The sequence below is a fragment of the Perognathus longimembris genome, chromosome 7 (genome assembly GCF_023159225.1).
Source record: "Perognathus longimembris pacificus isolate PPM17 chromosome 7, ASM2315922v1, whole genome shotgun sequence".
Taxonomy (NCBI): Eukaryota; Metazoa; Chordata; class Mammalia; order Rodentia; family Heteromyidae; genus Perognathus; species Perognathus longimembris.
In genome coordinates this window covers 26,447,860-26,573,710 of record NC_063167.1, presented here as the reverse complement: position 1 = coordinate 26,573,710, position 125,851 = coordinate 26,447,860, and the positions used below count along the sequence as shown (strand labels likewise).

Sequence of the window (125,851 nt, the reverse complement as noted above, 5' to 3'; positions counted from 1 at the left end):
AAAGGCTTTGTGAAAATGAGAGCTTAAGCTACACTTCTGTAACAGGATGACAACTTTCTCTAACGCTGCCTGGCTTGGAAAAAGAGGGCTCTGCATTGGTACAAACCCAGCAGGATCTACTGCTCACCCCACGTACCTCCCATCCCTTCCGAATGGAGTCTACCTGTCCCTGACTGATCTCACTAGGGACCAATTTTCCAGCTTAGTCTCTGTATACATTTCCCTCTGCCTTCGATCTGTAGATACTCTAGTTTTATTTTCCGTGACTTAGGAGTTGTAAATGTGACAAGGCTACTGATGCCCAACAAACTTTCATTCCCCAGCTGGCTTTGAACTGTGATCCTCAGATCTCAACCTTCTGAGTAGTAAAGATTACTTGAGTGAACCACTGGCACCCAGCAAGGAAACACTTCTTTCCATCTCTCACAAGCAAAACCAAGGAGAGGGGATGCAAGGCTCCCAGATGGGACCTTGTGAATGGAGTAAGGAGCAAGGAGTGTGTGTGAAATGGGAGGAGCCCATCTCAGAACCTGTTCTGCCTAAGTGAGGAGGGGGTGATGGGAAGATCCTGACGGAAGCTAGAGAGAGGCAGGTTGAGGGACAAGAAGAGAAGGCTGAGACAACGGTGAGCATTTTTATTAAGTTTTGATATGCATCCCAATGCAAGATAACCTTGATTTCTGCCCATGCAAACATCATGCAAACTGGCTTTTCTTGCCTTTCAGAGTTCTGAGGTCTGGGAGAGAGTGCTGAGCTGTCTTTGGGGTGATCACAGGTTGCTGATAGAGGCTGCTCCTTGGAGTTCCCAATACTGGCTTCCATCTCCAGGTAATCTAAAATGGCTCAGCACAAAGCAGGAACACAAAGACCTTCTGTCTTGAAACACAATGAATAATGGCCGTCCATTTGTAGCGCCTGAGCAATCATCCAACGTGACACTGCTTTTCCAGGAGACGGAGCTTGTTGGTGGCAGGTTATTTTTCCTCCTGCTTCTGTTTTTCCTGGCTCCTGCTTCATCAATAGAAGTAGCTCTCTGTGCCCTCCAAGGACCATGCCAGTCCCAGCTATTCCAACAAAGGTGCTTTGTGGGTTCGGGTGAATAAAGCATAGATGGGTGGTGCAGGAGGGAACTTGGTGATCTGATGTGCTAAGTCCTGCCATGTCCTCACTCCAGCCATCACTGTTCTCTCAAAGGTGATGTGGCAGGAGGCCCTGGTTACATCTCTACACTATACTCTATACTGGAGTGCCTTGAGCAATCCTAACTAGACTCACAAAGGGTCTAGGATCAGCCTCTGTGGTCAGTGATCCTCTTTTTGCATGACCCATGGCCATTCAAGTCTCTAAACTCCAAGAAAAGGGATCACCTTGACAACAATAGGAAAAGGACTCTTCAAGCCCATCAGGCACTTGTCTCATGCCACCTTCACTGCTCTATGTCACTATTCTCCAATGTGGTTTTCTTCACTCTGTGGATTCTCCAGCTCCTGCCCCAAGCAAGAGGAGTCTGTGGGCATCACCCCCAGCACCATGCCAGGCCCTGCTCTTCTCTCAGATTATACCTTCTAGCATCCCAGGCCTCCCACTGTAAGAGCGAGCCACTTTCACTCCCAACTCCATACCCCAAAAGGTGTGTGTGTGTGTGTGTGTGTGTGTGTGTGTGTGTGTGTGTGTCTTGGGGCTTGAACTCAGGGCCTGACCACTGCTCTTGAACTATTTTTGCTCAAAGCTAGTGCTCTACCACGTGAGCCCCAGCTCCATTTCTGGCTTTTTGATAGTTAATTGGAGATAAGAGTCATATACTTTTATGCCCAGGCTGGCTTTAAACCATGATCCTGAGATCTCAGCTTCCTAAGTAGCTAGGGTTATCAGAGTGAGCCACTGCACCTGGATCAGGCAGTTGTTTTTAATAAATTAATCCTGAGTAGTCCCTAAGCAGGACCTAGACCTCAAATACTCAAGTGCACCACTGCAGATGGAGGGGGAGTTGACAAAGGAAAGTATATGTCCTAGCTTTTATGCTAAAGCATTTGCTTGCTTTTTTTTTTCTTTTAATAAATGAGAAACTTTTTCTTCTTGCACCAATTTGTTACCTTCAGACTTTTGGGATGATTTATGTTGGCTGTAATTCTAATGCATGGAGGCAGGGGGATCTCTAGTTTGAAGCCAGCCTAGCTACACAGTGAGACCCTACTTCGAAAACAAACCAAGAAGGAAGTACAGAAGGAGGAGGAGGAGAAGGAGTTATTTTAGGATGTTTTGACACCAGAAAAATGGGTGCCTAGGCAGTCACTCTAAATAGGGACCCTGAGACAGGACGGTGGGAGAAGAATCCAATAACTGTTTCTGAACAGTTATTTGTCAGTCAGGATTATTTTTCCTGGGTAACTACAAAATCTGTTTCTTTTGACCTGTATGCCTCTTTCCAGATATAAAAAGAACAGCCCAACTATGCTGATATGAGAAATGTTTCATTAAGCAACTTTTGTCAAGTTTCGGGCAGGAGCTCCAGGCCTTTGGACTGTAAGACTCTGCAAAGTTGTGGCAAGGCACCATGATGCTTTGTGTTCATTCAAACTGTTAAAGTTAACGGGAGCCTAAGGTTTACGCCTGTAACTCTAACTACTCAGGAAGCTGAGATCACCCAGTGTAAATGCTGATGGTGCTCTGTTAGCCACTGATAGAGCATGACAATAATAGGTCGTGATCCTGGGGAGTGGGGGAAGAGCAGGATTGTCTCAAGGCCCATAATACCACATTACTGATTGATGACCAGGCAATGGCTTCTTTTTCTTGCTAACTTGATAATAATTCTTCCCTTCAGGAAGTGAATCTTCTTTCCAGAAGGGAACCTTCCAGAAGTTGGCCTGCTTGAGATTGGAAAAATAAAAACTTCGATATGTAATTAAAAGTAACATGTCTGAAAAGGGTTTTGTCTTGTTTCTTTTTAACTATGGAGGGATGGGAAGCGGTTGGCAAAGGCCTGGCAAGGAAAGAGGGACTATTTGCCAAGGAGGGCCGAAGGGTTTTTAGTAATTCAGTCAGTAGGGCCACAGTGGTCCCTGCTCTGAATGAGCCCTGAATACATTTTAAATGTATCCAGGCCATGTAGATTATATTGTGGCTAACACAATACAAAAACAGATTTCACAATAGCTTATTGGCATTATGAGGTTTATTAAACAATGAATGATTTTCATATTAAAAAGTGTTTCTCTGTTGCATATTAATAACAACTGTGGGCAAGATCCACTGATGTATACTCAAAAAGTAGGGGAAATGTTACAGAGAAATAGGATAGTTGTGTAGCCTCGAAGCATCCTCTTCAAATTCTTCATTCCCCTAGTGGTTTTAACATATCCACTGATTCTTTGATGTTTCTCCACTGGGATAGAGAACTCAAGTTCTTGTATTGTTCTTCAATGTGGACTGGATTGGAAGACTTACTTCAAGAGTAAGGGAAGAGGAAAATGAACAACATTACAGTGGAAAAACATAGTAGACATGATCTTACAAACATTGCCAGTAAGAGTCATATTGATATCCTATGTCACCAGCTGTGACTCAAGGAAGAAACACCTCCACACTGATATCCCCTCCCCTCTACAACCCCAGAGAAGGATCACACAAAGTTTTGGGGACATTCAATAAAATGCCCAGACAGTCTTCTTTCTCAGCTGCAATCATGTGGAAATAAGATTGAGAAATTACTATACACAGAAAAGAATATAGAAAAAGAGTAAGTGACTATCGTGCGGATCCTAGATAAGAAGCTTTTGTGGATGCCAGTACTAGGGCTTGAACTCAAACCCTCACACTCTCGCTTGGCTGTTTCACTAAAAGCTACTAGCATTCTACCAGTAAGCCACTTCTGCTTTTTGCTGGTTAATTTTCTTTTCCCTAAGCTTTGGTTGGTCTTAATTTTTTATGTTATTTTTATCTTTAAGTAGTTGTACAAAGATGTTGACATTCCACCAAATAGTATATGAATACAGTGAATCTTGATTAGTGTCATCCCTTTCATCGTTCTTCCCCATCCCTCCCTTAGCTGGTTAATTGGAAATAAGAGTCACACAAATTTGTCTACCAGGGCTGGCTCAAACCATGAGTCTCAGATCTCAGCCTCCTAAGCTTGCAGGCATAAGCCATTGGCCCTAAATGGGGAGTGGGGAGATTAGTGGAAAAAGCTAGTAAAACCCAAATGAAGCCTGTGTACTTTAGTTAATAATGTCTCAGTGTTGGTTTCTTTAGTTTTGATTGATGTGCACGACTACGTAGCATTTAGAGAAGAAGAGCACAGGAATTCTGGGCCCCGTCTTTATAACTCTTCTTTAAATCTAAAATTTCTTCTAAATAATAAGTTAAAATACCAACATGATCATAATAGTTATAACACACTCACAAATTTTTTGATGCTTAGAGCTTAAATTCTCTTGTTCCTGTAGGTTGACATTCTTCTATTCACATTCAGACCCGTGTACTAGAGCAGTGTAAATTACACCAATATTGTGGAGCTCCCGTGTGTTTCAGTGAGAATGGGGTAAAGAACCATGGAGGATGGATGGCAGTGGGGCCTATTTAGGAAACCAGAGGCGAATGGCCCTCTTTACTCCCTACCCCTTTGCCTATGCCAGTTGTTAACTACTAACACTCAACTCCAAATCAGCCCTCCACGCCCAGTGTGATGACAGTGGCCTGTACCCAGCCAAACCTGGCTCATTTTTGTCAGCTTCTTCCATGGTAGGCTCTGCCAGCAGGAGCCACTAGAGAGGGGAAGGTTGGTTGAAGAAGAACTTGATCCTGTCAGCTTGCTGTTCCTGTCTACAACCCTTCAATTTGGCCATGGAAATTGGTAGGACAACTGGTTTCTGGGTCCCACAGTTCATCCTTCTGAGTAGCCTTTACTTTCTCCTTGTTAAACAAACTCTCTTTTGTAAACAAAAAGAAAAGAAAATGAAATTGGCTTTATTAAACATATGAGTGTACAGGTAGGGTACATTTTTTCCTCAAGTGTTTAAAAGTTGTTGACATGATTCTCCTTTACTTGTAAATACTCATATATACATATTTATTCATACATACGTTCATACATTTGAATATTCTCCTCCATAACCATGATAGTTATCAAAATTGTAGACTGAACATTATGCAACATCATTAGTCTTCAGTTGGTCTTGAGATTTTTTACCAATTGTCTCCAAATTCCCTTTGTTATAAAAGAAAATATAGGATTATTCATTGCATCCAGTGGTCATAAATAGAATAAATTTTAACCTGGAAATAAACTAGGAGAAGGAAAGTTGTATCCATATTGACATAAATCTGTTTTCTGTGCTGTGGGGCTCGAGTCGCCTCCCCTGGCGTGGAGATCAAGGCTCAGCTACGCTTTTCACCACTCCCTTTTTCACCCTCTCTCCTGGTCACCCGACCCGAAGGTAAGGCCGGGATGGGGCGGGGGAGCCAGCACTGACCTCACGTGCACACGGCCTAACGGAGAACGCTTACCCACCTCCTTACCAGTAAAGAAAGCCAGGCATACGCGGGTCTTGGAGAAGCTTCAAGAGCTATCTGATTTATTAAGGCAGGGGTAAAGGGAAGTGATAGGAAGGGAAGGTGATTGGCCAGGAGCTGATAGGCTGGGAGCTTGTCACATGACCCTCTCATGAGCTAACGTCACTCGAAAGCGCTGCGCCAGGGAGAGACTGGGGGCGCCTGGGCTGGCGAGAAAGTTGGGGGCTGTTTGCAAAGCCGGTTCTTCTGGTTCCGGACCCAGAGAATTGTGGCCTGCTTCCGCATTCCCCCAGGGCTGGGGGAAGGGTGGCGTCTAGTCCCCTGTCAAGTCCAAAGGCTGGATCCCAACACTGTGCATTTGAATCACACAGTACAAATGCTGATGGTGCTCTATTAGCCACTGATGGTATTATTAATGATCATGACAATAATAGGCCATGATCCTTTCTGTCTGTCCCTGTCTCTGTCTCTTTGAGGATTATTTGTAGTCATTTTGTATCAGGCAATCACACCAGCAGACAGTGCAGTACACTAGGTAAAGAAGGCATTTGGGGGTTAGAAGTATCGTTCTTCTGTGGAATAGGCAGGTCCTCAGAACAAGGTTAATTCCTTTCTAGCAGCCCTCCTGGACTAGAGAGAAATCATCCTCTCTGAGCCTCAATTCTCTATCTCAGAAATGGCCAGTGGTAGCTACATCTGGATGTTGTGGAAGGTAGAGGAATTCAGGTGGGAGAGTGTGGTGCTGAGAAGAGCCTGGAGCACAGTGGCCTTGACAGAGTATTTAACTAGCAAGACAGTGACAAAAACAAAGTACTCTGGAGTCCTGGGACCTGTCAAGAATGTGGGTGAGGGCCTGGGAATATGGCCTAGTAGCAAGAGTGCTTGCCTCCTATACATGAAGCCCAGGGTTCGATTCCCAGCACCACATATATAGAAAACGGCCAGAAGTGGCGCTGTGGCTCAAGTGGCAGAGTGCTAGCCTTGAGCAAAAAGAAGCCAGGGACAGTGCTCAGGCCCTGAGTCCAAGGCCCAGGACTGGCAAAAAAAAAAAAAAAAAAGAATGTGGATGAACCTGTCCTGTCCACTGTTGCCTCCTCCTCCTCCCCTTCCTGTCCTCCTACCTCTGCCAGGTTCCTTCCTTCCCTCCTCCCACCGGGTGTGTCTGAGCCTGGGCTCTGGATGGCCTGCTTTCTTGGAAGCCACTTAGTCCTGCCTCCCAAAAGGGTGGAAGAATGTCACCTTGTCCTGGACAGATGGGTGGGTCCAAGAGGGCAAGTCCAGCTCAGGAGCTTCCCCAATGCTGGGAAGAGAGGAAGAACACACAGCCCTAGCAGGCTTTCCCCAGACTCCCACCTATAGCTCTAGCTTAGTTCCACCAAGCTTAGGGTACAACCAGGACTGCAGAGGTACATCGCCACAAGGGCTCTGGCCTAGAGGAGGAAAGCCCACCACAGTATTTACAGAAAGGGCTGGAACAAGAGGCCCACTGCAAGGGAGCCTGTCCTGAATCAGCCAAGGGAGACGAGAGGTTGCGTTCCCAAGGTGCAGAGGTCTTCTTGGTGGTTGAACCATAGCTTTTCATACTCAGTTTATCTTACAGAACCCCAATAAGTACTGGACATGATCTTCCTTTGATAAAGGAGGAAACTGAGGTCCCAAAGTGAAGCTTAGTGTTTGAATTAGTGTCGGCTCAGGAATCAAAGCCTGGCTGACTCGAAGCCTTTGTGTTTTGTCATGGGATAGAAAAGTTTCTGGAACTGAACCAAGACTGCTCTTATCATTAAGGCCAACAGCTTTATGGGTATATTCCTGTGACCTTCCCAAATCACCCACATATTCCTTCCCCTAGACTGATGCGTTCTGGGCATCCTAGATCTAGCAAGGACTGTCCACGTCATCTAGCACTTACTAAGCAGATCTGTAACTATATGTTGCTATGTCTGCCTTGCCCTCTCTGGGTTATTCCAGTCTCTAAGTCCAATCCCTGTTTATCACATATCAAGCAAATGCCAGAAATGTTGTAAGAACTCAAAGGTGTTTGTGGAATGAATGAACTCATGAGAGAGTTACACCTTCTTGTTTATCAGAGAAATCCCAAGTCCAAGCAGAGGGAAGGAACTTGCCCAAGATCACTTAGTCCTATTCATTTCCACCCAGGGATTTCCCCTTAGTCACTTAGTCCTGGCCAGGGCCCAGGATTTTGCCAAAAAGGAGGGCTGCATTTGAGACTACCCATGGAAGAGCAAAGGCCCCATCTGACCCCTTGAGGTCCTCTTCTCTATAGGACCAGGGACAAGGCTGGTGCAACCCAAAGACGACAGGACAGCCAAATCCCCCAAAACCTCACCTTAAAAGATAGATTCAAGCTGGGTGTCTGTGGCCCACACCTATAGTCCTAGCTAGTCTGGAGGTGGATATCAGAGGCATCATGACAGAAAAGTTTGCAAGACCTCTTTTCAATCAATAGCTGGGTATAGTGGCCTGAGTTTTCATCCTAGCTATATGGGAGGCTGAGATTCAGGAGGCTCACAGTTCTAGGGCAGTTTAAGCAGAACAATCTGCAAGATTACATCTCAACAAAACAAGCTGGGTATGCTGGTGCATGTCTGTCATTCCAGCCATTGTAGAAAGCATAAAAAAAAAAAAAAATAGGAGGGTTGAGATCCAGGCACATACCCAGGCAAAAAGCAAGGACCTATCTCAGAGTATTCAACACATCCCCAACCTGGGGGCTACTGGCTCACCACTTTTTTTTTCTGCAACCCAGCTCCTCCTCTGACTAGGCCAGAGGTGGGCAGAGAGAACCACTTCAGATGTCAGGCCGCGTAGTCAGATTCTTGAACTTTGGAGTTCAGTTCAGTCAGCTGAAGGCCCATATTGGACAAGGACCTATAGACAACCAAGGGGAGAGCAGATTGGGACTCACATCTTAACAAAAGGAAGAGCCCTGGAGAGCCATGCATTCTGAGAGGTCTCTGAGGGACCTTCCTGTCCTTGAGGTCTGTGACATTGCCCTGACTCCTTCTATTGAATTACACTTCGCTTAACTGACTGAAGTGGGCTTTGGTTTCAGCAAAGTAAATCAATCCAGGACACAGTGAAGTTTGACTTTCAGAGCCTCCCAAATTAGACTTGGCAAGCCAGGGTGACCACGATGACTGCCTCCCCTCACATTTATTGGTGCTTTGTGATTTGAAAGTTTCTAATATAGAAGTCCTCACTGCAGCCCCTGACGCCACTGAGGTACGCATGCTCAAGAGTTTCCTTTCCCTGCTCAGAGGGAACAGCCCAGCCTTGGGGCCGAGCAGACCTAGATGTACATTGCCATTCATCCATCCCTCACTACCCATCTGATCTCTGGCAAGTTGTTTAATTTCGGTGAGCCTTGTCCCTTCGGTTCCACAAACTGGAGAACAGGACAGCTCTTGGCTTTGCCACCTGCTGGCTGATGAATGTGGGAAATGATGTCATTCCTAAAAGCCTCAGTGTCTCCAAGAAAGCAGTATCAATAAAGCCAGTTCTGAGTGACTGCTTAGCACAATGCCTGGCATACAGTAAAAGCGCTCAGTGTGTGGTATCCATAAGAATAATTTATTATGTAAAGTATCTAGCATGAAACTTGGCACATAATTACTAATAAAAATTATGCATTATAAATTAGTGCGCATACTGGTTAATGTAGAAGGTGTGATCAGGCTTTAGCAGGATCATTTATAAAACAAAGAAGTCTTACTTGACTGTAAGCTTTAAGTGAGTCAATATTAGCAACCACAAAGCTGAAGTGATCTCAGGCCATATTAAGAGAAGTATCATCTTTAGAAAATGAGAGGTGTTAGTCCTGCCCCTCTTATCTTTGGTCAGACAATATCTGGGGGGGGGGGGAGGGGGGGAGATGATGTGGCCTGGTAAAAGGACATGTCTTTTTCTTGGCAAGTGTGCCTTTTTAGAATATGTTTGTATGTGTGTATGTGTATATATATATATATATATATATATATATATATATATATATATATATATTCTCCCTTATTGGTTATGCCCTTGTCTAAAAGCAGTTAGAGTAAGCTACAAAAATCAAGGCAGGGTGTTACTGATATTAATAGACAAACACAGTGAAATGAAGAGCCCAGAAATACATACATACACACATACACACACACACACACACACACACACACATGTGCACAAGGGTGGTTTTTTTTTTTGAGGGAGGTGTTTGTTTTGGTTTGGCTCTGTGTGTGTGTGTGTGTGTGTGTGTGTGTGTGTGTGTGTGTGTGTGTGTTACTCCTGGGGCTAGAACTCAGGGCAGAAAGATCTGCAACCTGTAGGCAGGCCAAGATTTCTTAAAGACAATGCCAAAAACACTGACCTTTTTAAAAACAAAAAACAAAAACTGATAAATTGGACTTCAAGTGAAAAATCTGACCTGAGCATGGTGGTTCATACATGTAATCCTGGCACTCTGGAGGCTGAGACAGGAAAATCTCAAGGTCAAGGCCAAGCTGGGCTACACAGCAAGACTGTCTGAGAAAAGAAATTCAACACTGTCTGTTCTTTGAAAGATTCTGTTAAGAGAATGAAGACAAATATGCAAACTGGAAGAACAGATGTGCAAGTGAAATAGCAGGTAAAAGATTTAGATCCAAAATATATAAAGAACTTTAAAACCTCAGTAATAGGATAACAAAATGACTCCATTTTATAATGGATAAAATATTTGGACAGATATTTCACCCAAGGCAATATATAGATGGCAAATATGCACATGAAAAGAGGTTTCTGTTGTTAGTCATTAGGTAGGTACAAGCTGAAGCCACAGTAAGAAACCTCTACATGGCAATTAGAGTGGCTAAAGTTAAAAGGACTGACCATACCAAGTGCTGGTGAGGCTGTGGATGAATTGCACTTCATACAAGGCTGATATAAAGTGATATAACTAGTTTGAAGAACAGTTTGGCCATTTCTGTAAAATATAAACATACGTACCAAATGGCCAGGTCATTCCAAATCCTAGGAACTTACTCAAGAGAAACAAGACCCAAATGTCAATAAAATGCCTTTTATGCCTGTGGCAAGCTTATTTGTAATGACTCAAACAAAGGTGGACAGCCAATTGTTCATCAGCAGATGAATGGGTAAAAATCAGGGCTTCCTCAATCCAGTGTGTGAACCACAGTGACATGACATCCCCAGGGACTACGGTGTAACTCAGGGTTAAGCCATTCCAACATTCTGAATATTCCCTTGTCCTCCCAGGAGCAAAACGCTGGGAAATAATCAGAGTTACATTTGGGAAGGAATCTCTCAAGTACTGCGATATTCTTCAGGGTCCGTCTCCGGGGCACCTGGCTTCCTTGTTATTCAAGGAGTTTTGGCCTGTGATTGGTTTAATTCTAGATATTGAGTGAGGAACACTAAATCTTATAGATGTGATTTGGCTTCCTAGAAAGGGCAGAATCTGCTTGCCAACTTTTACTCTTTTACTCTTACCACACCTAGCGCCATCTTCCAGGCCCTCAGTCCTCCTAAGCCTTAGCTGGAACTTCCACAGAGGAAGAAATGGAATAGGCTGGATGGATGGGCATAGGATGGGCCAGAGCAGAAGGAATCAATAGTTCGAACAAGTCCCAGCATGCTTTGCAGCCAGCCCCAGCAGGGCCAGGAAGGCTGCTGGTGGCTGGTGGCCTGGCAATGGCATGGGTGGGACCCAGCAGCAAGTCCATGGTAGGAAAACTCATCACCCTGCACTAAGCCCTGGGATGTGAGAAATGATGATGCCCATAGCTTCCTGCTGACAGCACAGGGTCCCAGGAGGATAGAAGCATGTCCCCAATAGCCACCAAGCTAGAGAAGATAGACCAGTTCAGTCCAGCGGCCAATCTAATTGGGAAGGGAGGGGAGAGGGGGGGAGAAATTCAACTGTCAGGTTTTAAACCTTCTCATTGGGTCTGATCAAGAATCCTCCAGGCTCCATCCCCTACCGTCCAGGAAAGGGAATGGGGGAGTGCAGGGTGCTTCCCTGAGTCTCTGCCTAGGCCAGCCTGGGCTGAGCACACTGACAGCATCATCTCTTTCATCTCCCACGGCTTCTCTGGAAGAAGTCATTGTTTCCCCCATTTTAAGGAAAGGAACTGGAGGCTCCCGGAGGACTGGAGACCTGGGAGAAGCAGGTTCCCTGATGTTCAACCGTGCTGAACCCAGGCTCCCCACTCCCACCCCACAGCCCCAGAGTTCCAAGGTCATCTCTGAGGTTCAGCTGCGTGAGCAGTACTGGGAGGCTGTGTGAACCACCAGGGCTGGACACCATCAGCAACCTCCCCAGGGAAGACCTCATGCATTGGGGGATGATCGCACACAACAGATCCCTTACAGTATCACTGCCAAGCTTTTGTAGACCTGATGATTGGGGCTCCACGTACAGCAGTTGCCCACGATGGAAATGACAAGATAGAGGCTTCAGACCTCCTGTAGTTCACCCCAGCCTTCCTTCCGTCGCATCCTGCAGGTGCTCCATGGGGGCTCACCCAGGTGCACATCTCCCTTCCCTGACCTGGCCTGCAGTGAGCACTCACCATGTTCCCGGGGTGTGATGTCGAATCCCCCAAATAATTCACTGCTTCATCAGGGTGGACAGCCCTTCCCTCCTCTTCCTCACCTGGAGACTGTCCAGGGACGTGGGAGGGGTATCTGAGAGCTCCTGGATGAACCCCGCAGACAGAGGGGTGAGAGGAAGGGTAGGCGAAGGGAGATGGACAGGGATGGCTTGAAAGACTTTAGCTGAGCAACTGGAAGAGTGGAGTTGCTGTGGCTGAGGTGGGAAGATGGGGAGAGGCAGATCTGGGGAGAGAGCGTTTAGAGACTGTGAAGGTTAAAATGCTCTTAGACATTAGGAAGAGAAGCCAATGGGCTGTTATATATACTGGGTCAGAGCAAGGGAGTCCGGGCTGGAGATAGAACTTGGGTGACTTTGTTTAGCATCTAGATGGTATTTCTAGCAGCTCATGAGAACACTTGCTTCGTATGAGGATTGTGAGGTTAAAATATTTGAAGTAACAGGGCACTGGTGGCTCACGACTGTAATCCTAGCTACTCGGGAGGCTGAGATCTGATCATCTCAGTTGGAAGCCAGCCCAGACAGAAAAAAATCCATTTAACCAGCAAAAAGCTGAACATAAAAGCGTGGCTTAAGTGGTAGAGCACAAGCCAATCACACAAGCTGAGCAAGTTGGAGGACCCAAGTTCAAATCATTGCATCAAAAGCAAACAAATTTTGAGCACTGAAACAGTATCTGAAGACATCAGTCACTCTGTCGGTGTGTTCCCCCATCAGCTTCCTGCCATGTCCCCCTGCACAGCCCGCACTGCTGTACAATGACTGACTCTTCCAAATCACAGACCTGCGTCTCCCTCCCTGCTTAAAGCTGCCCTGGTTCCCTATTACCCCAGGATGAAGTACACACCCCATAGACTACCCTGAAGGCCTTTCCTGATGCGATTCCTGCTGCTCTCACCAATCCCAGCTTCTACTATCACCCCCTACACACACACACACACACACACCCCTTCTACTTTATCCTCCAGCAATAAGAAAAAACCCTTTGTTCGTAGCTTGGTGTCTTTGAACATGTGGCAGCCTTTGCCACAACTTGTCCAGCAGCAACTCCTAAATGATTCCCACATGTTCTCAGAAGCCTCCCTCCTCCCGCTTCAGGGGCTGCCCCCTCCCTGCCCATCTCACTGGTGTTCCTGAAGGGAAGGATTGCATTCCTCTACTCCGGATCCTGCAGCACCCAGCACAGAGCCCGCTATGGGCAAGGCTGGCTTGCTGTGATAGGTTTAGTTATCATTACCATGTTTAAGCTCTGGGAGGCCCAAAGGGGTGAAGGCACCTACCCCTGTCACTCAGCTGGTAAACATTGTTGTCTTGAGTAGACTCCAGACTTATCTGGACTCAGACACTCATACTCATGTGTGCACGTGCACACACAAACACCAGAACTAACCATGTCAAGCCATGGAGGGTTAGAAGGGCACATTGGTCTTCGCATCTAGGCTCAGAATGGGCATTCACTGGATTATTCAATATTCAGTTATTTGTCCTCTCATTCATTTACTCCCTCATTCTCTTATTTATTCATCCACACATTCCCAACCCTCCATTTCTATTCCCAGACTCCAGCCCTTGCTCTAAGAGCTCAGCACTTGCCAAAAGCCTGACCAAGGGACAGGTGGCACCGCTGGGAGGGGAACACAGAAGGCTTGTGTGTCATTAGAAAAAGAAAGGGGGGGAGGATAGTCCACACATCTACACCTGTGCAAAGCCCAAAGGCAGAAGCAGCTGCTGAAGGGTTACCTGGGGAAAGGGAAGGGTGGCAAGGGACCCCTACCCAGAGAAGGCCAGCGACAAGGGCAGGGGCCAAGATCAAGTGTAACTGGTGAGTTAGACATGTCACTGGGTTAGGGTTTGAGTTGGGTTGAAGCTTAGAGATTAGATCTTGAAATCAGATTCTCTCTTTTTAACCTCCCTTTCCCAGGACTTCCTGTGGCCTGTCTCAATGGTAAGGACCTGGGTAAGAACCTACAGGTCAGGGAAGGGCTACAGTGTTAGACTTAAGGTACAGTAAACTTGGAGTGTTTGGGAGCAAATCCCACATGTGCTGGGCATAGGGTCTTCGTTTTCTTTTTTCCTGTAGCACAGGTGCATTGGCTGTACGGTCTTGGACAAAGTCACTTCTAGGCTTCCAAATGTCCACCTAGTCAGCTGCTGCCACACCAGAAGGCCAGTCTGTGTTCCGAGCCCCTCCGTGGCCTGGGGGGGGCGGCGGGCACCACGGAGCAGACCTGGTGTCCAGACATTACCCAGGGCTGAGCAAGGGGAGCCGCGTGCATACAGTAGGCGCTCCAGCTACACTGGTTCTCTTCCCCACCGATCCCAGTCCCGGAGCCCCTTTGGGGGCGTGGCCGTCCAGGTCCCCCGCGGCCTGGAGAAAACAAGCTGCCTCCCGGGTTGGAGTCCCCTCCTCCCCCAGCCCAGCTGCCCCCTTTCCCCATCTCCAGCCAGCGCGGCGCAGCAGCCGGGGTCCTGAGCTGCCCCAAGCGGGGAGCAGCGCAATTACGCTAATTACAGCCCGGCCTCGGCGGTGGCAGCGCGGCCACGCCATCCCGAGAACGCCCCCGGCCCCGGGCCGGAGCGTGGGAACCGCCGTGCCCTCCGCCCCGGGCGGCGGCGGCGGCTGCGGCCGCGTCGCGGACCGCGCCCGCCCAGGAGGCCGCGCAGCGCGATAAGCCCGCCGTCCGCCCGCGGCGGATGACTGGGCAGCGCTGGGCGCGCGCGGCCCCTTTCATCTGCGGGTGCCCAAGCGCCCCGTGCCCATTAACTCCCCCAATCCGCACACCTGCGTGGGGGAGCAGCGGCGGAACCGCAGCCCCAATTGCCGGGGGAAGCCGAGTGGCCCAAGCAGGCCAGGAGATTCCCACGCGCCGAGGGTGCAGAAGGGAGATTGGGGAGCCCCGCCCGCCAGGATGCACTCACACATCCGCTCAGCAACTCATTCATGGGCGCATCCATTCACACGCCCACTCGCGGGGTCATTTATTCTCCTGAGCACCTTTTAATGACTGCTCCCTTTTCTGCAAGTGGAAAAAAAAAAAACAAAAACATTAGAAGGATAGTTCATTTAAGTAAGTACTTGTTCTAGGGCCGACCTATTCCAATTGCACACTAGTCCCCTGCTGTGTGTGTGTGTGTGTGTGTGTGTGTGTGTGTGTGTGTGTTGGTACTGGGGCATTAACTCAGAACCTTATGCTCTCCCTTAGCTTCTTCCACTCAAGGCTGGCATTCCACCACTTGAGCCACAGCCCCACTTGCTGCTTTTTGCTGGGTTAATTGGAGATAAGAGGCTCCCAGATATGTCTGACCCGGCTGGCTTTGAACTAACTCCCAATCTCAGCCTGGTGAGTAACTAGGATGACAGGTATGAGCCACCAAGGCCCCTCTATTAGCCCACTTCTCACAGCTCTGAATGGACACAGAGTCAGACATGGAGACTGAGTCGGTGGGCAGTGAAGGGACTCTCCAGGGTCCTCCAAATAGCCTCTACCACCCAGCCACACAGGGAAGGTGCAATCAGCATCCACCGGCATTTCCAGGGGCACTTCTGCCATGCCAGGCACTGTGCTGAGCTTTCTGTGCATTGTCTCCCTTGCTCCTTGCCACAGACTCCAGAGACAGGTATGCGGAGTTTTCCCTCATTTTACAGATGGGGAAACCAACACAGGCACTCCAGGCCACGCATCCAGAAGTGGTTGGATGGAGACTGGATCTCATCCAGTGCTCAGGGCTGCTGAGCCCCTTCACTGTGGGCCTGAAATGAAGCAATTCTCCTCCTCCTTCCTGTCCTTTTCAACCTCAAACTTCAGAGAAGCAAAGGTCTGCTCAGCGCCTTCTCATCACAGTGACCAGCTCAAAATACTCAATAGAATGGCTTCAAGGATTTTCTGTGTTGAAGAAAGGTAGAGGAGACCAACTTGAATGTTCAAAACCATCTGGGCCTCATCTACGAAATAGGTACAGAAGCTCTCAGCTGCCACCTCAAACCACTGTGGCTCATTTGCTCTTATTTAGCTCACTAATTTCATTCAACCATCTAAACTTTTTCTTTTAGCAGTAGTGAGGTTTGAACTTGGGGCCTCAAGCTTGCTAAACAAGCACTCTTTCACTGAGCCACACCTTCAGCGCTTCTTTTCATTGGCTATTTTTGAGACAGGATCTCGCTTTCCACCCAGGCCATTGCTTGAACCTCAATCCTGTTTTATTTTTTGTTGGTTTTTTTTGTTGGTGGTGGTTTGTTTTGTTTTTTACTTCCCATGGTGGTTGATTCTTCCGTTGAGATGAAGTCTCAAGGACTTCTCTGCCCAGACTGACCTAAAATCCCAATTCCCCCAATCCCTTAGTTTATATATTGCCCCCTCTTGGTTGGTAATGAAGCATTGGTCTTGAACTGTGATCCTCCCAAGCTCACAAGTAGATAGGGTTACAGGAATGCGCTACTTAGTGCCCAGGTCACTTGAACTATTTCTTGAGCCCCAACTATGAACTTGGTATTAGGGCTCAGGTAACCAGCCATCAGGTTTGCCAAGGACTGAAGGGTTCCCCAGATGTGGGTCTGGGAGAGCTGTAGCTGAGATCATCCTGCACAAATCAGGACTTCTGGTCACCCTGCCTGTGCTGGGTGCTCTGGATCTGTGCCTGGCATGATCCCTCTGGAAAGTCTCCTGCCCACAGAGTGAGATGCCCTGCACCAGCTGTTGGAACTGGCATGTAGGGAGAGGGTGAAGTGTTTGGCACCATGCTATGCTTAGCTTTTTCCCAGTACCCCGGCTCCAGCCCAGGCAGACAAGCCACAGCAGTGCTGCTACCTACCCATTGCCCAGCTGGGAAAGCTGAGGCTGAAGGTCTAGCAGTGGCATTCCCATAATAGCTACCATGCATCAGAACCAGGGACAAGAGGGTCAGACCCATCTGAAGCCACCAACCCCCACCCTGTGGCCCTAAACAAGCTACTTTGCCTCTCAGAGCTGCCTTTCATCCTTACTTGGGGGTAAGGCTAGGTGTTACTGGGTGGGAACTCTTCTGCTTCAAGAGCTGCTTTCCCAGAACTCCAGGAAGTCTACGTTCCTCTCCAAGGGTGGAGTGCCTGCCAAGAACTTGGCTACTGCTGGGTTCTTGGCAGTAGCTAGACAAAGACATACCACAAGGCACCTAGGAAAATCAGCCCTTGAAATCAGACAAAATGGGCCCCCATGCATAAAGCCAGTGAAACTCTCCAAGCTTACTTTTCCCCCCATCTGTAGATGGGGACCCTCCACCGCCTCCCACTATCAGGGGAGAAAATGAAATGCTGGAAATGAGAATTGAGCCATGAGCTTCCGACCCACCTAACCTTTTCCCTATCTCTGATCTCTGTGTCTCCACTTGCCCTGACTTCTGTGATATCCCCCATCTGCTCTTCTCATTCTCCTCTAATCACTTAACCTTCGTCAGATACACACTACATTGTAGTCTTCTTAGGATCACCCTCAGTTTCCCCAGACAGGGTAGCCATTCCTACTCTCAGAAAATTCAAGCACAGCCTACCTTCAGAGGGCTTCCTGCTTTTATCTTTGTACCCTGCTCCACCCCAACCAGGGTGGAGTAGCAACAGCATGGGAAAAGGAGAAGCAGAAGGAAGAGGGTCAGTCCACGTCCACACTCAGGTCTGGGGACTCCCCCAAAGCATTTCTGACCCCTCTGTGCACAGACCGTGACCTTCCTTCCTGAAAGAGAGAAGGTACCAGAAGGCAGGATGACTGCCAGGTGGGATCCATTCTCTTCCTTTCACTCTTTCTGCCTCGCTTCCTGCCACTGTTTTTCGTGCTCTGAAGGTGGCCATCCGCAAGCCACCTCCCTGACAGGAAGCTGTTGAGATGGGGGAGTTGTCTGAGACTGGAGCACAGAGGTGCAGACATCAACTTCTAGGGGTGGCAGGTCTCCTTGAGAAAAGCCATTTCCTTACGTGTGACAGGCTTGATCCCATGACCTTGAATTTCTCCCAAAGGCAGTTCTACATGGAGAAAATTCTGAGACATCCAGATCTTCATACTCAGCATCCAGTGTCTAAATTGCTTTGTCCAACATAGTTCCTACCAGCCACATGTAGTGAATGAGCCCTGGATACGTAGGCAATTAGAAGCATGATACAAGTATCAAACACACAGCAGATTGCAAGACTTGGGATCAAAAAAAAAAAGTCAACTATCTTGTCAACAAGTTTAGATTGATTGCTTGTTGTAATGACACTCTTTTTCATGCAGTGGGTAATTAAATTTGTTATTAAAATTAGTTTCACTTGTCTGCACATGTTTTCTCTCATATGTAGAAGCTAGATCTAAAATACAACTGGACATGATAACTTTAACTTATACAGGACTCTAGGCATTCACACACAAACAGACTGAAGTAGGATACTTTTAGGGGAGGAACCTAAAGGTATAATTCTTCTGAACATTTAAAATACTATTTATTGAAACAAATTCCGAAAAATGGAATTATGGGGTGTTTTGGTGGTGATGGTAGTGATAGTGTTTGCTTTTGCTTTTGGGTTTTTTTGGTCTTTTGAGGGGAGAGCAAGGGGGCACAGATATGGGGGGGATGAAGTGTGAAGAAGGGCAGTCATGGTATTCACTATACACTATGTGGAAAATGAACTATGCAACTTGTGGGCAGGGACAGGTGGGGAAACAGGGAGAAAGTGAAGGAAGGGGTGAAATTGTCCAAAAAAGAAAGGTACTCATTATCTGACTTATGAAATGGTAAGCCCTCTGTACAACACCTTAATTATATTTTTCAAACATTAATTTCACTTGTTTCTCTTTACCTCTTAAAATGTGGCTACTAGAACATTTCCAATTGCCAAGTGTGACTCACACTTACATTTCCATTACACAGCACGGACTAAAGAGCTGGGAGTCACCCCAGCTAGGCCAGGACTTTCCTGGGCACCAGTCTGCTCTGGGGGTGTGGAGCTTTACTTGCTTCCAGGCCCTGTCCCTTTATGAGAATGTGCTGTACCCTTCTCCCCCTCCCCAACAAAGCCACTATCCTTTTCCCCTATGAGTAGCCAATAGCTGGGGACAGGAAGAACAGGGTCTGTCTTCCAGTGTCATTCTCCAAACAAGCCTGGGAAGTTCCTTCTCAGCCTAGCTTCCAGCCTCCATGCTGTCCCCTTTGGTGGCCCTTCTCCTTTGGTAGTCTAAGCTAGCCTAGAGGACACTTAACGAACCAGAGAGAATCCCCTGTCCCACATCCTAGAGGCCCAGCCAGGACAATGGGAGGATGGACATTCAGGAGAACAAATGACTATGGATCTCCCCCAGGGAGTTTTCAGCAGCAGCCAACCAAGCAGGTCACACCCACAGTAGAGATGGTCACATGGGGCTTCCATCTGCTGGGAGACAGCAGGCCTTAAAGGAGATCTGTGGGGAGAGATAGGGGCCCGTTTTTCCCCACCTCACCCCCACAAAGATTCCCTTTGACATTTTGAGAAGGGAGGGAAGGGAGTCACAGTGGCAAGTATCAAAGCCTGACACTCCTTCTGAGAAAGTTTAAGCTCCAAGTTGCCCAGTTGCTTGCTGTGTGACCTTCAGTGGTCACCTCCTGGACTCAGAAGAAATTCCTTCCATTGAATTGAAACCCACTTCCTGGTAATATCCACCCACTGTTCCTAGATTTGTTATCAGAGGTCACCCAGACCTTCCACTGTCATTGCCTATGACAGACATTTAGAGATCTGAAGGCAGTGTGATTAAGGGCACACGACTGTGTTCTGTACACATCACCGAGCATGTGTGTATCTTGGGACCCTGCACTCCTTACCCCATTACCACTGGATTTTCCAAGCCTGTGCCAATGAGTCTCTTCCTAGGGATTTTTAGACCTGGGATGCAGAGAAAGGAGTTGGGTTTTCTCCATTTGCTGAAGTTGGAAGATACAAAACCCAGTCATGTTTCCTGCAACATGGAGATAGGGCTGAGAGAGCAAATAAAGCTAGTGTGCACACAACTATCTCAAAGCCTATGGCGTGGCAAAGCAGGGCTCGTTTATTAGCTCTCAATGGTATGTGCTGCCCTTTGGCTGGGCCCAGCAGGGTGGTCCTTCAGGTAGTTTCTTCTGGACCGGTTCAGGTATCTAGAGCCTGCTAGAAGCTGAATCAAGGCTGGATGGTCCGGGGTGGTATGCCATTGACCTGGGATTTCCTGAATGCCTACCAGGTGTCAGGTTGCTATGGGAAATACCAGAGTGAAGAAAATTTTAATTTACTGAGCTTCTATTTTGTGTTAGGCTAGCAATGGAAATTTAAGGGTAGTATATCTCATTTAATCCTCCTAACTACCCAATTCAATTTATTATTATTACAGATTTTACAGATGAAGAAACTGATTTAGAACTCCTTGTCCCTACAGAATCATCTTCATAAATACATATATAAATTCTTATGAAGACAGAGGGACTGTCCAGGTTTTCCAAGACACTTTCCAAAGTGATTCAGGGCACAAAAAGTATGTCATGGTGAATATACATGCCCTAGACTTTGTGCCTCTGATACAGCCCATCAAAGATTTGGCTTCATGACTTATAAATGTCCCTGCTCTTCTTAAATGTGACTTCAGCATCCCATCCCTGATCTTCCTCTACCACAAGTTATAGCTCTGGTCCTGACTGGGCACCATAGAGAATCTCCTAACTCCAATGGCTTCCAACCCCACTTGTAACCCAACCCAGCTCCCTAACTCAGTTTCCTAGTACCTCCATTGTCTCACCCTCACTTGCTTGTCTGATCTTTTTTTTTTTTTTTTTTTGCCAGTCCTGGGCCTTGAACTCAGGGCCTGAACACTGTCCCTGGCTTCCTTTTGCTCAAGGCTAGCACTCTGCCATTTGAGCCACAGCACCACTTCTGGCCGTTTTCTATAAATGTGGTGCTGGGGAACTCGAACCCAGGGCTTCATGCATACAAGGCAAGCTCTCTTGCCACTAGGCCATATTCCTAGCCTGGTTGTCTGATCTTTGACCCTTGGCTCCTCATGCTCCAGCTTCAGGGCCCTCGTTAGTTCTTCAAACCTGCCAGCTTTCTCTACCTGAACCTCTGCACAACATGTTTCTTTGCCCAAACATCTTCCTTGTGTTCTCAGCAGAGTCATTTTCTCCTCTCTTTCTGGGTTCAAGCTAATGTTACCCATCAGGAAAGCCTTTCCTGGCTCTTCTTTCTAACGTAAGTCAAAGCATCCAGCCTATTTCATTCCCAATCTTTGACAGTGTATAATTGTTTTGTTTGTTTGTTCACTTGATTTTTGTCTCTTGTCACTCAACTGTATGTTTCATGTTATCCTGGAGTGCCTGGCACATTGAATGAATGAATGAATGAATGAGTCTATTGTCATGCCCCAACATTCTTCAAATCCATTAGTCCTTTCTATTTGTGAGAGAGAAAGTTCCAGTAGGAGGAGCATCCCTCCATGCTCAGAATCCTTCTGTGGCTCCTCCTGCCTTGGAGAATCAGGCTGACCACTCATTACTGGCCTGGCTAAGCATGCAAGCGTAGGACGTAAAGTCAGAAGACACCAGACTTACTTCCTAACCTTGGGTCACACTCAGACACCTCCCTGAACGTCAATTCTTTCCTGTAAACTGGGTGATGTCTGTCTGCCTTTCCTCTCCCTGATTGCAATAAGCCAAGGGAGCTCTGCACAGGTGATTTTCAGTGTTGACTTTCCCCCGCCTTCACCTTTCAGGCCTGCTCTCCTCCTCTCTAGACACGAAAGTCCACTATACTAGCCCAAGTGCCTGATCCCAGTTCTTCCAAACCTCACTCTGTGTATTCAGACCTCGGTGCCCAAGCCTGGACATCAGTCATCTGCCAAGTCTTGCTCCTCTCCAGTGGCTTCCCAACCACCAGGCTTACTCCAGCGTGACTGGGATCATCTCCCTCTGTGCTCTAGGCCCCTTCCCTGGATTCAGCCTTCATCCCTACAGCACGCCATACCTTCTGTTTGGTATGGAGCAGGCCCTGTCAGAGCAGCGGAGTGCAGAAAGCAGGGAGAGCCCTCTCTACCTTCCAAAGCGCCATCATCTGCTGGGATCCAGGTGGAGAAATAGAGTGGGTTGCCAGAGAGAAGAGTGATTAAAGCCATGTGCACTGAATTTATACATATGTGACTTTGGATCAGGGGAAGGATTGAAAAGAAATGGATGGTATAGGCTCCAACTAGGTTCCAGTCTGCCATCCTTAGCATGGACCATCATTTTCCTTCTCTGTACTGGTTTTTCACCGACAAGTGAGAATAATAGTACCTTCTTCATAGGGCTGTTATAAATGCTAACTGAGAGGATATTCCTAAAGAAGTTAGAACAGTAAGTGCTTCATAAGCTACTATCATCATCGTCATTCTGTCCTCAGGTTTAAAAAAGAAATAGCTGCTGTCCCTCTTGGCATCATATCTTCATCCCAGGTAGGAAAAAAGGGCAGACAAAGCACACTGAACATGCCGGTTGAATGTATCTTTTCTTTTTTCAATTCAGGTGAAATTAAATTAATCATCTTAAAGTGAACATTTCAGAAGCACATAATACATCCACCATGTTGTGCAACCACCAACTCTATCCAGTGCCGAGGCACTTCTTATCATCCCAAAAAGAATTCCTGTACTCATTAAGTACTTACTCCCTTTTCCTTCTGCCCCCCCCACACACTACCACCCTTGCATCTATTCACTTACCTATTCTGAATAATTCCACCTGCTTTGCTAGTACTTTCCCTGCCCTGTCTCTTCTGCTCACATCTCATTGCTAGGGAAAATGTCTGACTTTTGGCCAGACACATGGCTACCATGAACAGGAACAACATCTACACCCTAAAACTTGGAGTAGATACCATCATACCTATCGATTGGAAGATATAAACACTTTTTCCATATTTTAATACTTTTCAGAATAAAAATGTTCTTAAGCCTGTAATATCTCAGATGCAGTGAGATGCAGTATGTGTCAGGCACCGTCATATAAGGCCTAGATGAAATGAGCAGCATTCTCTGCCCACGTAGAACTGGCATTCCAATGGTGGAGAGATAAGCAATGAAACCCAATAAACATGTGATCAGATGTGGTGACACATACTTGTAGCCTGGGTTATGTAAGACCCTGTTTCAAATAAAAGTAATCATAAATAAATAAAAAGTGGATTGCCTAGTGTGTTGGGAGACAGTAAATGCTCAGTAAAAATAAAAAGGAGGGCAAGTTAAGTCCCATTCCAGAGATAGAAGAGGAACTGATTGCTATATTAGAGCATTGTCTATTGCTATGTAACTAATGACCCCAACATTTAGCACACACTTGCTCAGGCACTGATGACTCACCTCTGTAATCTTGAGAGACTGAGACTGGGAGGATCAAAGTTTGAGGACAACCCAAGTTGAAAAGCATAAGATCCCTTCCTCAATCAAAAGCCTGTGCAATGGTGGTAGCACACTCCAGTTATCTGTAAAGTTAATCTGTTAAGTATAAAGCTAATTAACTGTAAAGTTAATCTGTAAGGTTGTAAGGTGAAGGCTAAAATATGGAGATTGCAGCTTATATGTACACCTGGGCAGGAAGCAAAACCCTATCTCAAAAATAACCCACACAAAAACAGGCTAGAACATCTGCCTAGCAAGTGTAAGGTCCCGAGTTTAAATCCCGATATTGCAAAACAAACAAAACAAAACACAAAGCAATCTGAAAGATCCATACACATTCATCCTTTCCATTTCTGAAAGCCAGGCACCCAAGAGTCACTCTGCTTTTACACTTTGAAAAGTGCATAATGTACACACCTGTGTGTAGAAGAAGCCCCACTGAAGGAGACACCGCAGTCAGAGAAACACCAAGGGCCAGATGGGATACAAATGCAAAAACCGAGCACTCAAGATGCTCCTGCACCTGCAAAATTCAGACCATGGTCTGAGAGACAGCCAATTATTAGGCTCCATGAAAAGGAAGTTTGCCAACCCAAAGACACCTCACCAAAGACATAAACCCCACTCCTCACTCTGCTCCTTTGCCTAACTGCCCACTGTGTCTCTCTTGCACTAGTGCCTTCTCTTACTCTCTTGTCTCAATAATTCTGTTACCCACCTACAGCTGCAAAAATCTATGACATTTGGGGCCCTGCAAACTTCTTTACCAAGCTAGTGCCTTCTAAGTCAAATTGTTAATGAGGCTAAGTTAGCTTTGTATAGGCTTGTGTCTATATGTTCTTAATTGCAACAACAAAACCCCAACAACTTAATCGACTCTAGGCAAGCCCAGCATAAGGACCATTCCTTCTAAATAGCTTTGTTAGTTACAGTTGACTAAAAAAGGAATCCTACTGGCACTGACTCCCATGTGACCTCCAAGGTGGCATCACACCAACCAGGGCATCTCATCCTAGCCACGAGGAAAAACCCACTAGGACATAAGTTATTCCCACAACAAGTGACCATTCAGAAGTAAAAGTGTTTAAAGAAAAACTGTTCAGACAAGAGGGGATGTTGTCAGATTCCAAATGGAGTTACCTGTGCCAAACCTTCCAAAAATAAAGTTATAAAGAAATGACTCATAAGCATGATTACCCGCCGCTGATGCCCATGCCTGTTCACCTTTCAACTAGGCAAGAACCAGTACCCTAGCCTTTCTATCACTATCTGTATAGCTGGAAAATGCCCAGATGCCCCTCTCCATGTGCAGGTATTCCTAGCTTCTTAAAAGCAAGGGGCTGGGAATATGGCCTAGTGGTAAAGTGCTTGCCTCATATACATGAAGCCCTGGGTTCGATTCCTCAGCACCACATATATGGAAAAAAGCCGGAAGTGGCGCTGTGGCTCAAGTGGCAGAATGCTAGCCTTGAGCAAAAAGAAGCCAGGGACAGTGCTCAAGCCCTGAGTCCAAGCCCCAGGACTGGCAGCAAAAACAAAACAAATTAAAACAAAAAACAAAACACAAAAAAACCAAGAGGGCAATACAATGCATACCTCTGCTAATAGGTCTCAAGGTTATATCAGGCTCAAGGAGAGTACTAGGGAGGGGAAAAAAATATATATATATACACATATATATATATATATATATATATATATATATATATATATATATATATATCTTCCTCCCTGATCGACCAAAACCTTTCATTTGAAATAGCCAAAGTTTTAGATGCCCTAGCTCAAGCCTTGGTTGGTGTACCAAAAAAGAAAAAAAAAATTGATTCTACTGGTCTAGACAAAACAAAAGGGCCTTAGGAAAGCTCACTGCTGCCCAAGGGGAAACTTGTTCTATGCTTGGGAAGACTGCTGAACTGGAGGGGGTCAATAGATCAGACCAAGTTCAAACTAACATTCACAAATTAACTCAAGTCCTTAACTTAGAAAATGAGCCACCCAAGGATTACTGTTATGGAAAAACACCAAGGCATGGTTATCCAGGAAGGTTTTATCCCCTTCTGGGGCCTCCTCTATTTTATTCATTGGACCTTGTTTTATTAGTCCTCTAACCAGATTTGTTTTTTCTTACCCCTAGGCCATAAAGTTACAATTGGTGCTACAATGTGGCTTTCATCCCCTACTGTGTGACCCTTCCTGTGACCCTCCATGTGATCCCCCCCCCTGCCCCACCCCCCAGTGCTTCTTAGCCCCCAGCACCTGGCTTACACAATTCTGTTATTCAATTAGATGAGCCTGCTGTGTCCTCAAGGACCAGAGCATTCCAGATCCCTCTACCAGAAAAACAAATACACAGGCCCCTCCCCAAGCCCTTGGAGAGCACAGGACTCACATCATTAAGACCTTACCCATCTCAAAGCAGTTATAAGAATATGAGACCTTCATCCCACTAAAACCAGGACTGGTTTTGTTGTTGTCAGGGAGGAATGTGGGGGGAGGCCCCACTAAGGAGACATGGCAGACAGGGAAATACCAAAGGCCAGATGGAATGCAGATGTAAAAACTGAGCTCTCAAGATGTCCCCATGCACGCAAAATTTGAACTATGGTCAGAGAGACAGCCAGTCAGTAGGGCCCACAAAAAATGGAGAGGACCGATCTGAAGTAGCCTCATCAAGGACAAATACCCCACTCCCAATTATTCTCCTTTGCCTAACTGCCTATTGTGTCTCTCTTGTACCAGCATCCTAATCAATCTTTGCTTTCTTTTACTTTCCTGTCCCTTACCAAGTCACAGCTCCAAAAATCCACAACACTATGATTATCTGTGACCCTCCTGTAAGATCTCGGGGCACTAGGCCAGGGATTACCATCTCCCTTTCACTAAGCACAAAGTTGAGGCTCTGGAGAATCAAATGCTTTCCTCCCACCCCCACTCAACAGCCAAGAGTCACACACCTGCCTGTGGGTGTTGGGGCAACAGGAGCCTTAGAACAGCCTCTCTTGGTTTCACCCCTGTACACAAACTAGATAAAAGTAAGTTCCAGGAAGTTCCAAGGCATCTGTGGCAGAGAGGGGTGTCAGAAGGGGGGGAGGGCAGACTAGTAAACACGTGGAGGTCAAGGTTCAGGGAGGCTGTCAGCGCTGGGGAAAAGTCTCTCAGGGCTCTGAGCCTTTGGAACGCACAGAGCATTCTCATGGTAATTCATTGTGTGAGTTCCCAGAACAACCACTTTCTCCTGGTGCCTTAGTCTCTTCATCTGTAAATTGGGGCTAATAAAGTATGCCAAGTCCCTAACTAGCAGCTTGTGGAATGTAACGCACTCTGGTAGCACAAGTTATTATTCATAGGTGCGAAATTCCCCCTTCGCATTAGAGCTAAATGCAGCCTTTCATTCATTCAAGGAACATCTATGGCCAGGAACGGTTGTAGACATTGTGCACACATCCCCTCACACAACCCTCACCACAGCCCAGCAGGATCGTGCTGTTGCTGTCAGTCCTTCAGATGAGGAAGCTGAAGATCAGGTCAGTGGGTTGCAATTCACTGTATCATTTGCTCATTCACTCTGCTTTTATAAAAGCCAGCTTTGGGCCAGGCTTTGAGCCAAGTGCAGAGAAGATGAGCAAGTCCTTCAGGAGACATGTCCACAAATTACTTTAATAACAACTCAGTACATGCTTCAACACACAAGGTGCAGGGGGAGCAGCCTGAGAGTTACGGGAGAGCCGACTTCCTTGGGAGACTAGCACAGCTAGGGTGCCTGTGCCTTGCATAGAAGTGGCAATCACAAGGCGTAGGCTCGAGTCTCACTTGGGTCAAGGCTTTGCTGTGTATTTCTAGGAAACCTCTTCTGCCTCTGAGCTTCATCTCCATCAGAAAAATAATAATAATAATAATAATAATAATAATAAGAGATTGAGTGGGACTAAGATCTGACAGCTCCATCGGGCCCAAATCTCTGGCCCACCTAATCACCTCCTCCCTCCCTTCCTCTTCCTGTGGTTAATTTAAGCTGACCCTAGCCTAGACTGGCGTCTGAACCCCGAAAGCCCAACGAAGCCCTTGAGACAGCGTCCAACACTGCGCCCCAAAGGCAGCACGCAAAGTCTGGGGCGGGGCCAGGGGTCCAAAGGGCGGAGCTACCTCGGGGGCGGGGCTTCGAGAAAACGGAAGCGTTGGTCCAACCAATGAGGACTCGGAGGCGGGCCATCCCCGCCCCTTGGTTTAAGATGTCCCGGGGCCCCGGGGCAGGACGCGCAGGTCTCGGGTCTCCTGTCCGTGGGCATTTCGCTGTTTTGCTCCCGGCAGCGCCGGCCACGGGGTTCGCAGGAAAGCCGAGCTGGGTTCGATCCGGGCTGGCGAGGGGAGCGAATCGGATTCAGCTTTCCTTTGCCTGGCTGGGCTGTGAGGAATACCCGGTGTCCTGGTCCCCCGCTCCGAGGAGCCGCTGCCCGGGGCCCGGGGGCCGCCCGCCCGGACCCTCCCTCCGCTCATCGCCTCCACCCGCAGCCTGCTCGCTGCTATGGCCGACCACCTGATGCTCGCCGAGGGCTACCGCCTGGCGCCGGTGCCGCCGCCCGCCGCTCCGGCTCACGGTCCTCACGCGCTCCGGACTCAGCAGCCTTACGCCGGCCCGAGCCTGGACGGCGGCATGCGACCTAGGGGGGCTCCGCTGGGGCCGCCGCCGCCCCCTCCCGGGACCCTGGCTTACGGAGCCTTCGGACCGCCGTCCTCCTTCCAGCCCTTTCCCGCCGTGCCGCTTCCGGGTGCCGGCGGCGCGCACCTGCAGCCCGCGGCCGCGCTGTACCCGGGCCGCGCCCCCGCGCTGCCGGGCGCGCTCGGGGGCCCCGCGGGCCTGCAGCCGGCGCCCGCCGCCGCCCCGCCGCCGCCCGCCCAAGCCCTGGGAGGCATGGACGCCGAACTCATCGACGAGGAGGCGCTGACGTCGCTGGAGCTCGAGCTCGGGCTGCACCGCGTGCTCGAGCTGCCCGAGCTCTTCCTGGGCCAGAGCGAGTTCGATTGCTTCTCGGACTTGGGGTCGGCGCCGCCCGCCGGCTCGGTGAGCTGCTGACCGCGCCCGAGGGGGAGACGCGGGCCTGGCTGCCCTCCGGACTCTGCCCCCGGCCTCCCGGCCTCCCGGCCCGCACGCGCCCTCCGGCAGGGTGGACTCAGCGGGCCGGCCCGCGGAGCCCGGCACCCGGCCCGGGCGCCTGGCTTGCCTCCGGGCCCTGCCTCCCGCCCCGAGGACACTTGGGCATTTTCTCCCACCCGTGCCTCAGCGGGAAAGTGGAGGGGACCGGACCAGCTTTCGGACTGCGCGTTCTTGGATTCTGCATCCTGTCCTCTTTCCTCGCCCCTCCCCAGCCCCGAATCTGAGCCATGGCAGGCTTCTGCCTCATTTCCCGACTCCTCGTGCAGCTCACGACCAGGACTGGGACCTCGGAGCCACGATCCCCCGATCCCCCACGGTCGCTGGGGGAAGGAACATTGTACAGCCCTTAACCACTGCCCAACCCAAAATAAACCTGGATCCTTTTACAGTCTTGAGTTTTCCTTTCTTTAGCATCCCAACTGTGTCCAGCTTTCCTAGTCCCGAGGCGGTTGGAGACCTTAGGTGGGCTCGGGGGCCACAGCCCCCAGCTGAGGCCACAATGAGAATTCCCAACGGTGTTATGGCACAACCTGTAAGGCAGAGGCTGCCACTGGGTGGCACATAACCTCCCCCCCCCCCAACCCCAGCTCCCACTGTGGGGTAAGGAATGGGCTAACAGGTACTTGAGTATTAAGACAGTCCAGAAAGACCTGGTCCTGGACTGCCCCTCTCACTTGTCCAAACAGTAGTATCCCTTCAACTTTTCACTGTTTCCAGTCTCCTCTAGAGATGCCAGGCTCCTAGGCAGTCCTCAATACATGATAGAAATGACTATTCTACAAATTGGTGCTAGGTTTATTCCAGGCTTCATACCAAGCTGGCACATGCTCTTGTGGAATCCCAGTGTGGTGTGGAAATAGGTGAGAGACAGACCTGGAAATAATCATGGAACTAGGAAGAGAGTGCTGAGGTCCCAGAAACCAGGTGGAACAGCCAAGGTGCCAAGCCCAGAAGGAGGAAGTTTGGGATGGGAGTCAGTTCAGGCTTTAGAGGTGGTGACATTTGGTGTCATGAAAGTGTTGGAGTGATAAATATGTTTTCAGGGCTTACAGAAGCGACTAAAGGCAAGGAAGCCTCCTGGAGCTGAGAATCTACAGTGTCCTGAAGGCAGGAAAGGTGATAGCTGTACAATGTTGAGGTCAGCACAGTCACATTTCACAAGCCAGGGGTGTGGGGCTGGCCCAGGCCTCCAGGATTTGGCTTCAGTGCTGATCACTGGTGTGAGTTCCTGCTCAACCACTGCTATTGACTCTGGAAAGACCTGGGCCGGAGTTAGAGGAGAGACTGAAGGCAAGGAGGAGCCTGTACTGTAGGCAATGCGAAGACCAGGCATCAGGGCATCTGTAGGAGACAACCAGAGACTGGAGAGGGACTGGTGCCCACACTTTCTGTCCCTGAATGTTGAACTCTGCTCTAGTGCCACGTCACTTGTTCTCATGACTCTTGAGCCACCTGTGAGTTTCCCAGGGCACACTGTGTGGGCACCAGTGCTGAAGCCAGCAGGATGGGCAAGGAGTGGGTGTGAGAAAGAATTTGGCAAGTGAATAAAGGGTGCCTCTGAGACCGCAGTCCTCTAGGACAGGATGGAGACAAAGGAAGAGAGCCTTCCGGTTAAGGGCAAGCCTGATCTCAAATGAGGATTCACTCCAGCTTTGTCCAGGACCCAGGCCATAGATAGAAGCAAAGGGCTGAATTGGGATAGGGAGGTTTGGCCCTGGGCTTCACATTGCCGGATGCCCCTCTTTCTTGGCTTCAATTTCCCCACCTGTAAAATGAGAATAATATTCCTGCCCTACTTTATAAGGTAGTAAGTCTCATCATGAGTGAGGGACAAGTCAGAGGTAGGGTTGATAAGCAGTTGATAAACTCTCCGGTTGTTCCCATATGGAAGGAATTACGATGCAAGCTCAGCTCCTGCCCCTTTCCAGAGGTAAAGTAGGGCTGGAGGAGGAAGTCCAGCTTCTGAGCCAGCCCCCTGCCAACCCTCCAAGAGAGTTTTCTGTTAGCCTACAGCAGGCAGGCAGTTGAGGCTGGAGCAGCACACCCGCTGGGGAAATTCACCACAGGGATCCCCAAATCCCTGACCAAGAGGGTTCTGACCCTTCTTGCTGCAGGGGGCTTGTGGCTTCACAGCTTAGCATCCAGTCCCAGAAGTTGTCTTAGGAGCTGCCTGGACTCTGTTACCCCTGAATCTTGGGTGCTCAGAAAGCATATATCAGTTCCTGAGTCCAACAAGTGTTTCTCACCTGTTCCCATGCCTACCTTCCTACCTGCTGTCCCTTAATCCTGTGGGTCTCACTGTCCTGCCTGGGTCTTTGGAGTCAAGAGTCAGCCTTTTGTTACTATTATTGTCATCATCATCATCATTAACAATAACAACATACACATGTAATTTATTTTGTTCTAGAATCACATTCACCATATATTACTCTTAATGCCTTGTCTTGTTTATTCTTATTTTGTCTTTTAAAAATATATATATTGTTATTATAAGGGTGATGCCCAGAGGGGTTACAGTTACACAAGTCAAATAAAGAGTACATTTCTTTTTGGACAATGTCACCCCTTCCCTTACTTTCTCCCAGTTTTTCGCTTCTATTCCCACCCATAAGTGAATAGTTCATTTTCAACACAGTATCCAGGGAAGAGTCCATCTTTAAAGGTCAGGAACTAGCGGGGTGCCAGTGGCTCACATCTGTAATCCTCACTACTCAGGAGTCTGAAATCTAAGAATGGTGATTCAAAGGTAGCCTGGACAGACAAATCTATGAAGCTCTTAATGTCTAACCAGCAAAAAGCTGAAAATGGGAGTTTAAGTGGTAGAACACTAGTCTTGAGCAAAACAGACAAGTAAGAACACAGGGATCGGGCTGGGGATATGGCCTAGTGGCAAGAGTGCTTGCCTCATATACATGAGGCCCTGGGTTCAATTCCCCAGCACCACATATACAGAAAATGGCCAGAAGTGGTGCTGTGGCTCAAGAGGCAGAGTGCTAGCCTTGAGCAAAAAGAAGCCAGGGACAGTGCTCAGGCCCTGAGTCCAAGCCCCAGGACTGGCAAAAAAAAAAAAAGAAGAACACAAGGCTCTTAGTTCAAGCCTCAAGTCTGGCCCAAACATAAATAAATAATAAAGATCAGGAACTGAGTCATGACAGATAAGATATAGTTTAGCTTTCTTTTTATTCTCATTCATAAGAAAGTTTCCACAGACTGTCATTCTTCCGAATTATCTGTTGACTAAACTTTATGCTCAAGCCATTGTTTTTCTCGAAAGAAAAGTAGAAAGTCTCTAGAACCTAGTTGTATGTAAAATTAGATGTATCACCACCATGGAGTTGCTACAGAGATTAAGTGAGCTGACACAGGTAAAGTCTTGAATAGTGGGATTTGTAGCTAGAGCTAGTATCTCTGAGTCCTTGCTTTTGAGAACATCTTTGTTTTAGAGTCTTTAGGAAGACTGCATTTTAGCCAGTTGGTAAGGGACCTCTCCAGTAGAGACACTGTTGCACATTTGGTTCCACCAGAAGCAAACTCTGAAATAGATTCAGTTTTCACAGATTTATTGGGGAGTGCCAGCGAGATCTGCATCTACAGAAGGAGGGGAGGAAGCTAAAGGAGCAGAGCAAGGGTTGGGGCCAGCCCAGCCCCTTAGGGAGCATGGAAGCTAGATGGGCCCTTCGGAGTTGGCATATACTTTTTTATGCTCCTGTGCCTGTCAATCATCAAATGTGGGCTGTCCAGGGAAGTGGCATGAGCAGAAGTGGGGCTGCCCTCCTCAGCTCAGCCCTGTCTTAGAGGAGCTGCCAGGGGATGGCTGTTGCCACCAGCACCTGCAGCAGCTAGTGTAACAAATGCATGAAAGGAGGCTCAAGGTAGCACATCACAGTTTCCCATAATCCCTAGGGGTAGGAACTAGGGTGAAGCAATGTCCTCAGAGTTATATTAAGTGATCCAGGTGTCACATGTACATCACCTCTGACCCAGACTACCACCTGCCCTGATAAAGAAGCAGAAGTAAGGATGTTCTAGGTGCTTCAGTCCTGTAAGTGTCAATGGGCAGGCACATGGCAGATTCTCAGTCACTGAGCACTACCCTCCCCATCATCCTTCCAGCTCAGCTAAGTGCTCCAAGTGGTTTGTGGGATGAATTAATGAGCAGGATGGGGTAGCCTTTTCCCAGGCGGCTTAAGTGGTTTAGCTGATTACTAAGTAATCCTCCTGAACTCGTCAACCCATGCTTGCCTAACTCTTCATGCCACACTGCTGTTAGAAGTGCTGGGTCAGGATTAGTGGTGATGCCAAACCAAGGCAGCACTTGGTGAGTTCCTACTATGTGCAGGCTCAGTGGGAGCTGGTAGTGAGGACCCACAAAATGCCCTTTCTCTTCTGATCTCTCCTTCAATCATCATTCATGGTAAAGGGCTATGCCACCCCAGAGGGAAAAAAAATGGACATGGGCACAAAATAACTTAAAGGCACATCAGAAAACATGGACATGGGCGAAAAATAACTTAAAGGCACATACCATGCAATGCAAAGGAGTCATTGAGCTTCCTGGGAGCTCAGTTTCTTTTCCCATACAATGGGAAGAATAATCCCAACACAAGGTCGTGTGCAAGGATTCAAATGAGATTGGTTTGTGAGAGTGACTTGTGTGGGTGCAGCACCGAGTCTGGGCCAAGGAGCTCTGCAAATACTTTGGGACTGAAGCATGCCACACAAACACATAGGGATGGTGCCAGGCAGGACTGCTGAGAAGGTCTGCAAGGCTGAGAATTTGTAGTGATAAAAGGCGAGGAGGGGCTGAGTGTCTGTAATCCTAGCTACTCAGGAGGCTGAGATCAGATGATTACAATTTTAAGCCAGGCTGGACAAGTCTGTGAGACTCTTATCTTTAATTAACCACCACAAAGCCACAAGTGGAATTGTGGCTCAAGTGGGAGAGCCTTGAGTGGAAACGCTAAGGGACAGCACCCAGACCCTGAGTTCAAGCCCCAGTACTGGCTTAAAAATGTGGGGAGTGCAAAAAGGGATCAGTCTGGGGGGTAACATGAAGAAGACTAGGCCAAGGCACAAAGTGAACCCTGACAGAGGGAAGCAATAAAGGGAGCTAAGCTGAGCTCAGTCTCCTCATCTGTCACATGGAGTCATCGAGGCTTCTTGTGGTGAACTAGGCTTTCCATGCCTGTTTCCACGAGCTACTCAGATGTTGCCACAGAGGCAGGAGGAGAGAGCATTGTGTCAGCCACCTCCAGGACCCCCCCCCCCCCACAGCTCCAGCCCTTCAGGCTCCTGACACACCAGTCCCTTGTGCCCTTGTGAACAGGATCTGCACCTACCTTTTTCACCTGTGAAAATCCTATGTCATTACAGTATGTCAGAGTTAACAAGGGGTCTTCGCCCAGCAGACTTTAAGGCTCATCATCATTCCTGCCTCAAGTACTTCTTTAAGCTAAGGACGGGGATGGACAGCCTGGCTTGCTCCATAGATCGCCATAGACAGCAGCATCTTTGTGCTTCTGCTCAGATTTTGTGCTCAGGGAACAACAAGGATGGATTAGCAGCTCAGGCTGGGACAAACCCAGGTCTTGGTGTGGTATAGATGCACATTCAAATTCTGGTTCCAACATATGGCAAAGCCACTTTATCACTTGAAATCTTTTCTTTTCTTTTTCTTCTTAATACTTAGTAATTTCAAATGCATAGACTCCAACAGGTGGCTGGTGTGCTCAGCTCAGTGCCAGGCATGTGGTTAGTTTTCCACCTTTGTATACTAGGTGCTGGGTAAACAGTAGCTGTTTACATGTCCAGAGAAGAGGTCCAGGAATGGGAAGGGTAATTTTAACCCCTATCTCATGCAAATGGCCCCTCACCAACAGGACACCAGGAGGCAGATATGCATATATGCTGTCCATGCCTCCCCAGGATTCGGTCCCTTTCTCCTAGAAGAACATCTCCTCAGATTTCCTTTAGGGGATTTACGTCTCTCTCATTTACAGCCTATGAAGAGTGCCTGGTCTCCTATAGCCAATATAAATGAAGCCTTCAATTCTTCATTTTTCCATGATTAGTTTCAAATAACAAAGATTTCCCTTCTCCTTTCCCTACTTTTCTTCTCCATATGAAAATCTTTCAGATTTGCATTTGGTGGCCTAACCATGTGCCATCTGCTTGTTGGGTCAGTCAGGATGGACTCAATTCTCAATAATTCAATAAATTCTTATTCCAGGCTTTACAAAACTGAGGACAGTGAAGTCCATGGAGGTGAAGCGACTTGCCCGCCTTTATTTAAGATAGGACCATGAACATAGTGAGAAATAGCTAAGTATTTGCTCAGCTACTATAACAAAAAGAGCAAGAAAAAAATTTTATGTGGCCTGAAGCGTAGAAAACATTTATTTTTGCTAGGTGCTGGTGGGCTCATGTCTGTAATCCTAGCTACTAGGGAGGCTGAGATCTAAGGATCATGGTTCAAAGATAGCTCAGGCAAGGTGGTTAATCTCCAATTAACCACCAGAAAACTGAAATTTGAATTGTGGCTCAAAGTGATAGAGTGCTAGCCTTGAGCAAAAGAGCTCAGGGACAGTGCCTAGGCCTTGAGTTCAAGCCCACAAACAACAACAAAAAAAAAAAAAAAAAAAAGGAAGGAAGGAAGAAAGAGAGAAAGGAAGAGAGAAAGAAAGAAAATATTTATTTTGAGTTTCATCCAGTAGTTCAGACCTAGATCCTGTCCTTCCTGCTCTGTTATTTATGACTTTCCAACCTCATGAGCCAAGGTAGTTTCTCAAGTCCAAATCATTTTATGTTTTCTTATTTTACTAAAATTTTGAGATAATATCTCCTTATATAGAGCAGGCTGGCCTCAAATTTGCCAAAATCTTCCTGTCTCAGCTTCTTGATGCTTGGATTGCAAACATGAACTGCCAACCCAAATTCTCTTTTTATCTTTGCCTGCACTGTAGAAGTGGGGTCACAGACACCTCCATATCCAGATCTCAAGGAAAGGAGAGCAAGAAAGTAAACATATCTAATATTTTAAGGACCAGCAACATATGTCACATGACCACTCTGATCACATAGCTGCAAGGGAGGCTGGGAAGTATGGTTTCTCTCCAACAAAACCATAGGTTGATCAGTTAAAAAAAAAAAAAAAAAAAGGCCTTATGGAAGAAGTGAGACATGACATTAGACCACCATCAGATTCCAGCACAGAAAGTGGTCATAGTAAGTGGCTCCATTGAAATTAGAATTCAAGCCTCTCATGCCCCAGAGTTTTTGGTAAAGTAGAGAAGATATCAGAATCTGGAGTCCTGTATGAGGAGACCTGTTGGAATTTCATAGACTTTGTATCAGTCATCCCTGCAAATGCTCACCTTGGGCAATTCTTTTTTCATTTTTTTTGTCTCTTTATCTGTAAGGAGACTCATCTATAAAGTAGAAACTCAGCACATGAAAACAGGAAGGTGACAGCGTATGCAAAGGCCAAGTGGTAGGAAAGAATAAGGCTTGATGAGTAGGCTTGAGTCATTGGTGCGCAGGGTAAATGGTTAGAGGCAAAGGGATATATTTGGAGTCAGCAAAGGTCAAAGAGCGTCAGGCTGAGGAGCATGAAGTCAATGCTCTTGTCAATGTGGAGCCACAGAGAACAGGGATAGGATGGGAAAAGAGGTTTTGTGGTGTGTGTGTGTGTGCATGCATGCATGCATGCATGTGTGTGTGTGTGTGTGTGTGTGTGTGTTCTGGGTCTTGAACTCGGGGCCTGGGTGCTGTCCTTGAGCTTTATTTGCTCAAGGCTAGCACTTTACCTCTTGAGCCATAGCTCCACTTCTGGCTTTTTAGTGAATGATTGGAGATAAGACTCTCATGTACTTCCTTGTCTGGGCTGGCTTTGAACCATGATTCTCATATCTCAGCCTCCTGAGTAGCTAGGATTACTAGTGTGAGCCACCAATTCCCCACTCATGGGAAAAGAGTTTTCTAATTTCTGGGTGCTTTTTTAAGGGAAAGATCACTTCCTCACAGTTAGAATAAATTTGAGAGAGGCACATTGGAGAAATGGGAGCCCAGGAAAGCTGTCACACTGCTTTGGGTAACATCAAAAGCCCAAAGGAGATCAGGAACAAGGTAGCATAGATGGGAGAATGTCTTAAAAGATTACATGTGTGATTCTGAGTGTGATTCCTTGAATACAAGGAGCTACATAGAAATTCAAGGACCAATGCTGTGTCTATCATGTCAACATCTGGACTCCTCTATTTAGAGTTCAGAGTCTAAAAAGGATGCTCTAGCTACCATATCAATATCCAGCCAGAAGTAAAGGAGAAAGGCACTCTCCATGAGTTGCCAGAATTCCTAACCACCAAACAAACAAACAAAATTGGTCTCAGAAATAGCCTTTAAGGGCTGGGGATATGGCCTAGTGGCAAGAGTGCTTGCCTCGTATACATGAGGCCCTGGGTTCAATTCCCCAGCACCACACATACAGAAAGCGGCCAGAAGTGGCGCTGTGGCTCAAGTGGTAGAGTGCTAGCCTTGAGCAAAAAGAAGCCAGGGACAGTGCTCAGTCCCTGAGTCCAAGCCCCAGGACTGGCAAAAAAAAAAAAAAGAAAGAAAAAGAAATAGCCTTTAAGCCAGGCACGGTAGTTGAAGTCTGTAATCCCAGCTACTTAGGAGGCAGAGGTTGAAGGATCATGGCTCAAGGGCAGCCCAAGTATAAAAGTCTATAAGACTCCAACTTAATCAATGACTGGCTGCAATGACACACATCTGTTATCCCAGCTACCAGGGAAGCACAAAGGCTGTGTACAGTGGCGCCAACTTCTCACCCTCAGCAACATGGAAAGCACAAGTAGGAGAACCACAGCCCAGCCAGCCATGGCATAAAGTGACACCCTGCCTTGAAAATAACCAACATAAAAAGGGCTATAGGCATGACTCATGTGGTAGAGCACCTGCCTAGCAACCCTAAAGTTCTGAGTTCAATCTCTAATACAAAACGGAGGAGGAGGAGGAGGAGGAGGAGGAGGAGGAGGAGGAGGAGGAGGAGGAGGAGGAGGAGGAGGAGGAGGAGGAGGAGGAGGAGGAGGAGGAGGAGGAGGAGGAGGAGGAGGAGGAGGAGGAGGAGGAGGAGGAGGAGGAGGAGGAGGAGGAGGAGGAGGAGGAGGAGGAGGAGGAGGAGGAGGAGGAGGAGGAGGAGGAGGAGGAGGAGGAGGAGGAGGAGGAGGAGGAGGAGGAGGAGGAGGAGGAGGAGGAGGAGGAGGAGGAGGAGGAGGAGGAGGAGGAGGAGGAGGAGGAGGAGGAGGAGGAGGAGGAGGAGGAGGAGGAGGAGGAGGAGGAGGATCTTTATTCTTTGTGGTCATATGTCTAAGTTGAATTTGGAGATTTGGCTACTGAAGAAGATGAAAATGGACCCTACATGCTCAACTAGTGGCTACGGGAGAGAAAGCCTAAAAGTGATTGCAAGCGTGTGGCTTAGGGAACAGGGTGGCTCTTCCTTGCAGCGAGATATAGAAGAAAGGGCAAGATCAAGGCTAGTCACAGAAGAGTTTTATTGGATCAACCATGGCTGAAGGCTGAGGTCTAGATTGGCAATACGTATGTATGCTTTAGAGTCATTAGCACAGCCATCGTTTTAATAATTAAAAAAAAAAAACCAACGGTGATGCAAAGGATCAAATAAAGTGGTCAAGGGTTGAAGCTGGGGAAACACAGACTTTGGAGAGAAGACAGGGCCAGAGGCTGAGCAGGAGCAGCGGAGGAGATAGGAGAAGCAGCAGAGGAGGACCGCGGATGGCCCAGGAGCCGCTTCCTAGGGTGTGGGCGGCAGCACCTACGCTGAAAGGAAGCCCTTCAATCTGGCAAGCAGGAAATCAAAAATGGCTGCCAGAGAGATTTTAGAGAAGCAGAGAGGTGGGAGTCAGGCTGCCGTGCGTGAGCGGGAAGCAGGAAAATCAGCAAACGAAGCTGTTTTTTCCAGGACTGTAACACTACCTTGCACCGAGTGACCCATAGCTGAGGCTTCTTAACTGTTTTTGTTTGTTTGTCTGGCTTTCTGGTGGTGCTAGGAATCGAACCCACGCGGAACACAAGCATGCACTATACTATTGAGTCACACCTCCAGCCTCCTTACGGGGATTTTTACTGCACCCAAAAGCATTTGAAAAGCTCTAGTCCTAGGTTTGGCCCAGTGGTTTGAGGTAGGATGCAATACTCCACTTGCTCTACAGGGGGCAGTACCACACCAAGTGAAGCTCTCTGGACCCCACAAGTGGCACAGGCATGAATTCTCACAGAAATGATGCGTTCTCCCAAACTCCAATGCATTAGGAGCTTGAGTAGAGGACACAAAATAGAAGTTTCTAGCCAAACCCTGGCTCTGTCACTTCCTGATTGGGTGACCTTGAATCCCTGCTTCCTGACTGGCAGAGGAAACTGTAACACATTCAAGCCTATGTCAGCACCACAGGGAGTTTCCAGACAGGTGTGGTTGTGTCTGACCTTCCTGTAGACAGACTTTGGGTTGGGGTGAGCAGGGAAGGTAGACTCAAAAGCAGGAGCGGTTCAGCTCAGAGCCTAGCCACAGAGGGGGCCTGGGGACTCTAAAGAAACCACAGAGCAGTGACTTTGATCAGGAAAGTTAGGTTCTGATATTGCAGACCAGAAAACTGAAGCTTACAGAGGGGAAATGACTAGGTCACTTAAGAGTATAGCTAGGGTTGGGACAAATGGGGGAAAAAATAAAAGATAGAGTAACTAATCAAGATGCATTGTACTTATAAACTGATGTGTTGAGTTAAGCCCCTTTGTACAACTACTTAAAGACAATTTTTTTGTTGTTGTTGTTGGTCATGGGACTTGAACTCTGGCCTGGGTACTGTCCCTGAGCTCTTCAGCTCAAGGCTAGCACTCTACCACTTAAGCCACAGCACCATTTTTGGTTTCCTGGTGGTTGGTTAATTGGAGATGAGTCTCATGGACTTTCCTGCCCAGGCTGGCTTTGAATTTCAATCCTCAGATCTCAGCCTTCCGAGTAGCTAGGATTATAGGCGTGAGTCACTGGTACACGGCTAAGATAATTTTAAAAATAAAAGAAAGGAGAGGAAATGACTTTTCCAGGGTTACACCCTACAACAGACAAAGTAGAGGCACCAAACCCAAAATTGGAGAAATAATTTGATGCGTAAGATTGTAGCAGAAATAATATGATGTGTGATAACTTGATGTGTAAAAAAATATTACTGTATAGTTTTGTGTTGTTTTTAGACTGAGGCTTTCTGGATGATTTATGCGCGCACACACACACACACAGAGTCTCTGTTAACTTCCACTTTCTCCTATCACACCTGCACATGCTTCCTCCAGCAAGATGACACTGGGCAGATTAAAGACCATTCAGGAACAAGCTTATGCATCAAAAGACTATGGAACAGCTCTGGGCTCTGACTTGAACTTTCCCCATTTGCAACATGTGGCTGCTAGCCCCAGCCAATCCTGGAGGCCCAGGAGGCCTTTCTTGCTCCCCCCTGAGTTTTTCTGACTGCTCTCCCCTCCTGCCCCACAAGCCCATTCCACTGTTGTGACCTCCTTCCCATTGTATAGTCTTCACAGTACTTAGCACCCTCTGAAATTATCTTGGGTTTTCTTGTTGTTTATTGTCTGTCTAGACAGTAGTCTTCTATCCACTCCAGGAGAGAGGGACGTTGGGGGTTTGGGAGAGCCCTATGACCTTGGCACCCAGAGCAGTACTGGGCACATAGGAGAGATGAACAAACAACTGTGCAGTTAAGTACACAGAGGACAGAAAACAATCCCATACCCTCTGAGGCAAGCCCTGGGGTCCTCACTTCTCAGCTCTTCCCTCACCACCACCTCCTCTGTCCTAGACACACTGAGGCTACCTGAAGGTGCCTACTTGGTGGGGTGTGGGTATGGGGAAGGGGAGTGTGAAGGCCACCTTGCTTCCAGACTCCAGGCCCGTTCTGTAACACCAAACCAAGGTCTTTACTGACCTCTTGTGGCCGTGGGGGCACATAACAGGGCCTGGGAGGATTCTTAGGTGGGAGATGGTCAGTTCAACCAGCATTTGTCAACTATTTTTGTGCCCAGGGTTGGTGATGGCCACCCATGAGAAGCAGAAGCTATTTTCCCACCTAGAGCTAAAATTGTGCCTGAGGAAGGGGAGAGATGGGGCGATGTCTGGGAGAGGAGCTAAGGGGGACCTTGCCAGGAATAAGAGAGAAGTAAGAACAGATCTATCACAGTTCTAAGCAGGCCGACAGCCTGGGTCTCGGGCATCAGGATCCTTTCCCAAAATATATCTGCTCCCAGAAAACTTCCCACCTCTCCCAGAAAAATCTTCCAGATCACCCATCCATTTAGAGGCTATTTGGGGGTGAGAAAAAGAATAAAGAAGAGCAAACCCGTTTGGGATAAAACCAAAGAGGATTTAAGAAAATCCTCATGATGCAAAATCTCCCACCTCATTGCTTCCAATAAAATCCATCTTATGAGTTGTATTAGTCAGGTCTTGTGATAATGCTGTAAAACAAACCAACCCAAAATCTCAGTGACCTACACCACAACTGTCATTCCATATCCCCAAGTCTCCAGCTGGTGCTGACTGGGTCAGGCTGGGTGGTGGAACTGGTTCAGGCTCAGGGCTGCAGCACAGGGCTGCATTCAAGCACAGAGCTCTCTCTGTCAGAAAGGGAGTCACCATCAAGCCTGGCAGCACTCAGCCTGCCTCTTACCCACAAGCACAAGTTTGATTGGTCAACATAAATGCCAAGGCCAAACCCAGGGTTAATGTGGTGGTGGAGTGGATAGTGGGGTGCTTCACTCAAATCCCCCCTTCAGGGCCCACCTACCCATTCCCCAGCTTCTGGCATTACTGCTGCAGCTGCTCATGGCTCCCTGGAATTGCCCTGGGCCAGGAGGAACCACCTCACTCAAAGTCATGACCAGCGATTGGCTGGAGCCCAAACGCCCCACCCCAACGCCCTGCATACTTCCCTCAATTTGGCCCAACTGTCGGAGGATCAGCAAGTGCCTGTGCTGATGTTGCATAGAAGATGGACTTCTCTCCCTGAGCCTCCTTGCCCCCCCTCTGGGCCTTCCAGATGTTGAATGTCCTGAGTGCAAAACATACTCTCGGTTCTTCCAGAATCTTCCCCGGCAACTATGACAGGACAGGCAAGTGTGTGCATGCGAGGGTAGCGATGGTACAAATGAGGAAGACTTTCAGACAAACACATTTTCCAATTTTTCAGAATACAAATGACTATAAATTATGTATCCTGGAGGCAGATCTGATTTATTTTGGCTACAGCAAAACCCTGGGCATGTGCTCAAATGTGTAGAGAGTCAATGCTGAGGTGACCGCTGGCAGATCCCTGCTTTGTGATCCCATTGGCCACATTAGAAATGCTGGGGTTTCAAGTAGGCTATGTGATAGCAAAGGTTCTGGGCTAAACAAATAGGGTTTCCGAAATGCTGTTCCATGGGGCTGGGAATACGGCCTAGTGGTAAAGTGCTTATCTCATATACATGAAGCCCTGGGTTCAATTCCTCAGTATCATGTATATAGAAAAAGCTGGAAGTGGCACTGTGGCTCAAGTGGCAGAGTGCTAGCCTTGAGCAAAATGAAGCCAGGGACAGTGCTCAGGCCCTGAGTTCAAGCCCCAGGACTGGCAAAAAAAAAAATGTTGTTCCATGATGCCTGCACAGGTCTACCTCTGCCCCGTTGGCATGGAGCAAGCCCCAGAACATTCCTCAGCCTCAAGTGGAGGGTGAGTTCAACATCACTGTTATGGGCTGACCCCCAGCCTTCTGGCATTCATAACTTCAAAATGTGACAATAGTTGGAGACAGGGCTTTCAAAGTGGTAGTTAAGTTAAAATGGTGGTGTGATATTCAATACACACCTCCAACTCACTGCTCTAATCCAATATGACCAGTGTCCTTATAAGAAGAACTCAGAAGCCAGATGCTGGTGGCTCATGCCTGCAATCCTAGCTACTCAGGAGGCCGAGATCTGACAGTTCAAAGCCAGCCTGGGCAGGAAAGTCCATGAGACTCTCATCTCCAATTATAACCAGAACACAGTAAGTGGCACTGTGGCTCAAGCAGTAGAGCACCAGCCTTGAGATGAAGAGCTCAGGGACAGAGCCCAGGCCCAGAGTTCAAGCCCTATGACTAATAGGAAAAAATAAAAAAGAGAAATTTAGAGAGGCCAGACTCTAAGGAGCATGGAGACAGTCAGGAAGACACTGGATGAAGGTGGTCATCTAAAGGCAAGGAGAAAGGTTTTAGAATGAAATCAACCCTGCAGATGCCTTGGTCTTACATAGCCATCCAACCTCCAGAAGTGTGAGGAAATAAATGTCTGTTATGCGGCTGTCCAGTCTACAATGTTTCTAATGGCAGCCCAAGCTGGTTAATGCACCAGGGTGACAGCTGTCACAATCCTGTCATCCACAAGAGATGGTGGCAAGGGAAGATGCGCCCCCTTTGGCTTCTCAGAGGACCAGTGAAGACCTCATTTTAACAACTGGACCTGTCAAGCACACATGAATTATGTATCTAACTTGAGGAATGTACAGCACAGTTTGCTTGATCTGCAAGAAGGTAAAAATTGCAACCCATTCAGAGCAGCCATCCAAGTGAGCCAAGCCCAGGCTGTTGGATATAACTGCTGAGTCTGGGCCTGGGGAGACTTGCTTGAGCCTTCTGGCCATGGAAGAAAGAGTCGAATCTACTGGAAGATGAGAAGCCATATGGAACAGAGATTAGCCATCCTGCCTGTGGACCAATTAGAGTGCACCAAAGACCCCTCTTAGGACAATGTCTTGGTCCATTCTGTATTGCTGTAGCGAAGTACCTGGTACAGGATGCTTTATAAAGAAAGGAGGTGTATGTTGCTCTTAGTTCTGGAGGCGGGAGATCATGGCACTAATATCTATCTGCTCGGCTCTGAGGGTCTCTCTGTGGATGGTATCATGATAGTGTGAGTGCATATGAGAAGGATGAGATGCTCATGTGAAGGGATTAGGAGGGGGGAGATGTTCTCTTCCCTTATAATAACCCAATTAATCATAATTAGATTTTGAGGGAACTAATCCAGTTCTGTGAGACTTTCATTAATCCCTTCTGAGGGTGGTGACCTATGATCTAATTACTTTTGACTAAGCCCCACTTCTTGAAGGTTCTATCCCTTCAACATTGTCAGAGGGGACCAAGCTTCTAGCACATGAACCTTTGGATGCGGGGGAGAGGGGGTGCAGACCATAACAACTCTCCAGCTTCAGTCAGATGAGTCTAACCACAGAATGGCTCAGCCAAGCTCAACCCAAACTGCTGATGCCCAGAATCAAGAGTAAATAAAGCTGTTAGTGTTTTGAAGCCATCCAATTTCAAGGTGAGTTGTTACATAGCAATTGATAAATGACACACCAAGCTAAAATCCTGTCTGCCACATCTGACGATAGTCCAGGGGCTCCCAAAGCCACCTGCAAACTCCTTGCTGAGCCAGACAAACAGTAACTCTGCATTAGTTAATTGTGCATCTGTCTCCCCCTGGGACTGGATGACCTTAGGGCAGTAACTCATTCTCCCACACTTATTCATCCTGGGTATTGTGCTGAGCCAGGCCTCAGCATACAGCAGGTGCTCAATAGACATTTACTCAATTAGGGAAATGCCATGGGACTTGTTCAGGTTGCTCAGATAAGGACAGCAGTCTCCTAATCAGTCTCTCCTATCTTCCTGCACCTAGGCATCCTCCCTCAAACCCATCTGCTACCCTAGAAAGAAAACTTTCTAAAACACCATGTGATCCCAGTATGGCCAGCTTTCCTTGGCTCCCCACTTCTCTTACTGTGAGAAGTCCTATTTCTTTGGAATGATGGATGAACTCTTGCAAAACAAATTGTAGGGGTGAGAGGGCTGTGTTGGGGATTGAACCCAGAGCTTTGCACATGCTAGGCAAGTACTCTACCACTGAACTGCATCCCCAGCTCTTAGTTTTTCTGAGCGAGTGTTGCTATGTCACTCAGCTGGCCTTGGACTTAGTGATCCTACCTCCCCTTGCCCAGTGCCAGGATGACCTAGTTGTAAAGCCCCACCTTTGAGTGCATTTTTCCTTGCTCTCTGAGCCTAGTCACAGGGAGCTCTGGTGTCTCTAGCTTTTTACACATGCTATGCCTTCTGGCTGAAGCACTCATTGCCAACACCAACTCCCTACTTCTCATGCCTGCCTAAAATCCTCCTCCTCCTCCTCCACTGTATTGAATTGTTCATTTTTCTGTCTCAATTGCAAGACGACAAGACATGGATCTATACTGCTTTATGGGCAGTGTCTAATAAAGTGGCTGAATGGCCCAGGACCCAGGAAGCAATGAAGGATTGGCAATAAGGAAAATGGGATGATCTTTGAAAAATGGAACAAAATGGGAAAATACTTCTATTCCAAAGACAAGCTTGCTAAAAAGGCAGAGGAGGCTCTAGGTAATCAGAGAGACAAGATGGCATACTCTGTGGACATCAGCCAACCTTCCTCTGGTCCCTTCAGTGCCCTCTCAGTATTTTCATGCACAATGTGGACATGATGGCCGGAGGAAGACATCGTCAAGGGCTCTGGCAGGTGCCTTGGCTGATTAGCTCACCTGTAATCAGCAGGTACCAAGGCTAAATGCCTGATGTGTCACCTCTCCACAGGGCCACAGTCATCTAGTGCCAGGTTAATAATCTCAGACACTTCTAATCATAGTGGGGACATGTTTGCTCCTCATGGATGGAGTCAGAATGCAAGGTTTCAGGAATCCAAGGGAGATCATGAGAGTGAGCTCTCTCACAAAGATATATCAATGTCCTATGGCTACTGTAATAAATGACTTTCAACCTGGTAGTTTAAAGCAATAAGAATATTTTTAAACAGTTCTGGAAGTCTGAAGTTCAACATAGGTTGTACTGGGTGTATACCAAGGCAGCTGGGGAGCTACAGTCTCAGAGCTCCAGGGGAGGAGCCACTGCTTTGACTCTTCCAGCTTCTGGTGGCTGCCAGCATTCCTTAGTTTATGGCTGCATCACCTCCATCCTTGCTTCTGGCCACACTGTCTTCTCCTCTGTGTGTGCAATCTTCCTCTATCTCTCTTTTAAAAGGGATTTGTGGAACTGGGGCTGTAGCTCAGTGGTAGAATAAGTGCCTAGCATGTATGAGGCCCTAAATTTGATTCCCAGCACTGCCCATCCCCAAAATATATATTTGCAATTGGGATTTAAGGCCCATTCTACAATCTAGATCTCCCCGGATCAAGATTCTAAACTCAATCAGCTCTACAAAGACCCTCTGCCCTTGTATGTTGACATTCACAGGTTCCAAAGATTAGAACTTGGTTTCTTAGGTGGCTGTCGGGATCCCTTTCACCCTCGCGCATATCCCGCCCTGTCCCGCCAGGCAGAAAAGCTGGAGTGCGGCCCAATGTGCAGACCTTGGGAGTGCATAGTCGCGAGACGCCCCTCCTCCCCTCGGTCCCTTAAAGAATGACACAGGACATGAGTACGGGCATCTTGGGGTGAGCTTCTGGATTCCCACCGGATTTACTCAGGGGAGGGGTTTATATAACAGTAATGGCGGCAGGAAGGGGAGGGACTAACTGCATACTATCGATAGGCTGATAAACCGCCCATCATAGTGATGTCACAGAACTTCCTCTATGGGCAGAGATCACGGCCCACAGAACCGCCCTCTTGGGCTCAGCTCGGGCCATTATGAGACAAGTGCTCCGGGAAGGGAGGCGGGGCTGGATTGCTACCTCTTCTGGGGGTGGTTCCAGACCCAGGGAGAAGGTAGGAGTGGCCAACAGCCAAGCAGCCCCAGGGCAGGAGAAGAGGCCTGCCTCTTAAAGGTATAGCCAGACCCCAACAGGTGGCCATTATTCAGGTTACTTTTACCCACTCACAAAAACCTTTGCCTCTGCTCTGAGACATTGGGCTCTTGTTTGAAGGTTTTCGTTTTCAAGGGAAGGGAGATAACAGAGTTTCCATTTCAGTTTTAACTTCTCATTCCCACTAAAGCAACAATCAAGGGAAGAGTTGATGCCCTGGGTACATGGCCGTTCCTCGTTACTAAGCAGCTGAGTTGCCGCTGAACAACAAGCACAAAAGTGCAAAAGTGCCTGGAGTGCAGGGGCTGTGCCACAGCCCCGCTTAGTATAGTCAACCCTCCATCCTTCCTATCTGTGGCTCTGCATACACAGATTCAACAGTTTATACATGCATTGGATGTTAGATAGATAGATAGACAGATAGATGATAGACAGATGATAGATAGATATAGCATTTTACTGGACATGTACAGATCTTTTCTTATCTAAACAATATAGTAAAAATAACTTATAAAGGCTGGGAATATGGCCTAGTGGCAAGAGTGCTTGCCTCGTATACATGAGGCCCTGGGTTCGATTCCTCAGCACCACATATACAGAAAATGGCCAGAATTGGCGCTGTGGCTCAAGTGGCAGAGTGCTAGCCTTGAGCAAAAAAGAATCCAGGGACAGTGCTCAGGCCCTGAGTTCAAGCCCCAGGACTGGCAAAAAACAAAACAAGCAAAAAAATGTGATTCTTAACTTGGGTTTAATTGCAGGTAGGATCATGACTGAATTAGGGAAATAGTATCATCCAAATATGGATTTGGTGACTAATCCTGGAGATGGACACCTTTATTAGACTATGGGACTTTAGGGGGAGGACTAGTGTCCTCATTTGTATGATGGATAGTTTCATCTTCTTAGATAGGAGTTTCTATCATAATATAGAAAATCTGTGGGTTGATGCATATGGAACTGAGTGTCCAAAAGCTGTGTTATGTTCCAAGTGCCATGCTTAGTAATACTGTGGAGTGATACTGTGGCCAGACCAGAGGAGACTGGGGGGCCTGGGGAGACCAGTGATCGTGTGGAAAGACCAGAGAGCCTAGAGACTTCCTTACGCCATTGTCTCCCAGCCTTATCAGCAACAGCCAGGTGGCCCAGATGATTCCACTGTTCAGCAATTTTCTGCCCTCCCAGATGAGCTGCACTGTATCTAGTACAAAGACCAGCCGGAGTCCCTCCTCTTCCTTCGTGTCAGCACTCTGGGAACCCCCTCAGCAAGCTTGGGAGTTCTTTTTGCGTGTGTGGTTCTAGGGATTTAACCCCCTTGGGCATATTAGGTACACCTCTGGGCTACACCTCTGGCCTCAAGGTTGTGGGTTCTGATACTCCCTTGGCCTCTTCCTGCAGCTCAAGGAGGAGGTCACTGCACCCGACAGGCACTTTCTCTAGGCAATCTCTGCTTCCATTTGTTCGTCCTGGCTCTCTTACAACAGGGACATCCATTCCCTGTAGTAAACTCTCTTTGTTGTAAAACTTAGTATCGTTTCTGTTTCCCTGACTGGCCAAACTCTTAGAAAAAGTGGTACCCACGTTTTACTGGTCATCATAAGGGATCAACTTGCCTGGGAGATTCCTCACATGAAAGATTTTTCATATGCTTAAGTGCCTAGATGTAGCTGTTCATGCAACCAGATCTTTCCCCCTAGACTTGGGTGTGGGTTCTTATTGTTGACTAGAGTTCAACTGTCCCCATCCCCAAACCAGGAGCCTCATCCCACAGTCACTGAATAAAACAAAGACCAACCATCTCCTACTGAAAACTTTAATGAAACCAATAAGTTAATAAGTTAACAAAGTGAGGTACTTGCATATCCGACAACTGGGCTGGGGCGGGGGAGGGGGTAACCTGGATCATGGAAGGAAGGGGGGCTTCTCCCATGCCTCCTTTGGTCACAGGGTAATAATCCTATTCTCCTGCCCCTCTCTGCAGTTCCGTCTCTGAGCAGGGTGGAGGAGTGGCTCTCTGGGAACAGTGCAGTGCAGGTGTGGCAAGCCAAGATAGACTCCATCCAGGGCATGATGGTACATGCAGAGGGCATGGCAGGGCAGAGGCTGGGCACCCATGAGGCTGAGCGAGTTCCAACCCAAGCTTTGGTGCTGGTGCATGCAGGTCCCCAGTATGAGATGCAAGCAGCCTGGTCTTAGCCTCTTGGGTCTGGTCCACTACCCCTAACCCTCCTGCCACCCTGCATTGGCTTTGAGAAGACAAACAAAAGGGTAAGAAAAGTGGTTCTGGAGTCCTGCAGCATCTGGGCACTAATGCCAGTATGCAGGGCTGTCAACTGAAGTAAAGAAGTGGGGTGGGGCCAACCAGGTGCACAGTTGGTGTCATTTCTAGATGCACTGTTGTTCTCTCTGAGAGTTAGAGTGACTAGAAAAGGAGGTGGGCCAGGGGGTCTCTCCAAGTGGAGTGCAAACCCCAGAGACCTGGGCCTGAATTATGCTTAGAGATGCCAAGAAGGTCCCCAGGAGCAGGCAGAGGCAGCAGTTAAGGTTCCTGGACCAGAGAGGAGTCTATATTCTTCAGGAAAGGGAGTTGGTAAAGCTCTGGGTAGCCCTGAAGAGACCTAGGGCCACTATAAATAAAGCTTCCTATCCTGCCCAAAAGGGGTGAGAAGCTACCTATTAGTAGACATCTCCCTGCAAGGCCAGCTCACCAGCATGGACTACAGGGGCCCAAGAAAGAGCAAGTGGCTCTGTGCTCAAATCTCCAAGTGTGGGTGGCTGTGTGAATCAGCGTGTGTGAGGCTTTCTCTGTGTCTGGAAAACTAAAGGGCCATTTTCATGTGACTGACCTTGGAGCACTGTCAGGGAGGTTTGGGGAGATTACAGAAATGTGTGCTGGAGGGCCAAAGAGGGGAGTGGACATCCGGCAGAGAGAGAAAGCCCCTGTGAGGTGACACCTGAAAATAGGAGGGCAGGCCCAGGCACTGCCCTGGGAGAGGGCAGGGGAGAGACAGGCCCCATGCTGAGTGAGGATGAAGTGATAAGCCAAAGAATGGGGATGATGGGCTCAAGGCCAAGCAGCCTAAGACCAGCTATGGCTGGGGCCCATCTCCCAAAGGGGGAGAGGCAGAGGGACCCCATGGGGGTCCCCAAGTTGCATATTTACCATAGTTTGCATATGTGGTGCTCATCTGCCTTGTGGCAGGGTCCTGTGCTTTGTGGATACCTGTCAGGCACCTTGGGCCCATCCCCAAGTGGGGTGAGGCCTTGGCAGGAGGGCTTCCCTGCTCTGTCCGAAGGGCAGGCCAGAGACCTCGCCTTGCATAGCTGGAAGCTGTGTCAGGGCCCAGGCCCTAGTGCCCACTCCCACTCCGGGCACAACTGCCCTGCCAGATGGGCCAGGTCACACCTTGATGGAGCAGGCAGGGTACTGGGGAGCCCAGAGAGCACGGGGCAGGCGCTGCGACGGCCCTGCACATGGCCTGGCATCTCGGGGTCCTGGAGGGCACCGCCACTCACAGCAGGTATGTTGCCCACCCAAGCAGCTCAATACTGCGTGTGGCCTCTCTCCCCGCGAGGGAGCGAGTTCAAGTAAGAGAGGAGTCCAGAGGCCTCCGAGGGCGGGCTTGGGCCCCAGGCCGGGAGGCCAGCCGAGTGCTGTCCCATCCCCGAATAGCCCCTCAGTCCATGTTGGTGCTGACTGAGCGGGAGATGCTGAGCGTCTGTGCGGAGACGGAGATGTCCTCGTGGTCCACGGGGCTGTGGTAGTCGGAGGTGATGTCGGGATCGAAGAGCGGCACTTGCACGGTGCCCAGGCTGGCTGACGTGCCCGAGCGTAGGCAGCGCGAGTAGAAGCCCAACAGCAGGTCCAGCTTGTGCTCGATGGACTGCACCTGAGAGCAGGGCACAGCTGGGAGGCGGGGGCGGGGGCTCGCGGTGGGCAGGGCTATGGGTGGGCGGGGCTTTGATGGGCAAGGGCTTGGTGGGGGCGGGGCCAGGCGGTGGGTGGGGCCCTGTGGTGGGCGGGGTGGGTGGGGCTGGCGGCGGGCGGGGCTTTGATGGCCAGGGGCTTGGGGCGGGGCGGGGCTCGATGGTGGGCGGGGCTCAATAGGGGGCGGGGCCTGCGGTGGGCGTGGCTCGGTGGAGAGCCCAGGGGCTTTCACTAGCAGAGTTGTCTGTCGCCAAGCAGGGAAGCTCGGTCATACTCCTGGGGGTGGGGGTGGAGGGGGGAGTTTGGCTGAAATGGTTTGAGACACTGCAGATGGCTCTCAGCCTCCTGCGGGCCGGGCTCAGCAGGAGGGAGCAGGGCCCGCGTGGACCCGGCCGGTGCCTCGGGGCCGCGATTCTGAGACCCTCCCCGTCCGCCCCCCCCACCTCCTTTCCTTCCCGAAGCTTTCCGAAGCTTCTCAGTCCCATCCTCCACGCACCTGCTTCTCCACCTTGACCACGCGTCCCATCATGCTGATTTCATCCACTGTCTCCACCGCCTCCGAGGGCCCCTTGTCGCTCTTCTCCCGAGTCTTCCGGTCCCCGGGCCCCCGACCCACAATCTGGTCCACCCTGTAGGAAAAAGGAACCGTAAAAGAGCCCCTTCCACAAGAACTTTAAGCCTAGAAAAGAGATGTGCGACTCCAGAGGTAAGGGGTGGACATCGAGGACGATCCGCTTGTCCCCCTGGGAGATGGGAAGTCGGTGATTATTTTAGGCCAATTGCTTTAGGGCCAGGAAACAGCCCCCCCCCCCCAGGAGTGCAGTTCGATAGGGCCCATACAGAGGACCGATGGCTGAGGTATACTTCAGCCTCAAAATAGCTGTGTGCTGAGAGGCAGTGACCTAACTCAGTCCAGAAACTCTAGTCCGACACCCACCCCTAGGGGGTGCGCGTGGCCCCCTCACGCCCGCCTGCAAGTCCAGCCTAGCCAGTCAGGGCATGTGGGAGGAGGGAAGGGGGGAGGGGGCTGGTGAACCCACCGAGTCTGCAAGCTCTTGATCCGGCCCAGCATGTCCAGGTGCCCTGCCGAGTACTGCTCAATGACATCCTTCACGTCGTAGGGTCGCAATGTCTCTTTGAATTTCCTTTTGGCTACCAGGAACTTCAGAATCCTGGAAGATGGGAGGGAAGGAGAAAGGGGGTCTCAGAGGAAGGGCCTTGTTCTAGTAAGGGATTGGTTCTCCGTCTCTTTTGTCCCTTTGCTACCCTCTTGTCCAGCTCCAGTCCTGCTTGGGCCACTACAAGCAACCTCTGCTGGATGCCCAAGCCACTGCCATGCTCCTCTCTGTCCTGCTCTCAGAATTTGGTTGTTGGGGGGAGGGGGAATGAGGGAGAGGTAACAAACAGTACAAGAAATGTATCCAATGCCTAATGTATGAAACTGTAACCTCTCTGTAATTCAGTTTGATAATAAATATATATATACATATATATGTATGTATATATATATAAGAATTTGGTTGTTGTTGTTTCTTTTCCCCTGTGGTATTCACCAGACACCATGCTGAAAATGAACCATACAACTTGTGGGTGGGAATAGGAGGGAAAACCTGGGAGAGAGTGAGGGAAAGGGTGACACTGTCTGAAAAGAAATGTATCATTACCTGGCTTATGTAACTGTAACCCCTCTGTACAACACCTTTATAATAACAATAATTGTGTGTGTGTGTGTGTGTGTGTGTGTGTGTGTGTGTGTTGTGGGGCTTGAACTCAAGGCCTGGGTGCTGTCCTTGAATTCTATTTGCTCAGGGCTACTGCTCTACCACTTTGAGCCACAGCTCCACTTCTGGTTTTTGAGTGGTTAATTGGAGATGAGACTCTTACAGACTTCCCTGCCTAGGCTGCTTTAAACCACAAGCCTCAGATCTCAGCCTTCTCTGAGTAGCTAGAATTACAGGCATGAATCATATGCCTGAATCTTCGGTCTTGGTAACCTGCCAGGGCAGGGCCTGGGCCAGGTGTCCTTCAGCTAGGTGGGCCACAGGAAATACTGCATTCACTCCACAAGTACTTGGCATTGCTGTGAGACTCTGAACACTCAAGGGGAGTCAGATTCAATCCTGGCTTCAGGGAGCCTAGGTCCAAAGTGGGAGACTGAGAGGACACAGGCAATTATTGAGTGACAGGATAGATTATCAAATAATGGAGAAAGAGGGCCAGGAGACATGAGAAGGAACAGGCTTGACTGGAGAGTTCAGGGGGCAAGCCTCGAGAGTGGCATTTTTCTGGACCTAGGACAAGACATGGGAGATGAAGGAAGCTTTCTGGAAACAGACAGGCATGGATGTATGTTAGTTCTGAGAGGCAGCAACATGATGGACAGGGGACAGTGTGTGGAGACAGATGAGCTATTTGGAGAATGAAGAAGGCTGTGCAGAGTCTCAAGACTCTGGTAGAGTGGGCACTAGGGTGGGGTGGGGCTGTTCTCTCTGCTTCAGCATTCATGCCCAGAGCCAGTCATAGACAGGAAGATTCAGAGGACAGGCCTGAGCTGTGAAGGAGCAGTGGAGTGGAGCTTAGGGGCAGCTATAAGCAATTCGGGAGGTGGGATTGAAAGGCTTCTCAGTCTAGGATGACCGCTGGGACTGGGGCCACAGGGCAGGTGGTGGTACCACTGTCTGCTATGGAGGACCACAAGGAGGAATGGGTTTGGGGCATGCTGAGTGTGAAGGGGCTGTGTTGTGGTGGCTAAAGAAATAACAGCCCTTACAGCTCAGGCACTGTGTTCCAGATAATGACCACAGGGGGCAGGGCAGGAAGAGGAAAGGGAGTGAGGAGACATCTCAGACTCTGGGAAAAGATCCTGCTGACACTGATTTCAAAATGAACACTAGGGCAACAGGCTTATAGGCAGATGTCAGAGCTAGGAAAGAAAGGAGCTGAGTCCAGAAGGTTTGGAACTCAGGGGCCTCTGAAGCTACAGCTGCAAGCTGGAAACGGACACAGAGCCAGAACTCCCGGCCAAGGATCTAGGGCTAGGCTCCCCCCGCACACACACACACCCATCCCAGGCCCTGGCTAGATCACACAGACACAGATGGGTCCCCAATGTCACAGCAGCTGATGTAGCAGAGACTTTCACACTTTTTAAACCAAGCCCTACCATAAAAATATATCTTATATGGCAAGCCAGTTCACAAATACATATACATGCACACACAGACAACTGAAATACAAATTTCATCAACATTATTTACCCTCCATATGGCAGATGCATTCTCATGGCTTCTATTTGGTTTTGTAATGCTTACCATAGCCCCACTAATTTGGTTTCACTAAGTTGATTTCAAAACATCTGGACCTGTAGTTTGAAAAGTGCTGCTCTATAGGAAGTCTGGAGAGAAAGAGAGACCAAGACACCCAAGGAGAGAGAGAGAGAGAGAGAGAGAGAGAGAGAGAGAGAGAGAGAGAGAGAGTTGGGATGAAATGCAGAGAGAAAAGGAGCCTGGGACTGAGAGACAGAGGAAGCTGGGACAGGCCGCATAGACAGAGATCCCAGGAGAGACAGACAGGTGCTGACATGGAGAAGGAGAAGGAAAGGGCTTGACATGAACTGGGAGGTGGAGAAAGGAGAGAGAGGTAGAGAAGCGGATCAGGAGGAGCTGGAAGGATGCTGCCTGTGCAAGGATAGAGACCATGGAGTGGCCACACCCCCAGGCACTGGGGCCAGGCCCTCTGGACATGATGCAGAGGAGCAAGCCCTTCTGGGAGCCGCCTGTCACCTGCCCACCCCTCCCACACTCTGGGCAGGCAGCAGCTGGCACACTGGGAGCCAGGCCAGGCCTGGCCAGGAGGGCAGCCCAGATGGGGAGCAGCATCAGGCAGCAGGTGGAAGGAGTGCTCACCTCAGCCCTCAGCCTCACCTGACGGAGCGAATGACCGTCTTCACCGCAGGCATGACATCGTCCACGGTGAGCTCACACTGGTAACTCTTCTCCTCCGCTACTTCCTCTGAGGGGACCTCTGAAAAGACAGGAATGATCGACATAGTCCAAGAGGCAGCAGCAGGAGGAATCCATACCCTCTATGATATGGATCAATAGACAAAGGCCTAGAACCATCCTGGGGCAGCAGGCAGCCTAGGCTCCTGTTTCCTTGGCTACTGCCCCTCATTGCCCTACCCTGGTCCAAAAACCTCAGGGCACTGCAGGCCCATTTGCCCCTGTGGTCAGGCAGGGAAAACATCTGCCTGATGCCAGATGAATGGGACATCTGGTCTGTTCTGGGGCAGAGGATGCATGGCCCTGGAGGAAACCCTGCCAGTCCTTACCCCTCATGCGGAACAGGGGTTCTGGAGAAAGGACTTTGGCACTCTGCACATAACCATGCGGTCTTATCCTCCTGGGAGGAGGGAGGAGGCTCGGGGCTGGTTCCCCCCATGGCCTCCCACAGAACTGGTCCCCTGCTAGCAGGGAAGGCCCTTAAAGCAAAGATAAGAAACAGCTCCTGTGGAGCTGGTGCCTCGCACTGCAAGGGAGATGACTCTGTCCTCCCCCACCCCAGCAGGAGGAGGGGAGTAAGAGGGGAGTCCTCAGGCCACAACCATTCCCAGGCCTCCATGAGTTAGCACCTCTCACAGATTGGTTTGGGGGTTCTGTAACCTCCCTGAATAAAAGCTCTCTTGAGCTGTCAGCCTGGACATCTTGACACAGCACAGGCAGTCAAAGAGGCTGGCTGTCTCCATCCTCCATCTTCCACTCACAGTCCTCTTTCCCCAGTCAGGGCCTGGAACATGTCTTGCAACTAGGAGGGATCTTCCAGGGAATCTGGCCCAGCCCTGGCATTTTCCAGAAGAGGCTGCCAGGCGCAGAAAGGAGCAGCTTCTACCTACATCACCATCCAAGTTGCATGCAGAAGCCAAGAAACAACCTCCCGCTGGGCACCTGTGGCTCACACCTGTAATCCTACTCAAGAGGCTAGATCTGAGGATCACAGTTTGAAGCCAGCCTGGGCAAGAAAGTCCATGAGACTCTTATCTCAATGTATCATATCACTAAAAAGCTGGAAATGGAGCTGTGGCTCAAGTGGTAGAGCACTAGCCTTAAATAGGGGACATAAAGCTAAGAGACAGCACCCAGGCCCTAAGTTGAAGCCCCAATACTGGCACAAGAAAGAAGAAAGAGGGGCTGGGGATATAGCCTAGTGGCAAGAGTGCCTGCCTCGGATACACGAGGCCCTAGGTTCGATTCCCCAGCACCACATATACAGAAAACGGCCAGAAGCGGCACTGTGGCTCAAGTGGCAGAGTGCTAGCCTTGAGCCGGAAGAAGCCAGGGACAGTGCTCAGGCCCTGAGTCCAAGGCCCAGGACTGGCCAAAAAAAAAAAAGAAAGAAGAAAGAAAGAAAGAAGAGAGAGAGAAGAGAGGAAGGGAGGGAGGGGAGGAAGGGAGGGAGGAAGGGAGGGAGGGAGGGAGGGAGGGAGGGAGGGAGGGAGGGAGGAAAAGAAACAAACAACCTCCCTCTAACGGGGGAAAAGTGACTCTCCAGGTCTCCAGCCACAAGTCTGCAGACTGGGCTAGAATGTAAGGGGAGGGCAGAGAGTATAGCTTTGAAACCAGACAGACCTGCACAGGGATATACACTCTGCCACTACTGTTTCCATGTCTGCTTAGTGAGTTGTTGGGAGAAACAAATGAATCTGGCATGGGGCTGTACTCCTGTTCTTTACAAAGTATGTCCCCCATTAGCTGCCTTGTGTTCAGCACTTACTATCTTCTAAAACCTCTTCTGATCACCTTCCACAGATCATTTTATTTAATCTTCACAGCAAGATAGGTAGATATCATTATCATCCCCATTTTAACAGGCAAGGAAAGTGGAACTCAGGGAGATGAAGTCACTTGCCCAAGATTAAGGAACAAAGCCTGGATTCAAATCCAGGCAGCCCAGCTCCAAAGCTGACACACTACCAAATGCCACCCTCCATATTCTCATGCCTATCTTCTAGACTGGAGGACCTGAACTAGTCCCCCACTCTGCCGCCCACCCCCCTCAGCTGGTCCCGGGCCCTAGACCTCCAAGGGCTCACCCTCCGCAGAGGTGCGGGGCTTGAGTCTCAGAGAAGCCCGGAAGCGAGTGCGGTCATTGAAGCTCCAGCTCTTCTGTACCTTGGTGGGGCTGGTGGCCTCGCCTACCTGCTCGCTGCCCGGGGAGGTAGGCATGGGCGGAGGTGCCAGGTGCTGCTTGGAAGGACCTGTCCGCCGCTGGGAGCTGCCCATGCGGATGCGGTCTTTGATACCCATCCGGCTGCTGGTAGGGCAGTTGGGAAGAGAACCAAGTTAGCCAGGGATGGAATAGGGGGGTTAGGGGATCAAAGCTGACTGAGGACTTTGGGGTGGCCATTAGGGGCATGGTGAGGGAGGACCCTGACTCCTACTGGAAACTGAATCTGGGTCATGTGGAACACATCCCAGCTCCAACCCTATTTCCCACCCCCACCCCACATTGCTCAGACAGATAAGGGGTACACAGGAGACAGATGTCAGAGTGGAAAGTGTGAGAGAAACCCAAAAAGAAGTCAGAGACAGACAGGAGGACATAGGATCTGGGCCTCGTCCCAGGTGAGTGGTGGAGAGTGGAGGTGGCAACCCCTTTGGGCACAGAGAGGCTGCTGGGGAATAGAGCTTACCTAGCCTCACACACATTAAGGGAGGCCTCCAGTCCTCGTTGTGCACAGGGGCTGGCTGGGCCGGGTTGAGGAGGTATGTGTGCACATGCGCCGTATGGATATATAGGGTGTGTGTGTGTGTGTGTGTGAACTGGTATTTTCCTATCCCTCCCCTACACTGATCAGGGCTGTAGGACTTAATACAGCTGTGCATGTAGTATACTGAGCAATAAGGTCTCCATCATACACAAACTTTCCTATGGTGGTACCCATCGTAGTGTGCAATGTGATAGCCCACTGTATACTAGGCCCTGAGAATCTGACTGCTGGGCCTAAATGAATGCCCAGGACATGCCCAGTGCCCACTCTTCTGGTGAAGTGTCTGTATTGGGCAACCTGTGCTTCTATCATCTCCCCTCCCCTCTCCTCTCCTGCTCACTGGGGTTGATGTCTCATGTGATCTCAGAACCCCCTGTGAAGACCACCCATCCACCCACCTACCCTTCCCACTGCACATCCAGCTCACTCTACACACCTGTGCGCATTCAAACACGTGTGCATGTTTGGGTGTGCACTCTGACTTCTCTTCCTGTACCTGGCTCCCTACCACATCCCCAAACCTTGGAGAAGACAGGTGGGAGAGGTCTCAGGTGTCTCCAAACAGGCCCTGGTTAACCGATACCTGATAGAGTAACTCTGTGTCCAAGAGGTTCAAGAACCACTCTAGCCACTTGGGTAGGACCTACGCAAACATCCTCCACGCCATGCTCTGAGGCTTCACTGCCACCTCCCCTGTCGTTTGTCACGGAAGGACTTCCTGCGGACAGGTTTGGGGGAGGTTCCCCTCCCCAAATGTCTGGGACTCCAGCTCAGAAGAGCACAGCCAGTCTTTGAGGAGGTCTGAAGCATGGCAAAGGTGAGGGAAGCCACGTTGCCTGTTCTCGGGAGCTTTCGGATCAAGGGTTGCACAGAGGGCAGATTCTGGTTTCGGTGCTGGGTGGGAGGCATGAGGAGAAGGATGCACAGTCAAGGTGCTGAGGTGTGGGAGATCTCGAAACCAGGGGCACCTTCAGGAAGGCGGCCCGGATGTAGGGCCATCCTTGGGGACAGGGGCCTCTGTCCAGAGGGGAGAGGTTAGAGGTAAGGATTGGGACCCTAAAGATAGCAGAGGGATGGCTTCTGAAATCCAGCATGCCTTTTGCTGGCCCAGGATCCTTCCAACACATCCCAAGATTCCAACTGAAGTTTGAGGGCAGCTTTCCCAAACTTGCCTGTGCAGAGCCATTCCCACAGGCTCTCATGCTGGCAAGCACCCCACCCATCCATCCGTGCAAACCCCCCCCCCCACTCTGTCCTCCACTCCTCCATAGGGGAGAGAAGGAGGAGGCTGAAGAAGGCCCTGGTGCATCAGCCAAGGACCCAGAACTCTGGATCACCCAGCACATCAGGCTCCCATGGCATTCTGGGAAAGGGGGAATCTCCCTGTAGCAAGAAGTGTGCAACAAGGCTACTCTTGCACTCCACAAGACTTGGGGAGGGATAGGGCTGAAGCTTGCACTAGAGGCCTTGAAAGGTCCCTTTTTGGCTCTGATTCTATAATGAGGAGGGAGCTTTCCAGCCTGGTTTGTGGAATTCTGTAACTTTCCAGCCAGTCAGAGGCCTTGTCTCCTCTTTAATGTAAGAAGACACTCTTTTCCCTGGAGTGGTCCTGGATGCCAGCTCCTTGGGTAGGGCCCAGAAAAAGGCTCACGTCAGCCTCTCTGGAGCCGAAAAGCTCAAAGAAACCTGGCACACAATGGGCACCAAAGAGCTCTTCCCCTTCTCGGGCTTCTTGGAGCACTCAGGTCTTGTCTGCCAGCTTCCATCCCATTTGTGTGGGATTCTCAAGATCTACCACCCCTATCTTACATCTGGGATCCTTATCTCTGACTTTAGAGTCTGCATTCTTTCTATGGGACAAGTGCTCTAAGTGAGGGGGTAGGGAGCTCAAATGAGGGCAATTTTGCCTACCAGGAGATGACTAGCAAAACCTGAAGACATCTTGGGTAAGGTTCCACAGTGTGTGATGGTCCTGGCATCTGATGGATGGAAGCCAGGAATGCTGCTAAACATCCCATAATGTATGTGAAGAACCCCATGCAAAATACTATCCCATTCAAAATGTCAGTGGTGCCTAGGTCAAGAAACTGGGTTAAGGGGCCTCTGGTGGCTCAACGAAGAATGGGTTGGGCCTTGTTTCAGCTGCCTGGGGAAGGGGAAGCTCTCACACAGGCTGCCCCAGACTGCTCTGCAGGACCCAGCCAGCCCCGTTCACTCAGATCCACCAGGAATTTTGTTAGCATTCATCCTTTCCCTGCCAAAGGTCAAGCTAGGGATTGAGGGTCACCTGCCTCTATTGTGGCCCTTCCTTAGGGTCTGTGGAAACGGCCTAACTGCAGGTCTCTTGGCCCTGGCCCTGGCCTTCAGTCTGTCCTACCCACCGAGCTCTTCCTGCAGAGAGGCAGGTCTGACCCACAGTCTCAGCTTCTTCCTTCCCTGTGGCCCCATTCCCTACAGCCATGGGTCCCAAGCAACTTTTCCAAGTATAAGATTAACTACAAACATACTAAATGGCATGAGGCCCACACTTACAGGAGCCAGGCAGGGTTTTAGAGGAAGCACAGCCTAGTATCTACATTTCACATCTGAGGAAACTGAGAGGCACAGAGAACTATGTGACAAATGAGTTGTGGCTACAGGGTGACCCAAACCATGTTTATAAGAAAGGCTACTCTTGACTGAAGTCCAGACAAACAGGGGCTCTGACCCTCATCTCTTACCACAAGGCCACTGGGCAAGGCCAAGAGGATGAAGCCCACAATGGACTTTGGGTTCTTCATGGCCCAGGCCTGCCCCCACTCTCAGCTCTGACATCATACTCTCACATCGGGCCTGCACTAGCTGCTTGGCTGCTGGCTTGCCTCATGGCTACCTCCTTGCCTTGGCCTGTTTCCCTCTGAATGAGTATTCTCTTTAGCAGCTACCCCTTTCAAGTCTGCCTCTGGATCAAGTGCCCAACAAGGGCTCCACAGCCCCTCTGCTTTTTCATTCCATTGTGTTCAGTGCACAAAATTACAGTTATTCTTTGCATCTCTCGGGAGACCATGTTTTATTCATCATGTCCCCAGTGGACAAAGCACGAGCTGGCACAGGGCAGCTACCGTGAAGATTGTGGTAATGCAGCTGGAAGAGCTGGAGCTCTGGTTAGCAAGGGAAGTCCAGGCCCCATCCTTTCAGGCATCTGCAAGGTTCCCCGATGAGCAGTGAGAAGATAGGAAGCTACACCCAAGGCCTGGCACAAGTCAGAGGGAGAAGGGCCCTTAGAGAGCCTCTAGTTCAATCTGCCCATTCCACGGGTGTCCAGAGAAGAGAAGCAATTTGGCCAAGATCACACATGGGTTCCATGGCAGAGCCAGCACGCATCCCCAAGGCTCCTGCGAGTGTTCGTTCAGGCACGGTGCGCCCATGCCCCAGACCTGGCAAAGGCATCCTTAGGAAGGCAAGGGGATCATTAGAGCCAAGGCAGACGGCAGGCGGCAGGCACATGCACCTTGTCCTTGGCCCGTCCTATCCCCCTCTCCCGTCCCAGAAGTGAGGGGGACAAAGAGGAGTGGGAACAGGAGGAGCAGGCTAGGGGGTACCTCGGTCTCCAGCTGGCGTGGATCCGAAAGAAACTCCTCTTATTACTAAACATCTGGCTGGAAAGTTGAGAACAAGACACGAACAGAGGTTAGTGACAAAAAGGCAGGTGGGTAGAGCATGGGGAGCTGCCAGGATGGGGCCGGCCTTCTGTGGCTGGAGGGAGAGAAGGATCCCCACCCCCAGTCACCCTCCTGCCCCATCCCCAATACGCAGAGGCCTCACGCTCTGCAGAAGGAACTCCTGAGAGCACGTGGAACCTGCAGGAGTCTGGGCCTCTTCTCCAGAGTTGACTCTTAGGGCCTGGGAGAGATCTAGGCATTTGCATTTCTAACACACAAACCACGAGGTGCTGTATGTGTGTGTGCGTACACAAGTGCACACACACATGCATATATGCACGCACGCATTTGAGGGCATGATCCACAAGGCCACTTGGCCTTGAGCCTGGTAACTGAATTAGAAGTCTCAGCTCAGCCCCCTGGAGTCCCTGGGAAGAAGGACACTCTACCACCATGGTTGTGACACCAGCCATGTTGACCCTCCAGGGAAGATGGACACAGAAGAGTTAGTTAGTAATGGGCAGTAGTCTTGGACACAGATGGTGTTAGTACCAGCCTGGCCTGGCCTTCAGCAGCAGTCTGTTCCTGGGCCTTGGGGGACTCAGGGACCCAGAGATGCTATGAAAGGTGGCACAGGTTCCAGGCTCCAGGCTAACTTCCATTCCTAGTGCATCTCTGCTCAGGCAGGGTCAGACCAGAGTGAAGTGTAGCTTCAGGGAGCCCATGCTCAGGTCTTACCTTGAGCTGCCAGAATGCCAAGCCTTTTGAGTTTCTGCCTATAGTTTGTGGTTTGGCAGGGATGGGGAGAACCCCAAAGGGCCTTCAGGCAGAGATGGGGAATCCGAGTAGAGCCACATCATGGCTTTCTCTTCCCGGAAGCTCCCAGCCTGATCTGGCCAATCAGACTTCTCCTCCCTCCAGCTCCAGCCCTAGGTGGGGTCTCTGACTCTCCATCCACTTCCTGTTCAGCTCTTGCCCAGAAAGTGTCCTCATGAAAAGAGCGAAAAGATGCTGCTTCCTGTATTCTTTAAACCAAAACATCTCCATCACCCCAATCTCCAGGCCTTTTGAGCCCAAACCCCAGAGAATCCAGAGCCCCTAATCAGCCTAAAAAAAACCAAACATTGCTTCTTTTCTGCCAGGAGCAGTGACTTGATGACTTTTCTTAAAGACACACAGAGCATCAGGTGGCAGAGGTAAGCTTCTGCTGGCCCTTCTCCTGGTCACTGAGGGGCTCAACCTCTTCTTTCACTCTTTGTTCTGGGCCTGGGCTCAGAATTACACCTAAAGTTCAAGGCCTTAATGTTCACCTGGGCTGGTTCAGGGATGATGTGGGAAGATGAAACATAACAGAGCTGACAGAGGGAGGGATGAACTGAACTGAACCCTTGACCTCCAAGCTAAGTCCCCGTGGAAGCTTTTCCCTCAACCCAATATGCTGGTAATTCCTCCTAATGAACACGCACGGGACAAACACTGACTGCCCTTTCTTGGCTCTTCTTTCAAGATGCAAAAGCTCCAGGAGAGACAGGTCAAGGGGAAAGAGACGGTTGGGGGGCGGGGGAGTGGAAAGAGTACCTCGGTGTGGAAGAAGAGACTCCCAGGAGGCCTCTGTGCTGTGCACTAGCAAAGCTGAGGACAAGGGTTGCACGGGACAAGAGCATTAGTTGCTGGCTGAGTTTACGTAGGTCCTACAGCAGTCTTAGCCACAGAGCTCTCTTTCCAGCTGGCATCTGGCTCCCGAGAGGGAGGCGGGTTCAGTGTCAAGCCCTCCTAGAGCAACATGCCAGGGAAGGGGGTGCCCTGCCCTCACACCCCAGAATGGTGCCCACGATTACCTGAGCCGTAAGCACCGGGGGCCAGCGGCCTCCTCCTCTCTCCAGCTTCCCAGGAGGGATGGGGGTGCGGGGATGGAAGAGTGAGGGAGATGTGGAAACAGAGAAAGAAGAGGACAATGGCATGAATGGAGGAGACGATAGGAAAGGATGGTGAGGACAGCTCTCCCTCTCAGACCCTTGGAGTCAAAAGAGATGAGTCCAGCCTCTCCAGAGGAGCCTTCAGTCTGCACCTGTCTGGCCATCCAACAACCACCTGGGGAGTCCCCCAGATAGCGTCAGACACCCACATGGTGGCTGGAGGCAGGTCTAAGAGAGGGGGAAACAGAGAATGGAAGAACAAGAGAAGCAAGAGGAGGTGGCGGCCGCACGGGGCCCCTACCTTTCCCCAGGGCAGAAGGAGGTGCTGCCTGGCCGGTGGCAGGTGGCAACGGGTGGGTAGCGGGAGGGCGCTCCATCGGGGACTGGCGCCCGCCGCACCTCCAGGGGCCGTAGGCCCCCATTGCGGGCCCGTTGCACGTGCTCAAACAAGAGGGCCAGCTCTCTGCAGGAGAGGGCGCCATCAGCCACAGCCCGAACCCCAGTACCACCCCTCTTATCTATTGGGCTCTGAGCTCTTGAACTCAGATCCTGCCAAGTCCTAATCCACCCTCCAGAGGGCATCAAGCACCCCTGGCCAGAACAGGCAAAAGGCAAGGTAGGAGAGACTGGCTTCGTTCCTCCTTTCCTAGGCTGGTTTCTGGATGCCAGACACAGTTGTCAGGATGGCAGGCAGTAAGCAGGAGCTCAAATCCGGCTGATTCTGCTCATTAGGCTGACTGACTGGATGTGGAATTGTGCCGACCAGAAGGTTAGTGGCAACCCTGAAATCCCCAGGTTCCCAATCTAACTCTGGATTTTAGGGGTAGACTGAAATTGAAGACAGAGATCTGGTAGGGTAACCAGCCCAGCTTCTGCTCCCTGTGGCATTTGAAGACTAGATTTGGAGCTATAAATAGTTGCTCCTTAACTCTCTAAGGCCACTTCCTAGTGCCCTCGCCAGGAGGGCACACCTCCCCCACCCACCTTCCTATGAGAATGCTGAGATCCAAGAAACAGAAGGAGGAGTAGACCCACCATCTCCAGACCAGGCTCTGTTCCTCCTAGCAGGGGACCCTGACCACCCCATCCCAAGTTCCCTCTCCCCACTCCACATTTCTAACCCTCCTGCCCCTGCCCCACTCTTCTGCCTGGGCTGTGTTCTCAGGATGGCTCCTGCAAAAGGGGCCCTGTCTGAGGTATGGGTTGGTCTCTGCCAGGTGGGGCATGGGAACCCCTTCCCAGCCCTTGTTCTTTGTTCCTGTTCCTCTCATGGGAAGCCTGGGGGTGGGGATGGATGGGAAGGAATAGGAGGGGCCAGGCATGGCCAGTGGGCTCACCCAACAGCTGCTCTTGGAGAACTAATGAGGAGAAGGCTCGCAGAATCGCTGAGCACAGCAGCCAGGCCCAGCCGCGCACTCTATGCCCCCATGCTTGCAGAACCAAGCCAGAACCGGCTCTGCAGTCTTCATTACTGTCCCACGGGCTAGCCAGGAACCTGGCCACATGCACCTTGGAGATGCTATTAATAACCCCCTGCATGGAGCCACCTTAGCCTGGCCCAGGACCAGGGGGGCAGGCTCACTTCTGGGCACTTCGGCTGCTGCCTGGCACAGTAACGGTGGGCATATAGTCACGCATGGAGGATCTGGCCCTAGCACATATGTTCCTGTCCATTCTAAACAGCTAGAATCTGCCAGGCTGGTAAGAGCTAAGACTGCTCCCACCTAAGATGAGATGCTCTGGCTGGGCTTGTCCAGTGGTATCACCTGTGGGTATGCATGCCACTGCCAGCATGTCAGGAGCCAGGACTCAGCCTGAGGGACAGAGCTACACCATTACCCTGTGTGAAATGCTCACCTCTTCCTGGACACAGCAGGGAAGGGGGTGGGGAGTCCCCCGGATTCTGGAGTGATGTGGGGACCTGTGGAACCAACCTGGGATGCTTCCTTGGGAGCTGTCACCCCTCCCCTTTGCCAGGGCTAAGTTGGAGCCATTGGTGCCCAAGGGACATTACTGCCAACCCCCTCCCACTCCCACTCCAGTAGGACCTACCTGAAGGATGGGAGGAGGCTGTCATAATAGTACCAGGTAGCTGTCAGATAGGCCCGGCTGGTATCAGTGGAATACAGGCGCCATGCAGCCTGGGGGTATGGAGATATGGAGCAATGGACATGAGTTTCTCACCCCTCCTCCAGTCCTCTGCCCCTGAAGGAACCCAGTCCTCAGCCAGATGAGGGTTATGGAGAGCTAGTGGTCAGTTCTGGCTCCATAACCACTGCAGGGCCAGCCCAGGCCTAAAAAGAAATGACTTCCCCACAGTGACACAGAAGACCAGCACCAGAGCCAAGCCTCTCAGAGCACAAGAGGACTCGCTGAGGGTTAGGTTGTGAGGTAGGTGTGGGCTTCCAGCTCTGGCCTGACAAATTGGTTAGACTAAGTAAGCCTTGGCCAACACTTGTTTAGATAGGGTCTTATTTTATAGCCCAGGATGGCCTTGAACTCTGGATCCTCCTGCCTCAGCCTCCTAAGTGCTGGGATTATTGCCATACAGCACCACGCCTGGCCAGAACCTCAGTTTCTGCACCTGCAGAATGGACTGGACATTTTTTACCCAGTGAGATGTTGTAGTGATCAAATGGACAAATGTCTGTGCAATGCCAAGCTCGGTGCCTGGTACCTAGTCAGCACTTAATGCCAGATGCCCCATCAGATACTCCTGTTAACTCTCTTATCACATCCAATAAATATCCATTCACTGGGCATCTGGTTAAAGTCCTTCTCCTAGCCCATGAGCAACATCTTAGTCACCACCCTCAGTGTGCCAGGTACAGTGTTCTGTAGTAGTTTGGAGAATGAATGTTGACTGGATGAATTATTAGTATCTGAATTGGACTGTGTATATGAAAGTGTGTGTGTGTGTGCGCGCGCGCCTCCTACTTTCGAGGCAAGCACTCTGCCACTAAACTCCCCTCCATCCTTCCCAGCTGTCAGTCAATGGCTATGGGAATACTAGGGGCTGAGGAGGGGAAGGAAGACCATCACCTTCCAATCCCTCAGCATCTGTGAGCTTGTAGGGTTTTTACAGCAAGAGGAATAAAAGTTGGTTAGGAAAGGACTATCTTTTTCTCTCCAAGTGCCAGTGTGAGCAGGTGATTCATCCAAGGCAGAAATGGGCTCTGGATGACCCCTCCCCCACTTCTTTGGGTGACTCTTGTCCTTAAGGGGCTGCCATTGCTGACCTCACCAACCAGGCGCCTTCCTAAGACAGAAATATTTTTACTTCCTGCTTGCCTAGGCCCCTGGCATGGACTGGGGAGCAGCTGCCAGCACTGTCTCATTAATTATGAGTACCACAATACCAGCTGTCTCTCGGCATGGACAGTGCCAGCCGCCTGGCCCTACAATGCCCCTCAGAAAGCCAACCCCCAAAGGACAGTGGCCATTGTAGCCCACGGGACACTAAGAAGAAAGGGCTGGGCTGGTGGCTGGAGATAGCAGGGAGGGGGAGGAGGGTCCACCCTGGGGAGAGAAAGTAAGAGGGGCTGGGTCAGATTTGGGTTTGAGGATCAAAGAGAGGCATGCTGGGGAGCAGGCAGAGGTGAGCCGTGACAGCCCTTAAAGCATTTCCTTGCCCACATCCCTGACCAGAGAGTAACCAAGGCCTCCAGAAAGGGTCACAGAAAATCAGGGCCCAGGCTTCATCCCATACCCAACTCAGATCAGCCATCAATCTGAGAGAAACTGAGGCCACATGCTCCTGGCTTTCCACCCATTCCTCTGGCTGCTCCTTAGCTGTCTCCTCAGCTAACTCCCACATGGCCACCAAATGTTGGAGTTCCTCAAAGTCTATTTCTGGGCTGTCTTCTCTTCTCTTGTGCAAGTGCTTGAAGCATTCATGAATCCAAGTGCTGGGAGCGGACTAGGCTGACAGAGAGCTGCCCAGCTGAAGGCCAGAAGACCTGAATCTTCACCTCCAGCCTCTTTCCAGGCTCCACCCTACCCCAGGCCATGGAAATCTGGGGGGCAGAGTTAGCAACAAACAGCGTTAGCAACCTCCAAGCTGAACATCTGGTACTGGGGACAGTTTTTGAAATCTCAGTCAGCATCCCAGCCCATCCCTCTCTGAACTTCAAAATGAAGCCCTAGTTTGTGTGGGTGATGACCCAGCAGGTGGGTTTCACTGCCACAGGGCCTGCTGGGGGTCATGTACCTGGATGAGGTTGGCTGCTGGCATCCTCCGCTTCTCAAAGTGCTTCTGCCGATGTTGCTCCTGTACCTTCAGGGCAAAGCCAGAGCCAAGGATGCCCTAGGGAAACAGTGCATTGGTTGGGGGAACTTGGATGCTTTCCCATCCCCCTCCCCACACCAGTCTGCCCGGCCTCCCCCATCAACCCAGCAGAGGGAGACTCACAGCAGGCAGGGCAAAGAAGGAGATGCCCAATAAGGCGAAGCCAGCAGCCAGGACCCGGCCCAGCCATGTATGTGGTGTCTTGTCACCATAGCCGATGGTGGTCAGTGTAATCTGGGGATGCAAGCAGGTTACCCATGGCACTGGGCACATCTAAGAACTTACTGGATACACAGGCAGATGGGAGATTGATCACAAGAGAAGGGCTTCCCCTCACCCCCCTGCCATGATGCTCCCCCACAGGGGATGGTCACAAGGACTGGTCACCAGACTGGTCAGGGAAAAGCAGGATAGGTCACAAGTCTTGAGTAAGTAGCTAGAATGGGGGGGGGGGGGAGGTGCACCAGCAGGTCCACCAGAGCAGGGTAGAGGGCTCACATAGGGACTGGGGGTCTAGGATAGTAACAGACCAACCCTGACTTGGGGAGGTCATAAGGAACAGACCTCAGGAAGTTTCCAGGGAGGGTCCCAGGGGGAAAGGTGGCCCGTCACAGACCCTCACGCACCGTCCCCCACCAGAGCGAGTCGGCGTAGGAGGAGAAGTCCGAGTTGGCATCCTTCTCGGCCAGATAGACAAGGAAGGAGGCAAAGATGAGCACCAGGAACCCAATGTACCATGCGGTGATCAGTTCCTGGAGATAAGTAGAGGATTGTGAGGAGCTGGAACCCCCCCACTGGGGGTCTGGAAGAGAATTTGGTGTGTGTGGTTCAAGTGGTAGAGAGCCAGCAACAAAACAGAGAGCACAAGGCCCAGAATTCAGAGAGAGAGAGCGAGCGAGAGAGAGAGAGACAGAGAGAGAGAGAGAGAGAGAGCAAGCAGCAGGGACCCCAGCCTGTCCATGACCCATCAGGCTCCAGGCTCAGGCCTCCACCTTCCTGTCTGCCTTGCCACATATCACGGTCTAACTTTCCGACTTCAATCAGGCCCTCCATTTAGTCCCTTCCCAGAGGCCCCCAGCTCCTCACTTGGCAGTGCCAGAGAGGTCCCTCCAAATCTAGAGGTTTCCAGGTTAGACCCTCAAGCCCCACCCCTCAGTCCACTCTTCTTGCTCAGAGTTAGCCTTGGGGGGGGGGGGGGGGCGGGTAGGTTGTCCCTGCCCACCCATAGACCGGGCCTCCTGTTCTGGTCCTGCACCCTGGTCCTGTGCTTTCTCCCAGCCCACTCCTCCCTGATATCCAAGACAGTCCCCTGTAGCCTTGGGAACCACCCCCCACCGTTCGTGTCCCCACACAGCTCCCTTGCCCTGGCTCTGCTCAGTCCCCTCCAGAAGGCCCCTCCTCCCGCAGAGCTCACCTTGCTGTGCGCATAGACCACGGAGCCCAGCAACTTCCAGGTGCCGCCGCGCCGGTCCATGCGCACCATGCGCAGGATTTGCAGGAAGCGCATGCTACGCAACGCAGACGTGGCAAAGATGTTGCCCTGTGTGCCGGCGGCAATGACGGCCACCGAGGCCACGAACACGATGAAGTCTGCAGGGTGGGGGAGGCCAGGTTACTGGCCCACCCTGCACCTCTGGACACAGGGGGTTGGGGGAGGGGGGAGCTACTGGGGTGGAGTGGAGAGAGTGGATTGGGATTATCCACTGAGTTTGTCAGGAGTCAGGGTGGGGAATCTAGGATAGGGTCAGGGGGCCAACCCTGGGGTTTGGGGTCAGGAGCCAGGCCCCGAAGGAAAGGCCCTGTACCGATGACACAGAAGGGTTTCCTGGCGAAGCGGAAGCGGCCCTGCCATCCTCGGTAGCGACAGCAGCAGCCCGCGGACCACACTCGGATGATGTACTCCAGGCCAAACACCACGATCATCACAAATTCCTGTGGGGATGGGGTGGGGTGAGCTCTGGTCCCTACTCTCAGGGGCCAGGACCCAGGGCAGGCAGAACCTGGGGCAGCCAGAGCACTGGGTTAGGAGAACCCTCGGGTTCGTCCCCTGGCAGTCCTTACTCCTAGAAGGAGGTGATGCCTTGCACACCTTCTACGACTCTGTCCTCCCTTCTATCTGGTTGGCTGTCTTGGTTTTTCCTCCACCTGGCTTTTACCCACAGCCATGTGAGACTCCCCAGCTCTGACTGAGTGACATAAAGGGGTGGCTGTCTCCAAGGAGCTTCTGTTTTGGTGTTCTGTTTAGTCAGGAGTGGAGGCATTTTTTCCCCCTTGGGATAGGGTGGTGCCTATTCATCCTGTTTGCTGGGCCTATCAATTTTTTTATGTTGCATATATTTCTTCTTTCCCCCCACAATGTTTTTCCACCTGAGCTGTGCCTCCATTCCTTTTTGTTATGTTTAGAGCTTTTGCTCTGGCTGGTCTGGATCAGAAGCCTCCTGCTTAGCTGGGATAACAAGTGTGCACCACCACAACCAGCTTTATTGGTGGAGATGGGGCCTTGGGCTAACTGCAGTCTTCTCAGTCTCTGCATCTGAAGGAGCTGGAAAGACGAGTGTGGGGCCCTATGCTCAGCCTTTGCCACACTTTTATTAGCACTTATTGATTATACAATGTGAAGGTTTTGTTGTGATAGTTCCATGATGCACATAATAGACTGTGATAATATTCTCCCCGTTATTATACGTGACCCATCATAAGGCCTCACACAGAGGTAGAGCCTTCTACACTAGCTATTAAGTCATGATGCCCAGAGAAGGTCAGCCACTAGCACAGGAACTACACCACAGCGATCTGCTCTCTGACCCACAGTGTGAGAGTCTCTCTACCTTTGGCCCTCAGTCCCAATGGACTGCCTCATACAGCCTTCCTCAGGAGTGGCAGGACCCCTAGGGCTCACCAAGATGAGGAGACACTCATTGGCAAATTCCTGATGCTCCTGGATAGTGGACAACACGGACAGCACCAGGCAGCTGAAGACCAGCAAAAATCTACAATCACAGCACACAGGAAATGGTTAGGTGGCTGGGGGAGGACAGGATGGACTCCCTGGTAGGGACCTGTAGGGTCAGGGAGGGAGGGAAACACAATTTGGGAAGAATTCTTTAAAAAAGAGGAATTGGCATCAGAGTTCCATGGGGTCACGGCTCTGAGGTGGGTATCAAAAGCAGCAGACCCCAAACCCTGCACTGCTGAGTCTCCGGAACACCTCCTGACCCTCTTCCGTCACACCCTGACACAGCTGGGTCTCAGAGAGGAAGTCAGTCAGCCATAAGGGGCAATTCTGTCCCAGCCACTCATGAGGTTGTCCTGAGAGAACTATCCCAGAGGTCAGCCAGGCAGGGCTCAGGGAAGGTCACTGGCTGAGGGAGGAACCGCTATTCCTGTGCATCTGGAGTGACAGGACTATGATCTCCTCTGCAGAGTGAGGATGCCTGCACTGCCTCTGTGGGTTCTCATGGAATTCATAATGAGACAGCTACCAAATGACAGGGGAGCAGAGAATGGAAGGGAGCAGAGGAGGAGGGGGACCTAGCAGAGCTGGGCCATTGAGACCAAGAACTCCCCTCTGGGTAGCTGGGAGCTACCAAGTGGCCCAGAACTAGGCCTTCAGGAAGAAACTTCAGAACCTAACTCATCCAACATTTTCCTCATTCTCAACACACATGAAGAAAAGCCACTGAGAAAGGAAAAGAAACATTGTGAAACTTTTATCTCCAATCAACCACCAAAAAGCCAGGAAGTGGAGTTGTGGCTCAAGTGGTTGAGCTCTAGCCTTAAGCAAAAACAGCTCAAGGACAGTGCCCTGGCCTAGGACTGGCACTATATATGATGGCTAGTTATTATCCCAGCAACCCATATTCAAGAAATATTAGGAAACACAAGCAAAAGAGCAAAAGAAGGACATATTCAAGAAATATTAGAAAAAATACAAGCAAAAGAGCAAAAGCAAAGTCGAAACACTTAATTCGGCCACCTTACTGACTCCTGGTCCATGTGTAAGAAGCTTCTGTATTTTAAACATCGAGGTCACGTTGCCCCTGAGGTTTTGTAATCTTCTGTTTTCACTTAACTGGTTGTGAAGCAGGCATTTGATAGATGGGCTAACTTTTTGATACGGCAAGAAAAACACTGAGGGAAAGACTTCTAGAAATGCCCAGAAAAGAGATCCATGTGTCCACTGCTACCTGAGGTCTGTGGACAGCTGACAAAAGGGCTGACGGATTTCTGCCAAGGGTGTGGGGGAAAGGCCACCCAGGTTCAGCCCAGTCCTTCCCACAGGAGGGCACTAGATGAATGGCCTCCAGGAGGACCCTTCACACAGAGACCCCATTCCCAGCCCCATCCTCAGAGGCCTGGCTGCTGCCACCACTGCTATATTTCTGGAGTGAATCTGAGGAGTGGAGGATCCGCTCCACTCCTCATCCACAACTGTGTCTTTGTTTTGCCCCCTTTGGTGGCAGCATTAAGGCTTGAACTCAGGACCTGGCCACTGTCCCTGAGCACTTTTGCTCAAGGCTAGGTAGATCTCAATCATTTGAGCCACAATGCCACTTCTGGACTTTTTTTTTCTTTTGGTGGCTAATTGGGGATTAGCATTTCATAGATCTACTGCCTGGATTTGGCTTCAAACTGCGATCCTCAGATCTCCACTTCCTGAGTATCTAGGATTACAAGCATAAGCCGTCGGTGCCCTGCCCCCAGTATATATATATTTTTAAACGCATTTTCTTTATTTTCCTTTTAGGTCTGAGACCAGGACTCGAACTCAGTACCTGCCACTTTTGCTCATTGGCTAGCGCTCCACCTACTGAGCCATGCCTCCAATGCATGAATGCATTCTCTTAACAACACAGACAGGAAACAAAAAAGAGTGTGGCAACAACTCCTTCGAGAAGACCAGCTTGCATGTCTACCTGCCTATCAACATCTCTTCTTGGATGTCTAGTGGCCTTTGAAACTGAACTTGTCCCATCACCAGCCTACCAGCTCAGTGCCAACATCCAGGGTAACCAAGCCATCTGTGGTTCTTCTTGTCCTTTGTTCTGCAGAACATAGACAAACCAGTTCTCATCCCAAGCCACCATCATCTGGCCCCTGACGGATCTCGGTGCCTTTCCTCTTGCTTTACACTACTCATTCAGCCAGAGCGATCTTCCTACAATGTAAAGCTGGAAAACAGCACTCTGCTTGGAACGCTCTGCTGACTTCCCGTCGCACATGGAGGGTGAAGGTCAAGTTCTTGAACACAGCCAGCAAGTCCCTGCGTCTGGCCTCCAGCCCACCTTTCCCTGCTCCCTGATAGCTCACTTCCGCCCTTCTGGCTTTCTGAACATTCCCGAAACACATCTAACATATTTCCAACTCCTGGCTTCATCTTGGTTTGCTGCTGCTTCTACCTGTTGCTCCTTACTCATCCAGGTCACTGCTCAAACATTACTTCCTTGTAGAGGCCTTCCTCAGCCATCCTCTTTAACATCAGGGCCTCATCTCCTCTCATTCTCTCTCCTCACCTTCATTGATTGATTGACTGATCGATTGATTGACTTCATTGCAAGGTCAAAAAGGCTGAAAAATCGACCAGCAGGAATTCACATGAAATAAACATCAAAGTCACAAAACGAAAGCACCCAGTTTGGACCCACTGTGGAAGTTCCTAGAGCCCTAAGAACACTCATCACTGATTGGGCTCTCCAGCATCCTTCCTAAGAAAACATGACCCTGACCTTAACCAGCTCGTTGGCAAGCACCCCTTCAGTGTCATCTCCTCCTACCTTAACACACTGGCAGGTAGGTTGGGGTTTTTTGGTTTGTTTTCCCCAGTAGCAGAACTTGAACTATTAATAGCATCAACATTTTTTCTTTCTTTTTCACACAGGGATCCCCCCCGCCCGGCCCCAAGATTGGCATCTCACCACTTAAGACATACCTCCAGATCCAGCTTTTTTCACTGGTTAATTGGAGATCAGACTCTTTCAGATTCCTCTGCCTAGGCTGGCTCCAAACCATGATTCTCAGACCTCAACTTCCGGAGCAGCTAGCATTATAGGTGTGAGCCACTGGTGCCTAACTGGCAGGGAGTATCATTACCCTCTACTGTGCAGCTCATGTGAAAGCACATCCTGCATTCCGGATGAATGAGTCTCATCTTCCACATGAGGAAAAGAGACCCAGGGCCCACAGATCTGCTCAAGATCACACAGTGACTCAGCGGCAGAGCTGGGGATGTCCCAAAACTAACTTGAGGGTCAGCAGTGCTGACCTTGGCCTTGGCCCTCACACACAGACCAGCTCTCGGGGCAGCAGATGGAAGGTCTAAGCAGATGAGGACTAAGGATGAAGGAGACAGGCAGAAGGAGTCCATGAGCTGGCCCCAGGGTTGTGGTGCCCCAAGGAGGAGCCAGAGTCCTCTGGGAGAGGGGGGAAATGCCCCTCTCTCCTGAGCAGGTCTCTGGAATGAGGGCAGAGTCCACAGGAGACTTAGAGGTATGTTTCCATGCTTACCCAAGGTACTTATCCCCCACTCCATCTTCCTCTCCTGAGCCTACCCCGTGCTGAGATTACAATGTTTAACTCCTGGCATTTCTACAAAGTATCCCAATGAACAGCACTGCTGTTCTGGGAGGGAATCACCACTGAGACTAACTGGCTCCCTGAGTCAGTTACTAACCAATTCAGAGCTTTTGAAGCAACTATAGTTACTGCCATCATCCTGTCCACACCTGCTCAAATCACTGCCCAGACATGGCCTTCAGGAAGTGGAAGAAGAGGATGCTGAGGAAGTGAGTATTATGCCAACGTTGGCTCCACACTGAATTCACCGAGGGACCTGAAGTCATCACCATAGCTGCTCCTGCTGACCAAGGGCTTCCCATTGGCTGGATGCTCCACATGCATGCATTCACGTCTTGAATCCCCATGGCAGCAAGGCCAGAACCACAGGTAAGGCTCAGCGAGTACAGTGTGATGTCTACACAACAGAGTATACATAGAATCCTCAAAAATGCAGGGAGGGAGGGGCTGGGAATATGGCCTAGTGGTAAAGTGCTCACCTCCTATACATGAAGCCCTGGGTTCAATTCCTTAGCACCACATATATAGATAAAAGCTAGAAGTGGCACTGTGGCTCAAGAGATAGAGTGCTAGCCTTGAGCAAAAAGAAGCCAGGGACAGTGTTCAGGCCCTGAGTCCAAGGCCCAGGACTGGCAAAAAAAGAAAAAAGAAAAAAGAAAGAGAAAAAAATTCAGGGAGTGGACTTCATGGCCTATAAATTATATCTCAATGAAGTGGATACTTAAAAAGCTAGAGGTGTGGCTCAGGTGATCAAATACCTGTCTAACAAGCCCAAGGTACTGAGTTCAATCCTCAGTACTATTTTTTTTACAAGTCAAGAAGGAAAGAAATGACACAGGGAGCTATATCAACTCCACTTTTCCAGAGTGGTAAGGCAGAATCTGAACTCAAGACCACCTAGACCACTAGGTCTCAAATTCTCTGTTCACAACATAAAGGTGGGACAACTCAATGATGACTAAGGTCTCAGCAGTGGAATGGAAGGGAGAAGGTCGGCCATCAGCTCAGAGGGGATGTCCCTAGGACAGATACTGGCATGTTAGACAGAGGGGGATGTGATGGGTAAGTCTGGCAGGGACTATTAAAGCAGAAAAGAGGTTGTCACCTCCTTTCTGAGCTACATTCACCTAGGAAACCTTGTTTATCTACAATCAGCCAGGCTTATTGTGAAGCCAGACATAAACAGTCCCAAGAAATTAACAACACCACAGTGGTGACCTACTAGACAAGGCGGTGACAGTTTACTAAGGCGGCCGCCACAGGGAAACTTCTTGGAGGAGGTAGCTAGACTGGGTTGGGAAGCCCTAGGCAGAGGCAGCAGGATGTGGAAGCAGCAGCGATGCTGGCGTCTGGGGAAGGAGCCCAGGACAGCTGGTAGTTCTACATGGTGGGGACCTAAAGCAAAGGGGGCAATGGAGAAACCTGGAAGGACAGATCCTTGAGTGGTACCTTCAGGCACTTGAACATTATCCCAAAGGCAATGGGAGCCATGGAAGAGTTCACAGACAGAGAATAACATAGTCCAGTTTGTGTTGCAGGGCCACCACTGGGGCAGTGTGGAGCATGAATTCGAGTATAGAGACTGATTAGGAAGACAGAAGAGGCTCCACAATAATTCTGAGAGAGGTGATGGTGGCCTGGACATGGGACCATGGGAATCTGCAATCCCTCCCCAAATGAGAAAGTCTACTTTACACACACACACACACACACACACACACACACACACACACACACACACACACACACACCCTCCCCAGGTAACAGGTGCCTGAATTCCCCAAAGCAGGCCACACCTCGCTGAACCTGGACCTGCTCAGTGGGTTTGCACAACAGGCTCCTGGAGCCAGGCCAAAACCCAAACTTGCAAAGCCCCCCTTCTGAAACTCTTTGTGCTCCATCCACTTCCACCTAGGACCCTACCTAAGTCCTTTCACCCCTGCTACCCAGCATGCCTTATGTCTCCTGACTCTCCTCAAGTCACCATGGTGTCTTTCCTCAACTCTTCATTAAAGTTGATCTGGTCTGTTGAAGTCATTTTCTGCTCTTTCTTTATGATGCTCTCATGACTCAGTTTCCTAAAGGGGACAGGATAGCATCAGGAACACAGAGAAGTAAATGGCTTGCAGAGTGCTATGTGAAGTAGGACTTGGTGATTAATTAGAAACTCCTGCTGGGTGCTGGTGGCTCATGCCTGTAATCCTAACTACTCAGGAGGCTGAGATCTGAGGACCGAGGTTCAAAACAAGCCTGGGTAGGATAGTCTGTAAGACTCGTACCTCCAATAAACCACTGAGAGAAATCTGGAAGTAGCACTGTGGCTCAGGTGGTAGAGCGCTAGCCTTGAGCAAAAGAAGCTCAAAGACAGCACCCAGGCTCTGAGTTTAGGCCTTGAGTTCAAGCCCCAGCACCAGCAAAAAAAAAAAAAAGAAATTCTAGTTAGGACACTGGAAAGCAACAGGAATGAACTCTGGGAAGAAGTACAAGTGATGATGGACATGTGGACATGTGGGGGAGGGAATAACGAGGAAGAACAGACGTAGGTGGGGAATGCCAGTGTAGGTACATCAGGTGAAGGTGTTGAAATATGGGGCATCTGAGCCAGTCCAGTGAGTTTGGTCACTGGGGACCTTGGCCAGGGCAGCCTTACAGGGATTAGGGACCAGAACAGGCCCAGATGAAGTGAGAAAGGAGAGGGGTAGAGTAGCGACAGGGAAACATCTAATGATATCAGATTGCAAAGGGGAAAGAACAGTGAGCTAGGAGTCTTCTTTTTAAGATGAGTCATAAGTTATATATGGTGGCTCATGCCTATAATCCCAGCCACTCAGGGAGGCAGAAATTGGAAAAATTGTGGTTCAAGGCCAGCCTGGGAAAAAAAAAGCTAGGGCGACACCCCCCCCCCATCTCAATCAATAACAGATGACACTTGTCATCCTATTTACACAGGAAGTATAAAATAGGAGGATCACAGTCTGGGTTGGCCCAGGCAGAAGCACAAGATCTTATCCCCAACATAACTAGAGCAAAAAAGGCTGGTCAAATGGTCCCTGCCTAGCAAGCGTGAGGCACTGAGTTCAAGCTCCAATATCACCTCCCAAATTGGGGTGGGGGGAATGAAAGCATGAATATAAAAAGCCAAGAAGCTGAGGATGGAGAGGAGTGAATGAGCAATGGAGGGGAGATGAAGACTTCAGGGAAACTGGGAGGCTGGGATCCAGGGCAGCCAGGGCTAATGCTGAGTAGGAAGTCCCACCCACTACCATCAACCAGGCAGGTGAGGTGGAGGAGAGAGGTAGGTAGGAGACTAGGCTGGGGCTGGAAGATGAGCTCTTGCATGGGAGGTGAGTGAGGTAAAGGTTCTGCGAGGAGGCAAGGCTACCTGTCTGAGGTGGAGCAAGGCAGGCTGCCAGATCTGAGGCAGCCCTGGAGAGAGCCCCCATGGGCACTGGCTCTACCAGCAAGAATGGGGGTGAAGACCTGGAACATCCCATGTACTCACTGCAAACATTTAGGGATTTTGATTAGTTCTTATGTTTTTAAGGCATGATCATCCGACAGGAAAGCAGATAGGTGGGATAAGGGGTTGCATGCCCCACCTCCAGGCCAGATTATATGTACATTTAGGCCCTGTCCCTTTCTTCCTCCAAGAACTCCTTCTTCCCTCCCACTCACCAGGGCCCCTCCCCCGAAACTGAGCCTTGCCAGTGTCTGGGGCCTGCCCAGGCACCAGCTGGCCTGATTTCTGCCACTGGATTGGAGAGAGTGTGATTCCTTCCTCGCTCTCCAGATCAGGGCCCCATAGGCAGGGCCCAATTTTCCCTCAGCTTTGAGGGACCTTAGGGCCAGTCAGTCTGTCCTACTCAGCCATGGTTCCTATAGGGCAGAGGTCATGACCCCTGCTTCCTGCATGCAGGAAAGGGCTTTTGGGATTTCTACTTGTTTGTTTTGCTTTTTTCTTTCTTTCTTTCTTTCTTTTAGGGTAAGAGATTATGTATCCCCAAACTGGGCTCAAACTCAAGATCAGTCTGTCTTGGCCTTCTGAGTGCTGAGATTACGGGCGTGTGCCAGCACATCTGGCTTGTTGAAAGGGGCTTCTTAAACCACAAACCAGAGCTGATATTGAAAAGGGGACTTCAGCTAGATTTGACAGGCACTTCCTGACAACAGGGTGCATACAGCACCGTCTAGAGGATCCCATGGTTCTCTAGGGAGAATGGCACGTACTCTCACATGGGGTGGGGGGGATGAAAGGAGGGGCAGTAAGCAGGCTTCAGAGCAAGGCTCTTTCCAAGAATCCTCAGGGGCTGGGAGGAGAAATTTCCCCTGATCCAGCGATTCTAAATATGGCAAAGGCAGCAAGAGCACGTGATCCAGGGCCCCACACCAGGGCTGCTGCTATGTGGTGGCCTCTCTGGGCCAGAGGCCTGTGTTGGGGCTCAGGGCTAGGATAAGGTCTAGATGGGACTTCAGTTTCTCTGCCCTCCACACGAAGGTGGACTCCTCACAACAGCTAAGGTCCCTTCAGCCTTAACTCCAGCAGCAGGGTTGGGAGAGAGAGTTGGCCCTCAGTTCGGTTCTGTGTTCTCTGGGGAGGTCCCTAGAGGAACAACAGCAGCCAGCACATAGTGCGAACTATGAGAAAAAACGCCCCTTCTTGGAGGAACAATTAGAAAACACATTTCCTTGGCTGGACAAGTTGCAAAAACTTGACCCCATCTAGCTGGCCCTACTAGAAACAGCATCTCTTAAACTGGATCGATGGCTTGTGCCTGTAATTATAACTACTCAGGAGACTGAGATTTGAGGATTGTGGTTTGAAGCCAGCTCAGACAGTTAAGTCCACAAGACCCTTAACTCCAATTAACCATCAAAAAAGATGGAAGTGGAGTTGTGGCTGGAGTGGTAGAGCACTGGCCTTGAGAGAAAAAGCTAAGGGACAGTGCTTAGGCCCTGAGTTCAAGCCCCAGTACTGGCTCAAAGAACAAAAGAGAGAGAGAGAGAGAGAGAGAAGAGAGAAACAGCATCCCTCGCTGTAGACTGGCCCACCTCTGAGCATAGGATGGGTTTTAGTACCACTGGAGTTCCTTTGCGGTATACAGGCTATGCATCACTGAGTGGTAGCATGTGAGCAGCTGCATAACCCTCTTCTAGTAGCTACCGGCAAATCCAGGGCAGAAGTTTGAGGCAAGAAGGATCCGCCTTCAGGTTGTGCTGAGCCAATCAGATTATTTCTTGGGATAGGAGCCATACAAAATAAATTGAATGGGGACCAATTCCTGGTCTCTATTTTGTAAACCCCAAATGTGCTTCCTGATACAAAACCTCTCTGACATTCTTCTCTCCTCTTCACCTCCACATTCCAGTCTTTCTAGAGTTAGTTCAAATGGCTCGACACCCACAGGACATAATAGGTAATGTCTTGTAGACAAGGTATTGGATGAGTGCTATGGTTTGGGTGTGATTTGTCCTCCATGATTGGGAGCTTGGTCCCTAGTGAAGGGCAATTAGGAAGTGATAGGATCTTTAGGGGGCACAGCCTGGGGAGGAGGTTATAAAGTCATTTCAGGTGTGATCTCAGAAGGGATTAACTCCAATCTTTGGCTTCAGGTCTCACCAGATAATCTTCACTCTCACAAGATGCTAGGATTGTGATGCTATCTGCCATGAGGCTTTAACCAAAGTTGAGTCAATGCTGGTAAAAGGCCCATGAGCCTCTAGAACTCAGAACTTAAAACACACACACACACACACACACACACACACACACACACACACACACCACCACCACCAACAACAACAACCAAAAAGAACTCCACTTTAAAAAATACTCAATCTCAGGTATGTTATGATAACAGAAAAAGACCAATATTATGAGTAAGTAGCCTCACCCTCTCCCACCTGAACCATCCCCAAACCCTCTGAATTGTCCTCTCTGCTTCCTTCTGCCAGGCCAGCCACATTACCTACTGCACCAGCTGAGAGAGCTGTCAACACAAGCTAAGCATAGAAGGAGGAGGAAGCACAATTGCCCATTCACTGGGGGCTGGCCAGGCAGCACTGACTTCTCTAACGGGGAGCTGTAACCCTCCCAAGACAAAGATTATCTAAGTGAAAGGGAACTAAGAATATAGGCAGCCATGATGTGAGAAACTGAAAGAAGATGGCCAGTGGAAACCTTCTCCTGGCTCCATAAAGCAACTCCTACAGTCAAGTGGCCAAATTTTACATGCTGGGTTTGGCCTAAGATTTTGTTCAAATGAAGAACTTTGCTTTTTCCATCAAGCATGATAGCCATCAGCTTGCAAACTCTCAAGATCCAAGCTCCTTAGCATGATTACAAGGAAGACCCCACCTGCCAGGCCACCTTATTCTTACTAGCCTGGCACTGGACACTCTATTAGCATAATCCTGCCTCCACCACAACAGACAGAGCTTTTGCTTTCCTTCCTTACTTTTTGTTCCATGAGGCCCCATCTCTGCTTGCTCTGTTAGGCTTCATTTTCTACTCTGTTAGTTCCCTAACCTCCACTGTGCTCACCTCCAAGATGGAGAAACTACAATAGCTGCCCTCCAAAGACCCAGAGGTCCTGTCCTTTTACTCTGCACACCCTGTGTCTGACCCACATGGGTGCTGAGTAAGTTTCTTCAGATAGAATGCACCCCTCACTTCTTCAGCATGCCCTATTGTCCCCCTCCTGGGCCCATACCTCAAACTTTCCTGAAATAGGAAAGATTCTAAGGACACCACACAGCCCACAGCCCCAGAGTGCTCATTCATTCATTCAAACATTCCGTAACCATTTACTGAGCACTCATCCTAGACCAGGGGTAAAGAGACTGGAGGCCCGGCCTTCAGGGAACTTACATTCTTAGGAGGTGGGGTAAATAACAAAGGAGTAAAGGTTCAAGTTATCAGATGCTGAGAGAAAAAAAAAATAAGTGGGAAAGGGAGACATTGAACTCTAGTGGGGGGGGGGGGGAACAAGTGGGCCAGGGAAACAGCTTTGAGAAGGTGGCAGGAAAAGCCAGAGCAAAAGAAGGGAGAGAGCTGGGTGCAGGTGGCTCATGTCTGCAATGCTAGCTACTTAGGAGGCTGACATCTTCACGGTTTGAAGCCAGCCCTGGCAGGAAAGTCTGTGAGACTCTTATCTCCAATAAGCTACTCAAAAAAGCTGAAAGTGGCGCTGTGGCTAAAGTGGTAGAGCTCTCACCTTGAACAAAAGATACTCAGGGACAGTGCCTAGGCCTAGAGTTCAAGCCCCAGGACCTGGAAAAAAAAAAAAAAAAAAACAACAACCAACTAAGTGAGAGGGTGCCTGCTGTGTTTCAGAACCATCTAGAAAAGAGTTGTCCCTTGGCTAGAGGTATGGCTCAGCAGTATAATACATGAGACCCTGAGTTCAAAGCCCAATGCTGGGGGAAGGTGGGTGGCAGGAATAGTTCCCCAGCAAAGTGAACAAGGGGAGCCTGGGAGGAAAGGAGACAGAGACAGGCAGTTAGAAGCGGACCTCTGCTGGCTGCAGTGGATTTGGGCTCTTAAGATAAGGAACTGTGAGCAGGAACCACAGGATCTCATCTATGTGTGCAAAAGATCCCCAGAATACAGAGGGGAGGACCAACTGGAGGGTGGGGAAGTTGAGGGGGCCGCAGGGAAGGATGGCATTTGTTACACCTCTACTTGGGAAGCTAATGGTATAATCCTAGCAAGAGATGCCTGCTTCAAGGGGAAGTGGAGGTGGCAAGATGTGATCAGATACTGGCTATATTTTGGCACTGAAAGATCCCTCTGAGATCCATTAGTCCTCTGGCTTATAGATAGGAAAACTGAGTCTCAGAGAGGGGCCTGGCCTACCGATGCTCATACAGTAGATAATGGCTATTCTTTTGATTTCTCCTTTTTGATGGTGTCTACCCCTACTTCCAAAAGTCTTATCCTGGGACCAGGAAGGGTCCTGTTCCTGTGACAGGGTGCCACTGGCTCTGAGTATTTCCTAGTTCCCTAGCTACTTTGAGCCTGATGGGGGTCAGGGTCACCTCTAAGGAGGCTTCTGTTCTCTGAATCAGCAGACCTGTGCAAGGGGGAGAGGAGAAGGAGGGGGAGAGCTTAGTCCTGCCACTTGGTTTTCAGTACTCCCAGAGCTGAGAGCCCCAACAAGAGCTGACAGGGTGGAACAGGAGCTTTGGGGAGGGTAGAACCCCCTGGGGAACTCAGGCGCCAAGACTGAGCCCAGCCAAGGAGTTCTGCACACTCAGCCATTGAGAACCCCACCCAGTGGGAGGTTTGCGGGTATAAGGGGGTGGGGGAGGAGGGTTGCAATGCCTTTGCTACCAGTAAGCAAAGCAGTATGCAAACTTGCAGATCACATCTAGGGTAGCTGGTTACAGCTGCTGAAGGCCAGGGTCCTGGTGAGAATCTCAAACCTAGAACCAGCCAGACTAAATGGAGCCCTGCAAGCTGAGAAAGGCTGGCTGCGACCTTGGGTTAGGAAACAGCCCTTCAAATTGCCCAACTTGCAGTCCCAGCAGACCAAGTCCTCTAAAAGGCAGAAGCCTGCTTGGTGGTTCTGGGGAAGAGTAGGGATTAGATACAGAGGAGCGCTGGGAACCTAGGGCGACAGGTCCTCTACCCCAATTCTGTTGCCAATCTATTGAAGAGTTGGGAAGCAGTCTTGGTGTACTCCGCGGAAGGCTGGAGGAAGGGTCTCGGAGGAACCTACTATTGGCTGGTTCTGCTGAGAATGGGGTCTCACTCAGGCCTTCCGAATGGGAAGTGGGTCCCTGGGTGACTTCTGACGCTGCTGGACCGGGGAGGGAGGGTACTTCAATGCTGTGGAGTCTCCAGAGAGGGCCTTTTACATCTCCTTTGCATGGGAAGTCTCGATGGAACTTTCTTCTGTCTACAGCACTCTCCCACAGTTGAAGAATGATTAGGAAAGAAGTCAGGCTAGGCCAAAACAGAACTTCCAATAGCCCACTAACCACAGAAACGGTGCCAGAGATCACGAGAAGGGGACAGCCCCTGCAGTCTCTGGTCCTGACACTCTCCCTTTTTTTCTGAGGAAGCCAGGCTTGCACTCAACTCTGCCTTGGCTGTGGAGCCTTGGCCGAGTAAACTATTCCTCTCCGGACTCCGTTTCTCAATCTGTCTGATGGGATCACCGCTCTCCAGGCCTTCTGTGGGGGGGGGGGGCAGGAGTGGGCCTCGGTGAAGCCCTCGTGAAGCGTGGGTTCACCTCGGGACAAGGAGGCTGACCCAGGCGGGGAAGAGGGAGGGGCTCCTGGGGGAGGCTCCTGGAGACTCCTCCCCCCTCTCCAGTGGTCCTCCGGCCCCTTGGGGTTACCAAAGCCCCTTTCTCTTCTGCAGAGGTGCCGCCCAGCTTCCGCCGCCCCCCCCCCGCCCCGCCCCCAGCCTCCCGGCTTGGTCTGGACGTGGGCGGGGAGACGCCAAGGGGCGTGGCCGGCGCTGTGGGTGGGGCTATGGGCGGGGCCTCGGCGACTCCAGGCCCTGGCGCTGGAGGGGCGAGGACGGTTGGGTCTCGGGTTACCTCCCGGCCCCACCGGCTTCTTTTTCCGTTTCCAAATTAACAATTGAAAACACGGCGGCCTGAAAGGCGAGCAGCGGGCCAAGCGGAAAGTGTGAAGGTGCCGCCGCGCCCCCGAGGCCTGGGACGAAGAGGGAGGACGAAGCACCTAGACCACCCATTCTACAAGGCTGGGTGGGGGACACTGGGCACCCCAGGGCACCAAGGCTCCTGAGTCGAGTCCAGGTCGCATCCAGTCCCTGGCAGTACCCCGACCAGGGTCGGTCGCAGGACCCAGTGCCAGGCTCCAGGCAGTGCCAGTTCCAGGGGGGACTTAGCGGGGGAGGGGTGCTAGGGCTGGGTTTCCACTCTCGGGCTGGGTGCCCAGGAGGGGCAGGTGCCAGGCAGCACCTCAGAGCACCGTCCTTAAGGGCTCCCAGTGTCAGATAGTTTCACGTGTGACCTCAAGCAAGGCAAGCATTTCACTGTACTGGGACTCCGTATCCTCATCTGGAAAATGGGGAGAAAAAAATACACACCCCCCCCCCACTTCCCATACACCCACCAAGCAGAGCAGGCATGTGAGGTTGGCTGGCTGCAAACGCAATGCCAACTATTGTGCTGTTGATGGTTCTGAGTCCTTGGCATCCCCCCACTCCCACCCTAGCCAAGTGAGCTGCTCATTAATAAGGATCACACTTTGCCCTCCCTCTCTTAAAGCAAGCCCTGCTTGATAGATAAAAGAAAATGAGGCCAGGAAGGTCCTTGGAAGGAGCTCAAAGATCCAGAACATTGAGTGCAAAGAACTGGGTCCTGACCCCCAGAATCAGGTCCCTGCTACACAAAGCATGGGGCCTCAGACCTGCACGCTGGGCACTGGGCCTGTTTTGGTTGTTCTGTGCCCAGAGACGCAGGTGCCAGTGAGTAGTAATGAGTAGAGTCCCTGCTCCCAGCCACCCCAAGTTCCAGGCACAGGCAAAGAGAGACAGAGTCTGGACACAGGATAGTTTCTTGTCTTTCTTCCCACCATAACACAAGCTCTGTGGATACAGACTTTAGCTGGCTCAGTGTTCTTTCTCCAACCTGAAACAAACTGGGAAGGATGGAGGTTCCAAGTGAGTACTTACTGGGTGCATAAAAGTATGAAAGAGCAGGACCAGTCTGTCATTCCCCTGTGTGATGGGGTTGACTTTGGGGGTAGGGATTAACATGAGGTGCCCCTCCCCAAGGTAGTGGAATGGGAGGAGGAGACAAGTTAGGGAGACAGAGGAGAGCTTCAGCATGGTGCCAGAAGGCAGAGTAAAGATGACTCCTTTTTCCTAGCCACCCCTACCCCCACCCATCTTTCCAGCCTAGGACTCCTGACCAATCTAGAACACAGCCCCATTCTCCTACCCCAGCTGACCTTCTCACAGGCCACCAGGAGTCCAGCCTCTAACCCTCCTGCAGTCGGGTGCCCCTCCTCTACTGACAATCCTATTATGGCTATGGCTTCTGTTGTACTTAAACCTAGCGATGGAGGCTGTCCACAAACCAAGCACCAGCCACACTCTACTTCCTGATGGCTGGTCCATTTCCACCTTAGAGACTCTGTATATGTGTGAGCGTGTGTGCATGCGTGCCCGTGTGTGTGCTGGTACTATTATGGGCTTGAATTCAGGGCCTAGGCACTGACTGTCCCTTTGCTTTTTTGCTCAAGGCCAGCACTCTATCACTTGAACCACAGCTCTACTTCAGCTTTTGATGGTTAATTGGAGGTGAGAATCTCAGACTTTCCTGCCTGGGCTGGCTTGAAACTGTGACCTTCAGATCTCAGCCTCCTGAGTAACTTGGATTACAGGCATAAGCCACTGGCACCCATTGCATCTTGAAGAGTTTTGTGCTTTCTCCTCTCCTTGAGACCCTCTTCCACTCCAAGAACCCTTGCTCTGTTTTGGGAAGACATTCTCTAGCCCCTGGCTTTCTCAAGACCCCCTGCCACTTTCTTTTCTGACAGTCTGTGCTGAGGTCGTTCCCTTCTCTGTCCGCTCCCATGCCACCTCTTCCTGGAGACCCATCCTCTACAGCAGGCTAGTCTGGATCTCCCACCTCCCCCAGCTGGCCCAAGTGGATGCTCAGACTGCGGCCAGGAACGCCCAGGAAGTGAACAGGAAGACTCAGGTTGTCAAGGACTTGAGCCTCAGTGACCTGAGACTTCTGCTGGGTCCCCTGAAGCCTGAGGGATGGGGGAAGGCTTGTCTTAGGGACAGTAGACAGGAAGAGAGAGGGCTGATGCAAGCAATCACCTAACCCTGGCAGGGAAGGGAAAGTACAAGTGGAGATCCACATACTGTAAATCTGAATATTTAAAGGTTTAAGTCAACATGTTGTTAAATAAAACACCATCTATCCATCCTCACACATATACCTTCATGATGATCTCAAAGACCATGTTTGAATGTAAGCTGGCGGGGGGGGGGGGGTCCTTGGAGTCTTATGCTAGAATCTGGCAGAGGGAGGATGGTCAGGCCCCGATGCCCTCTGATCTTCAGCCTACAGTGTGCCCCCATTCTCTTCCTACCTTGAGCCCATCTCACCAAGAGTGGGCACAAGCAGGTTCCTGTGGAGCTGGGCCAGGTTCCTTCTATACTGTAAACCAGCTGCCTCTCCTTGGGCTCACATACCAGTGGCTCTGACATCCAGAACTACTTGGAATGTGTTCAAGAACAAAAACTGAGGACCACCTATAGGCCCCAAGTATGCAGGGCCAAATGAGCTGAGTGGCCAGAAATTCTGGGCTCCCACTCTGGATTCCAGAATAGCCCTGTTTTGATCTGTTCTGTATGTGTCCATGTTTCTATGCCAGGTTTCATTTTGACAACCAGATCTTCTGCTTAAAACAGGTCAAAATGCTGTAGACTAGACAAGCCATTCCCTGTCTGGAAAAATGTGGCGAAGCCAAGATTGCCAGGCTGCCTGTGGCCATAGTCCTGCAGTGAGCTCCAGCAACCCCAGGGCCCAGTCCCTGGCACTCATTCCCCTTCTCGACTTTAGCCTCCAGGACCTACACAGGGTCTGAGAGTGCCTTTCTGATCAATGAGACCCAGGGTCTCCAATGGGACGGTCCCTCCAAAGTGGGGATGCCCAGTCACCATAGGGTTGACAGTGGGGCTGGACCCTCAACTCAGATCTCCCAGCTCAGGGTGGACTGAAGAGCCAGCCCAGGCCAGAGAAGGAGAGAGAGTCCTGGTATAAATAACAGTGGGGGGCCGAAATGTTTGGGCCTGTCTCCTAGGCGACGGCTGTGTTTACTGCCCAGGGAAGGGGGGCATGGCCCACACATTTGCCTCCCTGACTTGTAGCCAAATTTCTCCAGGAAAGGGTGGCCCAGGATTAGCCCCAAACACTCCAACTCTGCACCCTAACCAATTGTCTGCCCCGACATAGGCCCTAAACACACATCTCCCCTCCCACCCCTGACATTTCCCCAGTCCTCCAGCCTTAAAGGCTGGCCAGCACAGAAACGCCTTCACTCTCAAATGCCCAGCCACTTGCCCCAGAAGTCTTAGATCTGCCCACATGGTGGGAGGATGGGGAGTATGACAAGGGACGAGAAGGCCTCACGCAGAGATTTGGATGTATGCCAGCATCTGAGCTAGGGCCACTGGGCACGGGGCAGGGACAAACCTCTCCCACGGCCCTGGCCAAGACAGAGGGAGGGCTGCAGCCCCTAGAACAGAAGAGGGCAAATCCCTCTCCTCAGACCAGGCCTATCTCATGCCTGTCATGTGCTGGGTATTAGATGGCAAGACCCTATCATGGGAAAGTCTAGCAAATGCCCTCGTGTCACAGACAATCTTTGTCTTGGCCAGCCAAGCCAAAGGCAGGAACGTTGGTGCAAAAGAGTGAGTGGGACGGTCCCCACTCACAGGGCAGCAGCTGCACCAGGCCCAAGCATGGGGCTCAGGATTGGTGCAAGCTGTGTGCCAGCCATTGGGGGCCGGCCAAGCCTACTATTCACACACAGCCCGCCAATCTAGTCCATGAGTCTTTCTTTGCTGGTTGGTCCTATGTACTGTGTGTCTATCAGGGGTCCCAGGCAGACAAAGTCTTGGGCTCCAGCCCCATCTCAGCCAATGACTTTGGGCAAAGCCTTCTTTTCTGAGCCTCAATGCAATACTATCTCCTTCAGGGCTGAATGGAGAACTCAGGAGGACTTGTTAAGCATGAAAAATGAAAACTTACAAGGAGCCAGATATACTTTATTTTTTTTAATTTTCTTTTTTTTTTTTGCCAGTCCTGGGGCTTGAACTCAGGGCCTGAGCACTGTCTCTGAGCTTCTTTTGCTCAAGGCTAGAGCTCCACCACTTGAGCCACAGCGCCACTTCCGGCTTTTTCTGTTTATGTAGTACTGAGGTGTTGAACCCTGGGCTTCATGCATGCTAGGTAGGCACTCTTATCACTGAGCCACATTCCTAGACCTCCTAGGTATGCTTTAAAGTGATTTGTGGAGCAGCAAGTGTGAGAAGGGACCTCCTTCCCAGTACAAGGTAGCATTTCAGACTCAAAATCTAAGACTCCAAGAGGTTAAGGAACCTGCTGGAGACCACCCAGAAGGGACTTGAGTCCAGGCCAGCCTCGGTGAGACTCCACAGAAAGGGGGTTGTTTTCTATCACTGTGAGGACAAGTAAGCCTCAGACTGAGCCTGGACTCCATCTCTGATCTGAGTGTAGTCCCCACCCAGTGTGGAGCCTCAGTTTCCCAATCAGGAAAATACAAGAGCTGGATGAGACCCTGTTGACCTGTGAGAAGGTAAAGAAGAGCCGAGCTGGGGCTGGGAGCTGCCTGGGTTCCCCTCTCCAAACTTCCCATCATCATCTCAGCCAGTCCCCTTCTGGGCTGCTGTTCTAGAGATCTCCCATCCCCCCAACACACCCCCCATATCCTCAGAACCTGACTGGATAAACTTGAGGCTTCCTTCACTCTCCTCGCTTCCAAGGCACCCCCAACTCAGCACATGCCTGCCCCAGGCCAAGGTTTGCATACACTGTGGCACTTTCCCTACAGGCAAAGTCCTAGGGCTCTAGTCCAGCTTGGGGCAGGCAGGACCTGGGTAGGGTGAGTGAGAGGCTATGGAGCAGGCATTCAGAGGTCTTGAGCCCCGCAAGGAGGCAGAAAAGGGGGAGGCCAAGTGGACTGGCACATTCAAGGGGTCCTTGCCAGAATCCTCCCTCCACTTTTATCCTAGCCAGTCCCAGAAAGGAGATCCTAAACAGGACCCTGCCTGTCACTGCCACCTTCAATTCCTGTCACCTTCTCCCGGAAGGTGCTACTTCTCAGCCTGGCGCTCTACCCAGCCCAGCCCCGAGCAGATCAGCCTCTTCTTGGGTCACCTCTTGCCTCTTCAGGGCTCCCACTCTTTTCTTGCCATCCCTCGAGAGTGCCACCCTAGACCTTCTGAGTCTGCATCTGTGCTAGTCCCTCTGCTGGGGAACCTTGTTCCTTGCTCTTCTTTCCCTGGCTAGCTCTGACTCTCACTTGCCTTGTGTATCTCAATGTAAGTAAGTCTCTTCCTCCAGGAAGCCTTTGCTGATGGCTGCTCTTGGCCAGTCTGTGCTCCTGCAGAATTGTACAGCCCATGAACAATAGCATTTATTCCCATTTAGTAACTGTTGGCCTGGGAGCCCTGTCCCCCAGGGAGTAGGGGAAGGTCTGATTCACAGCTCTGTCCTCAGCATCTGGCATAAGGCCCTGAGTTCCCCCAAGGGACTGCCAGTGAGGCTTTCCATGTGGAGTGGGGGAGAGCAGGACTGTGGACTTAAGGAAGATCCCTGCCTCTAGAGCCAGATTTCTGGGCTTTGAGTCCAGGCAGGTTGCTTATCGAACCTCTTTGTGCCTCAGCATCCTCATCCAAAAAATGGGCCCACATCACAGGACTGTGGAGGGGACCATGTGAGAGAAAGCAGGGCAAGTTCTCCGGGCAGCGCCTGGCAGGCCATGCGTGCTCAATAAACACCCGCTATTATTATCTTTATTGTTACTGGGAGCCAGAGCCCTGGGGAAGCTGAGCCTTAGGGCAGGAGATGACTGCTGGCTACTGCCCAGCAAGGCCTGGTCCATGGGGCACTGTGGGTGCCCATGTCCACTGTGGCCCCGCAGCCTCTGGGCATAGCCCAGGGACCTTGCACACACAGGCTCTCCTGGCACTTTGCTGTGTGCAGTGAGCCCAGGGAGTTCACATGCTCCAGGCCCTGAGCCCTTGCTGCCACTTAGGCCTGGGTGGTAAGGATGCATGTTTAACCTGAGGCCACAGCCTCTAGACAACACCAACCCCTACCTCCTAGGGGTCCTGGGGGATTCAGTTCTCTGTGAAAAGCACTTACCACATGTGCTACCAGTCAGACCAAGGATCTGATGCCAAGCTCTATGCTGAGGACTCTAAGCCTGGCTGTGTGAGGACATTATTTTCCCAGGGTTCCCTGGGCCACAGCTGGTACATCTCTGAGCTGCCATCCAGGGATCCTGAGGGAAAGAATTGCCAGTCTGGCCAACCTGCTATTATAGGACCCATCTGCCTCATCACTCTTTTTTCCTCAGGGCTCGAATCAGTGCAGGTGAGGGAGAGACAGGAGTCCAGACCCCCAAGGAAAATAAAAGCCTGTGATGAGAAAATAAGAATATTTTTCAATATGCTGCACCCCAATCTTCAGAGCACTTGCTGAAATCTGTGAGGTGGGGAGCTGGAGATGGCATTGGCATCCTAGGTAGAAGGAAGCTGGTGCCTCAGACAGGTTTAATCACCTGCCTGGTGCCACACAGACTCTAGAAAACAAAGGCAGGAGCCAAACCCACCCTGGTAAACTCTGAATACACTGCTATTGAACCTGCCTGGCCCAGCCCAATTTTGGGCAAGAGCCCTGAGCTGGTTCTTGAGGGCAGGGCCTGAGGCTCCTCTGTTCCCTTAATTCCTCTCTCCATCTGCCCCAGACTCCTCTTCTGCTGGCCCCACAGATCAGCTGGAGGAGGCAAGATGTTGCCCCCAAACACTTTGGGAACTGCATAAGGTTGTCAACTTTAAATTTTGCCAACTAAGGAAATTTGAAAAAAAATTCTCAGCCCATCATTTTATAAAAGAAAGGACATAATCTCAGCATAAAAGACAGTGCTTTAAATGGAATAAATTTAGCTTTATGAAAAAGTCACCAGTTGTCCTTATTTTCTTGGGTTTTGCCTTAGGCTACAGAAAACCACCTTGGGTCTGCTGACGAGTTGGAGAAACCATTTGAAAATCTGGGCTTGGAAATCAGAGTCACAGTTTCAAACCCTGCCTCTGCCACAAACAAGCTGTGTGATTTGGTGTGCCTACTTTCCCTTCTCTTGTCTATAGAACAAGAACAATAGCAGTGTCAGCTCCATAACGGGGATGAGAAGAAGTAGCTGGCCTGGGCTCTGTGGAACAGATCAGTCAAGCACCGGTTCCCTCCTGGGCCTCCAGCACACTGTCCTAAGGATAAAGCCATCTCCATTGCCCAGTGATCAAATCCTGGCCCTCAGGGTCCTGAGCACCTCAGACTGCAGATAGCAGGACTTGGACAGCCCTGCCTCCAAGCTTTCCCTCTCACTGTCCCAGCCACTTGGGCCATGCACGAGGATCAAACCACCAGAGCTTATTGAAGAGATCATCAAGTGCTTTCTCCACCTGTCTCCAGTTGGAAAAACCCTTCTCCTCCTTATAACCATGCTTCAAGGCTACCTTTATTTCCTCGCCCATACACATTCACTCATTTCCAGTCCCATGCCATGCTCAGGGCTCACAGCCCACCCACTCTGGTCTTATTACCCAATTTGGAAGAACCAAGAACACCTGGGTTGAGGGAAGCAGTGCTCTGAGGACACTGAATGACGCCCCCCACCCTAGCTGACTCCCAGGGTGGGTCAAAGAAGAAGTGGTTCTTTGAAGAATTGGGCTTTGAAAGACATATGGGAGTTAGCCAGAGGCTGTGGTGGACAGAGAAGGGAAATGAGGCAGAAGAAAAAGCCCAGAGAGCAGTAAATAGAACAACAGTTGGGGGTACTATTGGTTATTGGGGGGGCAGGGGAGAAGCAAAGCATGTCTAGGGGGAGGGCTCCCTGATTTCGACACTGGGAGTGTGGTGGGTAGGTTTGGTGGGACAAGCTGAGTTTGAGATGCCCAGGGGATGCGGCCCCTCACAGGAAGGTCAGGGATGAAACTGCGGAAAGAGGGAGAGGCTCAAGGAGGTGTACCTTGATGTCGTAGGAGTGCAGGAGACTACCCAGGGAACTATGCAGAGAGGAAGGTCCCAAACAAGGCTCCAATACTCAGAGGCAGAGTGAAGAAGCAGAGGGACTGAAGGAACTAGAGAGGCAAGGAACTGGAGAGGCAAGGTAAGCCTGTTTCAAGATGTAAAGCAGTAGGCTTGGTGGTGCATGTCTGTAGTACACTTGAGGCAGCTTTTGCAGGAGGATTGATTGAGAGAACAAGGTCATCCTGAGCTACCATCACATGACTGACTCTCTCTCTCTCTCTCTCTCTCTCTCTCTCTCTCTCTCTCTCTCTCTCTCTCTCTCTCTCTCTCTCTCTCTCTCTCTTTCTCAAGTCATGGAGCTTGAACTCTATCTAGGCCTGGGTGCCGTCCCTGAGCTCTGTAGCTCAAGGCTGGCGCTCTACCACTTGAGCCACAGTGCCACTTCTGGTCTGGTTTTCTGGTGGTTAATTGGAGATAAAGAGTCTTTACCAAGGCCCCAGGGCTAGCTTTGAACCATGATCCTCAGTCTCCTGGGTAGCTAGGATTACAGGCATAAGCCACCAGCGTCTGGCCCTTGTCTCATGTTTAGAAAAAGAATCAAGAGGAGGGGGCTGAGGGTGTGGCTGGTAACACATTTCCCTAGCATGTGTGAAACCCTGGGCTCCACCTCTGTCGCTGGAAAAAAAAAAAAAAGAAACAAAAAGCACGGGTGGGGTGGGTGGGAGCTGATGTCCTCGCTCAGCCTTTCACCCCAGGTTGTACTGCAACCCCCTGCTGGACCAAGAACCCACCTTTGGCTCCCCATCCCAGTGTCTCCCACCAATCCCAAGGTTGGAAGGGGAGAAGGGGAATGGGTTCTGGGGCTTAGCCTTCCTCCCACACCACTTTCCAACAATTCCCTTCTACTGAGCTATATCCTTAGGCAATTAGGTCCCTTCTCCTGGCCTCAGTTCCCCCAGCTATAGGACAAAGGTGAGGATGTGTTGGAGGTCTGAGGCCTCCTCTCTGCTGTTGGATAAGAAAATGGGTAGGGGTGGGAGGCCTATTGTGGACTTGACCTATTGGTCCTATCCCCAAGGGAGGAAGGTCTCAGAGACCTGATCCCCACTGTGCCCAGGGGCTGGCCCCTCAGCTGAGGGTGCTGGTCCTGAGCAAGAGCAGAGGTACCCAGATTGTGCTGACAAAGCTGTTCCTTCTCCCACCACCTCTACCTAACCCTCCGCTCACTCTCCTCCCCTCCCCTCCCCTGACAGCCAGAGCCCAGCAAAAAATAAACCCAAAGACAGTGACCAGCACCAGCCTGAGGCTCCCCAGAAGGGTGAAGATGCAGCCCATGACCCCGATTCCCAGTAGGTCCCAATCTGATTTCCTTTCCAAAGTTCTCCTCTGTTTTTCCCATGCTGTAGGAGAAGAATGCCAATCCTTGGCTTGATGGGGACAATTAAATTTCCAGTCTTGCTAGACAGGGGCATAGAGTCTTTAAAAAAAGAGTACCTCAAAGACTCGCTCCCACCTCCTATTTATTAGGCAGTCCTTCCTGATGTCTAATCGCTATCCCTTCTGCTCCATTTACTTTTAGCAAGCTTCATCTAGTCCCATCCACTTGGCTGAGGTGTTTGAGGAATCAAAAAGAGTGGACCCTAAGAACTCCCTCCAGCTCCCTGCTCTACTCCCTGTTCCCCAGTCTCTAGGTGGGAGAGAAGAGAGTGGAATCCTGGAGCTCCCTGTTCCTTTTCCTCTCTCCCTTGGGCACTGCCCACAGATTGCCAACCCAATTAGTCTGTTGTCTGGGCTGACCCTCCAACCCTCCCCCGCACCTTTCGGTGCCAATCCCCAGGGCACAATGATCTTACCCTGGGGACAGAGTTACCCAGCGAGCCACAAGTCCTGAGAGACTCCATGGGGACTTGAGACCTGATCAGCACCCTCCTCCAGCCTGCAGAGCTGCCTTTGGGCCAGCAGGCTCCTAGGCTCCCTTCTCTTCTAGAACATAAGCGCCTCTCCCACTTCAAATCCTAGGTCCTGAGACAGAAGCTCCTCTCCCTCCTCCATTCTGCTGTGCAACCCTGAGTCTATCTTCGACCCGTTTTACAGAGGACGATGTTGAGGTGCAGGATAAGGGTAGAGCAGGGATGTTACTACCTTCAGGAAGAGTGAAAACAGATTTGGACTCTGCCCTCAATCCAGAGACCTGCTCAGAGGAGAGGGGCATTTTCTTCCTCTCCCAAGGGCTCCGGCTACCACCCTGAGCACCACATCCCTGGAGCCAGCTAGCTGCCAGGGTATGAGTGTGCCACAGTGATGCCGTGCCACACACCTCTCCCCATGCACGCAATACACTTAAACCCACACCGAGATACTTGGAGCCACTGACATGGGAGGCAGCAGAGTCCAAGGGGCCTGCAGGCCGGGCAGCTTCCTTGAAGGACTCTGGCTCCCCAAGCCTGGCCCAGCTTTGGTGTTCATTAACTACAACTCTCAAGTGAAGGAAGACCCAAGTCCACGCACATCCCAAGGCCCTGGGTTAGTGTTTCCATTCACTCTCCAGATGCATGACCTGGAGTAAGTGGGTGCTGTCTGCTCCCCCAGCCTCCCTCTCCCCCGGGATGAAGTGAGGGGGAGGATGGACTCACAGACACAATGGCTGTGAGGGTAACGTGAGAGAAAGAATGCAAGGGGCTCAGTGGAGATGAGGAGTCACGCATCTGTGGCCCCAGCTACCCACTTCCTGTGGGACAACTCTGAGGATATTCAAAGCCCCCCACAGTCCCCCTCAGCCCCTCAACTCCTGCACAGGGCACTGCTCCTGCGAATGGTACTCAGACGGAATTCCCTGCTGAGCCCCCAGCCATGAAGGCAAAGAGGAGGCTGGGGAGGGGGTGGATGAGCCAAAGGGTGAGGGGTGAGAAAAACCTTAGGCCGCTGCCTGCTCCTTGGGGCCCGGCCCAGGCTGTAGTGCCTCCCCACCCTGTTCCCAAGCAGCTTCAGCAACTTTGATGGCTCAGAGAACCTTAAATTAATCACCCACTCAAAGTGCTGCCATCTGCCCAAGAGTAATCACCTCCTGAAGCACTCCTGGCTCCAACATTTCGCCAGGGATTGAAGTCAGACTTCCAGCAGGGCTTCCTCAATGAGAAGAAGGAATTTACTACAGAACTGGGGAGGGGTAGGCAGGCGATGAGAGATCTAACCTGACCGCCAAGGGGACCAGAAGAAGGAAGAAGAAAAGGGGTGCTGAGAGAGCAGAAGGGGAGGGAGGCAGGCAATTTAGCAATGAGATGGTTTCTCTATACTTCCACTCTTTACAAAGACCAAATGAAAGGACAGGGGCTCAAAAAGAGCAGACAAGGAATGTGGGTCACACTCAGACAGCTTCCCAAGCCCAACACAAAGTTCGGTCTTCCCTGATGAGGGAAGGCTAGGATGAGGAAGGCAGTGGGGGGAAGGCCTGGTCTGGGAGGCAGAGGTTAGCCCTGCCTGGCTAGGTGTGAGCTTGGAGGAGTTGGACCCCCACCCCCTTCTATATAACCATCACTACAAGGCAGACCATAAAAATCAGGAGGAAAGGGACGCAAGCTTCTAGGAGACCAGCCATGCTGCTCCCCCATGGTTCTAATACTGGAAGGCGGCTCAGCCCCTGACGCCCCACCCCACCCCCACCACCCGAAGGTCAGCTTGCAGCCATGGATAGGTAAAGGAAAAAACTCCAGGGTGACAGCCAGTTAGGATCTGTGCTTGGGTCTGCCTTGGCGCCCTGGCCCTAGGTGTCTATGAAGTGAATGGGAAGGTGGGAGAAGCTGTGCATTCATTTCTTCTCCTTGGATGGATGCTGTACGTACATGAGACGCATGGTATGTGTGTGTGTGGGGGGAGATGTTTAGACAGTCATGCATCAGGAAAAGCAAAGAAAGTGTGAGTGTAAACTGGGTGCCAGTGAGTCCCACCTGTAATCCCAACTACTCAGGAAGCTGAGATCTGAGGATCACAGCTCAAAGCCAGCTAGGGCAGGAAACTCTGTGAGACTCTTAACTCCAATTTGGCCACCAGAAAACTGTAAGTGGCACTGTGGCTCAACGTGGTAGAGCACTAGTCTTGAGCAAAAGAGCTCAGGGACAGTGCCCAGGTCCTGAGTTCAAGCCCCATAAATGTAAGTACACTGGTGCTGGGGATGAATGACACTAGGGTAGTGCTCTAAGGGAGCGGGGGTTGGAGTGCTGGCTGAAGCTGAATCTGACCGTCAGCCCTGACAGTCCCAGAACAGTTATAAGTCAGACTCTGAGGTCTCAGTTTCCTCATCTGTTACATGGGGGGCACAACCGCCTACTGAGAGCAGCTAAGAGCACTTAGCAAGGTGCTGGCACATAGCCGCCACTGCATGCCCAGCCAGGAACTCCAGAGCAAACTCTCAGGGCCATGCTGGTGGCCACCGGGAACAAAGAGAACTGTCCTGGGAGTCTTGGGGTCTGGTCCTTTCGATCCGCACCAATTTACCACGTGACTTTGGTCTCTAGGGCATTAGTTTTCTCAAAATGGAACTGTCAAATTGTGAGGACCAACCATGTGGAGACCCTTGAAAATTCTGGGTCCTTTTTACTTGAATGATTTCCAATCCAGATGGTCATCAGAGTGGGAGGATAGGGTCCAGGGTTAGGAATCTGAAGGCCCCAGGAGTGGCTACCACCTCCCCATCTCCTCCCCTCCTCATTCCCACAGCTTCTGACCCCAGGGACAAGGCTGAGAGAGGATGTTTACAGAGCCTTAAACCTTCACATAGAGAAAGTCTGCTGGCGGGGGGGGGGGGGGGGTGGCGGGAAGGGGGGGAAGCAGGCAAGCATGTCACAGTGATTTTGGAAACCATGGAGAGCCAAGGGCTTCTCACTCTGTACCCTTCTAGCCCTGGGCCTCCAAGGGAGGCTGGTGCAGCCTTCAAGAGGAAACCGTGAAGGGTGAGCCTTCCTTGAAAGGACTCAGGAAGTAGGATGGGCAGTGATGGGCACTTAGCACAACTCAGAGAGGCAGGGCCTGGGAAGGGTTGAAGGATGACAAACACCAGGGCCAGGGCCATAGAGGGGTAGAAAGAACTTGGAAGGAGGACCAAGGGCCTAAAGAGACAGGAAGAGATGGAGGGACCCCTTGATCTACAGTTCAAAAGGAGAAGGCAGGAGCTGGCAGTACTCACTTCCTAGAGGCACAGCTGTTGGCAGAAGAGGGCCACTTAGGGATTATCTCTGCCAATCCTCCAGCCCTACGTGCCTGGAAAAGGTGCCAATTCTATGTGGGGCCCCTAGGTACTGCTGGCAGGTATGAGAAAGGTGTCCCAACACTCTCCTAAGCTTTCTCTTACGGGTCCTTCTTTAGAGGCCCTCCTGGCACAACCTCAACCTCTCGGAAGGGGGTCCTAACTCCGGACATCCCTCACTTGATTTGCCTTTGATAGAGATGTAGGAAGTACAGGGATTGGCTGAGAAACCTCTTCCCTAACTCTGATAATAACATCCATCCAGGGGCTGGGAATATGGCCTAGTGGTAGAGTGCTTACTAAACTCTTCCCCTCCCATTACCTCTTCCAACATGGAGGCCTGCAAGATGGGAGGCTCTACCCACTTTGACCATCTACAGATCCAAGGCTCAGAGAGGCCACAGAGTACTCAGTTGGTGGGGCTCTTAGCCCCTTGGCCCCCTTGACCCCTAAGATGGATGAGCAGTTTCCTGTGATTCCTAAATATCCGGACATTTTCACACCACATTTCCTCCCACAACACTCCAAGAAATACTTTAGCCCTGGGTTCCTGGTGACAAGTGGTCAGGACAAGCATGCCCCGGGCCAGGGCATTCCTGGCATTTGGAAAGAGCCGGATGTGGGGCAAAGGTGTCAGCAGATTTAGCTCCTAGAGAGGAAGAGGAGGCCATTCCATTGAAAGTGTCAATTGGAGCTGGTTGGGGTTAGGAATTGGGGTCCTTTACCTCCAGTAACTGTTCAGGGACGAGGAGGCCAGATCTGGGAACTAAGGATCCTAGGTCAGAGCTGGATTGATTTCCCTCCACCAGACACGCCTTGGCAAAAATCCCCTCTCAGCTGGTGAAACGGTGCCCTGTCAAAGTCTCAGCCTCTGTGGACATCGAGGAAGCTGCCATGTAATCATTCTTTTTCTTTGTTTGGCACAGGGCTGGGACTGGAACCCAAGGTGTCAAGCACACAAAGCAAATGCTGGGTCTCCAGCCCTCTTACAGCCACTCTCAATGAGCAGCCCCTGCCTCTCCTCCAGGCCCCCGATACTGAATTTCACCACTTAGATGGTCATCCTAGGCCTCCACAGGGCTCTGGGAGATGGGCTACTGCTCACTGTTGACCTGGACTCAAAGCCAGACTTCATATTCTGCACGTACCCAACTCTGCTGGCTCTCTGAACAAAGTCAAGGCTGCCACCCCTAGGCACTTAATGGCCAACAGAGCTCTCTTCCTCTGCCCTTGCTGGTACTGTCTTTCTCCTGTCACCTCTAAAGTTCTATTGAGCCTGGTTGGGGCAGAGGCAAATATGCAGGAGAGGCAGAAGGAGAGGCAGCTAGACCAAAAGCAGGCAGCAAAAGACAGGTAGAAGACTAGCCATTAGATAGTCAGGTAGATAGACAGATGGACACAGAGAAATTCAGATTATTAGACAGGCCCATGAAGGAATGAAACAGACGAGCAGAAAGATAGCAGAACTGTTAGGTGCACACAGACAGGCTATCTCATGCACAGGTGGAAAATTCAGTCTGGCAAAGCGACAGCCAGCCAGAAGTGTGGGACAGTCAGGTGGACTGTCCAGATGGCCACCAGAGACCCTAATATCAGAGGACCCCAAACTCTGATGGTGACAAGGAAGGATTAACAGTCACGCATTGTGTCTCCGAGGCACCTCCCAGAGTCCCAGCACCAGGCCCAGCCCTTTAACTGATATCGGCAGGGCCTCTCATGTTCCTGGCCTGGCAAGGCTGTCCCTCAAGACTGAGCTCATAGCTGCCAAAATTCACTCTTTACATCCAAGAGGGGTCAGTGTTTTTAAAAGTTGTAGAAGCCTGGTGAGGGAGAGGAGGGGCCGGCAGTGTCAGTGTTTCCAAACATACCCCTCTCCTCTTTCTTTTTCCCCAAGTCCAGAGCCAGGCCTGCTACAGCCAGCCAGCAAGGCAGGGGAACTGGGTCCAGCCTGCAGGGCAAGGGCTGGGCAACACAGGCAGAGCAGCCCGCTGCTTCTGCTGGCTGGAAAGTTGGAGGTAGCAAGGCAAGACTAATAAAGACACTTGTAAATTTAGAAAAAGCACATTGCCTGACAAGGGCCATAAGGACCCCTAAAACCTCTACAACCAGAAGATAGTCATGAGCTGGGGTTTAGGGTGTCTCTGGATAGAGAGGCAAATTAAGGGGAGGCCAGGCGGGACTCCATCCTAGCTACGGAGCTGGAGAGAAGGTGGCAGAGAGTGTGGAGGCCAAAAGATCATCTTTGGGTCTGGGGCACAGAAAGAGGGGAAGGGAGTCGCACACTGGTGGCCACAGACTTTGCCAAGTGGAGGGGACAAGTACCTGAGAGCGTGGTGCAGGGACTAGTGGCAGGGTGGGAGCTAGAAGAGGTGGAGGAGGAGGTCCGAGCACAGTGAGCTGGGTCAGGTCCAGGAGATCTGGCGCTAGGGTCGGTCAGGGGTGACACCTGGGACTCGGGCCCGACCGGGAGAGACGCGAGGGTCGGCTGTGGGGCTGGGGGCCGGGGGGGGGGGGGGGGGGGCGGAGCCGGGGCGGGGCGGCGATCCCCGGGGAGCGAGCTGGCGCTGGGGCCGCGAAGAGGCGCCCGGAGGGGCGCGGGGTCGCGAACTCACATGAAGACGTGGTAGACGAAGGCCCAGCCGCGGGGCCGCTCCAGCACGTTGTAGACCCAGTTCTGCAGGCGGCGGTAGCGCTTGTGCGCCGCGGACGAGCGCTGGCCGCAGGCGGAGCCCGAGCCGGAGCCCGGCCCTGGGAGGGGCGCGCCGGGCGGCAGGGGGCTGCCCAGGAGGCCGTGGCGGCGCGGGGAGCCGCCCCCGCCCGCCTCGCCCTGCTCGCTCTGCACGGCCGTGAGCGCCACCAGCTCGGCGCGAGGGGCGTCCCCGGGCGGGGGGCCCAAGCCGAGGCGGCGCGGGGGGGCCTCGGCCATGGGCGGCGCCGGTCGGGAGGGGGGGGGCGAAGCCACTCGGATCCGGGGCGGGGGCGCGCTCGGGGCGCTCAGCGACACATGGCTCGGACCCGGGACCGGTGGGGGCGATCCAGGGCGCTCGTGGGCAGCGGGGGCTAGGGGCCGGGCTGGGGCCGCGCTGGGGCCGGGGGCGGGCGCTCGGAGCCTTGGGGCGGCCGGAGCCCGCACTGACCGCCCGCTTCCCCGGCGACTGGGGCGGCTCTTTCCGACTCCAACTCTCTTATTACGCGCTCCATGCCGCTCGCCTTTCCACCTGCCGCCGGCGCGCCGCTCACATGTCACCCTCCCCCGCCCCGCCCCTCCCCCGCCCGCCCCCGCCCGCCCCGCGGCCGCCTTCCCAAATCGGGAGGGAGCTGGCGAGCGGAGGGAGGGGACGCGCGCCCGGGGCGGCGGGGCTGGGAGCGCCGGCGCCCGACCGCGTGGCAGGGACAGTGTGCGTGGGACCGCGAGGCTGGGCGTGTGCAAGTGGTGAACGACTGCGGGAGGGGGGCGCCTGGTGTCCTTGATCGCCGGGCCTGGGGGTGGGACCGTGTCGTGGGTGGTTGTGGCCGCGATCGTGCACGGGACACGGTGTGTGTCCGGTGGAGTTCAGGTGTGAGTGGTGGAGGAGTGGCTACTGCGTGTGCAGAACGGGCGTGGGCGCGTGGGAATAGCGCGCGCGCCCGCGCCCGTGGGAAGCCAGGTGTGCCAAGTCCCGGCTGCGCGGCGGGCTGGTGGTGGCCGTCAGGAGATGTCCCGCTCCGCTTGAGCCCCAAGTGCCACGTGCCGGGTGTTTCAAGTGCGCCCCAGACCGAGCGAGCGGCCCCGGGGAAGCAGCGGCGGCCTTGGGGCCCCAGGACCGGCCGGATGCATCAGGGTGCGTGGAGCACACGGGGGCCCCAGGTGTGTCTCTTTCCTCCCATCTCTTCCCTTCTTGGTAGTGGGGGGGGGGCGGCTAGCAACTCTGCCCTCAAGTAGAGCCTCCCCCACTGCCCACCCCGTGGGAAACCCTCCCTTGTCGGGTCCCGGAGCCAGGTTGAGGTCGGTCAGATGGGGTGTTGGGACAGAAGCGCTGTTCCAGCATTAAGGGAGTCCCCAACACTCCCCGACCCAAGACCCACAGACTCTTGCCCAGAAAGCAGAGACTTTCTCCCCTTTCCCCGCCCAGCTGGAAGTTCTTAGTAGCCCGACCTCCGTCTCTAGAGCTCTCCCAGCCCTGTACAGGGTGATAATTGGGATTTCTGGATGCTCCGTCCCTCTTTCCCTGCCTAAAGCTGTGGCCACCTCAGCCTCGGCCTCCCCCCCACCCCTCAGGCCCTGCCCCAGGGCGAAGCGCTTCCGCAGCAAACTCTTCTGTGTTCCTTTGGGAGGATCTCGGGGGACACAGCGAGCGAGCGGCGGGAGGGGCGGCGGAGGGGGCGGGAAGGCGAGCTCGATACTCAGCTGTCAGCAAAGGCAGCATTGATCTGCTGAGTGCCAGAGGGGGAGGGCGGGAGGAGGGCTGTGGGCGGACTGGGAGGGGCTGCAGGAACCTGAGAGAGGGGTCCTGAAGCTCAACGGGGCATCTGGCCCACACCCCAACCCCTAGCCACTGTTTCCTCTCTGCGCAGCTGGGGTGCCTTGGGGTGTCTGACCTGAATCTCTCCTATTGCTCCTTGGCTCCAGAGGTGCTCAGGGCCAAAATCTAGTGCTCTAGGCAGGTTCTACTCTGATCTTCTACTGGCAGCAGGAGGTCTGTAGACCCCAGAACTCCAGGACCTAGAGTACTGAGTTATCTTCTTCCTGTAATGGCTCTGCCGGCCCCCTCTCTTCCCTGTGTGGCACTGACTCCTCCAAGACTTAACTCCATCCACACCCTCCATCCTGGCCCCCGGGGGTCATAGGCCCCCCTGGTCTGGACATAAACCATGCAGGAAAGAGGGCAGCCAGAGGCTGAGTCCTTTGAAGCTCTTCTGTGGCAAAAAAGAAAAAGAAACTTGAATTCAGGTTGCCCTTATCAGCAGCACCCTGAATACCTAAATTTGGGTCTGTCTTGGGAAATCGGATCCTGTAGCTCAGCATCACGTCTGAGCCCAGTACATCTCTTTCCATTTGGGGGACTACAAAAGTCCCTTCCCCTCCTTAGGCACAGCCAGACCAGCCTCCAGATTACCACTCCCCCAGCCCCACCCCCAAGGCAGGAGGAAGAGGAAGGGGACAAGTTGTAGCTAGAAGGATGGAAGTTAGATCACAGGAGGCACCTTCGCGGTTAGAGAGACGTGTTTGTCCTGTGGGTGCATGTGTCATGGAGGCACAGGTCTACTGCTATTCAGAATGGAGAGACTGGGAACACTTCCGCGGGGGATGGGGTGGAGGAGAAGGGGGAAATAGTTCCAGAAGGCCCTCACAAAGTTTAGTGGATGTGAGTGTTCGTGGGACAGTGGAGAAGGCAGAGGACAAGTTCGGAGAGGACAGGTGGCCAACGAGTGATACCAGTGGCTTTCCTGCCCCCATCTGGATTCTCAGGACATGACTGGGAGGATGGACTTGCCCCATGGCAGCCCTTAGTGACTAAGGAACTTTTCTGAGCAGGCAGCTGTCTCAGGCTCTCTCAACTGGCCTCTGCTGGAGGGAGGCAGGCTGTGCTGTGTTCTCTCTCCTCTCTCTCTCTCTCTCTCTCTCTCTCTCTCTCTCTCTCTCTCTCTCTCTCTCTCTCTCCCCCCTCCCCACCTGTTCCCTTGACCCTGACCCTGCTCCCAGGCCTACACCCCTTCCTGGTGACACTGCTTAATCTTTCCTGCAATGCCCAGACTTCGTCACCATCCCCTGGGCACAAATCTTCTCCAGCTCTGCCCTTCACTTCCCACACACATTCACATACACACGAGAAAGGGGGCAGCTCCTTGATGGGCTGCTATCTATCACTGTGCCCGTCATCCATCAATGGAGCAGGTATTGATTGAGGGGAGAGGAGGGAGAGTGCTCCCATTTGCCAGGTACCACCCGGGTGCCAGGCCCTATCACTAGGGAACAGATAGCAGCCCTTTATTGAGAAAGTTGGGGCTCAGGAAGAGGCAGGACTCACCTAAATATAGTCAGTGGGTGACCAGGGGCTTGCCCCCTGGCTGGCAGCTGGTGCTGGGGTCAGGGCTGGGGCTGAGGATATCTACATGTGGTCAGTGCTTGTTTTCTAGGGCGCACTTGTGCCAGGGGGTGGGGTGGGATTCCTAGGCCTGACAGGTTTGAGATGTGGAAATGGCTAGGACTTTGGTCCTTGGGGCCAGGTTCATACCTGTTATTGACTCTGATTGTGGCCATAGATTATCACCAGTATGGAATCTTCTGGAACGGAAGAGAGTGGCTTAAATTGGCAGTTTTCAGACTTTATGAGCAAAGAATACTTCTTACAGAAAGCATTCAAGCATTCACACATTCAACAATCTTTGAAGTGATGGAGTCGAGGTTCTGTCCAGCTGCCTCCCCATCCCTCCCTAATCCAAAAGACAGACAGACACACCTGCATTTTCTTACTGCTCTAAGAGTTGGTGGAGGCCGAAGGAGGGAGAAGTCTCCACTGGCAATGGCAAGTGGGAACCTTCTAGGGGCAAGAGTAGGGAAAAGTTGGGCAGAAATATATAAGTAAAGCCTGCAGCTGACATGGCCGAGGCTGGAGTTAATGCATTTCTCTCTTGGAGCATCCCAGCAAGCCTGTAACACTATTCATACCTCCATCCACACTTCAGAAGACAGACTCAGTAATTGATTTGCCTGGTAGAGCTCCTGACATCTGGGTTGCAATGTGTATAGGTGAAGTACAAGGATAGGGTGTTCTTGAGCACGAGAGAGGAAGCACGAAGTGTGGCCAGGAGAGGCAGGAGGCCTTGAATGCCAGGCTGAAGCATCTAGTTTGGATAGGAAGCACAGGGCCTGGGCCTGCTGCAGAGGCTGAGGCTTCCCAGAAGATAACCCAGGAGGGGCGTGGTAGGAGATCCTGGCAATAATGGAGGTCAGTAGTACCAGGGGCAGGAAAAGCCTTGAAACTCAAGTCATGGCTGGGTTCCCAAACCTAGCTTTCTATTTCTTCCCCACTTCCCCAGATTTCAGGAGGGTAGAATGCAGTAATGCGTGAAAAGTTACAAATCAGCAGAGGGCTGTACAATCCAGAGCCACTGAACACACACCTTGCCAGTCCTCCTCTGAACAGTCTTTCTCTTTCTTTCCTTTGTGACAGTCCTAGGACTTGAACTCGGGGCCTGGGTGCTGTCCCTGAGCTTCTTTTGCTCAAGGCTAGCGCTCTGCCACTTGAGCCACAGAAGCCCCACTTCTGGCCTTTTTTGGTAGTTTAGTGGAGATAAGAGTCTCAGACTTTCCTTTCCCCTGCTGTCTTCCAACTGCAATCCTTAGATCTCAACCGCCTGAGTGAGCCCTCGGTGCCTGGTCAGTCTTCTTTATTTTTATTTTTTGTGCCAGTCCTGGAGCCGGCATTATCCCTTAATGCCCAAGGCACTTTTCCCACTCAAGGCTGGTAATCTACCACTTGAGCTACAGTTCCACTTCTGGCTTTTTGGTAGTTAATTGGAGATAAGAATCTCACACTTTTCTTGCGAGGCAGGCTTCAAACCACACACGATTCACAGATCTCAGCCTCCGGAGTAGCTAGGATTACAGGTATAAGCCACCACATCCAGCTGAACAAACCTCTTACTGCTTGGAGGAGGACTGGCAAGGAGTATGTTCATGGCATGATGTCATGGCATTATTACCTCTAGAAATCCACTAAGATCAGAAGGCGATATAAAGGAGACAGAAGACTGCCTCCCCTTTCCCCCTGCCAAAGGACAAGACATAGACCAACAAGTGAGAGAGACTTGTGTTGCCTGGGGACTTTCTTTTCTGAGTGTGCCACTGACCTATTCCCTGCCTAGAGAAAGCTAGCCAGACCTATCAGCTCTAAGCACAGGAGGAGCAGTGTCAGTGAACCTAGCAAAAGTGAACCCCCATTGATCTTAATGGGCTGGAGCGGGGCCCACATGGAGGAGACACAGAGGGGGAAGGAGGTGTGAAGATGAAGATCAAAGCCATTCCTTCTTGGATTCTTCCTGCTTTCTGCTGGAGGACCATAAAGAAGGCAATGGGATCGGGGTCTTGCTGGTAGTCTCCATGCTCTCAGTCAGAGAAGCTGTTGGGGTACACGGAGGAAAGATTATTCTGAGTCACTTAAGTAGAAAAGATATTACCAACTCTCTTGGACAAAGAAACTTGAGTGACAACTCCAGGAGGGGGATGATAAGAGAAGGAACTGGAAACTGAATGGCAATGAAAAAGGTTTAGAAAATGGATGGATAATTCTTGGTAAGAGACAGAGGTTCAGGGAGAATAAGGAGACTCAGAAAAGGCAAAGGGGCTCAGTGAGATGGTGGGGAGACTGAGAGAGTAAAACTCCCAGATCAAGATAAGTTAGTTTGAAGCTAGCTACGGTTCCTGAAAGTTCCCTTGTGTCTGATCCCAAATGACTCAAATATCTATAGGAATCCCTTATGGATTCCTATAGATTTATAAGATAAAAGATGGAATATTTCTTTTGGAAAGATAGGTATCCAAGCTGAGAAGCAAGGACAAGAAATCTTTAAGGGCAGAATGAGAGGCCATTCCTGATGGTGAACAGGGGTGGAAGCCAGATTGGGAGGGGTTGGGGGGCAGAGGGTCATGATCCAGCAGGGAAACTCGTGAGTAGAGAGGAACCGTGAGCTCCCTGCATAATGCTTGATCCAGGACAGAGCTAAACCATCTCTACCAGCACTCCTGTAAGTATGACATCTCAACCTGTCCCTGGGGTAGAGGCTCAGGACTTAATATCTATGCCATGAAGAAAAACATAAGCCAAGACACTGACATGAGAGCTGACTGGTGTAGTCCATGGTCTGGACACATACAACTAAGTCACCTCCACATCCTAGGGCAGTCAGGAAAACTGCTGCAGATTGTCTCAAGGATAATCTCCACAATGTATCAGAAGCACCTCAAGAGATATCTCTTTCATGGAAGAATTCATCCCTGAGAGGATGTTTGATATAGTTTATTAAATACAACCAAAGGGAGATTTAGTGAATTAGAAGCTTAGAACTGGGGAGCTCACCAAGAATGATACATGGAATAATAAGACAATGAAACATACAAGAGAAGAGTGAATGAGAAACTCTAGCAAATATTATTAGGTTCAGAGATACTGGAAAGTCACCAAGCTCTTTCCAGAAATAAGACATGAATTTCTAGATTTAGAAGGCCCACAGATTGCCTAGTAAGAGATCTTGAAAAACAAGACTACACCTAGACACCTTGTAGTCAAAAGTGTAGAATATCAAGAACAAAGAGGAAATTCTAAAAGCAACCAAAGAGAAAAGAACTTCTCTACAAAGGTCCAATAATTGAATTGACAGTAAACTTCTCATCAGCAACAACAGATGCCAAGAGACAGCAGAAGAGTGCTGAGGGCAAATAATTGTGAACCTACAACTCTGTACCTTGCCAAACTGTCATTTAAATCAAAGGACAAAATAAAGGCATTTGGACATGTGCGAAATCTTAGAAAGCTTCTATCCTATAGACCTTCATTGAAAGAAAGAGGTAAAGGGCCTTGGGGGAGGGGCTGTGAGCTTGGGGATGTCACGGGGTTCAGTAGAGGCCAGGACTCTGAGGGACAAGAGGTCCAGGACTGTGGGCAAGCCAGGTTGTTTCAGATCTCTCTCCAACACCAGCCAGCCAGAGGGAGCCCAGCCCAGCCCAGCCTGGCCCAGGTAGAGTCCAGCTCAGGTTTTCCCCTTTGAGTGCCAGGCCTTGCTGTCCTCCTGTCCCCCCCTTTCTGGACTGTGGTAGTGGCATGACATCCAAGCTTGGGGTGATATACCACCAGCCTGGCTTTGGAGCTTTGAGGAGGCCATGTCCAAATTACTCATGTGACTGGGCATCTGACCTCCATCCTAGGTTTCTCTCCTATAGACCAATGGATGGCTTCAGCCACACTGGCTTTTTACAAAAAGAATCATCAACAGAGAAGACAAGACCAATCAGGGCTAAGCCAGTTATGTCACTTGAGACAGATGGCTTTTTGGAGTTATCTGGCTTCATTAGATCAGCAGTGCCCTTGAACACTTTCTTAACCTCTTTTGAGCCACAGTCTCTTGCTTATTAAATGGAGAGCATTACCTACTTAAGATGAAGTGAGAATCCATCTAGATATCAAACTTTGGCTGTATTTTCCTACATAGAGATTTCTTAAAGCATAAGCTCTAACAGTCCTGCCTAGCATATCATCAGTACTAGGGGCGGGGGTGGGATGATGTGCCCAGTACTGAAGCCTTAAGAGCAGGAACCTCATCTGGCCTGTTTTCAGCTGGATTCAGAATGACCAAAACAATATCTGACACATATAGAGGATGCCAAAGAATATCTGCTGAATGACGGTGTACATGAGCCCTAAAAATAGTTTGTTGAAGTTGATATGGAAGCATCAAAGAGGTCTTTGTTGACTGCCCCAGGAATTGTTAAGTTTCAGTGAGGGCCATTTAAACTGGGCCTTGATGGATATAATATATGAGATTCTAAGTAAGAGGAAGAATAAAAGTGAATCCCAGGTACTGGGGCCAGCATTCTGAAAACATGGAGGTCAGCTCAGAAAACAGAGTAATTGTGTGACAGAAGCATAGAGTGCAGATGTGGAGAAGCTGGATGGAAAGAAAGCTGGAGAGATAAGGAGAGTCTTGAATGAATTTGAGCTGTTAGAAGTGTAGCCTAGTGGTAGAGTGCTTGCCTAGCATGCATGAAGCTCTGGGTTCTATACCTAAGTACCACATATACAGAAAAAGCCAGAAGTGGCACTGTGGCTCAAGTGGTAGAGTGCTAGCTAGCCTTGAGCAAAAATAAGCCAGGGACAGTGTTCAGGCCCTGAGTTCAAGCCCAATGACTGGCAAAAGAAAAAAAAAAAGTCTTTATTAAAACCTATCTACTTTGATGATGCAGTATTCTGGAAAAAATTTCCAGGCCTGCTAGTCCCATGGACAGTCCCCCCGCCCCCCGACCGCCCCTTTCAGGGAGTGAGTCTTATTAGAAAGGGGGCTAAAGACCTAGTACCCACTGACAGAGACCAAGTCCTACCCCCAGGAGTTCCTAGAATTCCAGTTGGAATAGGGTTCCACAAGGCACCTTTGAGGCCCAGGAGGGCTACATGCTGCCCCCTGGTGGCCACCACATCTGAGCAGCAAGGGAGCCAGCCAAATCCCCTTAGAATCCCAGAAATTTGCTCCAATCTCCAGCTTGCTGTCCCAGAGCATACTCAATGGCTTTATTTATTCCACATAAACTCAGGGCTGGGCCAGTGGGTTCCAGGTAATGAGGTGAAGTCCTGCTCCTACAGACTCATGTGCCATCTTAGATCAAGAGAGCAACAATATATACAAGGGGTCAGAAGACCCATATTTCAGTTTAATGACACCTATAATTCATTGAGTGACCTTGGGCAAGTCACTGCTCTTCACTAGGCCTCTTCTGACTGCATCTGTAACACAGGGATTACGATCCTCTTCCTGTCTCTCCTGCAGGGTCACTGTGAAGATCATCAGGACGGATGCTGCAAATGCTAGAAAAAATGTTCAAAGAGTGCTCCGGATGTAAGGGGATCGTGCTGGGTATTAGATAGGGGCTCTCTTGGGCTGCACTAAAGGGTTTGTTTACACCAGGATGGGCCCTGCTGGCAAGGCCATTTAAAGGGAACGCACTCAGCAAAGAAGCTGCTTGCCAATCATCATTGATCGAAGTATTTCCAAAACAAGAATGAGAGTCTATGGGAAAAAGGGACACAGTTCTGCTTGGATTTTTAGGAATGACTGGAAGAGCAGCAAGGTAAGACAGAGGGTGCGGGGAAGTAGGACAATGAAGCTTTACCTTTTCTGAGATCAGGGCTCTTCAGCCTGTTCATTTCTCTTGTATTCCCCATGCACAGTCGAGCAGTGAAAGCTTGCTGTTAGGCCTCCTTCAGTCATTCTTGGGTTATGGGCACATTCGGTTAGGCAATCCTGAGATCAGGCTTTGGCCCTAATAACCTCTGTCCCTTTCTTACCTTACCACTGAACCAGTCCCCAAAACGAAGGAGTTGCCCATCGTTTTATAACTGATACGTGTTTTCCCTGGCACCTAGCTTCACTGCTCTTCTCATGACAAGAGGCCCTACTCTGGTTGTGAAGATGCATGGTGAAGGTCTCCAAGGCCAGCTCACCACCAGCTCTATGTCCCTGCCTCCATGGACGGGAAGCAGACATTGGCTGCCGAAGCCCTCATCTGCTGGCTGACAAAGGGCTGGGCTGCTCTGCTGGTAGATGCTGGTCTCTGATAATGAGCATAATGAACATAGCCACACAAGGCAGCCCCAAGGGCCAGCCTGTGCCGTGCGAAGCTGCAAGGAATTCCTGCAGCCCTTGTTTACAGGCTAGAGCCAGTGTTCTTTGGGAGAGATTGTCCTCTTGGTCCTTGACCAAACAGGCCACAACTACTCCAGACACTATGTGGCAGTCCAGTTAAGATGAGGCAGGTAGGGCACTTTCCTGCAGCAGACACGTTGTGAAGTTCGCCTGTAAGACTGGCCAAGGACCTCAGATGTGGCATCTGAGTTCCTTTGGGCTTTGAACATGTCCTCTTCAAAAGGGTGTCCTATCTTTCCAGACACCCAATCTTGAAGGTAAAGAAACTTTTCCAAATCAAGAGGCCACATGACTGTTCCCAGACACAAAAACTGACTCTAAAATATCTAAAATGAGATTTATTGCATTTCATGCAGTTTGAAGTCCATGCAGCAAAGGAGACTAGCACAATTTTTAACACATTTTTTTAAAAAGAAAAGAGGGGGCAGCAAATGCACAAAGTTCTAGTCTCCTTGAGTTCCTCCTGGGAGAGGAGGGTTGGAGGAATGAAACCATTGCTCTCTGTGAGGAATGACTTCATCTCTAAATGCAACAAATATTTCCGCAGTCCCTGGATGCCAATAGAGCTCTGAGGAGAGCAGGTGGGAGAGGAGCAGAGAGGTGCACTGGGGGAAAAGGAGCTACACGCCTTCACCTGATTCAATCTGAGGGCAGAGCAAGGGGGCAAATCTTGGGGCAGCAGCTGTTGCAAGAGTCAGGAAATGGTGTGCACCCTTAGAGAGGAAGATCTGCTTCTACAAAGTGATGGTGAGAACCAAAATAAGAAAAACAAACGGAGAAATACTTCTTCAACCACGTGCTTCAAGAAAATGCCATAAATATGTTATTTAATATTCTCATTTCATAGCATTGGACACACAGCTCAATATATGGAAATATTGATTCCTTGGAGAAAAAATATTGCATCTTTCTGTTGAAGAATCTTGGCCCCCAGGCGCAGAGCGTAGTGCACCAATGTCCTAGCCTGCAGGGGGTGCTGAGGTCGCTGGTCCTCGGGGAGGGAGGTTGTGCCCCTCATCTAGGGCTGTATGGCAAAAATTGTGTTGGGTGTCCTTGTCAGCTTAGGCCCTCAATCGCCGGTCACCTGGGGGGTCTGCCCATCGGTGGGCTGGTTGGCTGACTGGATGAACATGGGCTGGGCGAGGTCCTGGCCCGCAGGCATGGTGACTTGCTGGATCTGGTAGAGCTGCTGCGAGGGGTGGAGAGGAAAGAGTGAGGTCACCCCTAGGAGAAGAGCAAGCAGCTCCCTATGGGCTTCAATCTGGCTGGGCCCCAGACACCTCAACCACTACCCACTACAAGGTATCAAGAGGGGAAGGAGGTGATGTTCTGTGGGGAGCAGCAGACATAGCAGGCATCAGCCTGATTTTTTTTTTGGGGGGGTGGGCATGGAGGAAGTGCAGGGACTTGCATTTCCTATGGCTTTCACTTTACTGGGCTCTGCCTCTCCCATTTGCTCAGAGCCTCGAGCTTGTTACACACTGTTCCTCTGTGATAAACACAAGCAATTTGAGCATTGTACCAGGCAAGAGCTTGCAAGTCAGGCTTTCCCCACCTCTTGGCACTTCTTACTGACAGGAGAAATAAGATTACTCCCTCTCCTTTCCTCAGATTATCTGGCACAGGTTGAAGCTAAGCTGAGTCTGCACTTACTACATGGCCCTATGAAGGAGGTGGCCCAGTGTTAAAGGTAGTAAAGGATTATTATCGCCATGCCCCACAGGGGAAGAGTAGATGCTCCCTTGCCTACTTAGGAAAGTAATGGCCTACTGGTCTCTTGGTTTCTCCGGGCCTTAGAAGAAACCAAAAGACCAAGACCTACTACCACAGGAGCCCTGGCATGAGAGTGTAGTACCTGATGCTGTCAAGAAGATGGTTTTGATGCTAGCTCTTTGCCTTCTGGGCATCAGAGATCAAAGTTTAGACATATCTGTCATATACTCAGGAGTCACTGGGGCCACACCACAAGGGGAAATATCTCTTCCTTGAGTGCCTTTACAAGGACTAATCCAAGGCACCCAGGGGGCTCACGAGATCACCTGTTTCCTAATCCATGCTACTGGAAGGCATTACAGCTTAGGATGTTTCCTACAGGGGCAAACAGGGCACCTGCATGCTAATCTTGGGTTTGCACTGAACAGCTGAGTGCAAATGGACAAACTGAAATGGACAAAGCACTTTCCAAACTTATGACTTAGTTTGCTCATCTGTAAAATGGCAATTTGGGTGACATAACATCTAAGGTTATTTTTAGCTCCCATAGTCTATGAATCTATAAGATACATGCCCTCACCTAAAGACTACACGTATGTCAACAACTTCTGTCCACTCACTGTTAGTGGAGGACAGGCCTACCACCCAAATACCACCAAACTCCAAACCTACACACCTCCCATGAGCCTGCCCCGCCGCCCCCCCCCCCCCCGCCCTTTGTCCCTGCCCGGGGCAGGTCCCCTACCTGTCCATCTGTAAACTGGCTGAATTGCTGCTGTCCTTGCTGGACCTCTGTCTGTGTGATCTGTGGAACAGGACAGGGCAAGGTAGATATGTTAGCAGCAGGGGCCTTCAGCCCACCACCCAGAAAGATCAAAATGCCCACAAGAGGGCTGGGGATATAGCCTAGTGGCAAGAGTGCCTGCCTCGGATACACGAGGCCCTAGGTTCGATTCCCCAGCACCACATATACAGAAAACGGCCAGAAGCGGCGCTGTGGCTCAAGTGGCGGAGTGCTAGCCTTGAGCGGGAAGAAGCCAGGGACAGTGCTCAGGCCCGGAGTCCAAGGCCCAGGACTGGCCAAAAAAAAAAAAAAAAAATGCCCACAAGAAGGTTTGCCACACAGCAGGTGTTCCATGAAGGGCTGCAAAGTAAGCTTCTCTCCCAATCTCCTAGCACCAATGGCTGCCCCAAGTTGGCACCACACAGGCACACAAGACATAGCTCCTAGGCCCCTACCTCTGAATACCTGCCACCACCCCCTTGCCTTCAGATCTGCAGCTGAAGAGAATGCCCAGCTCCCAGTCCTAATGCAAGGCACTGAGTGATAGTCTGTCTTTAAGCCAGAAATGGCAAATTGCACAATGCTGGGCATGGTGGTAGGTGGCCCCTTTCACTTCTGGAAGGTGGACTCCAAACCAAGCCCTTATCACCTAGATTATCTGACTGAGAATATAAAGCACCCTGGCAAGCAGTGAGTGAGTGGCCTTGGCACTGGCAGAGCTCACGGCAAACCTATGAAGTACTTTTTTCCGAGAGGCAACATACAACCCTCTGGGCCAAATGGGGAGACAGGTACAGCAAAATCTTTCGTAGGAACTTTCAAATGAATTCACTGATAGGTAGATAGTAGGAAGTTCTGGGAGTAGCAAGGTAGACTGGAAAGGAGACTGGAGGCTGCACGTGCATGTGTGTGGGACACTAACCGGAATGTACCACCACCTGGAATTGTCAGCTAACCTGTGGCAAGGCTTGTCCTCTCAAGTGTCTTCATAAAGGCCAAACACCACTCTGGTGAGCTTACTCATGACACTATGCAGGGCATGAAAGGACTTCTCACTAATATTCCTTAATTTAGCTCATTTTCCTCCCACAAGTCTGTAAGCTGTTTGAGGGCAGGAGCTGTATTTTACTTCTCAACCCCATGTACAAAGTACACATTCAAGAAATGGCCTGCAGATTCTCAGAGATAAGATTATCTGTGCCTCCTGGCCAGCAAAACTGCTGTTCAAACAAAGACTGAAGAGTTTCTTTTACTTTTAAACTACATATATGTTTATCTGGCATCCACTGAACAAACTTTTACTGAGCATCAACTACCATGTGCTAAGCTATCACAACTACAACATGTTATTACAGAGATGTAACTGTCCCTGGGGGTAGTACCCCCTTTCTTGCTTCTCCCTCTCTCTTCCCAGTTTCTGGTTTAAGTTCGGTATCCCAAACTAACCTCTGAGGAACCAACAACCTTTTTCATTTCCTCTATTCTCAATGTCGTACAATGTTTTTGGAGCTCAAGAAGAACCTTACACACTTTAGAATAAAAATTAAAAAGAAAACATTTTAAAAGGGGAGATAGACTCAAGAACATGACCAACGTTGAGAGATCAGTAAGTATCAGTGAAACTCAAGATTATGGAATAGCCATGTCTTCAGGTGAGCAGGTAGCAGGTATGGAAAGGGCTCTTTAATGATCCCAGAGTCTATATGGAGCTCAGAAGCTTTGCTTTTGGCTTATCCCTCACATTTTCCCAAATGAGATCTTTGGAGACCTGCTCTACAAACTCAGCTCTGTCACCACTGTCAATAGATACATCACCAGAAATGCAACTGGGCAGACGGGTCCAGCTCTTAAACGATCGCTGCTTTTTTTGGGCCTGAGGCAGAAGAATCCATTAACAATGCCTCCCCTTGACCAGCATCCTCCATCCTCTACAAACTATGCCCAGGTCCCTCATGCCCCCAAGGCCAGGAAGGGGGAGCCCCCTCAGCATCTGTGACTCACAGCCTTCAATACCAGAGGGCAAGGCCTTGTGCAGAGGTAATATGCTTTCCAGAGGGCACAAGAGGTGCCCAAACACAGCTGCCTTCAGATTTCAGAATGGGATCAGCCTGGGGACCAGGCTTACTCTTCCCTGATGCGCACATGCACACACTGGGTTTCTTTCAGGTACCCTCAAGGCCTCCTCTACCTATGTTCCTTGGTTAGAAACACTTTGAATCAATCTTATGATGATCATCTGTCCCTTGGGTGCCACACAGATGGGGCCAGGAAGTGGGGTGGGTCTTCCTGAAGAATGAGGAGTTCTGCAATAAGTACTCCTTTCCCACCAGAAGCTGGCAAGTGCTCTGTGCTTGTAACTTAAGCCTTATATCTCTGGAGTACATACCTGTTGGGCGTTGGTGGCAAGTGTCTGGATCTGTCCCTGCACAACCTGGGTGCCTGATACAGGCTGGGCTAAGCGAATATACTGCAGCTGGCCGGCATTCAGCTGCACCTAGAACAGGGCACAGATAAAGGGACCAAGAAGACTGAGTGCAATCTCATACAAACTTTCCATGGCTCTTCAAGCCCAAACAAAGGCCAAATCAAGCAAAGCACCACCCCTTCCCCCTAAAAGTCACACAACACAAAAGAGAAGTACTCTAAGTAGACAATGGAAAAACTTTCCAGCCCTTGTCAGGTATGAGAACAGAATGGCTACAAGTTCATCTTTTGCTGACTGTTGGCTGTTTAGCCTATCCGAGGCATTTGTATTAAAGATCTCTGACACTGTCAGTATGCTCATGGCCTCCTTTCCTTCCATTGCCACATTTCCCAATACCGTGAAGAGCACTATCCTCCAAGAGCCTGAACAGATAGCTATCATTTGCATCATAGTCTTAGTGCTGCCCAGCCCCATGCCACACACTTGGAGGAAGAGCTGGCCTGCCTTATTATCTCTGTCCTCAAGAGCCAAGACCAATGGGGGTCTGTGGGACTTTGAGGAACCTTAGTGTTCAGCACTAGCTTCTGGCCAAACGCCTCCCAAGGGGAAGCAGAATCAATAAACCTCTCAGAGAAAACCTCATCATGGGAAACCAAGCTACAAAAATGCCCTTAGAGTCCCTCATACTTACAATTAAGTCTTAGATAATACAATAATACCAAAGGCTGCATTTAATTGTGTGCTAAAAGCTTAACTCAGGCTCTTAACGCTCCAGTGTGCCATGAAAGTCTTAGAGCTCTGGGCCCAGCAGGGCAGGGAGGGCTACACAGTTATGTGACAATGTGTAGCGCAGCAGAGACAACAGGCAGCAGAAGATAGCAGCCCTTCTCACCCAAGATGGAGGGACTGAAATGACTGGGAGCCCAGGCCAATCTGATCTGTCTCTGTGAAAGCACCCGCCTTACTGCCCAGCCTGACTCTGTTGCAAGGGGAGCTTCTTCAGACTGACGGTGCCATGCCTCTCTGCCCCAGCACAAGCTTCCTCCTGCCTTCAAGAAGTTGACTTTAGGGGCTGGGAATATGGCCTAGTGGCAAGAGTGCTTGCCTCCTATACCTGAAGCCCTGGGTTTGATTCCTCAGCACCACTTATATAGAAAACGGCTAGAGGTGGCGCTGTGGCTTAAGTGGCAGAGTGCTAGCCTTGAGCAAAATGAAGCCAGGGACAGTGCTCAGGACCTGAGTCCAAGGCCCAGGACTGGCAAAAAAATAAATAAACAGTTAACTTTACTGTAGGAACCTCACTTCCATGAGGAAATGCTCATAGAATAAAGCCACACACTCTTGTTTGCAGTGTTCAATCAAATGCTTCTGATACTTCTGGCCTCAATGGATTGAAATCACCAAGAAAAACTCATTCAAGATGCTGGTCACTGGTAGCTCACACCTGTAATCCTGGCTACTTAGAAAGCTGAGATCTGAGATCACACAGTTCAAAACCAGCTCAAAAAAAAAAAACCCAAAAGTAATTCACATTCTTGGAAGATCATTCCAGAATTGTCTGCTTAAGGCAAGACAGAGGAGTATAAAATCTAAACCTATTAAGTATCTGGTTCAAAGGAAGTAGGGCAAAAGTGTGACTGGCCGTCATTTCTTTCCTGAGCCTATGCCAATAAAAGCTGCTGGTGCCATGCTTAATTCCCTACCAAATGCCATGATGCAGCTTCCACATGACAATGCTAAGTTGCTTGCTGGGATGAAGGCATCTGGGAAGGGGTTTGGGAACCCTCAATTGCTGAGACTGACACTGCCAGCAAAGGATCCCACAGTGAAAAACCAGAGCTGTGTCCCAGGTGTGGGAGAAGGTGTACTGACAATCATAGGTATTTTGTATTTCCTCAGTGGAAGGCACCATTTGCAGAAACTATGATATGACCAAAAGTTGTGAGCGAAATGGCTTCAAACAGGTTGGAGGAGAAGCAGGGAGTTTTTCCTCTTCAGGTCTAAGTTCAGAGACCTGGTGATACACTACCCCTCAGTCTTCCAAGACTGGATGAATCACAGCTTTCTTTTTTCTTTTCCTCCACTAATTATAGAGCAAATTAGATTATCCCTTGGGCTTTCAAAGGAAAAGTGGTTTTTGTCTTGAAGGTCATCACTGTTAGAAGCACTCTGCTGAGTGGCATGAGGTGTCTGGAAATGCAGATTCTGGAGAAGGTGTCCAAGATCAGTGAAAATGAAACTGTAAATTCTGCAACTAATCTAGGCTAAAGTTTTGTGCTGCAGAATATTAAAGTTACTGAGTTCGTCTTTGGCTTAAATGACCTTATTTTGGTTTTCACATACACAAAGGAGAACCACTGGAGGGGGAGCCTTAGGATTGGTAAGTGGAACAATAAGGTGAGGCATAGCCTAGGCACTAGGAAAGGATGGTGTGGGTGCAGAGCTGAGGATACTTTTTGAATTTTCAAACAGGAAGTGGCTAGCCAAGTCCAAGTGAGTTTCTACATCAGCCTGCAAGCTCTGTGACATTAACTTCCTAGCTTCTGGTGTCAAAGACAAATTATGTGAGTGAGCACGTGTGAATATGCACACGCACACATGCATATACATCAACAGATCTAAGAAATGAAATCCCTCAAGGCACATAGGAAATAGCAGTCCACAGTGAAGACATGGCTGAGTTAATGAAAGCCAAAAATATGCTTCACTGAAAGCTCCACAGAGAACTTACTCATAAATATGCAACAAATGTATTTATGGCCTTCCCTATATACCTTCCTTTTATTCTCTGCTAATCAAACGACAGGCCTGCCTTTCAGGGTCTTTGGGCCTACTGTGGGAGTAGTGCCAGAATCAACTGTGTAGGTGGAGAAGAAATATAGAAGGGCTGCATCACAGCAGCAAACCTGAACCTGGACTGAAACAAGGTGAAGAGTAAACAGTGATGCTGCAGAGGAAGAGGATGGGTGTAATATGAACACAGGTTAAGCAGAACTGTACTGTGTGTAAATAGGTCATATAAGATCTTGATACACTTCCCATCACAAGCTGAGCATAAACAGAGCCATACAGGTCTGGGACAGCTGAGCATAAACAGAGCCATACAGGTCTGGGACAGGCTTACCGGGATCTGCTGGATCTCTCCTGTGTTAGTGATGATTTGCTGCATCACCTGCATGGTCTGTCCAGTGCCACTCTGGGCCTGCTGGGCTTGACTCTGAGGCTGGGCTTGGACAATCTGCACCTGCTGGCCTTCTCCAACCTGCATTGTCACAGGTGTAGTCTGGAAGAAAAGGTGAAAACAAAGTTGCTTGAGCTCTGGCTGAAAGCCCATATGATTACCAAGTGGCTAAAAACAAGAAGTTAACCAGGAGCACACATTCTCCATTGCTTAAACTCATCTCAATACTAACAACACTCAACCTACAGAGTCCTTTGGCTCTACAGTACTGCTAAAATTAACTCTCTGAAGGAGGAAATAGATGGGACAGAGAATGATGGAAAGGGTAATTCTGATCAAGAAGCACTAAACAGATGAATATGTTAAACTATGATCACCTTGAACAACCTTTGAAGTTGGGTTTAAAAAAAAAATCAACTCTGAAATGAAAGATGAGAAAGCCAAACTGAGTTTTAGTCTCAGAATATTTGCCTGGGGATCAAACATAATTGTTTGTGCTTCAAATGTTACAACTGTTCACTATCCTTTCAATGATGATAATGGTACACACACACACACACTTTTTTTTGCTTTGTTTTTTTTTTTTTTTTTTTTTTTTTTTTGGCCAGTCCTGGGCCCCTTGGACTCAGGGCCTGAGCACTGTCCCTGGCTTCTTTTTGCTCAAGGCTAGCACTCTGCCACTTGAGCCACAGCGCCACTTCTGGCCGTTTTCTGTATATGTGGTGCTGGGGAATTGAACCCAGGGCCTCATGTATACGAGGCAAGCACTCTTGCCACTAGGCTCTCTCTCTCTCTCTCTCTCTCTCTCTCTCTCTCACACACACACACACACACACACACACACACACACACACACACACACACATTTTGATCTGTCCTGGGGCTTGAACTCCGGGTCTGGGCACTATCCCTGAGCTCTTCAGCTCAAGGCTAGTGCTCTACCACTTGAGCCACAGTTCCACTTCCAGTTTTCTGGTGGTTCATTGGAGATAAGAGTCTTATGGACTTTCCTGCCCGGGCTGGCTTTCAACCGCGATCCTCAGATCTCAGCCTCATGGATAGCTAGGATTATAGGCGTGAGCCACCAGAGCCCAGAGCCTTTTGATTTTAAGAAATCAAAAGCAAGGCTAAAAGCATAGATCAGAGGTAGAATCTGCCTAGAAAGTACAATGTGTTAGATTCAAACCTAAGTAAGAAAGGAAGTAATAAGTAATCATGACAGTTCATTTGAAAAATGGCCATAGTCAAGCCTAATGCAGGTAAATTTAGAAGGCCAAACAAAATAGAAAGCAAGTGATCTGGGCTCCTTCGTAAGCCATGAAAGATAGTGGAACGAAAATGAAACCTGTGAGCTCATTTCCCAGGCTGGGCCTAGCACATGCTGGCTTTCATTTCCATTCAAGCAGCAGAACACTTCCAGCCCATATTAAACAGATGGCTGCCCTGGACTAAAGCATGGTTTCCCAGAGGAGTCAAAACACCAGACACCGACCTGACTCAAAATCTCAGATTTAAGAAATTTCTACCTAATGAATATGAGAATTGGCAGATTCTGTGTTTCTTGTCTACTTAATGGTTTATGGTCATATAAAGCTATTTTGTGAGATGGTAAAGATGAACTGTCAAAAGGGCCAACCACACCTTCAAATTTCAAGACCTTCTTACACAATGTAATTTTTACAGATTACCCAGAGAAATAAACCCACATATCTGGCAGCAACAGTCACAAAAGATATCTGGAGTCCTTGAACCTAATACCTATACCTTATACCTAATACTCCCAACTCCCAAGCCCTCATCCCCACCCTGATTTGGACACAGCCTGTCGTGGTTCTGAACTGAGAATCACTACAATAAGATGACTGTGGAAGTCTCAATGAATCATGGGCTTCAAGTGATGTTTCTATTTTAATGTTCTTAATTCTGACTGCAGAGGCCTACCAGAAATTTTAACTCTGTGTTTAAAGTCCCATTTAGGAACACAGATAAAATTCAAGGAATTACTAAGTAAGGAAAAATTACTGTAAACTAGAAAACAGGAGAGGACAGTTTTCAGTGTAAATGCCTGTGGTGGACTTGGACAATAAGAGACATTTCTTCTATTCTCATACCATAATTTTCAACTCAGCCTATCCCAAACCTCCTAAGTAGTCCCCAGATGATAAGAGAAATCATAGGATTCACTTTACCACAGTATGCATTACTTTCAGCTTTGCTGTGTATCCTTAGTATTTGCATTCAACATGAAACAGCCATTGCTAATGGGTCCAGGGAGGTAAGACCCAGCAGAGGCCACCTGGAAGCAGCAGGATGGTGAAACAACAGCTGTGAGGGACCAAGTTCTCCATCCTCCCAAGCCTTATTACCTCCAGGCTGAGCAGCTCTGGGCTAGCAGAGAAGTCAGATAAAATTCTCGCTGACTTAAAAAAAAAATGCAGTGCTGCCAACTCATCACTGTACTTTATCAACCCAATTTTCCCAAGAGGATTTCCAAGGTATTTCTATATCATTTCAGGAAAATGAGGGCTTGTGTTAGCATGGCAACTGCCAAATCATGTACGGTGTTCCCTGCTGTCAAGGTACAATAGCCTTGGACTTCTTAGGATGATCAGCCAATCACAGCAAACACTTAGCAGCCTCACTTAAAGTTCATCTGGTAAAGAGATAAGGCCTTTGGCAGGTAAGGCGCTCCCCACTGCAGAAGCACCAGAATGAGCCAAAGACAGTCCCTTAGGACTCCTCAGGATGCCCCTCCTGCCTAAGTGCCAATGTCTGATTTGGAGCAAACAAAAAATAAATGATAACAGGGACTAAATTGTGAAGTCTTAATGTCTTGATCTATCTTTATTGCAATGTTCTTCTAGGCAAATACAGCCTTTTTATTACCACACAAATAATCCAGGATATGTTTCCTGGACTTGCCTAGATGGTCCCCACATGCTGACTGTACTTTGTTCCATTCCCTGTATTTTTTTCCCACTTCTAAGCCTTTGCTGTGCTTGGCCCTCTACTGTCAATACCATCCTTTCCTGTTTTATATAAACTTCCAGAGCCTTCCCTAACCACCTCCTCTTTTAATACCTCCTCATATCTTCCTTAGGTCCTCTTTTTGGTGTGCTTTGTGGTACTCTACATATTTTTAAGATTGTCTTACTCTTCCTAAATAGTAGTAGTCTTCCTAAGAGTACTACTATTTAAATATTTGTATCCTAACTAGATTATTAATTCCTTAAAAATCACGACTTTTATTTATGCTATGTTCCCAATTCCTAGCACAGGACTTTACTCACAGTGGATGCTCACTGTTTGATGAATAAATAAAGTAATGACTGATAGAATTTGGATTCAGAGCTCACAGTACTGAGTCCTCTGCAGCCTCTCATGACTCCCAACGGATGGTACTGCTCTCAACAGTACTACAGGGGAGAGAAAAAAATCCTCTGATTACTATTGTAAAAAGAGAAGGTCACCTGACACAAACATGGTGGGATAGAGAAATGCCCAGGGTGAGAGAAAAGGTATGCAAGCTGGCAATAATGCCTGATCTCTCCCTTAAGGGCACAAATTCCAGTTCAGGCACAGATACATGGCAGATATAGTCTGCTGAAAGGACCTTCTACAGAGATCCCACCACTCTTCACAGGCACATTGAAGAAAAAATTTTTTATTTCCTTCTAAACTGTCTGAGAGCTCATAGAGATCTTGGAGAACATTTTGTCCGTTGCAATTTCCTCAGCATCTGACCTAAGGAGTTGGCTGCCTCTCTGTGCTAGACAAGCTTTCCCCATACAAACCTACAAGGTGCTAGGCGAGAGCTCTCAGCAAGTCACAGACCTGGCCCTGCTGAGGTTGCGCAATGATGATCTGCCCGGGCTGGATGGTAGTCGTAGAGCTGGTGGTCTGCTGGCCTTGCTGCTGTCCCTGGACTTGGACAGCAGTGGGCTGCTGAGCCAGTGTGAAATAGTACTGGACAGGCTCAGCAGGAGTCACGGACTGGCGCACCTCCTCCTGTGGGGTGGAAAGAGAGGCAGGTAAGGGGAAAAGAACCGACTCAGCAACCGCCAGTGAATTTCCACTCTTTCCCAAACAGGCTATGTGCAATTGCCTGCTGAATGCTGAGCTATCCACATTTGAAGCCAAAGGAAAGTGGAATTCGAAAAGACCAGTTGTGCTAAATCAAACTAAAAATAACAGATTCCATAGGCTTTACAAAACTTACAGCCAATTTTCTGAAGCACTGAGTAATCACCCATTGCGTGATGAGCTGCAAGTGGGCAAATAATTACCGTAACTAAAAACTACACAACAGCAGCACGCTTGTCAGTAAGGGCTGTCAAAGCCTATGATCTGAGAACGACACCAACTGCCAACACTGGGAAGATGTTACCCAAACATGCCGCTCAGGCTGGCCCCCAATCTCCCAAACAGGCATCTCTCTTTTTACTGGGCTCCCACCACTTCAGGAGGGGCACAGCAGAGCAAAGAGAAACAGGACTTTTCCTGGACTAGAATTTCAGAATCAAACATCAGGTTGGAGAGCACTGTAGGAAAGGGCCCAGCTTTTCATAGCACATTAGAAGCTTTGTGGCCACCGAGGGCATGTCTATCTGGCGTCACATCTGGTTCTGGTTGTACTTAGCCACAGAAGCGCAACCCAGGGGGCCTGATGGACAGCTCTCCGCTGGGCTGCTTGCTGCCTTGGCTGACTAGCGAGGCCGTGTTCTGTCCAATTTGCTGAGTGAAGAGATTGCTCCTTCTTCAGCTGACGTTTTCCATGGCAGAAGGAGTAAACAACCCTCTCCCAGCCACCTTGAGCTCACAGCTGAGAGTGTAGGATGTTTACACACACTACAACATGGTTATGGCCCAGAAGATCCATAGCTGGCTGGACCCTGACCGCTGCCAGCATTGGTATCTGAATCGGAGTGACCTGTGACACATAGTGCTGCCGCCTAGACAACAAAGTCAACAAAAACATACAACCACATGGGCTAGCTGAGTAAAAATATTAGCTAAATTGACCCATTTTCTTGTTCTAAGTTAACTTCGCTACATTTCAGAAAAGAAGGTACTTCCTCAAGGTAGACACCCTGTTGACTGTGCAATGCTTCCCAAAGTGACATTTACAAAGTTAGTACTGACTCCGGCAGGTAACCCAGGGGTGTTTTCAAGGCACTGTCCTCATTACATTTTTACTTACATGTCAAATTAGCCCCTAGCTCTGCTCAAATGTAAGTCCTATGAGGGCAAATATACTCTCTCTTTCCTTCCCAAACTGCCCCCTACTATTCCCATAGAGGTACTCAGTAAGTGCTGGCTGCATGATGAGCAGATTTACATAAATGAACAAAAGCACTTTTCTGAATCCAAGTTGGTAGTAGGACAAATTCCCTTGACTCCAACAGTTATTATCAACAGAAGAGTACCTGGGATGGGGGTGGCTTACATGGTAGAGCACTTACCTAGTAAGCACAAGGATCCCAGTACAGCAAAAAAGAGAAACATTCTTAAACCCTCTTTTGTTACCTACAGGATTCGGTGGCCAGTGTGAGAAGAAAGCTAGTGTGTCCTGTAGTATGGAGCTTGCCTGGTGACAGAAGATTCAGGATACTAGAAGTAGGACTGCTGATAATAAAGCTTCAGAGAAACTTGGCTCTCTGATGGCCAGCCACTCAGATGAGGAAAGTCCTTAACCATAAGCTGACCTTCTAGGTTAATATAATTCCCAAAATGATTGTGCTGAGGCAGGATAAAGAGGAGATCCCTTTTTGTTTTCACCTAGTTTCAATTTCTAGAGCAACATTAACAGTGACAAAGCCAAGTCCATTTCAACTTTTTTTTTTTGGGGGGGGGGGGTGCCAGTTCTGGGGCTTAAACTCAGGGCCTGAGCACTGTACCTGAGCTTCTTTGCTCAAGGCTAGCACTCTACCACTTGAGCCACAGCTCTACTTCTGACTTTTGTAGTACTTAATAAGATAAGTCTTTCCAACTTTCCTGCTTGGATTGGCTTTGAACTGTGATCCTCATCTCACTCAGCCTTTTAAGTAGCTTGGAATACAGGCATGAGCCACAAGCACTCAGCTCAACCCTAACTTCTTACATTAGCAAATGCTAGCCTAGCCACTAGGTCTTGGCTGGACAGATACCTCTTTAAGCAATGAAACAAAGGCATTTTTCAAAACTGGTGAAATAGGCTCAATGTATTGTTTTCCTTATAAAATCCATAAATCACTGAAGTCCAAGCCTAATTTGGTAACATTCTTAGGTGATGAGAGGGTTTAGAGGAATAACCAGAACCATTTTATATGAAGTCAGGCAGCAGAGATTCCTGGGCCCTTCCTAGTTTGACCTATGATTGGTTTGTTTCTTCATGTTCATGAATACAGCTGATCTAACATTGACTACGATCTCCTTTCCAGACAAAAAAAAGCAAATCCTTTAAATACCCCTTCCATAATACCCCCTTGCCAAAAGTTATGCCTCTAGGTACCTTCTTCTACGCTTCCTACAGCAGCCTCTTGGATGGTTAATGAACTAGGCAATGTCTGGGAAATTGAGTGACTAAGAGAAGTGCTAGATCTGTGTTGTCAAGACAAGGCATAGCTGTTCTCAAATCACTGGGGACAGTCCTCTGCATTATGAAGACTCATTATTTGGCCAATGGAGGTCAAGCTAGCAATGATTATGCTTGATTAAAAGAAATGAGTGAAAAGATGACATTTCAATGGGCGGAACTTTCAACTCATAGCTTAGTGGGGCAGAAATTACGCCTCAACTACCTCCTATTTTCAAAGTCTTTACTTGCTTCCCTGAAGAAAAGTGAGATTTCCAAGCATCTCTGAGAAGTGAGAGGTCTTAGAACCACAACTCAATATTCTAGCTAGTTCCTCTGCAGGGGTGGGACATCACCCTATTATGCACTAAAATCCAGAATGAAGCGCGCGCTCATTCTTAGCAGTAGCCTCTTCTACGAGAAGGTTTGCCTTTAGAATCATTTCAGAGACTGAGACTGACAATGCCATAGAAAAAGCAGCAGTACATCTTAGAATCATTACTATAGTGTTGTGCAGCCAGCCCCAGAACAGAAAAAAGTGCATGTGCTTTCGTGGCAAGAGTGCACTGTTGCCTCCTTCAGTGGGTTAGTTTGGGAGAGTAGGCGCTTTTAAAGGACTTTAGAAAGTGCCGGCCAATTTGGAGCTTGGGAAAACATGTCCATAGAGGATTAAAAGTGCTATCTTAGAATTTCAGGCCAGCTTTCAGCAATCTCAACCTTTCAAAGGCTAGGCAGCAATTGTCCTGAATAGGATGGCAATCAATAGCTCAAACACCTACAAAGAACTAAATCCAGGCAGCAATGAGCTGTTTCAGCTAGATACTCTTTAAAAAGGGACAGATCAGAACATTTCAAGCCTGACAACCTGAGAGCCAGAAGCACTGAGAACATCTGAGGAAGAGCTAGGACAAGGTCCTTCCCTCCAGCTAGTTTATTCAGCAAGCACCCATAGAAGAAGGAGTTAGCACTATGAGAGTGAGCAAGGCTTGATTTCATCATAGAGCTTATTTCTAGATGGTGCTTCTGATGGACAGAAGAAGGAAAAGGTCCAACAAGGAAAGTAGGCATATGGCTGGCTATTATCTGCTCTGAAGGCAGAAGTGGTCTGAGTTCTTAAACTTCTCAGAGAGGAGGGAAGCAAGAGGAGAAATTGAGCCTGTAGGCACAAATCTGAAATGTCTCAAAGCCGTGGTGCAGCTGTGGACGACTGTGGCAGCCTGCCGCTGTAAACATCCGACTGAAAGCTCCTCTGAACACCTTACAGCTTCCAGTCAAGGATGTTTACAGTAGCAAAGACTGCCCAGAAAAAGAGCTGCAGTGAGGCACACCCTGCTCCAGTAGGGAGGTGACACAGGGCTTGCTAATTCCTCATGTGGGGTCAGAATTATTGTCCATTAGTATGCTTACTTGCCCTATACTCTCTCTAACTGACTGGCTACTATGGGCCAGCATAGGGACCAATTATCACTAAATGTTAGTTTTAAGGAAAATATACTATAAAGTAATTTGTTAAAAAAAAACACTTGAAATCTTATTAAATAAAGCAAGCAGAACAAGCTATAGTTTTGCTCCTGCGAGAGACTGCCTCAATTTCCCAAGTGTTTCTACTACCTAGTAATGCAAACCATATGCCTAAAATTAGCCTCATAGGACAGGGGTCTATTACAATGCATTTAAGAGCTATATTTACCCAAGTACTGAAAAAATTATTGGTGTGACCTTTGGTAGGAGGAGGCAGACACATTTTAAGTGGTGCTTCTTAAAATTTGGTTGCACAATAAAACAAGCAGGTGGGAAGCTTTAAGCATTGCTGATGCCTGGACCCCAACATCACAGATTCTGATTCGGCTGATGAGCCTCAGTTCTGGTTTCTTAAACCCAAATAAGTGTTGGTACCTACAGAAAGCTACAAGGCAGATACGAGAAAACAAAGCCCATGAAATACACTGTGTGCACTGAGCAGCTGTGCTTAAAATCTGATGTCTATGACTCACTGAGCATGTTCTCCTACCCTAGATTAAGAACTCTGGTAAGACTTCCTAAGATACTCAAATGGGCTTCATTCTACTCTTTGTAATGACAGTCTTTAATTATTTTGTCTGCTTTCACTGAAATACCACTTCAGAGGCACTGAGTTAAAAGTATCCATA

The 125,851-nt window shown here is 50.1% G+C and overlaps 3 protein-coding genes across 8 annotated transcripts in view; 1 reads left to right on the top strand and 2 right to left on the bottom strand.

The window, feature by feature from the left end:
* Positions 1 to 27,741: 27,741 nt before the first annotated feature.
* Cited4 (Cbp/p300 interacting transactivator with Glu/Asp rich carboxy-terminal domain 4) lies at positions 27,742 to 28,670 on the top strand. The gene has a single exon (XM_048349889.1). It carries the CDS (start codon positions 28,022 to 28,024, stop codon positions 28,568 to 28,570), a length of 549 nt encoding a protein of 182 aa, XP_048205846.1. The 5' UTR covers positions 27,742 to 28,021; the 3' UTR covers positions 28,571 to 28,670.
* A 19,666-nt stretch (positions 28,671 to 48,336) lies between these two features.
* Kcnq4 (potassium voltage-gated channel subfamily Q member 4) lies at positions 48,337 to 99,852 on the bottom strand. Its single transcript, XM_048351008.1, has 14 exons — positions 99,265 to 99,852; positions 69,969 to 70,059; positions 68,875 to 69,001; positions 68,484 to 68,659; positions 67,696 to 67,821; positions 67,193 to 67,303; positions 66,992 to 67,087; positions 64,834 to 64,922; positions 63,083 to 63,244; positions 56,547 to 56,767; positions 54,382 to 54,481; positions 51,499 to 51,630; positions 50,955 to 51,087; positions 48,337 to 50,420 (listed from the first exon to the last, which is right to left on the bottom strand). Exons 1-14 carry the CDS (start codon positions 99,576 to 99,578, stop codon positions 50,208 to 50,210), a joined length of 2,091 nt encoding a protein of 696 aa, XP_048206965.1. The 5' UTR covers positions 99,579 to 99,852; the 3' UTR covers positions 48,337 to 50,207.
* A 9,516-nt stretch (positions 99,853 to 109,368) lies between these two features.
* Positions 109,369 to 125,851, bottom strand: part of Nfyc (nuclear transcription factor Y subunit gamma) — a 75,024-nt gene continuing 58,541 nt past the window's right edge. For 5 of the 6 annotated variants that reach the window (XM_048351006.1, XM_048351004.1, XM_048351005.1 and 2 more), the window contains 5 exons: positions 120,983 to 121,156; positions 117,092 to 117,250; positions 113,929 to 114,036; positions 111,504 to 111,563; positions 109,369 to 110,234 (listed from right to left, as the gene is read on the bottom strand). In XM_048351006.1, coding sequence (XP_048206963.1) covers positions 110,115 to 110,234; positions 111,504 to 111,563; positions 113,929 to 114,036; positions 117,092 to 117,250; positions 120,983 to 121,156 — 621 coding nt within the window. In that variant the 3' untranslated portion in view covers positions 109,369 to 110,114. The remainder of the gene's footprint in view (positions 110,235 to 111,503; positions 111,564 to 113,928; positions 114,037 to 117,091; positions 117,251 to 120,982; positions 121,157 to 125,851) is intronic. The other variant, XM_048351002.1, reaches the window with a different exon arrangement.

What these genes read in the sequence shown, in the direction of transcription:
- Cited4 (XM_048349889.1), top strand. Translation starts at nt 28,022, where the DNA reads ATGGCCGACCACCTGATGCTCGCCGAGGGCTACCGCCTGGCGCCGGTG.
- Kcnq4 (XM_048351008.1), bottom strand. Translation starts at nt 99,578, where the DNA reads ATGGCCGAGGCCCCCCCGCGCCGCCTCGGCTTGGGCCCCCCGCCCGGG. An exon ending in GAAACCCTTCTGTGTCATCG is followed by an intron (nt 68,660 to 68,874) that starts GTACAGGGCCTT and finishes CCCACCCTGCAG; the next exon opens with ACTTCATCGTGTTCGTGGCC. An exon ending in ACTCGCTCTGGTGGGGGACG is followed by an intron (nt 67,304 to 67,695) that starts GTGCGTGAGGGT and finishes TTGCATCCCCAG; the next exon opens with ATTACACTGACCACCATCGG.